The 126905-nt window shown below is 38.9% G+C and overlaps 13 protein-coding genes and 1 long non-coding RNA gene across 27 annotated transcripts; 6 read left to right on the top strand and 8 right to left on the bottom strand.

The window, feature by feature from the left end:
- Positions 1–5329: 5329 nt before the first annotated feature.
- On the bottom strand, positions 5330–17950 carry LOC135646164 (uncharacterized). The gene is made up of 19 exons (XM_065165388.1): positions 17429–17950; positions 17242–17316; positions 17022–17172; positions 15747–15815; positions 15483–15655; positions 14893–15030; positions 14647–14772; positions 13791–13889; positions 12905–13028; positions 12706–12769; positions 11826–11880; positions 11619–11743; positions 9470–9543; positions 7941–7990; positions 7040–7126; positions 6907–6957; positions 6740–6823; positions 5793–5843; positions 5330–5707 (listed from the first exon to the last, which is right to left on the bottom strand). The coding sequence occupies exons 1-19, from the start codon at positions 17759–17761 to the stop codon at positions 5624–5626; spliced, it is 2013 nt and encodes a 670-aa protein (XP_065021460.1). The 5' UTR covers positions 17762–17950; the 3' UTR covers positions 5330–5623.
- Positions 17951–19842: 1892 nt separating this feature from the next.
- On the top strand, positions 19843–21634 carry LOC135645431 (thioredoxin-like protein CITRX, chloroplastic). Its single transcript, XM_065163796.1, has 4 exons — positions 19843–20171; positions 20254–20376; positions 20946–21026; positions 21147–21634. The coding sequence occupies exons 1-4, from the start codon at positions 19950–19952 to the stop codon at positions 21261–21263; spliced, it is 543 nt and encodes a 180-aa protein (XP_065019868.1). The 5' UTR covers positions 19843–19949; the 3' UTR covers positions 21264–21634.
- A 2130-nt stretch (positions 21635–23764) lies between these two features.
- On the top strand, positions 23765–37386 carry LOC103996140 (uncharacterized). Of its 2 annotated transcripts, XM_018830347.2 has the most exons (10): positions 23765–23964; positions 24058–24552; positions 24634–24670; positions 29202–29289; positions 31060–31262; positions 31901–32019; positions 33163–33265; positions 34981–35712; positions 35940–36277; positions 36941–37386. In XM_018830347.2, exons 5-10 carry the CDS (start codon positions 31097–31099, stop codon positions 37097–37099), a joined length of 1617 nt encoding a protein of 538 aa, XP_018685892.2. In that variant the 5' UTR covers positions 23765–23964; positions 24058–24552; positions 24634–24670; positions 29202–29289; positions 31060–31096; the 3' UTR covers positions 37100–37386. The 2 variants fall into 2 exon arrangements, with proteins under 2 accessions (XP_018685892.2, XP_009415258.2); XM_009416983.2 differs by lacking the exons at positions 23765–23964; positions 24058–24552; positions 24634–24670 and adding an exon at positions 27899–28026.
- Positions 37387–38228: 842 nt separating this feature from the next.
- On the top strand, positions 38229–46829 carry LOC103996141 (uncharacterized). Of its 3 annotated transcripts, none has more exons than XM_009416985.3 (10): positions 38229–38531; positions 38607–38773; positions 38950–39084; positions 40086–40196; positions 40684–40962; positions 41340–41539; positions 42493–42772; positions 44742–44855; positions 44975–45163; positions 46446–46829. In XM_009416985.3, the coding sequence occupies exons 1-10, from the start codon at positions 38354–38356 to the stop codon at positions 46794–46796; spliced, it is 2004 nt and encodes a 667-aa protein (XP_009415260.2). In that variant the 5' UTR covers positions 38229–38353; the 3' UTR covers positions 46797–46829. The 3 variants fall into 3 exon arrangements, with proteins under 3 accessions (XP_009415260.2, XP_009415259.2, XP_065021659.1); XM_009416984.3 differs by having other exon boundaries at positions 41340–41554; XM_065165587.1 differs by lacking the exon at positions 44975–45163 and having other exon boundaries at positions 41340–41554.
- Positions 46830–52664: 5835 nt separating this feature from the next.
- Positions 52665–55928, bottom strand: LOC103996143 (uncharacterized). Of its 5 annotated transcripts, none has more exons than XM_065162001.1 (7): positions 55767–55928; positions 53840–53937; positions 53647–53709; positions 53489–53536; positions 53337–53396; positions 53070–53127; positions 52665–52994 (listed from the first exon to the last, which is right to left on the bottom strand). In XM_065162001.1, the coding sequence occupies exons 2-7, from the start codon at positions 53909–53911 to the stop codon at positions 52930–52932; spliced, it is 366 nt and encodes a 121-aa protein (XP_065018073.1). In that variant the 5' UTR covers positions 53912–53937; positions 55767–55928; the 3' UTR covers positions 52665–52929. The 5 variants fall into 5 exon arrangements, with proteins under 5 accessions (XP_065018073.1, XP_065018071.1, XP_065018070.1 ...); XM_065161999.1 differs by having other exon boundaries at positions 52665–53000; positions 53337–53393; positions 55767–55927; XM_065161998.1 differs by having other exon boundaries at positions 52665–53000; positions 55767–55925.
- A 3287-nt stretch (positions 55929–59215) lies between these two features.
- LOC103996144 (glycerol-3-phosphate acyltransferase 1-like) lies at positions 59216–61580 on the top strand. The gene is made up of 2 exons (XM_009416992.3): positions 59216–60081; positions 60380–61580. The coding sequence occupies exons 1-2, from the start codon at positions 59371–59373 to the stop codon at positions 61322–61324; spliced, it is 1656 nt and encodes a 551-aa protein (XP_009415267.2). The 5' UTR covers positions 59216–59370; the 3' UTR covers positions 61325–61580.
- Positions 61581–66313: 4733 nt separating this feature from the next.
- LOC135644407 (cold-regulated 413 inner membrane protein 1, chloroplastic-like) lies at positions 66314–69168 on the bottom strand. Its single transcript, XM_065161949.1, has 6 exons — positions 68763–69168; positions 68540–68677; positions 67333–67428; positions 67186–67250; positions 66927–66996; positions 66314–66712 (listed from the first exon to the last, which is right to left on the bottom strand). Exons 1-6 carry the CDS (start codon positions 68909–68911, stop codon positions 66547–66549), a joined length of 684 nt encoding a protein of 227 aa, XP_065018021.1. The 5' UTR covers positions 68912–69168; the 3' UTR covers positions 66314–66546.
- Positions 69169–72060: 2892 nt separating this feature from the next.
- On the top strand, positions 72061–79642 carry LOC103996489 (transcription initiation factor TFIID subunit 15-like). Of its 3 annotated transcripts, XM_065163752.1 has the most exons (7): positions 72061–72251; positions 73366–73776; positions 73933–74071; positions 77338–77421; positions 77860–77941; positions 78020–78146; positions 79280–79642. In XM_065163752.1, the coding sequence occupies exons 2-7, from the start codon at positions 73596–73598 to the stop codon at positions 79495–79497; spliced, it is 831 nt and encodes a 276-aa protein (XP_065019824.1). In that variant the 5' UTR covers positions 72061–72251; positions 73366–73595; the 3' UTR covers positions 79498–79642. The 3 variants fall into 3 exon arrangements, with proteins under 3 accessions (XP_065019824.1, XP_065019825.1, XP_065019826.1); XM_065163753.1 differs by lacking the exon at positions 77338–77421 and having other exon boundaries at positions 79280–79620; XM_065163754.1 differs by lacking the exon at positions 77338–77421 and having other exon boundaries at positions 77844–77941; positions 79280–79620.
- Positions 79643–80213: 571 nt separating this feature from the next.
- LOC103996147 (aspartic proteinase oryzasin-1) lies at positions 80214–86732 on the top strand. The gene is made up of 14 exons (XM_009416994.3): positions 80214–80369; positions 80618–80995; positions 81091–81151; positions 82259–82353; positions 82460–82572; positions 82747–82915; positions 83030–83069; positions 83166–83230; positions 84659–84772; positions 84855–84919; positions 85022–85178; positions 85255–85374; positions 86170–86258; positions 86346–86732. The coding sequence occupies exons 2-14, from the start codon at positions 80624–80626 to the stop codon at positions 86428–86430; spliced, it is 1545 nt and encodes a 514-aa protein (XP_009415269.1). The 5' UTR covers positions 80214–80369; positions 80618–80623; the 3' UTR covers positions 86431–86732.
- A 938-nt stretch (positions 86733–87670) lies between these two features.
- Positions 87671–91572, bottom strand: LOC135645524 (uncharacterized). Of its 3 annotated transcripts, none has more exons than XR_010498813.1 (3): positions 91075–91572; positions 88231–90010; positions 87671–88050 (listed from the first exon to the last, which is right to left on the bottom strand). It is a non-coding gene; the product is annotated as an uncharacterized LOC135645524 (long non-coding RNA). The 3 variants fall into 3 exon arrangements; XR_010498812.1 differs by having other exon boundaries at positions 87671–88360; positions 89904–90010; positions 91075–91569; XR_010498811.1 differs by having other exon boundaries at positions 87671–90010.
- A 1469-nt stretch (positions 91573–93041) lies between these two features.
- Positions 93042–94542, bottom strand: LOC103996148 (zinc-finger homeodomain protein 6-like). Its single transcript, XM_009416995.3, has one exon. It carries the CDS (start codon positions 94276–94278, stop codon positions 93208–93210), a length of 1071 nt encoding a protein of 356 aa, XP_009415270.2. The 5' UTR covers positions 94279–94542; the 3' UTR covers positions 93042–93207.
- A 1379-nt stretch (positions 94543–95921) lies between these two features.
- LOC135646249 (CASP-like protein 4A3) lies at positions 95922–98380 on the bottom strand. Its single transcript, XM_065165591.1, has 3 exons — positions 97904–98380; positions 97622–97757; positions 95922–96464 (listed from the first exon to the last, which is right to left on the bottom strand). The coding sequence occupies exons 1-3, from the start codon at positions 98254–98256 to the stop codon at positions 96246–96248; spliced, it is 708 nt and encodes a 235-aa protein (XP_065021663.1). The 5' UTR covers positions 98257–98380; the 3' UTR covers positions 95922–96245.
- Positions 98381–98808: 428 nt separating this feature from the next.
- LOC135646109 (protein farnesyltransferase subunit beta-like) lies at positions 98809–112812 on the bottom strand. 3 transcript variants are annotated; one of them, XM_065165271.1, is made up of 14 exons: positions 112445–112812; positions 111147–111233; positions 110917–111022; positions 109661–109696; positions 108553–108635; positions 108404–108457; positions 105627–105678; positions 105436–105500; positions 104505–104561; positions 104328–104400; positions 101187–101273; positions 100932–101112; positions 100156–100262; positions 98809–99542 (listed from the first exon to the last, which is right to left on the bottom strand). In XM_065165271.1, exons 1-14 carry the CDS (start codon positions 112789–112791, stop codon positions 99306–99308), a joined length of 1572 nt encoding a protein of 523 aa, XP_065021343.1. In that variant the 5' UTR covers positions 112792–112812; the 3' UTR covers positions 98809–99305. The 3 variants fall into 3 exon arrangements, 2 of the variants coding, with proteins under 2 accessions (XP_065021343.1, XP_065021344.1); XR_010498960.1 differs by having other exon boundaries at positions 99314–99542; positions 100932–101108; XM_065165272.1 differs by lacking the exon at positions 101187–101273.
- Positions 112813–124269: 11457 nt separating this feature from the next.
- Positions 124270–126503, bottom strand: LOC135644566 (BURP domain-containing protein 12-like). Its single transcript, XM_065162255.1, has one exon. The coding sequence runs from the start codon at positions 126461–126463 to the stop codon at positions 124520–124522; it is 1944 nt and encodes a 647-aa protein (XP_065018327.1). The 5' UTR covers positions 126464–126503; the 3' UTR covers positions 124270–124519.
- Positions 126504–126905: the final 402 nt, after the last annotated feature.

Here is a 126905-nt window from a genome sequence, read left to right as displayed (position 1 = left end):
GGTAATCGGCATTAAAACTCCAACGCTAACGCCACCAATCAAAAAGTAAGTACGCAGGAATTCCCCCGTGCACCGAGCAAGAAAGACAAGGCAACCCACCCCATCCTTCTGCTGGGGCTTCGTTTGTACCGCATGCCATCGGGCGAGGCAACGAAGATAGCTTTTGCCGTGGCTATCACAAGGGAAAGGATGAGTCTTGTTTTGGATTGCGAGTTGCAGTCGACCAAAGGGCAAAAAGGGAGGAAGAGGAAGCATAAAACCGAGTCATCTAAACAAGCATCATCACAGCAGAATTACCATCACTTTAACCATCATCATCTGCTGCTGCCTCTCGGTCTCGTTCGGTGTGTTCTTGCTGGAGTGGGAGCGTAGAATTATTGTAATGGATGAGGTTGTTGCAGGAATAAATGGGAGGTGGTGGGGATTTAAAGGTGAAGAAGAAAGCATGAAAAGAAGCTTTGATTGGGAAAAGAGATGGGGAGTAGTAATTGCAGGTTTGGGTTATTTCGGGCATGGAGAGGTGCGCGATTGGATTGACTCGAGGGCTCTGCTTTTCTACCCTTTTCTCCAAACTCCTTCAAAGTCTCGACTTAGTATCATAAGTGCAATAAAAGCAGCAGTAGAACTCTTTGCAGAACATCACTACCATGCCATCAAATTTCACTATAATGGTTCTTATTTTCTCTCTCCAAAGTCTCAACTTAGTTGACAAGTGCAACAAAAGCAGTAGAAATCTTTAGAGAACAACACTGACATGTTATTTCTTACTCCCTCTCTCCAAGTTAACTCCTTCAGGAGCCTTAACATTTTAGAATGATCAGTGCAGTCAAAGCAGCAGAAATCTTTAGAAAACAACACTGATATGTTACATCTACAACAGATCTTTAGAGAAACTGAGTCTTTGCTTAGTAGGTATGATAAGTGCAAAAAAAGCAGTAGAAATCTTTCAAGAACAACACCAACATGTCATGAAATTTCTACAGCATATGTTTAGATACAATAATTCCTATTCCCTCTCTCCAAATTTGCTTCTTCTAAGTCTCAACTAGCATGACAAGTGCCATAAAAGTAGTATAAATCTTTAGAGAACAACACTAACATGGCGTCAAATTTCTATATCATATGTTTAGAGGAAATAATCATTACTCTCTCTCTCTCTCTCTCTCTCCATATTAGTCTTACATAAGTTGTGTGAGTTATTATTACCCATAGAGGAGCATTCTTCTGAGTAACTCCTTTTCTTTATTCAACATTGCTCAGGTTGTGAAGAATATATCATCAAAATAACAAATGTTCAGCGTGTGCCAGCCACATTGAGATATATATTGTGGCATCCATGTGTCTTTGGCTTGATAAGCACATGCATTAGGCATGACAAAAATTATCTGGTGGATCATAACACTTCCAACTCTTGCATCATCTTATATATATATATCATCCTAAATATTGGATATAATGAGGACATCAAAAATTGAAGTGGGTGAGATATGAATACCGATTTGATTAGTCGATCTTTTTAGACTCGAGTCGTAACATGTTGAAATAATAGGGAAAAAAAGGGAACAATTATAATGACAAATTAATCATAAATTGACCATATAAAATTCATCTTTATATTGATGTTGATTTTGAAAATGTAATCAACCATTAGACCAAGAATAATAAATAGGTTAAGATAATAATATTGGATCACAGTATAATCTCTGGATGATACAGGTAATGGCATACTACTTTGATTGACCGGACTAATTAACCATTACAAGATCAACTAAGCAGAAGAACTCTGCAAAATAATTAGCTAACAAGAATATGGAGATAATTGTGTTGGAATGGTTGAAATCAAAGGCCTTCTGTTGACGTGTTCTTCAGATACTTAGTTTCTCTCTTGCTTCCTCACTCTGCACTTAGATATATGTTATGTAATTCGAAAGATAGCTCAGAGAAAACTCCAAAAATTAGAAAGGACAAATCATAATTTGAATATCGCAGTGAGAAAAAGGTGAGTTATAAAAGAAACATATACTCATTCTCCCTCTAAGTCAATACTGTCTTTCTCTTCCTCTTCTGTTTCTTATTGTAGTTTGTGAGAATGTTGGAACTATCAAAGTCAACTCACCCATTCTTTTATCCGCTATTTATTTTTGTATTCTTTTGCAGTCGATATTGATTAGAAGGAAAAAAGACACCAAGTTTCCCATAAACCTTCAAACAGAAACTGAATTCATCTTATGGTTGGCTTTCATGAAAATGTGAAGTTTGGTGGAAATCTAGCAACCAGTATGTATGATTTGAAACCATATATGGAGCATGGAGCTCATCTAGAGAGAGAGAGAGAGAGAGAGATTTGGCAACCTTAAGAAACTCATGGGCTGTTTCACATGATTAGATTTGCTGTTTGATGGAACTTGATGACAAGCATTCTTTTACGGAATAAATCAGGAAAAGAACAAGTTATAATGATCATTTTCTTTTCTGATAATATAATCTCCGTATGTGCTATATGGATCATAACTGCTGTTATGTATTAGACACAATTTCTATGGCTGAATTAATAGCATTGATGGCTGCCACTTAAAATTGGTATGTGGGTGTGAATGACTCATATCATGAGCTTAATATTTCTTATGATGATCTCAACTTAGTCAATCCAATATGAACTTCTCTGCCATTGGATACTTTGTGGAATTTGTAGCACTCCATATATTTATCTTTTAAAGAGTAAGAAATTACAATGAAGTCATGAGGTTGAAGTGAAGAAGAATTTGACACCAACCATATGAGTGTCGATGCAGAAAGTACCCCAAAAATCTAAACCTAATCTGACCCGAAATTTCAAACAAACATTATGTTCTGATCTAAACTGAGAGATGTTATGCTCTTTGATGCACACGCATGGAGCACTCATGGCATCGCCCAAGCCCTCACTCTCTCCTCTTCTGCCAACTCCATTCTTTCTGTTGATTGATTGCACGTACTACTCTTCGGTAGTCTTCAAAACGTAGTTAGAGAAGCTTTTGATGATGGTGAGATCGGTGATCTTCTTCGCATAAAATCTACTGCAAAGAGTAGAGAGAGAGAGAGAGAGAGAGAGGAAGCAAAGATGGCCATCGACTGTATGGTATTATTGTGGCCACAGATCTCAAAGAATGGATTACTTCATTTAGGAGGGGAGGCATAAAATAAGAGGGTTGAATGACTCAGATGTCTTGTACGGTGGAGCGAAAACTGCGGGACGCCAATCCCATCGCCAATGCCAGCAATGGAGCAAAATGTGTCCTGGGTGGAGTGAGGTGACGGCGACGTGTGGAGGTGTGCGGTTCTCCGTTGTGTATGCGTGGAATCGGATGATCACTCAAGCAAACCAGCGTGACGGTGTGTCCATATCTATCATCCATGAGAGAAAGAGAAGAAAAAGCTGCTGAACAAAGACTCTCTCTCTCTCTCTCTACACCTATCATCCATGAGAGAAGGAGAAAGAAAAAGCTGCTGAAGAAAGACTTTCTCTCTCGCTCTCTCTCTCTCTCTCTCTCTCTCTCTCAATGCAAGCAGCAGCAATGGCGGGGTAGTGTGGAGTTAGTTGGCTGAGAGCTAATAAAAGCGCCTGTGTCGGGAATCTTCATGCCGTGTAAATGGAAACACTATTTATTGTGGTCATCCCCCAAGGCAACTCACCCCGATAGCACTCTGCCTACTGTGAAGATGGAAAAGAAGAGAGAATTGCAGTCCAAGGGAAGCCGGATTGACATGGCTTATATATATATATATATATATATATATATATATATATATATATATATATATATATATATATGTCACTCAATTTAAAGATATATTTTAATCACATTCACGAAGAGTTCTAACTAATTATAAGTCCCTAATCCTCCTACCACATAATAGGTTACATGCTTTACGTGCAAAATGGGGTTTAAAGTACAGCCTTCACACTTCACATGGGCCACAGTGAATGCTCCTATGCATCGATATGGGAACATCAACATGCATACGGTTTGAGGAGGATAACGGGGAGAGAGAGAGAGAGAGAGAGAAATGGAAGTCGCTTCGCAAACAACGATCATCCACAAGCTCACGTGCACGGCATTAATGCACCAACATGCCCCGCTCTAAATGCATGCACTCCCCCAAGCACATGCAGCAGAGATTTTGAAGTACCAAGTTGGACCGGACTTTTGGGTGTTGAGTGCATGCAGAACTCCGCGGATCGCAGCAGGGTGGGGTCGAGGTGGGAGGAGTTAGGAAGCCTCGCTGCAGACCTGCGGCCATGGCACGGAAAATTTTGGAGCGAGTCGAAGCGAGGTCGGCGCCTGACGAGGGCCGCTGTTGGTGCTGCATCATGTGCAGGTGCAGCAGCAACAGCAGCAGCAGCAACTAATCTTTTTTGCTTTAGGAGAAATAAAGAAGCAGCAGGCAGGTTGTCGTCTAGTTTGGCCGAGGAAGGGCTACGTGAAGCGACATGCATGCATTGTTTAGTGATATCCACTGGGGAATTGTAGCTTGAATCCACCGCAACCGGATTCTCCCGTGCAGCTTCACCCCTCCTTTCCTGGATGGCCTGGACGGAAGAGATTGATTACTGTGGGGAAAACCCCTGGCTTTTCCTTCTCAATCAGCAGTTGGTAAACGACTCCCGATTGATTTCTTCTCCATTGCTCGAGATTATTCTTAATCCTGCATAGTGGTTGTTCTCTCACTATCATTACTGTATCGTACGAGCTTCGGCAGAGAGATTCCCCAAGCATGGATGATGCCTTTTTGTACCCTTTTATTTTTGACCTAGAACAGTGTTAAGAATCATACATTTCATAGTTTTCCACAGTGATTTTCCTATTTACCGTAGCTGATCAGGCCGCCCTAAAGCCTGCAACCATATGGCAGGGGGATGATCTGGGAATACTTGGACCATAGAGCATATCATTTTCCGTTCCAAGTATACTGCAGCCAAGTAATTTCCTAGGGCTAGGGTTGTGTAGGCATTTAATGAGAGGCCTTCAAGTATACTGTTGGAACTTTGGAGATGAGGTTTGATTTCTTGGAGCCACTTCCTTGGGACTACCCTTCGGTATGTGTTTGAATAAGATATCAAACACCTCAGTAACCTTTTCAAGAAAAAATAAATAACGTCTCAGTACCAGCCAAGAGAAGCATTAACAACAGTGTGTGGATTACCAGACCTACTTAAAAAAAATAAAAGAGGGAAAAGATAATGATATTAATACTACTGATAATAATAGCATTATCAACAATGATAATAAAAGATAAATTTTACATAGAATTTAGGTGCAACATCACTGCTCAACCTCAAAATTATCCATGAATAAAATATTGTCTTTTATCAATATATATTTTCATTCCATGGTAACATGAATATATATTTTCCCGTAGCAGCATCAAATTCTATTTGATTGCTTATTCATCAATTCGAAATACATCTTTAAAAAATGCTCAAATATCAAAAATTTTTGGTCCATCAAAACATGATAATGATGATGATAATAATAATAATAATAGTAATAATTTGGTGTCAACTGTGTGTCATGATGCAACTTTGTGTCGTTCAATATCCATCTCCTTCATAGCCAATAAATGTACAGTTAATATTCTGTCTTCAATCTTTTGGCTTATTTTTCATCATCTTCCTTTTATTGGCATCGAGATATCTTTTTCTCAATCTCACGGCTTTTGGCGTTACCTGTGGGAATAATGAGTTCATTCACAGATAAGAGGCATGACAAATCAACACAAGATTGGAAGGGAACCATTAGAAGAAGACTTACCTCGATAAGCTCATCAGAAGCAACATAACCAATGGCCTCTTCTAGACTCATCTGCACATTTTGTTTACCAAAAAAAAAGTCAGCAAGGTCTGTGCTATGTTTTGTCCTAATCATCCCATCTACTCAACTTCAGCTCCTGCTGCAAAAACTGCTACATTCAAGTTGCTCATACAGAGCTACAATCTAGGACTACATTCTTTGAATGCTCGATCCAGTGCAATGCAAGAACTCTTGCTAATTACCCATGTCTTTTAATAATTCCAATCATGTTAATGGTGTACATCATTTTCATATGTTTAATAATCGATTTTATGTCAAGGCTTCAATTTTCCCAAAAGAGCACTAGCTCAACCACACATGCAAATTAAATATGTTCATGTTTAGAGCATGAAAAACAATTATACACTTAATCTTGCTTTTAACCTAGTAAAGGTTCTTATGATCTTTATTCGCATACGTTTAACAAAAGCTCTTCATAGTATACACTAAGGTCTATACTTCATTTTCCTGGTTTCTAAATTCCTTATGGTGTTTAAGAGATTCCATCCTTTAAAAAAATAAATAGTTACGATCTACATTATTTCATCTATGCCTTTAATCAAAAACCACATAAAGTTATTCATGCATACTATCTTATGTGAAAAGATAATATATGAAAAGTAGAAAAAAACTCGAGAAAGGACAAAGTTTAACAATCACAATTTCTATTCTAGATGACACTAAAAGCAAAACGATGTTGCAAAAGTTTAAGCAAAAATTGATTATGAGGATTCAACGGTCCAAAGTGAACTATCACCAATATGAATAGTTCATATAGCAGTAATAAAATGTGAACTAAAACAAGATGTGCTTGGTTCCAATGAAACAAGTTAAATTCCAATACCAAAAGTTGACATGGAAGGATGTACCCCTGAAACAAAATGCTGAACACTTGTAAAAGAACATACCAAACGAGGTGGGGAAAGCCTGACATTTTCATCCTTCCCGGGTGCTCGAATGTTTGTCAACTCCTTCGTCCTTACAGGGTTTACCTAATCATAACAATTTTGTACAATCATTGCAAATAGAATATTAGTAACAAAAACATCAGAGTTGATGAGTAAATTCCCCTTACATCAAGATCAGAATCACGTGAGTGTTCACCAACAATCATTCCCTCGTAGGTCTTCAGACACAAAATAAGAGGTAATAAGTCTGTCAATCCTATGGTGGTAACAGCAAGAAAGATAATCACATCAAGGAATAACCTCCATTCCAGGCGAGACAAAGAGAGTTCCACGAGCTTCCAAACTCATAAGTGCATGTGCAGTGATGATTCCATTGCCAACAGATATCTGTTACAGAAGCAATTAAGAAGATCTTGCAATTGTAACAAATTAAGGCATATGTTGGACGTGAAAGTACTAGACTGAGAAGTCATCTTGTATCATCTTTTTTATTGAAAGAAAAAAGTCACAAGATGTCACATGCAATGAAATTGTCATATCAGTCTGCAATAGCAGTGTTTGCTTCATCAAACATCAAAATGTTTTTAATAGCAGTTATATAAGTTTGCCAATTCATTCCTTATCAGGAGTAAATACAAGCATTAGATCTTTCTAGTTCCTGACCTTATAATGGATGTGTCACAGTCATGTGAAAGCTAGTAATAACATATAAAACAAAGGTTCTATTAAGTCTGTGCTACCTATTTGGATAATTACTACGGATCAATGTGCAAGACTCCAATAGTTGAGATACCATTGAAGGATAAGGTTACTAACAACCTAAGTATAGAAAGAACTACAATTTGGGATATTAAAAAAACAATGAAGGGATTGATATGACAGTTAATGGATAATTAATCTAATCACGGCTGGACAACATATAATCATAGTTACAAAGACAGTTTTCAGATTCTGTGATCAACTTTTAAGAAGGGAAACTCATGAGAAAATTAGTGCTTTTGCATGATGAACACAATGTCATTTGTTGATAATTATTTAATAGCTTACACTATTATTAAATAGTACTTTTAATTTCAACAGAAGGAATTGATTTGAATAGTGTTTTTCCATCAAATTATTCAATGGAGTGATTCACACTAATAGTAGTTCAAGATTTCACCGATTACTAAAACTTTTATAGAATTGACAGGGAAGGACTTACTAGTACTCCCTTCCTGACGTTCCCAAGTGCACCCCGATGCTTTGAGTATGCTGCAAAGAAATACAATTTGTACATAAAAAATGGCATCCAGTTTGTACCATAAGAGAAATACTTCAGAGAATAAAAGACAAAGGTAGTTCAAACTTCAAACTACACGACTGTAGAACTTACAAACTCGTCAACCAGAAATCATACTCGCTACTAAATATATAAATATAGCCGTATTATTGTAGAACACATAAAAAAACTTGTAATCCTAATTTGGTTAAGAATCTCTTATGAAGCTATTGTGCTATCATGCAATGATGAAATAAAGGTGCTCGTAATAGTTACATGGGCTGTTTCAGTTGAAGAAAGTTGATCCTATTTTAATTAGAAAGTAGGATGCCCAAAAGAAGGTTCTTGGATCTTACTCCAGGGAGTTCCATGAGTTCAAGCTATTCCATGTATAGATAGGATTCAGCAAGTAGGTAGGATTCGGCAAGAGAGGGACTACGGACTCACTAAGCACTTTCAGTCAATAACTTCCCAAGCCGTCTTATGCTAAAGACGGTCACTTACATGAGCAGGCCTGCCCACCCGGGTGTCGGCTGACATTCCATGTAGATGGGATCGGAAGTTAGTCCCTACCTTTCAAGACCAGTACCTTGAACCCATAGTCGTGACCCTACACCTATGAAAGTAGTGCATAACTCTTGCTGGAGAGTCATGTGACTCAAGTACAGAGAACAAAAAGTTTAATATCTGACAATGACAACTCCAGATTTGACGAATCCAACTGCTTCAAAACTAACTTATTACTCCCGATTTGACGCACCCCTAGAGTATTTGTTTATATGAGCACCCGGAAAGTCAAAAGAACAGAGGTGATCCATCAATATTAAAGTTATTGACTTTGGTCATAGATGCCCTTAATATTGGACTCACTATTTTTTCTAGAGAAATAGTTGAAGCTGTTTAATAGTTGCAGTTGAATCCAGGGTCTGCCGTACCGAGCCGTACCGCCCGGTACGGGCGGTATGTACCGGTCCGATAAGTTTTCGGTACGCGGACCGACTGTTACCGATCCGAGGTACTGTATCACTGTAGTAGTGCTACAGTACTCGGTACACCTGGGTGTACCACTCGGTATACCGTACCGTACCGGTACCGAGCCCATGTCGAAATACCGATACGGTACGGTATTGCGAACCTTGATTGAATCTATATTTTGCTCTGCATCTAAATGCTGTTAGGCATAGCAATACAAGAAAATGAGAGCAGCCAAACCACCACACACCAATTTTTGTGGTTTGTTTGTTATTAAATTCAATAATGAGATTTTCACAGCAATTCCATGGTACAAACAAAACCTTAAAGCAGCATCTATTAAAATATGGAAGAATCCCTCATAAAGTATATGCCAAAAAAAAGCTGAGAAGTAATCATAAGATGGTACTGACAAAAACACATATAAAAATAACTCTGAAAGGCTATAACAAATGCATAATTTCATAATTATCATGCATGATAAAGTCTAATGTACATACATAAAAAAGCACGGTGCATGAATCCAGTGCCACGAGTGTCGCTGCTGAATACACTTCTATACCCAACTAGGCCCCTGCATTAAGAAAAAAATCCAATGCAGTACTTTTAAGATAAATAAATGATCCAAAAATGATTAAAATGGTGTTTTATGGAATTAGTTTGTGTAATTTGACAAGCTTTGGGAGGTGGAACCATGGAAGTATAACAAAGTAATGAACAGACAAAGTTCATGGAGGCCAAAGTACATTGTGATTGTAAGTGGAGATAAAAAAGTTAAATCATGTCACATGGCTTTAATATACCGGCTCTACTAAAAAATATATGCTCTAAAAAAAACTGGGGTCACATGATTCACTTATATACAATCTTTTCAAAGTGCAGCTTTCACTAGCTTTGAATTTTGTTTAAAACAGGTAACCCCAATTACAGCACCATGTAGTAGAGATATGCATTTAGTACCAATAGAACTTAGTGTTCTTTTTCTGAGAAGCATCTCATGTTGGAAGAGATACCATGAATGCAAATTTAACTTTGGAAAGAATCATAAATAGTCTAGTCACTCAAAATGCAGGTGTTGTCTTTTACAATTTGCAAACAAATGTAACACGCAAGTAACAAGGTTTTGTACATATCGAACCATTACATTGTCAGTCAGTATTTACTGGTCCAACCAAAGACCAGCATCAGTCTATCAGACCACAGAGCTTGCAATCTCCGATGTTTGTCTTTTTAATATTCACTTGAGTGACACTAGACAAAATCGGTTGTTACTGCTCGGTAAACTAGTATCATATCGATCTGACAAGTCTTGCCAAAACAGTTATTGAGCAAAAATTTTAAACCTAGACAAGTATCACTTGTTTTGGAGAGACAATGTCATGACCCAGCACGATGAGTAACTAACCCAACCTGTTGACATTGAACCGTTGACTCAAAATATTTAAACCTGAGTTAATGGTGGTAGACCCATCTAACCTTTGTGAATCCATTGAAGGAACTACATTAGGGCACCACAATCTCATCCACTGAAGGAGGACCAATATAGTCTAGAATCAAACCCAGATGCCCAAATCACTCACTATATCCAATATATCCAACACTACACCATATCCAATATTAGTTGCTCTGATATCATTTGCATGAACCACTCAATGGTATTACAGATAGCATGAGTCAAGTCTAAGGATCACAAAAAGACGCTCAGCTTCATCATCCTTGTGTGGTGGTCACGTGCATTATATATGAACAAGGGTTGTTGTAGACTCTTGCGTAGTAATGGGGCCAACTGTCACTTGTAGAATACAGTTGCAATTTTAGTCTAAACAAAGCCAAAACTTTGATCGGTACTCAAATTTCAATGTCACTTCTGAGATAAATTCCAAAACACCCTTAATAAATTTCTTTTTCAAAACAATCATTGTGTTAGTAAAAATGCCAAATTCTCTAATGACCATATACATCTCTAACCATTTGGAATAAGACTTCTAACTAAATTTAATAGGATTTTAGAAAATATTTATATTTTCAGTCAATATGCAGTAATCAGAGGATAAAATGTCACATACAAAAATGAAATTTAAACTAGCTAATAAGAAAGCAATAGGTAACTATCAAGTATCCCATATAAAACTTTAAATATATTCAATGCAGAAAAGTGGAGTGAACACGTCATTCAGATATCCAATCACACAAAATCATAAAGAATTATGTTCCAGAAGATAACAAATAAACTGCAGATATGTAACATGCATAAGGTAACTAAACATCCAATTATAGGCATTGCACAGTAACTGATCCTAATCAATTATCTAAACTGCAGAAAAGAATTTAGGATCTACGAAACCAATGTGCTGAGCATTTCAGTCTTTGCCACTGAAGCCATCTATATTCTTTTAGTAGTTCAATGTCCTACTACTTCTATCACAAGTTCTCAATCACAAAATTAAGAGAACAGAGATACTGCAAATTAAGCAAAGAATCACCCATATTAATCAGCAAATTTATCTTGGAAAGATCTGATGTTGAAACTAAAAAAATACAAGATTGCATTGTACAATTAAAACTGTTGAAACAAGGAACAAAAAACATGAATTTTACACAGATAAACCAGTGAAATATAAAAAGCTGCAGCAAACTGTAGCCACTAACCTAGAGGGACAAGTCAAAGACATTCTAGTCCTGCCAGTAGTCCCTGGAACAGGACCCATGTCCGTCACTTCAGCCCGTCTATGTGAAAGGGCTTCCATGACAAGGCCAACATGCTCATCATTAACCTGTAATATAAACTTACACATAATTCATGTGCTCATTTGACAAAATAAATTGCTCACCAAACAAAGTTGTTCTAGTGAGTACCTCAATCGTTACTTCTTCTATAGGCTCTAGCTTCTGGTTGTTCTCCATCTTATACCTGCATCCACAAAGAAAACTTTCACTACCTTATGCATGTTACATCTAAAGTAATAATTCTTAATCAAAACTTTCTAAAAACTGATCTTTGTACAGATAAGTTTGCAGTGAAATTATCAAATAGCAAAGTTATTCAGTACATCCATCAAAGTGTAGAGAAGCAAACTTTATCTGAAAATCAAAGAAAGTGCAGATAGCCCTTCAAACAGCCATAACAGCTTCAAATCAGTGTGATGAGAACTGAGAAACAACCAGTCCAATACAAAGCAAAATTGAAGGGGCTTCACCCTTTGCTTACAATGTTTGCATATATACATATGCACAAAAGCATCAGCAGTACATGCATATGTGTGTTGTATGCACAAAATGTCATTTTTTTAGTAAACAGAGATACTATACTTTTTGTATAATATATCGTGTAGGATACGTACCGAGGTTAATCACATAAGACATAGGTCTACATGTATGCACATGCACACAACATACACCAATACTACAGGATATACATTGTCTAAAAGAATACCAACATATTAGATATGATATGCATGCCCATGCATAACCACATCATTTTCACATTTATCTAAAACAATTAACATATGTAGTTGATATGTAGTAGCAATCAGTGATGAGTGCAGGTCACAACAGCACTCCCTAAACCTAGCAGGATGCATCATTATTGTAAACAAAGATGAGTAGCACTACAGATGCCCCATTGCAGTATAAATCTATACGCAAAAATGCAAAAAGACGTCTCAACCCTGATATATGAGATCATTGAGATGCAATCAATAAAAGAGTTAATTACACTGAAGTGCCAAAAACTTACATCACTCTTGGGGGTGATACTGAGAGTTCAAATCCTTCACGTCTCATGTTCTCGATTAATATACCTGAAAATTTGACAAAAGGTAAAATATCTGACACAAACAACAAATTGCAAACAAATAATAAACTGAATGATAAGTAAAAAATGATAAAATAAAAAGTAAATAAAAATAAAATGAATAAACTATAAAAATAACAACCTAACTGAAGCTCGCCCCTTCCTTGAACTTCATATGAATCTGATAATTGTCCAGGAAGAACATTTATTGCAAGATTTGTTTCCGCTTCTGATAACAGACGATCCCCGATTTTTCCTCCGGTCAACTATAATCATATTGTTCAGAAAAAAAGAAAATGAATTAAGGAAGGATGAACACAGAAATAATTCAGATAAACCATATGCTATACCAGCATAACAAGTATCATTATCTACTTTGTGATGCAAAAACACAAAAAAAAAAAGGTATAAAGCAAAAAAGGTAAAGATGGCCATTATGCAGAGGTTGTTATGTATTCAACGACAAAAAAGAGAATTCGTGTAAGATGAACCATGACAAGCATGTCTCTCCATGTCTTATTAATTGAAATCAATCTTTGAATGATATTTCAGGTGCAAAGTGGTTTAAATATCAACTATTCAACATAAGCATTGGCAACTTCCAGAAATTTGACCTCTGTTATCCTAATAAACCAGTAATATTATTTGTACCTGCAAGACATGAATAGGGATACTAGAAAATCACAAGTATACAAACTCCAATTCCTACATTTATAATAAAGAAAATATGCAAAAGGTTTCTATTCTCACAGGTGTGTACACAAGATGCTTCTCAGATTAACATAACAATCCAAATTGTTCATCAAAAAACACTAGGAACAAATCAAATAAACATATGAATGGGCAAACCAAGCATTTAAAAATAATATTTTTTTTCTTATAATGTACCGTGGTAAAGAATAACGTCGGAACTTATGGCTATGTTGTTGTTATTATTATTGTTGTATAATATACCATGGGAACAAGATGCAGCAACCTATAAAAAAGTTAACCGTACAAAATCATGTGATAGTTTTTATGCTACTTACATGGGTCCCATCGCGACCAGCCAATGAGGAATCATTCACACCAAAAGTCATAGAAATTGTTGGAGGATCCAATTGAACAGTAGGTAGTGCAGTTGTGACCTGAAGTACAATTATCTTTCAGCACATATAAACCACTTCAACAAATGCATATATGATTTAGAAATAAAAACGGCAATTTAACTTCCAAATATTTTATGAACTTGATGAAAATAGATGGAGGTTTGTGTGCCCAGATCCATATTGCAACCCTGCTCACCCATCCACCCAAACCAACCAACGCCTACTGGGACCAACATGCATCACATACCAAATGGACCATAACGACATACGAAAAGATCAGGGCGACCATACATATGGTTAAAAGGATATTGCAAATGCCCCTTCTCACAATAGTTATTTCCAGGGTCTGCTGTACCGAACCATACCGCCCGGTACGGGCGGTACATACCGGTCCGACAGGTTGTCGGTACGCGGACCGACTGTTACCGGTCCGAGTGCACTGTAGCACTGTAGTACTGTAGCAGTGATACAGTACTCGACACACCTGGGTGTATCGCTCGGTATACCATACCGTACAGGTACCGAGCCCAGATCGAAATACTGGTATGGTACGGTATTGCGAACCTTGATTATTTCCACTAATACCACTCATGTGAGTAGGACAAGTTCTCTTTGCACCATAATATATTAAGTAACAAAAATATACCAAAGGACACAGGACTTTGATGCTGAAAATAACTGAAAAGCATAGGACCCTGGCACCAACTTTAAATGGAATAATTGATGACATCTTTCATTTTGGCAAGGTACATAGTTATTGACATGCAAGAATATTAAATATCGGAACATGTCGAACCTCAACATTTGCCACAGTGTGACCAATTGAAGGACTTGTTAATCCAGCCACAGATATGATATCACCAGCTCCTGCACTGTCGATCATAATTATATTTGTTCCCTTTTTTTTCATAAGCTTGGTTACCTACATGATAAGTCAGATAGAATCAGATATGCAGAACAGGTTCAGATCGGACAAAGGTTGACCATGCCTGTAAACTGCCAGGCAACAAATGGATGCAAAGCCATTTATTAATTTTCCAACCTTTCCTTCCTCGAATTTCTCAGCTCCATTATCTGTGCACCTCAGACCGTGAATTTTATCTCCTATATGGATGATTCCTGATGAAATACGACCGGTCAAAATTCGCCCAAGATAAAAATCACGTTCCATCATGGACACCTGCAAGATACTATAGTTCATGTTTCTCATGTTTTGGTACAAAGAGATGCCAAAAGCAAAACTCGCCTTCAGTTAGAAGTTCTAATACATCATCCTAAAGAATGCTATTGAGATAAGACACTTTGCAACCATGTAAACAAATATAGTCAGCGCTTTATTTCCGATGGTGTCACCAGAGAAAGAAATTCATTGTTAGGAAGTTCAACTCTGTACCACAAAAGTTTACTTTTATCTCTCCATATGACAATGGCAAGGACTTCTGCATAATTATATATGCATGCTGCTTAATATTACATATTACAAAGTCTTATTATGAACAAACTTCCAAAATTGAATGAAGCACATAATGCATTGAAAATAAGCTGCAAGTTGCATACTAATAATACAAACATAAAATTAAGGATTGTTACCATTTAAATTGTGTAACATGTTTCTGAAACAATTATACTAACCAGCATCTGAAATGGGGCCTCAAGATTTGCTGCTGGAGAAGGAACATGCTTTATAATGGCATCAAGTAATGGTGACATGTTCCTTGCATCAGCCACAGGATTTTTTGTGAATGTTAAGGAAGCCCAACCTTCTTTGGCAGATGCATAAAGAACTGGGAAGTCTAGCTGTTCCTCTGCAAAATGACAATCAAGAGGACCTCAATATTATATGAACACAACACAATTTAATCCTTTGAAAACACTTCAGTTCAAACCTAAGCCTACCTGTAGCACCAAGATTTGCAAAAAGATCGAACACCAAGCTCTCAACCTCATTGCATGTCTCCTCAGAGACTGCAAGAGAGAAGAATAACAAACTTGCTATTAGAATATAAACATATATATCAAATTTACCTGCATCTTTAACAAACAGATGTAACCTCATGCGATAGCTTTATCAGCTACTGAATAATGATAATTAGACAAATTAACCAAGTAAAATACCATTATTTAGTCATTGTTACCCTTAATTCATTATTCAAGTAGAAACACAACACAGCACATATTTTCTCTTCCCCCTTCGATCTTTTCTTCTGCTGCTGATACATTTTAAATTGCATAGCATGGGAAGGCAACTTGAAGCAACTTAGGCCTCCTCAACATTCCTCCAAACCTCACCAAAGAATACAATGAAACCCAACAAACTCCAGCCTCCTAGAAGCTTTATTACCCTACATTAACTATTTCCATTTCACTTCAAATCTGCAACCAAACCTTGAAAAGACAAAAGTCCAAACCCCACTCATCAACCCTAATCATGCTACTAAGAAGTGCACCTGCATACCATTCTTTGGATCTTAAGTATATTCTCTGTATTCTGCTGCAAACTGCTTCAAAGAAACCTCAGGTTTACCACCCTGTGGCCATCCCTTATTGTTGAATGATAATTTAAGAAATCGAGTGAAGGTAAATAATCTTGCTTCATCTGGTTGTATGCCAATTCATTAATGAAGTTACTGCTATAGAAAAGAAAATGACACTATTTATGAGACACAGAAGAAGAGATCGTAGGTCAATTTGATGCCTAATATATTCAGAATTAAGAAGCTCCTTGGGTAAAACACCACCAGCAAACTTGTGTGTGTATTCAGCTTCTTGAAAGAACTTTGAAGATAAGTGGAACAATAAGCTGTTTGAGATTAACAAAAACCACCCAAGTTTCATTCTCGGGACTGCAATAATAGTTATACACGTAATTTAACAAGCTTCAGCGCAAACTTGAAATATGTTAAGGTGACAACGGAGACAAAAATTAATTAGACCAAGTGCGACATACAACTAACTCATACAAATTCTCATTACATTTCATAATCGTTCAATACCATGCCCTTTTTTACCATCTAGTATAACAGCAGATAACTTACAAAGTAAACAAAGATAAAATTATCAATGCCTATTATTAATGTTTGAACCAAAAAAATAGGTAAAGCATTAGGCTTTAGAAGTTAATATATAAGAAACATTTAGGCACTATGTTCAGTAAGGGATTATCAGGCATACCTGAAGGTCTGTCAACCTTGTTCAAGAGAAGAATTGGACGCAAACCGAGCTTTAAAGCCTTTGCAACAACAAACTTTGTCTGTGCCAGAGGGCCTTCCCCAGCATCAACAACCAAGACAGCTCCCTCGACCATCCCAACAACTCTTTCTACCTATGAAACAATATCATGTTACTATTCCAAACCAATCAATCACTTCGTCGTATTCACTTGTTCACTTACTTCTCCACCAAAATCAGCATGGCCGGGAGTATCAACCATGTTGAGCTCATTGTCCTTCCAAGAAATCGAAGTCACCTAAAAGCACAGAGATATCAAAATTCAAGATTAGCCGACGCATGCAAGCTGTTCGACGTGCTTACTACATAACCAAGTTCCACCGACGGATATGGCAACGGAGGGGCGATACCTTGGAGGCGATGGTGATACCGCGCTCGCGCTCGAGACTGATGGAATCGAGGGCGCGCTCGTGGGGGATGTCGGCGCCGCACTGGCGGAGGAGCCGGTCCATGAGGGTGGTCTTCCCGTGGTCGACGTGGGCTATGACGGCCACGTTGCGGATCCTGCTGGGGTCCAGCGCGGTCCTGGCGGGGGAGGGCGGCGCCGCGGCGTGCGCGGCAGCGGAGGAGAAGAGGCGGAAGGAGGAGGAGGGAGTTCTGCAGTAGAAGGGGAAGGGAGAGACCGGGGCTGATGAGAAAGGCCGGAGCGGCCTGCGGAGAGCGCGGAGCAGCAGGGTGGCCATTCCTTCCTCTCGCTTTCTTCACCCACCAGCGGCGGCGAGAGGTACCGCCGACTGCTTGGATTCTGTGCCGCACGGTGGAGCCTTCGTCTTCGTCGACGAGGGTTTTGGGAAGAGGGATGGCGATGGCCCAGACTGTGAGCTAGCAGGGGAGAAGCAGAGAAGGAGATTAGGGTTTTCCTTAAAGGAGACGGTCGCAGATGGTCTAACGCATTGCGTCGGCGACCCGAGTCAGGCCCAGTCAACAGTGGCACTAATTCACTAATTTTATTTGATTTCGTTATTGATGCGCGGATATTAATGGACTCCACCAAAAACCCATCAATATTTTCCAAATTAACATCGATAATCATAACCATAACAACAATAATAATAAAATAATATGAATCTTTTATCATGTGATTATAAATATGATATAAAATAATAAAAATCATCTAATCATTTTTTAGTAGACAGGGTTAAATTAAAATCCTATTGATCGACAAACTACTTAATAACACTACTGGAGATATAAAAATATAAGATGATGTGGCATTTACCGATATGATTTCTTTTCTGTATTAGTATTTATCAAAAATTTAAGATGATATCATAATAAAAAATCATGAGTTCAAATCTTATTGAGATATAGTAGCGAGCATGAAGAACATTTATATTTTGTTTTATCATGAATATACAATTTTACTTTTAATTTGAATTCATCGTGTTTTAACCACAATACGATATCCTCTTACCTAAGCATTGGAGAGAAAGCATCAAATAATATATTATTTATATGTATTACAGACATGACCTGAAAGATTTAAATACGAAATCAATATAGATTTTTCTTGGATCTCAAAAGATGTAAATAAAATCATCTGGATTGAATCAGCTATAATCGAATCAATCAAGGAAGCCACTTGAAATAGATATGATTGACTCGACTCATTACCATATATACAAATGATCAAATATCTCTATTAATACATATCTAACGATGAAAATTATTTAAGATAAAGTAATATTAAGGATGTCAATTTTAAAGCTTTTGTCATACAAATTGCATGTACGTGTTCTTTATCAAACCAACATTTAGCAAAATAAATCGTTTTAAACATAAACAAAACCCTTGATAACAAATAAAATCCATTAGCAAAGTAACATTATTCACACTACCCATAAGTGTCAGCTCCTTTAGCCCCATAAAACGATATTTTGAAGAGAAATTACCTTTGTCTTGAAAAAATAAAAAATTCATTGTCGTTGATACTATGTGATTTTATCATTTTGGATGAAATCACATGATAAGTTAGTATTTGTTCTTTATTGTATCTCAACTACTATGAAACCAACTGATATGGAGTATTCTAGCACTAGGTTATCGATCGGTAGTCATACAGGAGTTACTGTGAAGGACAATATGACATCTATCTAATGCAAAAGAGGACTAGGCTGACGATTGACACTCCCTCGACTATCTCTTGTTAGTCCCGTGCTGCACGAAGCGGTACAAATTGATGCCATGCTATAAGGGGTTGAACGGGGTCAGGGGCTCACATGAATGTGCCATAAGAGGTACAGGTGACCCTAATAATAGTAGTTATCTCCCATCAACTCCGTAGGTATAAAAATAGGTCCCAACATGTAAAAGAGATTAGTCCAAAAAACACTCTCACCAAATACATAACTAATTTCCTATCACCTAACTTAGCATAAGATGGGTCGGGTCAGAAATCTCTTCCGACATTAACCTATTGTGCAGGGTCCGATGAAATCAAATATACTTTAGTTTCGTCTCGAGATAACCTCATAATCGTTCTCGTCATTCCTTACTCGGCCTCAACGACTCCATCCCTCTCTCGAGAAGATTCACATACACAATTTAATGCATTCAGTATAAGATCTGAGTCGTACTGACTCTCGATCCATCGTATCAAGTTGTTAACAGTAATCAATATGAAATTAAATACGATCCAATCATAAATAACGAGGAGAAAGAATGGAGAGGCCCGATTTGACGCTTCCATTCCAATTGATTGAATTCCGGTCGGCATTGAGCTCATCCGAGTCCGATCCATTTAGTCTCGGCCCGAGAGCGAACGAAAACGGTTAGGCCGGAAGGCCAAGTTCGAGTGGAACCCAACGGACACCAACCTAGTGAGGATAAGATTTAGGCCTTCACCTCCTTTGGCAGGCTTCATCGAGCGAGATGATGACGACCGCAGCGACCCTGTGGTCGCCGACCATGGCGTTCTCGGCCTCACATCGCTTCCAGTCTCCCGCGTCCTCGGTCCATCTTCGCTCGTGTCTGGGCCTCACTTGCCGCACCACCGCCTCCAAACCCCTCGCTCCGGCCACCAAGAGGTGCAGTACCATCAGAATGGTTTCCAGATTCCCCAACGGCAAATACATCAGAGAAGACTACCTTGTGGTGCCAATCTCTCTCCGACTTATGTGTTGTTTCTTCCACCCGTTGTTTGCTCTTGTAGCGCTGACTGTTTTGTGGGGAGCAGAAGAAGGTGTCGGCCAAGGAGGTGCAGGAGCTGGTGAAGGGAGAGAGGACTGTTCCTCTAGTCGTGGACTTCTACGCAACCTGGTGCGGACCCTGCATTTTGATGGCCCAGGAACTTGAAACGGTAGTCATCGGTTGCCTCCACTTATTCTACACTTCTTCTTCCTTTCCGGTTTATTTTTCTTTGGCCTCGCTTAACTCTTTCGGCAGAAAGTTGGGAGCAGAAACTTGCTTCTCTTTCTGCGAAACATAACTACACAATGCCGAAAGTGATGGAGTTTGACCTGTTTCGTTTGTGCTTGGAGCCTGAATTTGTGGAATTTCTGGTGCTTTTTTATGACGCATGCCAACTGTTTGATCTTTTGCTCGCCTCTCTGAACGATATAATAAAATGTTGTTTAGGTATAACAATATCTGCCAAATAAATTCTGGGTATGTTTGGTGACACCGATCAATATCAACTTCATTTAGAGCATGGACCGATTAAGGGGCCTCCAGGTAAAGCCCCCCTTTAGAAATCGAGAGTTTTCAGTAACCATCAATATCAACTTCTTACTAAGTGCCAATCATCTCTATAACCAGGAAAATCAACGAGGGATATCATTGGTTAGAATTTTCATCTAGGTTGAGGAACAAATGTTTACGAAATCAACAACAGTATCATATATTCTTTCCTTTTTCACATTCTTGCAGCTTGCCGTGGAATATGAAGGCAATGCACTCTTTGTGAAGGTGGACACTGATGATGAATACGAATTTGCCAGAGATATGCAGGTAACTATCGTCAGCTATCAGCAAAAGAAACAAAAAAAAATGGCACCAAATGTTATCATTATCTTCTTCTAAACATGCCATAAAAAAAATTCTTCTTCTAAACATGTAACCATCTAACAGGTACGAGGGTTGCCAACTTTGTACTTCATTAGTCCAGACCCAAACAAGGATGCCATCCGTACCGAAGGGCTTGTGCCACCAGAGATGATCAAGAACATAATTGATAATGAAATGTGACAAATATCCTCAAGGCTCATAGGCACTGTACCTGGTAATGTTGTTTTGAGATTGCTCATATCTCTGCTGGAAGATCATCTGTATCATGGAATCAAAGCGTGGCTTATCCATTGTGGTTTATGTTGGGATCATTTGCTTGCTGATTGCAGCAAATTGGTTGGTGGCTCCAGTGCATGCAATCGAGAAAACTCAGTAAAATGGGAAATGTGTTGTTGTAACTTTTTTTCAGATGAGTAGTTAGGGTATCTGGATGTGAGGCTTCAAAAGATTAGGAAAATGTTGATTTTTTGGTATCGCCTCTTTATGTTATTTTGAGGGAAGTCACATCATAATCTTACATTTGAAAAATGAAGTTGCTCTAATTCCCTTTATATATCTATGCTAATATTAGTTATTTGATTGTTGGAAGTTTGTTTCTTTTGTCAAAAGGCCAAGTCCATCTTTTATCCTTGCTGCATTTCTTGATTTTTATTTGTCAGAAAGCTTTGTGGCTGGGGGGATTGCTTTTCCCACGAGCCTGCCTGGTTACTGAAGCCATAGGTAATGCTATGGTAACTCACACATTCCTGCATTTGGTACCCTTGCTTTTTATGATTCCTCTTGTCTTACCAAGGAAAAATCTCGTAGATACCCATAACTTGTTGAATGTCTCAATTGGCAAGATAACTTCGTTGCAGTAATTATAGCATGAAAAGTATTCTGAAGATATCACCAGGTTCACTTCTTTGCTGTAATGAAGCCTTTGTTGTGTAATATGACAGGTACTAGCTGGAAATCATTTCATACAATTCCCATGTGTTACTGAAAGTTACTGTAAGGTTTACTATGTAACTGTAAACTACTTTGTCTCATGTGCTTGACTGCTTGTTAACAGATCTCACATGTTCCATCTCCTCCAAGGTAAGGATTCTAAGATCATAAGTTCATAACATATCAAATGTTTGAGCAGGAAGTTGCTTGTTTCCGTTCTTTTTTTGGTTGATATTTCATTATTTTTCTAGACATAAAAATCATTTGAGACTTCCTTATTCTTACTCCATTCAAAAGCTAAAACACAGAAATTTTTACTGGAGTGTTGCAAAATTCTTCTCAGAGGCATGAAGGTATGGACCTTTTGCACTGGCTGCTCGGAACTAGAGCCTGTGTTGGGTGTTGTGACCATCTACATTGGTTTACAAACCTTCCATGGGAGAACCTAAAAAAAGTTTGAGCATGTTGTGTGTTCTACTCCTGCAGAGGTGTAAATCATTGCCTTCAGCTATCTCCTTCATGACAGATAAAGAGCACATGATGAAAGCAACGAGTCATCCAAGATGAGCAGGTAAAATCCACCAACCTCATAGCATCTCCTAGTGGCCACCAGAAAGAGTTGCCAATGGAGTCTTATTTTTTGCATTGACCCTCTCAATACTTATAATTTCTCATTGGCAGCATGTCACTTTACAGAACACTTCATTAGCTTCCTTTCCAGCTCCCTGTCATCATGCATTAATCATTCGGAAAAAAGGCAAATCCAAGTCTAAAGCTGCAGGCAGCAAAGCCAGAATTAACAAACGCGGCCAAGAAAGTAAGTAGCCAATCTATCTCGATACCCTTGTACAGTTGTTCCAGCAATTTTTCCGTTGTACTGTTGATGCTCATTTTGTGCACTCAGCCAATCCATCTTGCAATTAAAAGGCATTTGGACTGAGGAAGAAGGATTATTAGCAATTCAATCTTATAATGATCAAGCTCAAGAACCGGTTTGATGCAGTGGGACCAACGAGGAAGCTGATACATTCCATGGATTGACTCTGACGTCCTCATTATTTCAAGAACTCAAGACCTAGCAGAGATAAAACTACAGGTTTGAGGTTAATACCATTGCAGATTTCGTGTTGTTTGTGGGTGCAGATGTCAATAGTAAAACCTGCTGCGTCTCCATTGTTTGGTAACTTAATACATGGTCCTGTAAACTCTTTTTTCTCTTCTATTAACTTCCCATAAATATTCATCCACCCCCAACACACCAAACATCAGAAATCAGTCATTCCACTTCAGCTTCCTGCATATATTGCGGATGAACTCTGATCGCTAGGAAAATGGAACTTTCATATATTTGGTCTATTGTTAGTGTTAAAGCCATGGTAACAAAAGAGTTACCACGGCTCTCAATAGCAGATAAAGATCCAGATACCTTGGGACCATCTTCTTCTTGTCATAGACATCTTGCTTCTTCTATTATCTATTACTGCAACCTATCCATTTTATCAGATCTGTTTCTAGTGAGACTTTGCAAACAGATCTTTTCTTTGAAATGACTCTTGCAGACATACCTCTACTAAGATTGCTGTGGCCTACAGGTCAAAGCTTGTAAACGCGAGCACAGATGCGTATAAAGAACACCAAGGTGCGTCTATATTCCTCGCTTGTTGGCCTAATCCATCTACGTTGCTTTCATGTATAGTGGTTGGTCCATTTTTCTTGTTACATAGAGATCGATGCAGGGAACTGGTAGGGATGCTGTGCTCCTCCTCTCTTTGCTGTCATTTGGATTATATGCAGCGTCTTCTGCCATACCTTATGATTGCTAAAGAACAAACCGAGACTGTGGACGCTTGTAGCTGTATTTTTCCCGCTCATATTCCCTCTTCTACCTCACACTGCTCATCCGAGAATCAGCATGCAGGAAGATGTCACTGCAATATCCAACTATCATCAGGTGAACTGTGTATGAAACATAAAAACACCTCTGTTTTCTGGTTATATTCTCTCTTTTCTGCTTCACATTTGCTCATCCAGAGATTACACACAGGATTCTGTGACTATTCACAACAAAGTATCCGAAAGTTTCATTGAAGGCAAGGAGAACAAAAAGAACAAGAAGCAGCGGTAGCAGCACAAGGAAGACAATGCAACTACAAGCTCTCTAACGAGCCTTGAGCTGCCACAGCCGGTCCTCGACGAACCTATCAGATCGCTCATTCCAGCGGCCGTCATCGAAGTTCTTGGAGTAGCTGTCGGCGTCGTAACCGAAATTGAGCTGCTTGGACCCGTACATGCTCCTGCCTTCCTTCAGCAACCGCTTGAGGAGATCGCGCCAGCTGCGGCTCCGCTCGAGGCCGACGGCGCGGCGGAGGAGGTGGAACCGCGAGTGGCCGCGCTGCAGCGGGAACCACGACGGGGAGGCCATGCAGCGAGCGAGGCGGGACGATGGCTCTGGCGACTCCATCGGGGTAGCCAAGCAGCGCTCGCTTCTCCGGTGGGTTATATAAACGGAGGAAGGCTTCCGTGGGGCAATTCGGATCAGGTATGACGTGGCTTTACAGGGAAATTTGTGTAGGCTTCTCCGTATCTTTTATCGTTATACGAGTGATGGTGTTTGGTGTAGGAGCTAAACAGGCGATCGGCACCGAAGTCTCTAAAAGGTACGCATTCCAAATCACTAACTTTAAATTGATCCACCCACTGCATGATTTGGCGACTTATATACACAATTCGAGTACACCGCAAGCGCCGTTTAGGGCGAACCAACTTTACACGTGTGGGGCAGGGCGGTGGGGGGGTGGGATTAAGAAACGTCCTCGATCCAAAAGAAACCGAGCTGCCCAACAGCAACCAAAACGGGCGCTCGTTGGGTACGTGTCGCGGGACGGCGACGATGCCTTGAGATACGGGTGATGCTGGTGGGAAGGATGCGGATGGAGGAGACAGGAACGGGGTTTTGGGGGGCCGCGCCGAGGACGGTGGTGTGAGCTGGTGAAAGTTGTGGGTTGGGTACAGCGAACCGTGGTGTGCCCGTCGGCGAACATCCCGTCCTCTCTGTTGGGGACCGGAGGCCGTATAGGATGGGGCACGTGCAGCGGACTTTAATCTCGTAGGTGGGGAAATGATGATCGTTTTAATCTCTGACCAAACTTTTATCTTGAAGCTTCCCATCGTCAGTGACGAACATTATCACTGATACAGGATTGATTGACCTTTCTAATTGATTCTTAGCGCATCATGCAGCATTGATTGAATTAATTCTGAGCACATGGTGAATCCTTGGATTCTTTATCATGTGATCGTCCTGCCTCACTTTTACCAAGTAACCAGAAGAACGAAAGATACTATCAAAATAATCTATTGAGATGAAAAGAGATGAGTTGTTAAGAATGCAAAGGATATAGGATGCATAATTGGTTGGATGTAGTATGAATTGTGTATGGTCGATAGTTGGAGTCGACGATTCTTTCAGGGTTATTTTCATTTGAGATCCAAGTTGATCTTTGCGAATAGCTTCATTCAATATTTCCCTTCAACCTTTTTAGTGAAATATGACAAAATAATAATAATAATAATAATCCATGAATGTTGGCCATTTGGGATCCGAGTGGACCATTTGTCACCTAGTGTTTGAATAAGAACACTGGACCCCTTACCATAAATTCAACTCTAGATATAGATAAATATTTTTTTTTTGAAATGATAAATGGATTGTAGTTAACTTTACTGGTTAAGATTTTTTACTGTTTGATAGCAAACAGTAAGGATCAAATCTGATAAATAAATATCGATCCTTTATAATAACCAGGTGTTGCAAGAATGATATATGATTTGGGCAAAATCAGAATGAAATTTTGATTGAATATAATTATCTATTTATGTTGATAAGATTTAATATTTTTATTTACATATGTTCTAACACTGAATAGCAACAGTATAAACAGCTAGCAGTGCTACATGTTTCGGACATAAATTTGTGTCTTCCTATACCCGTATTAAACTAATAATTACTTTAGTACATACGTAGTCTTGGAGCTTCTAATGAAAACAGATTATCTTATTCCTTGTGATATTATCTGTTTAAGAGGAATAAATTAAGCTTGATGCGATGCATACAAATTTGATTAACACATGAAACATAACATTAATATATAAAGAAAAAAATTCAGATTCAGTTGTTTCAATGCCCCTTACTACTTTGTTTCTCGCCTAATAACCCATCAAATCATAGTCAATCAAAAATATCAATTGTATCAATCTCTAATTATAAATTAACCTCTCTAATTAGTTATCCTTAATACTTTGATCATTACATTTTAAAAAGTTATATTGACACCTTTATAATTATAAAAACGAAACATTTAGTCTATCATCTATAAAAGCTGCAATGATTAACTTAGATCATTTAATGATTGGCAGATATATCTCGAGTTTTACGTGAACTGGTGGCATGCATAGCTTATTAGCCTATCATCTATAAAAGCCACGGATAAGGATTATTTATTAGTATTATTATTGTCATTGACTCATTGATTTGATTGATTATATCGCACTATCGAAATGATTAGGACATGAGTTATGAAAATAACATCTGTAATTAGAAATTCAAACCCAAAAGATAAGAATTAGACGACGATTAAAAACTCAGGGAGCTCCCAATATATTTCAGATCAGGAAAATATACTCTAATTTGATTGGGTTCGAGTTGTCATCTCTAATTTCATATGGAGTTGGAAAAATATTTGTTAGTATAAACAACTTTAAGGCGTGGCTTCGGGGGTGACGCGGCTTGGTTCGGATCCGAACGATGGGGAATCTTCCTGGGATGACCCTTGAGACTGCAGAAGATCGACTGCGGTGGTCCGATCGCGGAGGGGTCACCGTTTCCTCCGGGAGGGGGCTCCTCACTTGGGCGTTTAGTGGGAGGCCTTCGTCTTCGCATCTGCACATAGGTCGGGTTGGGAGAGCTTGGCCAGACCCCTCCGACAATCAAGTTAGTGAATAGTCGCAGGGGTTTTTTTTTTCTTGTTCTCACTTTTCCTCAGAGCGCGAGGGTTTTTATAGTGAAGGTTACCATTGCCTGATGTGCCTGCTTGTAGGGAGCATGATCGTACTCCTGATAACGTCTGACATCGACGTTGGCGTGACGTGAAGGACCGAGCCTGAGCGGGATGTTAATGTGCCTCGGTCGACGTTTCGATCCGTATTGACCAGGTGCTGTTAGGTTAACAGAGGTGCGAGGTGTCATTTGAAGCAGCTGACATCAACCCGAATCTTATTGTCATTGTTACCCTCATAAATTAATATTATAAAGTAAATTCATAAAATTCCCCATACGACACGAGCCTAAACAAACCACGTGCAACGCACCTGCAGTCGATGATTTCGTCAACCGCGTTTTCTGTGTGGGTTTCAATCTATAATTCCCCCAGTCTACAGTGATACGCACACTCCGATGATTCGTTTAACGTACTCCCGTCCTCTCGTCTGCGGCGCAGACATCTCAGGCAGAAAAAAGGAGTGAACATATCGACCCTTGTCTTGTTCGCTGGCCTCCTAACGTCTTCACCAGCAATCTTCAAATCCGCCTATCCACTCGACGCGTTCAGACTTTGAACCACGAGGAACACGCGTCACGTTGCTTTACGTCGACGTGCCCGATTCGATGAAAGCGGAGATACAGCAGATCCTGCACAACCCTCGCACGTGGGGCCCGCGGTGTTGGTCCCGACCGCCCTCGCTCACGCGTCGCGCACATACGGGCATGGCTTAGGCAAGCGACGTCGAATCGCGACCGTTCGTTTCAGATCTCGTAGGTCTTTCCGGCGAAGGGTCTTCATATATATATATATATATATATATATATATATATATATATATATAGAGAGAGAGAGAGAGAGAGAGAGGGACTCGCGGGATCCCAATTCCTTCTCTCTATCCGCTCGTCTCCTCGCTTACGCTCGCCTCCTCAATTCGAGCTCAAGGAGAGAGTGAGAGAGAGAGAGAGTCGTGTTAAGTATGTGTCTTTGATCTTGATCTTGTTACCTTGGGTCGTCTTTGATTGTCTGTAGATTTCGTGAAGTCAACGTTCTTCGAACTTTTAGATCTTTTGTTGTTTGATTCATGGTCGGTGTTTGGGTTTGTGGACTTGCTTCTCTGTGTCTTTGGAAACTGGATCGCTCGCGGGCTTTGGAATTTCTGTTGGATGATGATCACTGCGTTATCAGCTGCCAAAATTCGTGTCTTTTCTTAATTTCCGGGTTTCAATTGTTCGGGGGTAATAATACTTGTTGGTTAGTTCGTTTGTTTTCTTCGTCAAAACCCCTTGGTTCTTAGTTCATTTAGACGCCGTGGAGCGGTACCCTGGTTCTCACGGTTGACCCTCGCCCTGTTGGATTTACCTGCAACTTTGGTTCTCTAGGGGTCCTGTACTCCCTTGCAAGATCCTGGGCGCTGATTTTGACGCTGTCGATTGATCGACTTTGTGAGATTAGGTTGCTGGTTTTGTTTGTAGCTTGGGATCGAGTTATTCCTTTTTGTCTACTTATGATGTCTTTAGCCTGACCCTTTGCACTCATACTTCTTCGCAGTAGACATTAAGTTAGCGCAAATCTTTGTGCTTAACTTCACTTGGTGATTAATATACCCCTTCAGTTTACTCTTGTGTGGTTGTATTTCTTTGGCCTTGCATGGATCTGCTGTGGACCTCTAGTTTCTTCTCAGTTTTACTTGATATTACACGCGTTCACCAAATTATTGCTATTTCCGGAAGGTCACCAAATTAGTCTTAGGTTTTTGGTCGATAATTTTGTTTGTCATTTTTTGTCTGGATTCTGATGCCCGAGCTGGATAGGACTTACTCTGCGGAAACTTATACGGTTGGCTCGCTTGGGCCTTCTGTTATAGGTTGAAAAATGCGTCTTTTGTTCTTTTGTGGTGACGAGAATTCCTATTACGTGGTGATACTTTTTCCATAATTGAAGAGTCTAATCTACGAATTTTTATGTTTAATGGTGAGACAGAAGAGATGCAACAGTGACCTGTCAGGTTCTGCACAGTTTTCATGGAATTACTCTAGCTTTATATATAGTCCTTAGTCATTTAACAGCCGGCTACGTAGCATATGTTTCTTTTGTAAGTGTTTTCATTTTAGTTCTGCTGTTTTTACCTAACTGGCGGTTCGTTCTGCAGGTCATTCTAGGTTGGAAGGAATTCTTGTGCATATTAAGGAAGGTGATCTCAGATAACTGCGTTTGCTTATTGTATCTTGTCCATTGTGGTAAGTAACAAGTAACTCATATACAGATTATCTTTGTCATTTCTTCTCTTTTGGAGTGCTACAGATCTGATGATTCATCTTTACGGTACCTACCTGCCCATGTCTGGTGCATCCCATTGGACCATGGTAGTCCAGAAGTAACAGCATTATTTTGCCTGCAGATTTATTTTATCCATCAGTTGCTGTAAGCAACAACTAGGACATGTAGAGATTACCATTGTCATATCTGTTTCTGTTATGTTTCTTGTGGTAAAACTCTGGCAATGCTTTCGGTAAGGAACTTTGACACTGAACAGATCATCTATCCATGCTGCTCTAAGAATATTATGATGATGTAGCAGTCTTTTGTTAAGTGGGACCTTTTTATGGTAGTTATTCAAATTGTCGTCACTACTTTTCTTTTAGCTTTATTTTAATAGCTTAAGGGCCACTGTTGTTGTGAAATATGCTTCCATCGTTCAATCTTCATTAGCTTTTACAATTTTTTTCCTAACAAATTAGCCTAGCAAAATCCATTTAAGTGACAATGTAACACCCTGCTTTAGTACCTGGTCAAAGATGGGAGGAGACTTGAATAGATTTATCAGGGGACTACCATCCCATACATATGCACTGGCCTAGCAAGATCTGATGCACATTTATCTTATTTTGTACTTGAATATAGTTCAGTTAAGTTGACGTCTTTACTGGACCCTAAACTTAAAGATCATGGTGCATCAACAATTAACGCAGCGGAAACAACAAGAATACTATGAAAAAAAAAAAGAAAAAGAAGTGACTATGATATAACAAGCTCTAATATCTCAAATTTTTTGAGTCGACCACATGAATCTTTTTCCATCATTGAACTCTTGAACTCTTAATAATGTAATTTGAAGCTTCTTTTATTGTATCTAATAAATCCTTTTGTCTTTCCTTACACCATCAATCTTGGTAAATGTACATCATCCTTTTGAATATGGCTATATTTTTACTAATTTTATCCTCTTTTGAGGCAATACCTAATTACTTTCATATGAAATAATTTATTTTGTCATCTTATCCTATAACTCAACACAACTAAGTCAACATTTTAATCTCAATTACACTAATTTTTCATGCATATTATTTTTTTATTGCTCAATACTCTGATCCATAAAGACTACCAACCGTATAAAATATTTCTGGAACATGATGGCTGCATGACAAAACCGTTCATGTCCCTTTTTGCTTTAACAACTCAGCTTTTACTCCATGAACAATATCCTTATCTGTCTCTCCTTGTTGAATAATACATCCAAGATACCTAAATTTTTTTTGTGTGCATGGATCTCTTGTTCATGCATCATACTTAAAATTTAAAATTCTACAAATTTGTATTTGTTGGAGCACTATTGTGTCAATTCTTCAGTCTGAAAGAAATTCAGATTAGGCCGTCAGCTACTATTGGTCCCAACTTCTGTATCTTCTCCAGTGAAGCAGTATTCTTCTGACATAAATTCATATGTCAGTGAGCCATGCATGCTGGGATGCTTGCTACTGGCTGCTATAGCAGTTGAGAGTATTATATATTTATCTTTTAGAAAAGAAATCTGATGTAATTAATTTATGCAAACATAACTTCTCTTGAAAAATGAGAGTGTGGAAACCTACTTATTTAATCCTTTAAATGGATCTAACAGAAATTTTGTTTCAAAATTGAGTTTGCTGTATGTTTATGCATTGAAAAATTCTGGTTTGTAACACCCGACTGAATCTGATAAGAAATGTGTCTGTTGTCTTATTTTGCAGTTGATGCTTCTCAAGTTGAATTACATGTAAAGCTCAAATGCCGGCATTCAGAATTAAAAGCAAATCAAACACAGAATATTTAAGATTGCATGATCTTCATACATGTCGCAAATCAGCTAAAACATCAAAAAGCTCACAAACTCAGGTCAAGACGTTTCAACTAGAGACAGAACTGGATACATTTTTCCAAACCCAACAAAATGGTGAGCCATTAGGTGTAATGAACTTTTCAACATATAAAGAAGGAACAGAATCCTAAAGACTGTCATCTTATGTTGTTTAAAATTTATTTTTCCTGTCAAAGAGTATGTCCGAAGTGACTTGATGTGTTTTTAGTCATTCACAAAATTGGTTGGGCTTGTATGGACTTTAAGAAATCAGTAATACCAAAGTATTAGTTCTAATTTTGGGCTCCTCTAACTCATTGTGTACCTGGCATCAAAATTAAATATTGCAAGACAACCTCACTTGCTGATGCTTTAACATTAAGCAAAATCTCTCTTTTGTTCTGGTCATTGTTAATCTCATATTTGTTTCTCACACAGAATAGTAGCATATCATATAATTTATAATTCATGCTACTGAAACGTTAATGCATTGTTTATTTGGATTCTCCTGGTGCTGTATGTTCTGAAGGTATTTCTTTCCCCCATCTTAAAATTAAAGATGGGCAGGGGCCTAACAATAATATGAAATAAGAGTGTCTTTGGAGTGAATAGACGTTCCGGTGCTATTCAGAAACTTATTACTATTTGATACTTATATTTTTTTAAATTTATGAGTTATGACTAAGTTTGCTCAAGGTTGTGTTCTAAATATGAGATAAGTTTTGCAACTGCAGCTTCTTCTAATAAAGAAGTATCTGTATGCAACTCAACACTTGCTGGATTTGATGGACCCTACACTCAGTTGCTGAACGCATCCCCATTTTCACTTGATCCAGTATCAATCAGAAGATCGGTACTAGTTCTCACTTTAATGGCATTTCAACTTACTCTAATATTTGAATTCTCTGTCAATTCAATTTATTTCATTATGTTCTTTCTTGATCCGTGTAAGATCTTTTATCTGAATGAGATTTGGTTTCTAAACACGATATCTTTTTTCCTCCCTGTAAATTCTGAAAATTTTGTTGATGCTCAGGTGTAAGCATAATATTATTGTTTGCTATGCCATAACCAAAATCTCTGACAATAAATTGGCATTTTTCTGTATAACATATAACATCAGGGCAAACCCCTTATCTCTGTCTGTAAGAAAATCTCAAGTAATCCTATACTTTCTCACAAGACTTGATTGGCCTACTGTCACTTGATCCAAGTGTTTAGTCTGAATTGATAATACATTTTTTGGAAAACCAACAGCAAATTGCTTGATTCAATAGTATCAAAGCAGACACCTGATATTCATATATCACTAGTGGATACTGCAAGATGGGAAGTAATTGAGCTTATGTGTGGGATTGGGACTGATCATTTGTAGATTGTAATTATAATTCTATGTACCCTCTAAAAATTTAACGAACATGGGGGCCTGATGAGGAGAGAATTTGTGGGTTTATATTGGTTTATGTTTAGTCTAGAACTCTAGATACACTTGGTACACCAAGGGTTTCAAGCGTTTTAAGGACAAAAAAAAGAAAGATCTTCTTCCTTCCTCTTTTGGTTAAAGTGCTGCTGATGGATTTCAATAGGCTAGCTACCATCACTATAGCCATCTAATATCTTATTTCCATGTCCCCATGAGCATTGCTCGCAATAACACATCATCTTTAATATTGTTATTTTTCTATCATTGTTAAATGATTGGTATTAAATATCATAATCTATTTAATATTGTTAAATGATAGTCACATGTACCTTGCTTAAAATCATAGCTAGAATTTATTCTGAAAATTTTTGGAATCCTGCTCACTATGTTTGCTACGACTCCTTGATCAGAAGATCTTTTTGGACATATTATAGCTTACAATGCGTGTGCTAGTTTTGATTATGGTCAATCTCTCCAAAATCTTGAGAAATTGAGATGTTTCTTTCCGAAAATTTGTATGTGGAGTTTGGTTTTCCATTATGGCCTTGTTGAACTTGTTATTTATGACTGCAGGATATACTATCAGAAACAAATCCATCTAACCTTGAAACAATCTTCTCTCCTGATCTTGAGCACCGTGCATCTCCCCTGAAGTCGGCAAATTACATTGATGAAGGTACTTAGTGTTGGTTTATGACTTTATTCATCTACCATGCATATAATGTTATCTATTCTTCTGTTAGATTAAAACCCCAACATGCCTTAGTCCATTGACCTCATGAAGCAGAAATTCTAAGATTGCTATTGTGGCCACCATATTGACTTTCTTTTCAGTATGTGCTCCAGCCTATGTCTTTGCTATAGTTGTGGTCTATGGACATGTTTAGAAAAGAATGCACATGATCAAATGTCTACAATTTAAACTTCTCTAAAAAGTGTTTGTGTGGTTTACATAATTATGCCAAGCTTGAATCAGCATTACAGCTGTTAATGATTTTGGTGCTATTGTACTGATGTGTTCTCATTCATGAATGTGCAGAAGCACACATGAACTGTCTATGCACATACAATTAGAGGAATGTAACGCCGGTGGCAGGTTTAGCTTAGGATCTCAAGCGTGCAGATATAGTTGAAACTAATACACACACACACACAGCATGGCTTACATGGTATGTGAATATTGGCAAGGGTTGCATGCTGGTGTGCTGGAAAACACTAGCGTTATGCTATTATAGTTTTGGGTTCCATGCTGTAGCGTGGCGATGTGCCATGCCAGTACAGTCGAACATGATCGTCATGTGTAATCCTTGGCTAAAATTGTGTGTTACAATTTACAACTATCATGTTTGAGAAAAATCATGTCATTGATATAAATATATTATTATATTTAAGGGTTTGGGGTAAGGTTTCAAGTTTCGATCTGAGACCTATAGCAATCCCTGACTGAACTGGTAGAAGTCTGGCATATACCAAAGCACCCGCACATGGTACACCGGTGTATTGGTTGGCACATACCAAAGAGAGAGGTAGAGAAGAGGGGTGGAAGAGGAGGAGCATAAGGAATGAGAGGAGGAGAGGGAGAGAAGGAAAGGAGGTGAGGGGCTGTTAATAGCCTGTTGACAATTGTCATCAATAATCTAGATTAAGAAAATAAAAAAATAAAAAATGAATCTATGACCAGATTAGTTGAAATTGCATGTTCCAAATGCAGGTTCCTGGTTGGACAGATAAATATTGATTGGTACCTGTTGGGGTCCAATCGGTTCTTTGAACCTTAATTTTTGAGTAAAGTATTAAGGAATAACAATAATACAATCATAGTGAAATTTTTGTGCAGATTGAATAGTATATACAAGGTAGGCATGTAATACTGATTACAAACCTTGTGGAGTTAGTGGGCACTAACACACCATAAAAGAATGGTAATAAAATATGAAAGTGATCCATCTTTTCCCGTTCGATTTTTTTTTTTCTTTTTTGGGTTCATGTTGTGGTTGCTTGTGTTTTCCTTTCACTGGTGTCGATGACCTTTTTGAAATTTTGAGAGAAACATGTTTTTTCCATTGATAATTACTTTGAAGCAAGTTTCTATTGTAACTGATATAAGATATCATTTCTAGACAGCCTGATGCTCGCTAGACTTTGTTATCTATCACCAGCATATAATAAATTGGAGGGTCTTTTTTCTGTTTCAAATCTCCACTCTTATAAAATCTGATGCATATATATTGTATGTTTTTTTTTGCTTCTTTATATTATGTTCTTATTGTGTTTTTCTTTTCTGTAATCTATCTTGATGGTCAAGTTGATGCATGCTGATCTTTCATTTTTTTGGGTATGTTCTATAAGTTGATTAATGGTCAACTATGGCATATTTTTCCGGTTTTGCAGCAAAATATGAAGGCACCAGATTGCCTCATCTAGTTGCAGATGGTGCTGACAATGCTACCTGTATCTCAAGTGAATATCAAACTTGTGGCTTATCAGAATTCTACATTTCTGATAGCATCCATGAAGGCACCAAATTGCCTCATCTGGTTGCAGATGAAACTGATGATACTACCTGTGTCTCAAGTGAATATCAGACTTGTGGTTTATCGGATTTCATATCTGATTGCATTCATGAAGGCACCAAATTGCCTCATCTGGTTGCAGATGTAATTGATGATGCTACCTGTGTCTCAAGCGAATATCAAACTTGCAGTTTATCAGATTTCTACATTTCTGATAGCATTTCTGCTTTTCCCTTTGACAATAGTGTTGAAGTTACTGATGTTATAACTGCCATTTGCCCTATTAATGAATATATGAACTCTGACATAATGATTGACATGGGGGAGGGATATATGATTCTTCCTTTCCTTGAGAGGACAGTGGAAACTGGAGATGATGATGACTCAGTTCAGGAGACCATGATGAACTTCAACGAAGCTTCTTTGTATTTGGCAGTTCATCCTGAAAATGAAAATAAATGCAACTTTGGCAATTTGGAAGAGATAGAATGCTTTGATCAACTGTTGGTTTTTAATCGATTACCTGATTTACCTCAGGCAGTTTCATCCATTTTATTACCGCAGAAAGCACAAGAAAGGATGCCTGTAACCCTTGTACTTGATTTAGATGGTAAGAGTCTTGCATATGCCTTCCTCTTTCCATATAGTTGGATATCTTCATGCGACAAATGTGTTACTTGATCTATTGAATTGTTGTTGTTACTTGATCTATTGTATTATTGTTATTATTTTGAGATGAAAATAGAGGAAGAAAATCCTCCTGGTCTACTTTAGTGATTCAGTTGTCAAATTAGAGTGTTCAAAAACTTTGCTTTATTTATTTTTCTGTCTTTGCAGAAACTCTTGTCCATTCTACCATGGAACAATGTGATGATGCTGATTTCACCTTTCCAGTTTTCTTTAACATGAAACATCACACAGTATATGTAAGACAGAGACCTTTTCTGCAGATGTTTCTTGACAGCGTAGCTCAGATGTTTGAAATTGTTATATTCACTGCCGCTCAAAGCATATATGCTGGAGAGCTTCTGGACATATTGGATCCAGACAGAAAGATAATCTCAAAGCGTATATATCGTGAATCATGCATCTTCTCTGACGGTACTTATACCAAGGACCTAACCATTTTGGGAGTTGACCTGGCAAAAGTTGTCATAATTGACAATACTCCACAGGTATTTGATCTCCTGTATCCTATGTTTTTTAATGTCAGAATCAAAATATGTGATTTTACAGAAGTCTTAAAAATTATTGTAGGCAGCTAATCAACAAGCCATATTCATTTGTTGCTAATTTGCTTTACTTGTATTCTGTTCTGTTTCTTGTTCTTGTTTATTTGTAGGTTGTTTTCTATTATTATTATTTTCTTGTAGTTCTTCTCTTTGTAATCCTATTGAATTGGAGTTCTTTAGGAAAGATTACTTGCTTTATTTCCTATCCCGACCCAAAAAAAGAACCCAGCATTCCGTACTTCTATGGTAACAACAATATACTACAATGTCCAAGTATTTCAGACTGGCTACAAAGTTTTTCATTCCACCATTTAGCTCTGTATAATGGAATATGACTAGTTAAACGAAGAGTATTTGCTGCTATTATTTGCATATAATTGCACAAAGTGAATAACCGAATGTTCTCCAATTCTTGCCTGGGTGTTGATACTTAGTTGTTGGTCTGCATCATAGGTGAAAGTGGATTAAACCATGTAAAACTGCACTATCATTTGCATATAAAGAGTCATGTTTTTGTTTTTCAATAATGACCAGAAGAATTTTTTATTGTAACAGTAAAATAATTACTTCGAAGCTTTCTATCAATTTTTTCTTTCTTATTTTCAGGTTTTTCGCTTGCAAGTCAACAACGGGATACCGATCGAGAGTTGGTTCGGGGATCCTTTGGACCATGCTTTAGTCCAGTTACTTCCCTTTCTTGAGACCTTGGTCTACGTAGAGGATGTTCGTCCAATTATTGCTAAGAAATTCAGCAATAATGAGTAGCAGCATTCTTTCCATGGGAGATTTTGCCTTGATGACTTCACCTTGCAGACTCTCCTGTAGGCATGCACCTTTCCACTCTCAAACTATAGAAATAACATTTACATGTACAATATGTGTGTCGGATTTAGATTTAGTTTATTGGAGCTGGCTATGTAATTTGGAGAAATGGTTACTAATCACTGTACCTGTGTTTGACGCTCAAGCCAACAGCTTTGATATGTTTGTTTCTCCCTCTTTCGACTTTGTACAGGAATGTCATGATGGAAATAAAATGGTGTTGTTCTCCCCGTTTGTTTAAATGTGCCCGTTTATGTGGTGGAAAATCTTGGATACATCTAGTTTATCTTCGACTCTTGATTGAGAGGTTGTAGGATTGGATCCTGTTTTCATATCAATATTTTTTGCTTTTTGGGGTTGCTAAATCTAAAAGATTTTGGGGTTGGATCTCAATGTGCCAATTGGAAGACCAATTTCTTCCAATAATGCCTGCAATCCAGAGTAGATAGGTTATTGTGTTAGACTCTAAGACCATCGAACTGGTACTGGTACTGGTACTCTTAAATAGGCAAGGGGAGAGAGAGAGAGAGAGAGGGACGCGATCAAGTGGTTGAGTGGATCTCAAAGCGAGATGGAAGCCATCTCATATGTGCGCGGATCTCAAAGAGAGATGAAAGGCAGTGAAGCGAGATGGAGCGCACGACCAAATATCGCGATGGAGGTCCGATATATGCGCGGATCTGGAAGCGAGGTGGAACGCACGATCTGATATGTGCGGGAATCTCAAAGAGAGATGGGTGCGATCTCGCCTGTGCGTGGATCTGGAAGCCAAATGGATGTGATGCGTGTCCCCGATCACAAACGGAGATGGAGCGCACGATCTAATATATGCGTGGATCTCAAAGCGAGATGGAGGGCAGGATCTAATTTATGAGCGGAGATCGAAGCGAGATGGAGGGGCACGATCTGATATGTGCGCACATCTCATAGCGAGATGGAGAGGCACGATCTAATACGTGCGCAGATCTCAAAGTGAGATGGAGGGGTTCGATCTAATTTGCGAGCGGATCTCAAAGCGAAGCGTCATGAAGAGGCACCATCTAATCTGTCCGCCGATCTCAAAGCGAGATGGAGACGCCCTGTAGAGATATTTCGACTCGCCTTCCATCTCAATCCTCCCCGCGGTTCTGTCATCGTCTCATCCCGCAGCACCGAGCAAGCTAATTGCTCACGCTTACGCTTCGTCAGTCCATTTCGATGTACCGTCCTTCGCTCCTCGCACCACCTCGTCCTCTTCCCCTCCCCTTTCTCCCCCCGCCACGGCCCCACTGGCGCTTCCCTCGTGGCCCGGCCGTCCTCCACAGGCCGCAGAGAACTCGCCTCGACGCCACCTCCCGTCTCCCGCTCCCCATTCTTGCCCTACTCTCTAGCCGGAGTATGGTTCATTCCCTTCACCATCTTTTTCCCTCTTTACTTGGCAATACCGCCTCTTTAACCCCCTTTTTGATAGGGCCGGTAGCCGTCGCGGCTGAAGGCGTTCTTGGCTCGAGCGAAGAAGGAAGTGACGATCAAGAAGCTAAATTTGTTGAGGTTGGATACGTTAGTAGCACGCATGGGATCAAAGGCGAGCTTCGAGTGATGCCAAGCACGGATTTCCCGGAACTTAGGTTCTGCACGGTATGAAGTTCCTAGGTTTATTGTAGCTTTGCAAGAAAATGTGTGACCTTCGATGGCTGTTTGGTTTTCTGGGGTTCTCATTTGAGTAATCTTTGCATTCTTGTTTCATGCTTTTATTGGGTTTTGATTTGGTTTAGTCTTTTTATTCATTTCCTGCTGTGAATTCGTTGTTATAGCCAGGGACAAGATGGTTGAGGACCCGCATTTCAGGGAAGGAATTGATATCAGAAGTGCAGCTTACAGGTGGGAGAGGCCATCCCGGGCAGAAGAGTTGGATTGTTAGTTTGAGTGGGATCGACACCGTGGACAAGGTACAATTACTTCTTTGAGTTTATCTGTGGTGGAATGGTTAACTTAGGGTGGTTTTATTATATCTTACTCCATTAACAGTTTAACACTTTAAGCTACTATGTTTAACCTGAGTGTTAATATGTTGAATATGAAGTTTACTGCAGAGTGTTTAATGGTGGTAAATGCTGATCAGGATTAGTGGATGAGATAGATACCTTCAGGTAGCTTGAGTGACACAGTGTGATAGTCAACATAAAAATATTTGCCTCTTGCTAAATTAATAACCTCACACTGTTTGTTATAATCAGATATCATGATCTAAACCATTGTGCAATATGAGGATGAATAGTTATCAAGGAATTTAGTGAATCATAGTATTTTAGAGCATTACCATGACAAGTTACTTGATATGAAACTTGCATCATCTTAAAAGGCTTCCTACTACAAGACATGGATATTTCCTTTATAAAATCAGTTTATTAGCAAAAGTAAGCTGTTGGAGTAAAGTTGAAATCTATTATGTATGTTCTGCTGTAGGGTATTCTGCACTTATTACCAAAGAACTTGTTCTGATATACTAGCTTATGCCTCCATACAAAGTCTTTTCTCAGTCTGAAGAGGGACATGGCTGGGACATAGTTTGTAACTTTGTATTCCCTTGTAGTTTGGATCTGCTTCTTTGTAGGCACAGCTAAATAAGTTCTTGAGCTTTTAAAACACCATATAACTTTTTTTTGCAGGTCAGTCATTGTCAACATTGAAATGCTTAAAGTTTCGGTGAGATCTTACAGCAGTAGTTGAGAATATAATCGTCATACTAGGGAACTTGATTTTTTCTACACTTGCTGGTTATGTTTCAACTTTCAATTTTGGGAATGCAGAAGTCAAATAATATGTAGTCTATCACATAAATGGAAATTTAGAGTTGCATGTTCACTCAACTTGAAGATTGTTAATTCAGTGAACATTAGTGGATATGTATGTTGCCTTAAACAACATCTCTTTATTGTCTTTAATTCAGGCTAAGCAGATTGTTGGGTCAACTTTTCTTGTAAAGGAAGATGACAGACCAGACCTGGAGGAAGGCGAACTCTACACCCCTGATCTTGTTGGCATGCGAGTTGTTCTGAAGGTCTAGTTTTTAAAATTATATCATCCATTTAGTAAAACAGTTTCCTATCTACTTGATGAGTGCATAAAATTTATGACTAGGCTTTTACACAATGCACTAAACGCTCTTTTCATTCATCTTTCATATGATCTGTTAGATGCAGTTTAAATGATCACTTCTGTGGATGTTTAAGTGCATCATCAAGAATCTGGAAGACTAAGCATCAAGAATCTGGAAGACCTTGGTTTGATTATTAAATTGGGACTGCTCTTTTTTTTTTGTGTGCATGTGTTCCTGTACCTTACTAAAGGATGTATATGTTGTAAAATGACTTGGTTCGTGAACTTAGGTCACCTACTTCCCCCACTGAAATCTTGTTTTCTACATATTTTTATTCCACATTTGAAGAATATATTATGTACCTTTTTGTTTGTTTTTTAGTTCTTCTAGTTTGACAGAGAATTTTCTTTTTTAACCTAGTAAGCTTAATATATACTATTTTCTTCAGGAATCAGGCACTCTGGTGGGTACAGTTGCTAATGTATTCAACTTTGGCGCTAGTGATCTTCTCGAAGTCATGCTTGCCAGTGATGATAGACAAGATCAATCTAGTTCATCAAAACTAGATTCAACTTCTTGTGGTCGACATGTATGGGTTCCATTTGTTGAAGCAATAGTTCCTGAAGTGGACATGGATAAGAGAGAAATGTTGATAACTCCTCCAAAAGGTCTACTGGAGCTGAATTTACGTTCTGATATGAGACCAAAGAAAGAAAGGCGTCAGCTGGTTAGGTCTGCTCCTTTTTACTGCTATTTGAGAATTAGACTGTCATTTACCCTTATATTGATTACAGTCCAGAAGGAAAAGCAAAGTTATCACAATGGTAGTTGCTGCACATGCTATAGTTGCTTAAGGTCATGCTTGACAAACATATTCCAATAACTTGTGTAATCTTATTAAATATTAGAAGGAATTTATAGCTGAACTTCTAACTTTTAAAGAATAATGGACTGTCCAGTTCAATTACACTTTGGTTGATGTTATTACCTATATAATGATGTGTCTTTCAGGGGAGTAACCAATTAATTAAGGATTATGTGGGTTTCAAAGATGTAGCATCATTATGAGGTATTTGTTGGTAATCCCTATCTTTGTAATTACAGGAATGGAAGGAAAGAAAGAGGTTGCAGCAGCGTCTTATTCCCGCTAAAAAGAAACTTGCTGAAATGTGCCAGACGCATGTTCTAGAAGGATTAAAAATTGGAGAGAAGGTTCAAAAGAGTTCGCTTGCAAGGCAGATTGTAAACATCGACTGTAAATTACTCCAGCATGCTCTACAAAGTATCAACAAACCTCTCCACAGGTTCTGCTTCCTCTGGTACCTGGCAAAAGAGCGTGAAGAATAATATTTATCATTTGTTTTTCTTTGTTATCATCTAATATACATGCTTCTTCTGTGCTAACCAGACATCATCTCTTTAAAAAAGTTATGCTAGTTGAATTTTTGGTGGCCTTTTAAATTCCTCACTGGCTTTTTTTTTTGTTTTTTGCATTTCCACCTTTTTACTCATTGATTACTACAATTTTTTCCCAAAGAAATTTTTTCAACTTTATCTACAGGAGCTTGTTTTCCAATTTGACAAAATTAAACCAACAATCTTTTATTTGTATTCTTATATATAACATCTTGAGTCGGTTTGAACGTTTGGTGGCCTATATTTAAATTAAAAAGAACTAATAAGTGGAGGACTTTAAGTTTAAGCTAAATGCAAAGCCTTACCGGCACTATCTTCAGATCTATATCTTAAAGCATTTGGTATTATGCCAGGTCACTAGTGTGTACTTTAATGAAGTTTTCTGCTTGCTGAGGCAAGCAGAAAGCTTTGCTATATTCAGGACATGAAAAACTGTAGAATATTTGATGCAGTAAATCTTTCTCTAGTTTCTTTTTTGTATTTTATCCCTTTCTTCTTTGGTTTTCCAAATTATTATTTTTCCTTCTTTTCTATATAAGTCCACTAACAGTATGGAAAGATTCTGTATATTTTAGTTGCAGCTTTCATTTTGCAGTACAAGTAAACAAAAACTAATAAGATAACAGACCTACCTATATCCATAAATTTGATATCAAGCTAGTCAACCAAATTGGCCTTGGTGCAAGTGATACCCAGTCAAGTATATGGATAGACCACCAACAGTCATGGGAATGCTACCTGAATTATATTTTTGATATTTGGGTCAGTCTTAATTACTCTGTTTTTCAAGTCTATCCACAAACATTACTTACTTGAGTGTTAAATTTTTGACTAAATACAGCTTTCCAGAGTTTGCTGGTGCTAATTCAGCTAAATTGTTAAGGCGTTCAATCAGAGTATCACATGAGTACCTAAGAAATCATACAAGTAAACAGAAGGATGACTCAAACTATCTATTATACAAAGAAGGTCTGCAGCTACTTTCAAGATCTAAAACTGCTATCATTGTCATTATAAACGGAAACATTTGTGAAGGAGATTCTGTGCCAAATGATGGAGGTTCTAAAACTTCACTAAGCCAGTTTGAGGATCTTCTTTTTGGTTGCAATGGATTCATGAAGGTGCGGTCCTATGATAGGTTCATGTTTATAGCATCTTTCTGAGCTAATTGGTTTTTTTATCCATCTTTTGTTGCAATTACATGTTGCAACACAACTAAGGAATGGAGTAGCATTGTGTCATCATGTGATCTTGGATGGTACATTATGGTTTGGTGTGGAGTCATACTTTAAGGCACACTGGACACATATAACTATATAAATGCATACAGTATATATATGGAAATGTTGAATGCCATGCATGATTTAAGCATATGCATCTATATATCATGCCTCATCTTAATTTTTTGCAATCTATAATTGCAACTGCATTCATGAGATCCATCTTCATGTTCTTAGTCCATCTATTGCAACTGCATCCAAATTTGCTTGCTGGACGGTAATTTTAATAATGACCTTCTATTGTACATCAAGTTTCATTTAATTACTTCATTTTCTCTCATATGGTTGTCCTGTTTATGAACATTTATGGGCTCGTATTTTTCAATATCCATATTGTGCAGGTGGTTTATGGGCCTTGTGTCTAACTAAAGCGAAATTTTTTTCCAACAGTTGCATCTTAAGTACCAAGTTTGATAATTGATACCTCAAAATATGTATTACATTCAGAGCAAAGATGAATCCAATAAGACTGATTTGGTGTGTATTGTACGTGTGTCCAATAGTTTGTCTGTTTTTCACATAACAACCATTTTGGTGATTCCTGCTCACTTGCGCCTAAAATTCATTTTTCTGGTTGATTTGGATGTTTACCTAATTCTTTTCTATGTTGTCATAATTTGACTTATTTATTATTTGTCTAAAGTATGCATTTTAACAGTTAATTTAGCTAAAAGTCTCGTTCCTTTTTTATCATTTTCATTCTGAGTGCTTATTCTTTTTGGTATATCTTTGTATCATTTAGTCACCAAATAGCAGTTTCTTCCTGAATGGACCAATGTGATCCTTCATGTCCCTTGTAATCATTTGATAAATTTTGATGGACTTTCTAATCTTAATAAATTAAACAAAATTTGGGGATAAGATATTTGATGCAGCATTTGTCAAGTCTGTCAAGACTATTTTTTTCTTGCTAATTTCTGGAGATTATATATAACTTTAAATTGAATAAGACCAAACTTCATACAAGGATGTGGTCTCTTTTTGATAAAAGGGGAAAAAACAGCAAATCAGGATAATGAACATAAAGAACATGCTATTCTCAGTTAGATTTCTTCCTTGCAATTGCAGTAGAAAAAGAATGATTCCAAAATTACCTCACTAGTATACTTTTTGGTATGTACTCCATTGTGACAAAGTTCCTTTATAGCATTTTCTTTGTCTATCGTCATATGTGCATTTTCTTTAAATATTATTGTTATCTACTAGATTCTAATTTCCTGGAGCAACTAATGTTTTTCAAAGTACATGTGCCACCAAAAATTTTTTGGTATGTGGCGAATCAGAAACAAGTTCACACTTTACATGCAAGAGCCGTTATTCAGTCGATGATAAACCATTTGTGCCACAGAACATTCTCTTCAATTAATCTAGGTAATCATTTAGAATAATATACTATATACCCATACGTTGCAAATTTGAATGAGGAGAGATCTTTGAATTTGTGGTGTGTGCAAATATTTATCAAGCCAAATGACTAGCATTCATGCACCTGTAACCTACTGTGTTTTGGTATCTTTTCTTGACAACTAGGACATTAACTCATTTGATATTACTGTTCAGTATATTTTGTATAATTTTTCTCTTTGTTACTGATAAGCAATAATATGAATTTAATATAATAATCACAGAGGTAGATGCTTTTTCATGCAAGTAATCTATTTCTTCTATTTGGACCTCTCTCCAGTGCTTTGTTATTTAGGATAACCATATTAATTCTAAGGCTGTAACCCATGATACATAAATTATGTGCAAATTCTTCTGTGCAAATAAGTCTTCATTAACATTTGGAATATGTTATTTGTGCATTCAGGTGGAAGAAGAGAGTATGACAGTTCCTCTCATTGTGGTTTCTCCAGCTCATTTAATCCAGTCGTATAGAGAATGTTTGTCGGATAATGACTACTTTGGCATGAATAGTGAGAAGGTGTTTGATACTTAATTTAGTCATACTGTGTTGGTTGATTCTTAAAATTTTGTACATTTTTGAGATCATGATAGTGAAAGATTTAACAGTTGCGACATTATTTATGATCACATCTACAGGTTTGGGTCTTAGAAGAATTACAGTTACCAGTTGTTAGTATACCCATAGATCAAAATGGCAGCAAAATCCTGTTAAAGTCACCTTGGGAAATACTTCAAGCACCAATTGGTTCCGGAGGATTTTTCAGTTTACTGTTGTCACATAATATTTTACCTGAACTTAACAAAATGGGTGTTGAATATGTGCAGGTTAGACAATTACTTTGGTCATTCCTTTAAGTACTGCATTTAGCTTCTAATATTTGGGCTTTCTGATCAATAATTAAATTGAGTGTCATTTTTGTAGTCTCTGAGTACTAGAGGTTGATTTCTGATGTTACATCTATTTAATTGTCATATGCTGTGGCATGGTACCAAATTTGGTAGCTGTTCTACATAATTAAAAGCGGATGTTGCAACCAATGCTAGCCAGTGTTCCCTCGTATCTAGGACAAGTACTTTCCCGATACTCAATCCATTAAACTTCTAATGATTTTTTGCACCCTTTTTACCATAGAGGTGATCATTTATACATTTTTTGGGTTATAATCTCTATACTGAGAGATTGGTCATACTAGCATCCACAGCCACATGTTTCTCTAAAGTTCATATAGAACTCTAACCAGTTCAGCCAAGAAGAAACAAGTGAATATTAATTTTTAAATAAAGCTCATATTGTCAACAAACTTAGTTTACTAATGTGGTTTTTATAAAAGAATCTTTAGTAGATATATTAGCATGATTGAGGTGTACGTAGTGTAAGATTAAAACGAAGCAATCAGAGATCAGGATTAGCCTTGATCACCTGTGTGAAGTCACTAGTTATATGCAACATGGAAGTTTTAGTTTGTGTTGTTTACTGATTGACACTTGGAATAGTTGTAGGGTGAGATTACATCAAAATTAGAACCATGGGGATAGGCATTAGAAATTTTGTATCAGTAGTAATAAAATTCAAATAGGGATTGCAATTCTGACAATATGAAAATTCAAAATAGATGGGTAAGAAATTTTAGAATTAAGAACTTAGATCTGTTATTTATAGTTTCAGTTGCTCGAGATTATAAATGTGCTATTGATAGCCAGATAGACACAGGCCTGGGGTACTTGTTGATAACCTAACCCAGATTTTTCTGAGCGTGAATGAGTTCATTTTCCTGGGTTTAAGTATGAAATATTAATGTGCCAAACAAACACACTCAATAACAAATACTGCTGCATTTTGATACTGCCTTTTCTAGTATAGCAGCATCTGGGATGGAGATAGATATATTTGTGGACTTGCTTTGGTACAAGTTCCATTATACGTAGTACAAGTAAATAAAAATAGAGAAGGAAAATGGTTTAGTGGCTTTTTTATTAGAAGAAAGAAATACGAACAATGTGGTTTTTGTCTTTTGTGGTGAAAGAAACCTTTCTGTCAGAATCTAAAATCCAGGAGTTTCTCAAGCAACTTTTGATTTGATTTTGCTGGAATATGCTTACATGACAGGTCTGCAGTTTGAATGATAAAGCCACAATCCTGCATCCCTTGTTCCTTGGGTTGGTAAGTTCCTGCGGAGCAGATGTAGGGATCACAATGTTTGAGAGCAGCAAGGGGGAGGGGGAGGACGAGTGTGACATGATATTTTCCATGAGGCACATCATCAGGTTATCAAGACAAATTGAGAAGCTCCAATTTTGCGCTGTTCCGGAGCAGCATGTGCATGTTGAGCAGGTGGATGATGAGTTGGTCACCAACTATCCAGATGCACCTAATTCTTATCGTCTACATTGTCCAATGTATGCCTCCCTGAACTCATGTTCCCTGGACGCTGTGTGTGTTGTGAAGGTCTTTGAATAAATTTGTGACACTTATGTGTCCTTTTCCCTCTCCTGTATCAGTTGTTTGATGGCATGGAAAAATTGCATGAGTCATTCCCTGCTTCTTGTCTCACATAGCTTCATGTCATTGTTTGCAAGTAAAAATGAGAGCTTCTGTGCTGAAAGAAATGGCAGTTCTGCAAACTGGTATTGATTTTATAGAATGTCAACAAGATTTCTGTGCCAAACACTTGGATCATGCATCAGTCATGCTCCTTTCAATTTCTGTGCCAAACCCTTCGACCATTCAGAGTTAATGGAGCTATCAGCTTTGAGGCAGGGCATTGTTCTATGATCATGCTTCTTTCTCTTTTTTTGGGCTTTTGTCAAAAGGTGATCATGTTTTTATTTTTCTCATGTGGTATTTTTATTTCTTATAATCAGGTAAATATCCTTCATTGTCTCTTATCGCCTTTTGCAACAATCAATAGGCCCTCCTCATGTCTTCATTTTTCTTGGATGGTATCGTACGTCTTGTTACCTTCTACCACGTTGATCATCGGGCTCTCTCCATGCATACCTTGGTGCTTTCGTCCTTTATCGTCATTTCATCGTGTGAGACTTTTCCTCCCTCCTCTCTTGTATAGCCTACTTTTTTTTATTAATGAGTGATAGAAGTGATGAGCGAAAGCAAGTGGACAAAAATGATGGAGAACAAGGGGTGAAAGTGTCGAGATCGATGATTACGATATGTAGAGAGGGCCCGACAATCAACATAGAAAAATGTAGCCAAGACACATGTCAAGGATTTAATTGGTTTTGCCAAAGTCGTGCGACACATTTGTATGTTTATCTAGAAAAGGTCCACCTTCCCAAAACCTCTTATAGTCCCTTAAGGACATGCAAAAAAGAAGACAAGTTAGAAAAAGCGTTTAACTCAGGATCTCGTAAGTAGTCATTTCAGCAAACACTTGATAGACAATACAAATTACTAATATGGACTTCAGAAGCCTTGAATAGTTGTGTGATAAAGGATCTACGATGGTCCGTCGCAGCCAAAGGTCCCCACAAGTGTCACATGATGCTACTGTAAAACAAGATAACGAATCAACCCTAGACACTATCCTAAATGACCATTCAGTAATGTGCTACCCAACTAGCTCCTAGGTGATGTGTTGGCTAACACTTCGTATTACTCTAAGGAGCTAGAAAACCCTCAAAATGATTATTTGGATGGCTTATTCTAGATAGTTTTGCCTTTATACGATAACTACACACCAATTACATTTAAAAGCCTGAAACGAACACAATGCCAACCAAAATAGGGTTGCTAAGCCTACTATAAGCCATCTACATATTGTGCAAAGTATAAATAAAATCGAAAGACATGAACATACATAAGCATTACATCGAACACCCTATTTATAATTTTGTTCATGATATTTTCTCTTATTTATTCCTTTGACATCCTCGTTGAAACTTTTGTGGATGTTGCATTTTCTCGCCTTTGCTGAATCTTTAATCTTTTGCTCCAATTACAATGCGGCTTTTAACTTCCAACTACTCTCTGTTGCTATTGTTGAGTAATCAAACTTTGATTCACCATGTAGCTTCGACTCCCCAATGACTTTTGTGTGGGGTCAATCAAGTTGTACTGATCTTTAATGATTCCTATAAATTCTTTAAATGAAGGAAAAAACCTTCCTTGTTATGTGTTAAGTCTCTTAAATATCTCGTGCTATTTAAACTGGGTAGATGCTTGTTGAAACTTTAATAAGCATTATCTCACAAACTTTAAAAATTTTGAGTCTTCCCTTAGTAGAATTTGCCTATTAATTCTTCTTTTACATAGTTATCGCTTTCAAGTAGGTTTCCATCACTTTCGCTTTTGATTAGTATTCTATTGAAAAATGAAGCAGATAATCCCCTCTTGATAGAACCGATCATCTTTAGTGAGAATTTAACAATTATTATCATCTAATTTCTTCGAAGAATTTTTTAACATGTGCAAAACTCCTCTATTAGAAAATTAAGATAATTACAGTACTCAGTTTTGCTCATTCTCTTAAGAGTTGAGAAAATAAATGTTACTTGACTTCGCTTGCCTCCTCAAAGGTTGTACTTCATGCATCGAACTGGTTATTAGCTTATGATTCTTTACTCACACTTTCAAAACACCCGAAGTATGTGTACTCTTTGCCCTGAGTTGACAATTATGATTCACCTTTTCATTACTATCAAACTTGTAGAATGCAAGAAGTTTTACCCAAAAAGAGTAATTTTTTGCCCCGACTTAGAGCAAGTCTCTAATAGTTTTGATTGCCTTTGAGATTATAACGTCTTTTCCATCATTTTTATCGCATACTCCTTTGAATATAAAATGTATAACATTATGTACTATCTATTTTGTTCCTTGGTAAAGCACTCCTCCGTCGACCCAAAGTCTCTCACTTTTGACTATTTTAATGAGAAGTCTGTTGACACTAAACTTACAAAGTTATATGGTCTCTACCCTTCATCCTTGTTTCGGTACTTGGGGTTTGCCTCTGCATTCTTCACCTCCTTGACCCCTTTCATGACCAAACGCTCTCCCTCTATGAGAATAAGGGATCGATCCATGGAAGTCTTGCCTCTATGGTACCATGACATTGCCATGCCTATGTCCATACTATTTGTCGCCTCGCATCTACATCTCTTTTTTTATGATTGGTAGATCCGTCTCCATAGCACTGTGGTACTCCTTTGAGTTTATCTTCATTATAACAAACACTTGGTTTTGGGTAACTAAGTCTCTCTAGACTCATCGTCACTTCCTTATCCTTTTTTATCACATGCTTCGACATCTTTGTGTTCTTCGAGTAATTTCTCTTGTCAAGGGTAAGATAAATAATAACTCTAATACATGGCCTTCACCATCATGTTACAAGGCTCGCACCATTTTTGTTCTTTGCATTCTTGGTAGTAATATTCACTTACTTGGCTTTATACTTTGATTTGTCTGGCTCTCTTAAGTGAATATAAGCTTTGAAGTATTCCAACCCTCCAGTCACTCCGATCATACCTCTATATAATCAAGTCCCCCTATGGGACTCATTGATACTTAAACTCAGAATTCTCCCCTAGTAGTACATGCATGCATAGAAGACTCACCTTTGTGATACTATGACATTCACTACTTAGAATCAATAACTCTTTTTATCATAGTGTTATTATCTAAAGTGTACCTCCCAATAACTAATGATTATACCTTTATATGATCAAGTCCCTCACGGGACTTCTCCCGTGTGTGTCACATTGCCTCAAATTATTCCACTATAATTTGTTATATCATGTCGCCTCTAGATGACATCTCTATTGCATTTTGATCTTTGTGAGATGAACTCGGACTGCGATCTCTCCTAATGCAGGCTTTGTCAACATAGCACAAGGCTTCTATCACCTTCGATTATGTTCACTCCTTTGGCAATCAACATTCATCCACCCATTCTCAGGTCACAACTAAACGAAATGCATCTCTAGGATAGTTTCTTGCCTAGCAACTCTTGAAGTCCATTAACTTCGTTAAAATTAGTATATCATTATTTGGATCATAGGCCCTTGCCTCCAACACAATCTTTACTGTACATCGCTTCTTTTATGGCAACTCGAATAGTAGCACTGTAATATATTTTTCAAGAGTACCCACATCCATGTTCTCTTGCCTCGTACCAAGGCCTTTGGATCATAACTTTGTCACTGCAAGTTAAGTCATCTTAGTTCCTCCGTCTAGTGCTTTATCGAGATAAGATGTAGGTGCCTCGAAGCTCCCTTTGACCTTAGCACCATGTAAGATGAGTTCGCTCCATCAGAATAAGAGACCCATGAAATAATATGATCTCGCTTTTGCCTTTGCAAGAGTTCATATTCTTGACCTTTTTAAGGAAAGTTTTATGCTTCCACTCCAAGTTTCATCTTCTATGTCGACTCCTTTCATATGACTTGAGCACCTCACTAAGTTTCACCTAAGGTGCTTTACTCCTCGGTTTGTATTAGGTTGATGATGGCTCTCGCGCTCATCATTCCATAGGTCAAACCTGCATTGAGTCTAATATCTATATTAACTCTAAGTGTGTCTTTGTTTAGTGTTGCCTTGGGTCATTCCCCTATTTGATCTCGTAATGCGTCCACCAATGTATTACCTCGTACGAGATTATATGACGAGTTCTCATCACTCACTCAGTTCGTTGAGCTTTGTGGATCTGTTATCTTGAGGTACTCATTCTCAATATGTGTGGTCTATTGTAGATGATTCTCCCTTTGGAGAATCAAGGCTTATCCCTCTCAGATATCTTTCTCATTGGGTTTTTTTTTTCTTCACATTATTCATTTTAAAAGTTTTAGAGATCACCATCCCCTTGGACTACTCCGCCTTACAATAAACAATGCACTATTCTACCCCTTTGAACACACTTACTATATTGTAACTCTTAACCAATATAACCCTTGTTATGCCCCTCAAAGCTTCGCAACATGCTGAACTTGTTGCACACTTCATATCTTTCCCATACCAAAGAGAGTTTTAATGCTTTAAGACTCTGAGTTTCGATTGCCTTCAGATAACCATGGATAGTTTATTATTCACATACAAGCCCTTGCATGAATATCGAATTCTTCAAGTTAGTAATTTCCCTCACTTCTATGAGCTTTGCACAACTATTTTATTCTTCAAGTTAGCAATTTCCCTCACTTCTATGAGCTTTGCACAACTATTTTAGTCGCCAATCAATCCATCCCTCCTTGCATGGTCTCATCCTTTTTCAAATACCTTGCTTTCTCTTATAGTGCCTCTCGTGCTAAGGGTTGGTCATTTCTTTGAATATTAATTACGGATACCCACTCTACTAAGCGACTCCTTTCCCTATATTTCAACACTCATTTTCCTTAAATGGTCACACGTACTGGCTACCTTCAATGCAGTCCTACTAAATCTCTCACATTTGTATGTCAAGTGTTTCTAAGTATGCTTGTCCTGCTCTTATACCATCTATCACGGACTTATCTAGTTTTACCTAAGTCATGTTATACCCTTGCGTTTCGTCCATGAAAGGTCAGCCTCACCGAAACCTCTTATAGTCCCTTAAGGGCATGTAAAAGATAAGACAAGCTAGAAGAAATGTTTAACTTGAGATCTCATAGAAGTCATTTCAACAAACACTTAATAGACAATATAAATTATAAATGTAGACTTTGCAAGCTCTAAAAAATCACACAACAAAGGGTTTAAGGTGATATGTCACAATAAAAAGTCCTTATAAGCGCTCGTATGACAACTATTGTAGAACAAGATAACGAATTAGTCCTAAACACTACCCCAAGGGCTCATCCAATCATATGCCACCCGAGTAACTCTTGGGTGATGTGTTGATTGACACTTTGCACGTAGAGCTAAAGAACCACTAAAATAATTACTTGCATGATATGTTTCGAAATAATTTTACCTGTACATAAACATTGTAAGCTCTCTATATGCGATGTAAAATAAAAAAGATATGAATATTTACAAATATTACATCCAATATCTTATTTACAGTTTTGTTTGTAAAACATAAGCAAACAGGGGTTAAGGACACTATCAGAAAAACAAAAACCTTTCCTTTCAATATATATATATATATATATATATATATATATATATATATATATATATATATATATATATATATATATATATATATATATATATATTAAAGGAAAAAAAAGTAAGAGAAAACATACATTATTCATATGTCGATTTAGTACTATCCAGCCCCTATCGTTATTATAGATAGAAGTATAGATGTCAAATGATTTCACTAGTACGGAATAAATAAATAAAAAACAAGCGAGAGTTGGTAAATTTATACAAAAATTAGGTGAGATGGAGAGGTAGTTTACCATAAACAGCAAATTTTCACTTATAATAATATTGAAAACAGCGCATGTTCTGTGAAATTACAAAGCATTGTAGGCTACATTTGTATCTAATTCACAAACTACTACAAACTCCAGTTGGATGAGTGCAGGCTGCAACGAACGTCGCAGAACCTCTCACATATCAAATAGGAAAGCTCCCTCAGTACTAAACCGTGAAAACTAGACATGCTTCATAGACGAGAACATAAACTACTAAGCCAGGAGATCTTTAGCAAGCACCATCAAATGCACTGATCGTTGTTGCTGTTATCATCACTCATATCCTCAGAAGCAGCGTTGCCCCCATCTACAGCTTCAAAGGAGATGAGGTTGCATGAGAAGAAGGAAGACGCTACAACAAATGCAAACAATCAGGTAATACCTTCATTTTCAGTAGATGCATACGCTGAGCGGCGAGAACGTGCTTGCTGCTGTGTGGGCTGACAAAGATGGGAATGTGCAGTCAATTAAAAACCTCTGTAATATGATCATTTTTTGTTTCGACACACATGTTTGATGTAAATGCATCAAAAAATTGACTTAAAAATATGTTGCAGATATCGGATTGGACTTTGATGAGCAGATGACTGCTGACAGAACAGTGAACTGTATCATAGCATGGTAGATACTCTGCAACATCGATGGATACCTGCAACTTTGGACGGAGTGCCTCAAGGGGACCTTTGGGCTTGTGAGCATGTCCACCCTGCTGTAATTATAGAACCAAATCCAATCAGAGAAAAAGGTTGTGTCAAGTCTTAAACTTGTAATAACGATGCATATAAGAGCCGATCAAAATACCTTTCCTAAAGCCCAATCGGCTGAATCAAAGTAAGCACGTTCATGATCCTGCATAAGAATTTCTCTAAATGTTAGTTGTCCAAGAATGCTATAACTATTCATATGGGATATGCAACTGCAGCATAAATGGTACCCATTACAGACACCGGAGCACTTGCCTTGGATATGAGGGGTGGCTTTTTGGGTACAATTCCTCCGTACTTTTTCTTGATTGCTTCCTCCTGCAAAAGTTATCATAACAACATAAATTGATACATCCTCATTGATATATTCTCAGAAATTCATGCATGCACGTCTCAAATACCAATTGCAATCATCTGCAGATCAACAGAAAGGAGGTTATAGTATCACCTCTTGTTGAGAAGATGGCATGGCAGTCTCCTCACTTTGGTTCAAATGTTCTTTGGCATCCATTTCTGACATGATGAGCTGTAATGAAGCTTAAGAAACTGCAGTTGAAATGATAGTTATAATAAATTAACTAAAAGCATAAAAAAGGATCTTGCAAGTTATTATAAAATAACTAAAAACATGAAAAAAAAGAATCTTTGGTGAGACTAGCCCGAAACAAAGGCTCGAATAACTGCGGTTGATCTGTAGAATGAAAACAAAATAGGAAGACGACAACAAGATGAGCTCAGACAATTACAAACCATACACCAAAGGCAAAAAAAAACTGAAACAAGAAATAATCTGTTGACAAACTAATGACAAGCAGATGCATGGTATAATTTACATAGATTGATCAAAACAACTTGCAAAAAACGTAAACACACAAAAAAAGCAGTACTAACTAGGCTAGAATATTTTCTAGAATCGTTGGCAACTTCTCTAAATTTTCATCTAACAAATGGTATATCAAAACTTTTGCTCCAACACCCATTTGGTGAAAGAGCAGCAAACAAAAAGCTTTTTACATATAATCACTTATTTGACTATGATAGGCAGCAGAAAAATGTTTCTAGTCTGTAACATGATATTAAAACTTTCTGACATCAAGCATTGATCCTAGTACAGTCTAAAGCTTAATCAGCTCCTATGCAGATAAGAGGTATCTAGAAGCCGAAGGGCATAGGCAGAACCAAGAAAATGTGAAAATCCCTGATAACAAATTAAGAGAATTTAGGATAGATTTTGATTACATTAGAATGGTTTATGGATCTGATTCAGCATAATCTTTCATCCTTCAATTTTGGCAGCCTACTTGAGGAACTCATCTATCTGAATCATTAATGGATAACCATATGTCTTAAGAATCTTAAAGATGAATAGATTCCTTCACCAAGAAGACACACATGGGCAATCAAAATGCTGAGACTCATTTTTAGACATTCATGAAAAGTCAACGTGATCTAGGAACAAAAATTTTAGAGAAACAAAAATGGAATGACAGGCTGAGAAATGATGATGAATGTCACAATAATGGATCATCATTACAATAGGTTTATAATTAACAGAACACATTTACCAAAACATTATGGGTTCCGGGTCAGATGAAAGAGGAAAATGAAAAAGAGGCAACCTACATTTTCCTTAATTCCCCTTCCACATAGCACTATGAGTGTTTCATTATTAAATTAATGCACCTCACAAGGTCACATAGTGTATAAATTGGCTTAAAGGTATCCCTATGAATAATGCACATTGATCCATCTCCAAGACATGTCTAGATAAGAAGGATGTTCACTAAATTTGTGGATACGAAGAAAATATCACCATAATAAATCGGATTTATAAGGATCATGTGTAAATTGGTTCAGGAGAAAAAGTCCATCCACATTCCGATTAATCATCATCATGACCATACAAAGAATACTGACAAACCCAACTTATACGGCCAAGTTCCCAGACAATATACACCATCGAGAAGTCAAATGGCTCTATTCTCGTAATCCATCTAAAAAACCGTAACATGCATTCCAAAACCGAAACTTTAGCACTTGATGGCCCAATCCCCAAATCCAAATCCAAATCCATTTTAAGTTCTGTCAGTCTGTATCTAAAAGAAACACTTTTGCGTGGATCATGCTAATGTAAAGCCAAATCGATCTAAAGAAGCCTTTTTGCTTGGTCTTGGACAAATAAACCATCCAATAACGGGTTGTGATCGAATGAGGCGAACAAGGATCCCGGATTCGCATGACCATAGGAAGAGGGATTCGCGATTCCTCTTTCTTCGTGCGACAAAAAAAAGGCGAAAGCGAGTTCCTACGTATTCTGATGGCCGGATCACAAAAGGAAGAAACGAGAAATGGGTGAAATAACATGGTCTTCGTACCTTCTTGAGCGATATGAGGATCGCGACCGAGAACCCCTGTGTTCGTCTTCTCGCTCCCCCCAATTCCACCGTATAATCAAGATCGGATGAGAAGGAGAGGAGAGGGGGGTGGAAGAAGTAGCAGGAGATGAATCAACTACGGCCGACGCGTGTCCGCGTTCGCGGACGGGTGGTCGAAGCGGGCCGACATCACCTATCTCGCCCGGATGAGGGAACAGAGATTGGTCGATCTTGGGACCGTGGGACCCACGCGGTAACACCGTCGTTCACGGAACATATGACGTGAGCTTCTCCGTGTGGCGTTGTGAGGGCTCCAAGTTCCCGGTCCCTGTTCGATGCACCACAGTGACCGCCCTCATTTATCTCCGTCCAGAATTGGCAAGAGTTGTCTTCATCGGTGCAGTTTGTACGCGTCAATCTCGACTCGATTGGTTTCATCCGAGTCGGATTAGATTGAGTTCTAAATAGGACCCAAATGTGTTGGGACCTAAAGAAAAGCAATTCGAGGAGCTAAATAGGACCCAAATGTGAATTTAATTAAGCATTCAGCTTACAAATTGTCCCGTGATTTGAAGAACCGATGGATACCAAATTGGTTGCCCAGAGTTTATAATGGGAAGGAGAATGTGGTGAGGAGAGTTGGACTCGAATAGATTTGGGGTTGCTGTTGGGCTTTTAGATTTTTTTTTCTTTTTTTTTTTGACTCGACTTACTCTAATTAGTTAGATCATAGCTAGAGTTGTTAATTATACTCGTGGGGTATAAGTATTCATAAGGATTTACCTCTGATGGGGTAAAGATGAAGATATTTTATATTATTCACATGGATATCAAGAGGATGAATAGAATGCTCCATAATATCTCTTTGTACCCATCCCTTTCTTATTAATATATGAGCTTAAAGGTCGACTCCAACTACTTAGCTCACTTGATATAAATCTGATTAGGTTGAGTCTTGAATGAATCGATTAAAAGTCCATTATAAGCTTTTAGTTTGATTGAATCAAATAAAATAATATCAACATTCAATAATAACACTTCCGTTTGCACGTCCAATGGATTCAATATTCCTCTATCACATGATCTCTCTCTCTCTCTTTATATATATATATATATATATATATATATATATATATATATATATATATATATATATATATATATATATATATATATATATATATATATATATATGGTAGGATTTTCTTAAGGTATAGCTGTCATAAAAACAACATTTATCTACAAAAATAAATGCCACCGCAGCATCACTCAACTCTCACATTTATCATCGTGATTAGCATAGCTTCTCACTCATCTCCCAACCAAACGATTCAATACAAATCAAAATCATCATAAGATGACGCTCCTTGCGTGTTCATCTTCAAGAATTTAGATAAAATTCTTCCATGGCTCTCATCGAAGTCTCTCTAAGTCGAAATTTGTTCTTGAATCGTCAGATTCTAACACACATATACGCACGCAATCGAAGAAGAAAAAGAAGGAAGCATCGTGACTCGATTGTATGGTAGGAAGTGCATTAACACGAGGTGATGGGTGATACCACCACAAATCCACGTAAGATTCTTTGGCATTTAACACCCAATATTAATGTGGGATCAATTTGGATACTCAAATTTCGCTTCCATGAATGCGAGTTATGATGCTCCTTTTTTGTGCCTTTAATTGCTCCACGTGTGTTATGCATACCTGTAATATATGTATGGAGGCAAATGTGAGAATTATATCGGATGATGATGCTATGTTTATACATTACGAAATGCATGATTTATGTTAGCTAAACTTCATCTATCAATCTATATTTGTGATGAAAGTTTTTGAAGCTATCATAACCATACGCAAACACACACTATCCTCCTCTCTATTAATTTCATGTGGTTTACATGGATTAAATTAAATGGATCATATGTCCTCATACGATCTGACAAAGACTTCCTACCGGAGCTTATGCTTCCGTTCCTAGGGTTTGTGTCATGGGACTAGAAACCTACTACTCTTTTGCTCCCTAAGGAGCCATGCATTAATGGTAGGATGTCTCAACCCCCACGTTTCATGATCAGACATATATCTTCCCACTATTCTCTCAACCGCATGCTTTAATGCAGATCAAATCAGGCTTCCATCGAAAAGAGATTAGGTGGCGTCTCCGAGCATATAGAATTGTTAGATTGGAAAGCACACTCGACATTAGTCCTACCTACTGATTAAATGTATACGACAGCTACGATAAGACTGTTTACTTATTGAGTGAATCTATGCACGGATATGATGAGAATGTTAGTCTATAGTTACTCGAATACTGATATCATATATTATCTATACATGATGAACGAAGGACAACAATGTTTCAGATACTTCAAGGTAAAAAAAAGTGATGTTTCGAGTTTATATCCTTTTCGCTCTTCTGTTCATTAACTACATACTCTAAGCATGATGACATGAGTTCGAGCACTCGGTTCTTATCATGGTTTGACTAACCTAAACACAGAAATGATACTTCGATATCAACCGAGAAGAAGACTGCTCAATGTATTTACTTGGTCCATTAAATTCTTCATCCAACAACCACATGAAATGTCTATTCTTTCACAGTGGCTCTATCACTAGCTCATGTCATTTTTCTTTTGTTATCGCCACATGAACTGACCCAAATTTATTTATACTTTATGCTTTTGGATTGAAAGAGAGGAATTACCATCAGCTTCATGGGCTATCAGATGCGCAATGAACCTCGATAACTTTGATGTAGAATATATTATCTTACACATGTGGCATCTTCTACGGCAAAACAAATTAGGAAGCATGCAAGCGACTGAATGAGAGTTGGTGGACATAGAAGATCGAAACAAGAAAAGGAGGGCGAAGAACAAGAATACTCGCCCCATGCAACGTTACGCGAATTATAAGCCTCAACTCCATGTAGAATATTTAGGGTGGAGAAGTATTACGATGACTAGTTTGGAGTATAGAACGATAGTAATCACCTCAACGAGCAGATTACAAGGAATGTAGAACGTCAGTGGCTGAGAATGGCTGTCTTCCGACATGCCAATATCAAGATACGGTGGGTAAAAGTTACTGTAGCTATAATTGAATGTAGGTGACACGACAGAGGATCTCTTCCCTAGGCCTGAAGGAACCCGGAGATGACTCGGTACCGTCGTCTTCCCCATGGCCATGGAACCGGCAGTTGTTTTGGGTCACTGGAGTTCACACCTAACGTTAATTTCTGCAGCAGAAGACTATGAGGTTTGGTTGTGCCATTAATGCTGCCGGTGAGCAAAACCAGATGCTTTCCCCTTGGTCAACCCGACCCACATCGTCACGTCTCTCTCTCTCTGATAAGTGCTATCTACCACCGCCACCCTCCCGTTGCATTTAGTGTTATATATACTCATGATCTGCTCCTCCACCCATTGCCCTGCATCAACATTCCTCACTTTTGGCACGTAGCTAGCGACAGCTTCGGCCGTGGCCAGTAGTTTCAGGAGCCATTAGTGGCAGCCAGTGGGAGATCGAGGAAGCCGAGAGAAAAAGAGTCATAGAGAGATTAGAGAAGAGGGAGGAGAAGACTGTAGGTGTCCCCATGGTGCTGCTAAAGATAGCTGCACACTGGGAGTTCGCCTGCTGCAAGGTCGCTAAGAAGCTCAGGAGCCATGGCTTTCTCCTTAGGAACTCAGCCAGATTGCACCAGGTCCATTCCTTGCACTCTAGTGTGACCAAGTGCTCCTTAGAGGGAAGAGAGGGCCAAACCCTGGTGTGTGACTTCCATGGCACCCTCCTTGGGACACCATATTTGTTTCCATACTTCATGCTGGTGGCCTTTGAAGGTGGCAGCCTCTTGAGAGCTTTCCTTTTGCTTCTCCTCTCGCCCTTGCTCTGGGTTCTGGGTTACCATAGGGAGATCACCATGAGGATTCTAGTCTTCGTCACCTTCTGTGGGCTCAGGACCAAACAATTGGAGCTTGTGAGTAGGGCAGTGCTCCCAAAGTTCTATCTGGAGAACCTTCATCTCCAAGCCTGTGAGCTGCTGGCCGCCACCGGGATGAGGGTGGTCCTCACCAGCATGCCAAGGGTGATGGTAGAAGGCTTCCTGAAGGAGTACCTCGGTGTGAGTGAGGTGGTGGGAGCTGAGTTGCAGGTGGTCAGAGGCTGCTACTTCACTGGGCTCATCTCTGGATCAACCCTGGCCGCAAAGCAGAAAGCTCTCAAAGACATCTTTGGGGAGGCCAAGGCTGATGTAGCCCTCGTGAGCTCCTCCAACCTGCATGATCATCTGTTCATCACCTACTGCAAGGTCTGCCACTGTACATTTCACACTCTCCAAGCATCCAACTAGCTTTCTTGCATGATACAACAGCAACAACAACCACCATAACAAGATGGATGTGAGAAATATCCCATCTCTGGCATATACTATACATCTCTATTTTCCTTTCAGTACAACACATTCCACAAAGATTAGAACATGCATGAACATAAGAAAGCATGAAGACCTATATATATATGCGTTCATTCTTAATGAGGTAGATAGTCCAAACAGTGGTTCCTTATGCTTCTCTTTCTATAGCATGCTGAACTTGTTACTTGGCCAGGAAACGTTTGTTGTGAACAAGGAAGAGGATACCAGCGGCATCAGCACAGAGATGCCGAGAACCAAGTACCCAAAGCCTCTCGTCTTCCACGATGGAAGGCTAGCTTTGCTTCCCACCCCCTCGGCCACCCTTGCTGTTTTCATGTGGCTACCGATTGCCATACCTCTGGCCATCTTCAGAATCGCCATGGGGATCATCTTCCCCTACAGGGTTACCGTCTTCATCGGAGCACTCATCGGCATACGGTTCGCCGTTGGGAGACCGCACACGTCCACTTCCGACGCCAGCACAGGCTCTTGCAGGAAGGGAGAGTTGTACGTGTGCACGCACAGGACGCTGTTGGACCCCGTCATTCTTTGCATAGCGCTGCAGCGGCCGGTGCCGGCGGTGACGTACAGCCTAAGCCGGATGTCCGAGATGCTGGCGCCCATGAAGACGGTACGTTTGACGAGGGATCGCAAGCGTGACGCGGCCACCATCCGGCGCCTTCTGTGCGACGGCGACCTCGCGGTGTGCCCCGAGGGGACGACGTGCCGGGAGCCGTACCTGCTGCGGTTCAGCTCGCTGTTCGCGGAGCTGGCGGAGAACATCGTCCCGGTGGCGATGGACGCCCGGGTGGGGATGTTCTACGGCACGACAGCGAGCGGGCGGAAGTGGCTCGACCCGGTCGTGTTCATGCTAAACCCGCTGCCGGTGTACACGGTGGACATCCTGGAGCGAGTGCCGCCAGAGATGACCTGCGCCGGCGGGTTGACGCCTACGGAGGTGGCCAACAGGATCCAGAAGCAGCTGGCCGACGCGCTCGGCTTCGAGTGCACTGCCTTCACCCGGCGAGACAAGTACATGATTTTGGCCGGCAACGAAGGTGTGGTGAGCAAACAGTGCGAAGGGCGTGTGGTGAGTAATCAATGCGAAGGGCAAGAGAAGAAGAAGCCGCCCAAGTAAAGTTGGTTGCTGACCGTGACCGGTAGTGGTGTAGTACTGCGACTACTTTCTACATGGCATAAATTTCACCATGTCTACAGGATCATGTGACTCATATCACATAAGTCTCTTTCGTATAGAACTGTTCTGCTGAGAAGTCTACTGTCATATACTTTCTCTCCTTGTCCTGCAGCGCTAGTTGCTGCTGCTGTAACTACGGTTTCCATTCAATGATGGGCCAGTAAAGGAAGAAGAAGAAGCGTAAAGAATTGCTGCATGCTTCTCTCAGTCTTTTTCGTTTTAACCATATTTATTACAACTGATTATGTAGCACAATTATATATATATATATATATAATATGTTAGTATTTTTTAGTTACCCATTAGTTGAAATTTTAGTTTACATTAATAACCTTCAATTTTAAATTATGATACCGAAGATATTAAGGATAGTTTAGGTATTTTCGATTGCAGCTATATATATATATCAGATGAAACAATTAAGTCAGTTCTTGCATTAGTGTTATATTTAATTTTTCTTCCAATTCTTTATGTTCTTTCCAGATGCCCTGAAGTTTCCTGTCAAATCATGTATAGATTTTTAGTTATGCTTTATTTATTTCTTGATGGAACATCTAAGTCACGCAACTATTCACAATCGATGCCAACCATATACTTGTTCAATGCTTACCTGCCTACAGTCAATTCAAGGATGCAATCATTTCAAATTAAAGAGGAACATATGATCCATGAAAAAATCGTCCTTACAACCATAGATCTTCTAATTATCTCAACAAGATCTTCTAATTATCTTCTAATTATCTCAACAAGATGAATGATTTTTGGCTATTACTTACATGGGACTAAATGTGGCATCATTAGATGATGCACTGAATTATCCCACCATAAAAACACTTGGGTTGGTGGGTGGCTGTCTTGCTCAAGAGGACATGCAGCTTCTTCTCTAGTAGCATTTATCATCTTTGCATCACTAAATCATAGAGGTTATGAGTGAAGCTTGTCCTACACAAGCGACAAGGAACCGTTCAATGGAGTTGGCTGGCTCATGGATCGTAAATGTACCTCCATTAGTAGATGGCATGGCTATGATCCATGTTAATTTTGAGATACCAATCTCTCACTCAAATCTGTCAATTGATTTGCTAGAACTTGTCAGGAAGCAATTAAATTCAGATGAGGTACTTGTTATACTTGATTTTAATTTGGTATTCATTAATTCTACTAAAAACAAAGAAAAGGAGGTAGTGAAGTAACATGATGTTTTCATCCATCTCAAATTATTATCTGGCCCAATAGATTTACAACTATGTCACATTTGACCCTTCTAATTGATGTTTCTTTAGAAGAAAAAAAGCGGAATCATCTATTAATATTTCATACTTGAGTCTGTAAAGTGGTTTCTCTGTAAAGTGCAACGTATTGAGAGGTTCTAAATATTTTCATACACAACTTCCAGGTTATATAGCTCTATTGATCATAATGAGTCAGTAGAGTTTAAGAACATACCTCGGTGGGAGACAAAGACGCGAGTCCGTAAGCTCCTGATGGTGTCAGTCACAGTGGCAAGGCACCCGAAACTTTGATCCTGAAAAGGACAAGGATGTACTCAATAACAGAACTCACATAAGTCTACATAATTCAATTTCATGTAGGTAAAACATGCACTGCTGCAGTCTGTTGGTACATAATGGTGTAATTTTTGTTTGATCTTGTCTTTCCAAAGGAGAGTCTCCATAATCCTGTGCAAAATGTACTGTAGTAGATGGGTTCACTGAATCCTCCCTGGGATGGCCCATTTGATGACCTCTGGATCTGGCTTCACTGCTCCGTGCTGTTCTGAAGACCAAGACCAGCTTATAAAGAACTAATCAGCAACAGTGAGTTCACCTACAGCAGAGAAGTTGTTCATCCTTGAGATGAAGTTGGTGGAAGCTCCCAGTCTGCAGTCAATTTTTGGTAAAAAGATAACAAAACATTAGAGATCATTAAAGAAAGCTTTGCTGCATGCATGAGACCTGAAAATTTTCATGGCAACCTGATATATGTGGCTCTCATACGTATGACATGGATATGGTATTAAGGTATTTCCATTTAAGATGGGCAACACCAGTCATACCTGATAATCATACCGTGTTAGAACTGTCAACAAAAGGAGTGCAGTTTAAGATGGCATCAAGCACAGTGGCATTGAATCTGAAAGATAAGGATGTATCAAACAACAAAACCCACAGATATCTACACAATTTAATTGCATGAGTAGGGTTAAGCATGCACTGTTGCAAATTTTTCGTACATGAATGGCACAGCTGACATGGCCTAATATTTCATACATGCACTGTTGCAAACTTACTTCCAGAGAAGTCTGCAGGAGTGGGTTCATGTATAGAAGGTTGTTCATCCTTGAAATAAAGATGGTAGAAGCTCCCAGCCTGCAGTTAATTTTGGCGAAGAGACAATGAAAACACTGGAAACAGTAAAAGAAAGATTTGCAGCATGCATGAGACCTGTAAAATGCCATGGTGATGTTGTCACTCATGCGCCTGAAACATGTTGCTCATATATATGAGATGACCATGGTACTCAAGGTATCTCTTAAATATGCAGGCCATTTGTCATCATCTTGCAAGCTGACACATTGACAAGCTATGGATGTCATGCTTCACATGAACATAAAAGAAAAACCCTCTTCATATATTGACTCTAATGGTGAAGAAGCCAAACTTCTCAACTATTTAAGATAAATATGGAACTTAGAAATTCATATTACACATAAATAGAAGGGCCATAGCAATGGATACATTCATTACAAGGATGAGAGCCTGAGAGTTTGTGAAATTTGTTGTTGAAATGTGATTTTCTTGTCAAAATTAGTTGCGGTCTACAGATTTAGCAGACAAAACGTTGTAGTAGTGATAAACCCACAAGCAACTCCTATTGATATCTATCTTTCACTTATGACCTACATTAAATGCATTGAATCTTAACAACTAGCGGAAGAAGCATAAATTATAGTACCATCTCCAGCCTTCAAGAAAATCAATTGAAACATGAACATGTGGGAATAGAGAGAAAATGCCATTTCATGGGCAGGACAAAAGCAATCCATCTTATTACAAAGAACATTAACAAAAATAAAGTTTCTGTAGGTTATCACTATGATTTATGAATATACCTGTATGGCCAAACCTTCAGATTTGGTGGTCCTTGTCCCAGCCATGTTGATTTGTGAAGCACATGCACTGGTGACTTCTAAGCCTTCATATGCATCATTATATTATAATTACTATCTTATAGCAGTACAAAAACTGTTTTCTGCACCTACCTACTCTCAAGAGGCAAATGTATCAGGTACAAAAATCCAAGGAGATTTCCCAACAAAACAGGTCAGCTATATAACAGAAACTCAAAATGAAAAGCTTCAGTGTAGATGGCACTCCCATCAACACACCAATCTTCAAAAGCTGATGGCAACTTCTAAGCCAAACATAGGCATAAAAATATTTGTTCACAGATCTCCATGACTAATAACTAATAAGTGGGTAGAAAGATCTACCATAACGGCTGCAGTTTACTTTCATACAACCACGAAACGACCTTATAAAATTCAGCACTTATGGCCATTACATTCGGAAAATCTAGGAGCGGCAAAGTTACACTACTTGATTGCAGTATTATATTTGCATTACAATTAAGCTGGCTCACGGTAAATAAGCAAAATTTCTTTCAAGGACAAGCTCTGATACAAGGACGTATGGCCATTCATCAAAACATAAAAAGAAAATAACACATATTAAAATTTACCTGAGAAGTGTCAAATTCCTTGCCATGATCATCCTTTTGCTAGTTGGTTGCTTGTTGAACGGGCTGCTTTGCTATTTCAAACAGCAAATGAGTAAGCTAGGTAGAATATTGAGAATAATTGTTTCAATGTACTCTACCCTTCCAAATCTGACATTAGTAAGAACATGGTCAAACAAGAATGAAAAAGATAATTCCGTAATACATATGGTGGATGGGATTCAGGGGCCAGTTATCGCTGCCAACACTAATAGAATATTTATAGGGCAAGAAACACAATTACAACCCCATTAGCGTCAAACATGGCGCAATCCTTCTACTGTACTCCACCAGCCAGTGCACAAAAAATGATTGAGAACGAGAGGGACAAACACCTGGTCTGGTGGCCGGTCTTCATTGGACGAGGAGCCGGGAGAGGGAAGCGTGACAAGAAACGCCCTCGGCCCCCTCAATGGAATTGCGAAGACGACGGGCTATCGGTGGGCGACGCTCTGAGACATCAAGTTGCGGAAGGGGAAGCCGATGGTCGGGCGCGTCGGCGTTCTTTATTACCAACGCCCCGATGACCCAAAAGGTACCATCGAGGTCAGGAGTTCCGGAGGAGAGGCAGAGGCGGTCGCGCCAAGGGCGACAAAGGGCTCCCCCGGGAATGGCCGTCCGTCGCCGCTGCTTTCTCGGGGCTCACTGGTCCCAGATGAGCATATTTGACCCAGTAATGGCCATATTGTGCATAAGAAAGACACGAATAGATGCGATCAAGGAACATTGGGCAAGTTTCAACTTGAGAGAGAGAGAGAGAGAGTTGGCGCCCGCAAATGTCGGAATAATATGGCATTTGATGTGGTCAGCGACGAGAAATATTTACAAAAGGCAACAAGCTTCTTCATTGGAAGTATTCAAACTTTTCATACAAATCAACTGTTGTTCATGGTTGTTACACTCAAGACACACCTCATCTTAAAAAGAAATGGCAAATGCTTTGTCAAACATCACAGATAAGCCAGAAAAGAATCCATAAACCTTGAACTGTCATCACAAAGTGTAGGGAGCAATCTCTTGGGTGTCAGAGCAAAGAGGAATCTATTAATTTGTGCATTCGCATTAATGTTGGAGATACTGTTAAATGCCTGAGATGTGTGGTCAACAGTCAACAAGAATATTTTGGGGGAATTGTCGACATTGACTGCATGGTAATGCAATAGACGCTTTGCTGATTGATATTAAGCATGTCATACATTCTTAACGTTCTCCAGAATATAGACACATAACTTATCTAAAACTTCCATGGTGATGGTGTTATTTGCTACATAAAGTCACGAACCTCTCCAAAGTTTCAGATGTACCAGAGGGTGACGAGAGTGACACGCTCCTTTTGACGCCTCTTATAGTTCTAGATTCCTTGACAACTTCTTGTACAAATAAGATCAGAACAAGAAGAACCAAGGAATGATGAGGCTACATATGACAGCTGAAGTTGCGACTATGGATCCTTGGTCGCATGCTTTTCGCAACCCTCCCACCCTTGAAAAATGTTGAAATGCCAAGTACCCAGCTATTGCCAATGAAACAATTGCACCAGCTTGGGTTCCTCTGTCAGAAATATAGAAGACATTGATAAGAATGGTGGAACATGTGTACAATTTGTTCTCTAATGACTAAAATTCCATTATAAACTTCTTGATTGCCTCCCGACATGATCAACTCATGTGACTACAATTCAAAGCAAGATCTTAGAGATCCACCAAAAAGAAAACACCATACTTATATTTCTCTTTTTGAGTGTAAATGTCTATCACAAACTTGCCTTAAATTCATTGTTTGGTACGGAGCCACAATGACAAGTAACATTGCTAGGAATGGTAGCTCAAGTCCACCTATATAGCAAGAAAAAAATTAATAAATTCAAATTTTCTCTGGAAAATATATATGATGTCTTAGATATTGCAGAAAAGCATTCTAATCTTAGCAAGGTAATGCAAACTTCTTCTTGAACTCTATGAAATTAGAATTTGGTCCTTTGATGCACGAAAGTATAAATATTACACAACAAAAGGAACACTTACCTGGAACAAAATAGAACAGACGAACCAGAAGCGCCAGAAATGCAGTCCAAGTACCATAGTCACCCCTGTATAAGAAAAGCAAGATCTAGTCATTATACTACTGAAATAGTTTAATTATATTTATGACAACTTCTTCCATAAGCTCACTTGATCCATGAAATGACGGACGTGGGTGCTTGCAGAGCAAAAAGAGGGACAAGAAATGATTTCTGGATAGCTGTGCCTTTGGCAAACATTAATACCCTGAGAATATGCAGCAACGATTAGAGAATGTTCACAAAAAAAATATTAGAGAACGTCAAGTATATAAAGAGAGAAAAGGTACATAAACCATGCAAAGTCTGGTACCTTAGAGATAAGGATGTCTATAGTGAGAGAGAATAGAGATTGGAGATTTAGAATACTGGAATGATCAACAAAGTTTAATTCACATTCTGACAGGGAGAAGTTGAAATTTTTTGGTAGTCGCTAAGCTGGAGATAAAAATTTAATTCTATTCTAGAATCCACAATTGTTCCCTTAGCAAAGGAAGACATGCCAAATTCCCTTTTGATTTTACTTTCTTCTCAGTAGCCCTGCAGTTTTATAGATCAAGTTTTTTTTTCTTATAATAGGCATAGAACACGATCCTATAGAGTATAGACCACAGCCAAGATATAAGTCCATTGAGTTCCATGTAAAATCAATGAAGTTTAGAAAAGATTATCACAATTCCACAAGACGCAAAGCGAGCACATAGCGTGGATTAAGCTAGGAATAGCCACTGGATCAAAGCCACCAAGGATTTGATTAAGTAAAGATACAAAATCCATTCGTGATCCAGTAAATTAACAGATCAAGAATGAGGATCAATATCTGAAATTTTAGATTTGAATTTCAAGTTCAGAGGATCATGTTGACTACTGTATAAGGCTCTCTCTCTCTCTCTCTCTCTCTACACATACATATGTATTTGAGAAAATATTGCAATTATGGGGAATCAAGCACCCAACCATTAATTTAAAGCAAGGATACCAATCAGCTGAGATAATCGTAGTTGGTGACAGTAGAACTACTTGCTCTAGTTGAACAAGAATCCAATTCAACCAAACTAACTTTTGATTGTCGCTTCAGATTCAAGATAGGTTATTAACTGAGATCCTGCCAGATGCAGCTAATTCACACAAGACTATTATAACAATGTCTTCTGCACTACACTAAACAAACATTTAGTAGTAACTTCTGAGTTGCATAACATCGACAAAAAGAACAGATACTTTAAATGTCACTCCTTAGATGAATTAATAACAATGCACAAGGAAAAATCATGAGAGAAAACAGAAAAGACATCAATGATGCGAGTCAGCGTACTAACGCGACCGAGACAGCAGAAACCCATTGAAGGGTTTGGGGGTTGAGCGGCGCACAATAGCAGACGACGCCGCCACGGCGTTCCGTCTGTTGTCTCCTCATCGGCGGTATGGCGACAGCGGGAGGAGGTGGACCCAGAAGCCTGAAGGATCAAGAAGCAACAGGGATTCAGAAGAAGGTAAAGAGTTCCCAACTCACATGGCAATGGCGGGACAATGGAAATTAACCTGAGTGGATCGAATCCGCCGGTGGTTCTTCCGCTGATCCCGCCGTTGAGAAGCGCAATAGCGGGAGTGCGGCATTTGAGCTTTGCGTGGGGGATCGAAGAGGTTAGAGATGGGGAAGGGAGGGTGAACCGGAAGCCGGCGGACGTCATCTTCTGCGGCTAACAGATCAAGAAGGAAGAAGACGCACGACGCGATACGGGGAGAGCGACGAGAGGAGAGGCGAATAAGAAGAGGGAGCAGGTCGAGTCCGGACGCAGAGCACGCGATCCTCTCTCCATGTTTGTTAATCTGTTCGTGTATAGGGTAGGGAAAAGTCGGGGATTTCTCCGAGACGGAACTCCACCTGGCCGTTCAAGAAGCAGAAACTTCTAGATCGACCGACTTCATCGTTCACGCGCCGAGCCAGGTCGGGCCCCATAACTCAATCGCCAATCACCACGCGGGTACCGGCACGCATACTAGGCCAAGTCACTCGGATCACTCGTCCATAAGACGCGTTCTTGGCACGCGACACATGTGACGGTAACAAATATGAGAGAGAAAGAGAGGGAGGGAAGATATCGCTCCACGTGGACAGCAGAGTGGTGGACCAACCAGTGGGCCTTGGCCCGGTCCGTGTCCCTGATTGACTATTGACGATCGGAACCCATTTTTTGTTTTTTTTTTTCTTTTTCGCAAATTCATTCCCGTGCGAGTTCCTAAATTAATATCTGCAATTCGTATTCCTATTCACGGTCTCTTAAAATAATTAGTATAAAATTAATAATAATTTCAGAATTACTACATGATACTCTTTTTTTTTTTATAAGAAGTGTTTTGATAATCGGTCCTCATCCGCCAACTAATCGTCTTAGAGACATTGACATGAAAGGAAATGGTCGAATCACCCTCCAATAGGCAGTGTGATTCACTTAACTGATCATGTATAAAATTCGACCGAACCTCAAAGCCATTTTGGGTAGGTCAGGATTACATAAGAGACCATCTCGAAGCCACTTTCCCCACGTCAAGGCTGCCATGAGGGTTCCTCATACCTCTCCACACTTTCGGGTCCAGATCGAGCCAGGTTGACTCAACTATCAATGATAAATCAACTCAATATTTTAGCACTAGAAGGAGAGCCCTGAATATCATATGAATGTCCTCCTACAAAACCCTCTCATCGAGGCTCCAGTGAGAAAGCTCTACCTGCAATTCATAGTACCTTCACACAAGACGGGTAATTGTCTTCCTTTTCCCATGTGGACGTGTCCACCTCCACTAAAATATCGGGGTGTTACTATTGCCTTTTTAATGATCGAGGGCTCTCACCTTTAGGGACAAACACGGGGCACTTGGTTGTCCCCACCGAAGCATTCTTGAACCTCACACACCAAGTGCAAGCATTCATGGGGATGATGGAGGCCATTGCCCCACTTATGCCCTACCTGGCTCAACAGACTACGTTGTCATGATAACCACAATTAATGTCTTAACCACCGCCAACACCCTCGACTAACATAGTATTAGCAGCCTAGAACCTCCCCTGACTAGCTGAACTTCTGACAGAAGGAGCGCCATGCTTTCTGACAATGAAGTTCAGTACACTATCACACCAGGGCCCGGCCTTACTTGAATCAGAGACCTAATCAATAGATTCAATAGACGATTCCTTAAGGGCTCAACTATGATAGATGGGCCAGCACCTAGACGAGATGCATCAAGAGTTCCGATAGTTCAGAAGGGGAGATGCAGATGACCCCACCTCAGGCTGCTTCCCATTTGTCTAGAGCATCTAGGAGGAGACGATCACAATAAACATTTATCTCCTATCATTGGATGCTTTCGATGGCAACTCTGACCTAATGAAGCACATTGTTGCTTTCCGAGCTCATATATCTTTGTATGGTAACTAGGACGCTTTAATGTGCTGAGCATTCTCAACGACATTGAGGGGCTCAATGCAAGAGTGGTACAATAATCGGAATCCTTTCTCGGTCTTTGCCTTCACTTAGCTTACGAAGGAATTCATGGTCCATTTCCTCGAGAACATATGTTTGAGGCTACCTGCGGTTATGCTACTCGAGCTGAGATAGAGGGAGGATGAAACCCTCTTTGACTTCATCATATAGTTCACTAGTGAAATTCGAGACGTGCAGGATGTCCACTCCTCTTTTATGATACATGCTTTTATGATGGGGCTAAGGCCTACTCACTTCTGCTGGTCGTTGGTGGAGAGACCACCGATGACAATCCTCAAGATACTCTAAAGGGTCAATCAGTATATAACTACAGTAGTAATGATCTTGAGAAAGTGCGAAGAAGCCCATAAAAGGTCGCACCAAGAACCACATAGAAAATCAATCTTGGGCTTGCCGCAACGAAGGAAGCATGGTAAACCCAAAAAACCTCACTTGAGGTACGGATCAACTCCTCTCAACATGACGAGGATTGAGATCTTCTTAGAAATAAAAGAAAAGAGATTCTTAAAAACTTACTATGGATGAGGATTCTCTTAGAAAAGAGGGATAAATTAAAGTATTATCATTTTCATTGATATTATGGTCACGACACAGAGGAGTCTCACGAGCAGATTGAAGAATTCATTTATCAGGAACACCTTGGGAGGACTTTCACTATAGTTTGGACCAGTAATACCTATGGGCTAAAAATGTAATTGATTATTAGTACTTAATAACCAAGTTGTGATCTAACTAAATTCATTCATTCCAATTGAAACCAAGAGGCTTTTAAGTCCGAGTATTTTCTATCATAGTGACAATCCAATCCGTCATATGAGAAGATGATCATTTTATAGAGATATTATTTATCTAAAAATATGATTATTAGATTTTGATTTTTTAATCCTTCAATCAACGTGAAATTAAATATATGATATTATAAAAAAATATTTTAGTTTTGATTTCATAAAGACATGATAATTGACTTGGTTGCATTATAATCTGTAAACGCAGGAGACGCGTCACTACGTAATCCCAAGAGAGTCGATCAAGTAGTTTCTATGTAAAGCAACGCTTATACCGTACCTGCGCTGTGTTACCGGAGGCTGCGGTGGCCCCGCAACGGACCTGCCTCAGAGCAGGTGCGGCAGCTGCAATTACCGGTTCATGACGAGTCAACACCTCTTGCGGACCGAATAACCGGTTCATGACGAGTCAACACCTCTTGAGGACCGAATAACCGGTTCATGACGAGTCAACACCTCTTGAGGACGCAACGGACGAACCGGTTCATGACGATACTATGTCCCGGTTCGGGTCAAATACATCGATGTAATCTTATCTCTGTAGGTGCGCGCCCCGCCCCGGCCAGGGACCGGTCCACTACTCCCGGTTCCTTTTTCTCTCGACGTCACCCGTCGCCTGCCACGTTTCAGTGCTCTAATCTCGTCGACGACGCCTGCTCACGATCCCTGTCACGCCGAGGTCCCGCCACCGCCGCCGATTCCGAAGGAATCTCTCTCCCTCTCTTTTAAGCTACTAGCTCGTGGTTCGTTTTCTTACTACTCAGTTCTTTTTCGTTTTGCCCTAATCTACTCTTATCGGTGCCTCGCCCACCACTTTTTGATTCAATGATCCATTAATTTCTCTGTCATTGATGGTCTTTGATGCTTTGTCGTTGTTGGCTACGTACCCGGTAATGTTGGTCAAGATTTCGCCTTATGTAGTCTCTTAAAAGTTTTGTTTCTTTGGTAAATGGTTTTGATGTTAAATCGATACAAATAACGAACTTCTAAGATTAAAAATGACATTTCTACATCTAGAAGGATCCAGATTATCTCTATTGACTCGACATTGCTTAGCTCACATTAGAGCGAGGATAAGATTTACGACAACTTTCAGTTAGGGTTCACGATCGGTGTTTTATAAGTTAGTGGATTACATTTGTTATTTCGGAAGTTAGAAAATCTGAATTGTACCTATAGCATTTTTGTCCATGGCATAGCCAAGCTCACTGAATATATTCTGAAAAAGGAATGTTTTGTGCTTATATAGGAGTCTATATACATTCCTGAAGTAGGTTTGGCATTCAGGATCTTCTGGTAGATGGTGTGCATAATGATTGATCTAAGGATGATTTTTAAGGGGAAAAAGAATTGTTATTATCTTCTGTGGTTACATGAATTGACACTGATTGATCTTGAGAAATCAGGTATTAGATCTTCTTAGGCCACACAGATTTTTCTGGAATGGGAAATTTTCTTGCACTGAGGTTTTGAATATTGCTTTTGAACTATTGAATTAAAGGAAGTTTTATTCTCTGTGCCCTATATATATTTTTTTTCAAACGATTATTGATGTTTGAATTTGATGACACCAATGAATGTGCATCACAGTTTGAGATTTATTTTATTACTAAGCACACTATATTAAATAATTCTTTTGATTTGTGCACAGTTGAGGACTAAAAGATTTCATGTTCTTATAATTTGGGAGATCTAAATATAATTGCAAATTAATGAGTATGTATTACTATCCACATTAGCTCAGTTGCTTTCACCATGATTGTGCAAGGACAATTCTTCAATTCTACCCCATGTTGTTAAAATGGGTTTTTGGGTTCAAATAAGTAAGGCCTTACTAGATCTATTTTCTCTCAATAGGTTTCATCTGTTGCTACGGCAAGTTACTCAGGGAATGGCACCATAGGGTTGCCAAAGGTATGGTCGACCAAAAATTTGGTTGTACAGAGACAAAGTTACCAATGACCCAATGGGTGATGCAACAATTACATATAAGGATCCTCATGCTTTTGTTGAATGGTTCTACAACAAGGATTTTCATGGAGCCCCCATTGAAGTACATATAGCAGAGTCAAAAACCAAAGATTTGAATGATCATTCATATGCTCAACAGAATGGCTTTGAAGCAAATTCAAGCATGGTACCTGGGGTGTATGATGATGTGGATCGTGGTGGAGGTAGAGGTAGAGGTCGTGGTGATGCTTCAGGACAGTCATGGCAGAAAGATGGTTACTGGATGTGTCCAAATACAAGGTCTTTGGTATGACAATGGTGAGCCACTTGTTCTTGCACCATGAGATCCTTATTTTGTCTTGAATCTATCATGAATAGTTACAAGGCAATGCAATATGTTTTCTTATACATTTTTTAGCAGATGTTCGAATGTGAACTTTGCATTCTGAGGTGTTTGTAATTGGTGTGGGACAGCTCGACCTGCTGGTGCTGGTGGAACAGGTGCTGTTGGTGGTAGAGGGAGGGGCCGTGGTGGTGGTGATACTGGGGAACGTGCCCATCATGTTGGTGGTTCTATGGGGCTCTTTGGTTCAAATGACTGGCCCTGTCCAATGTAAGTACCACTCCTTGTTTATAAGGGTAGCTGTATCCTGTTTGAAATCCTTATTGTTACTTACGTGGATAGTATCTAGTTTTTTGCAAGATGAAATCCAACTATATGAATCATGGGGTATTATAGAGCCAAAAAGTTTATATTACATATATGTCGTTTGGCTCAATCACTGTTTGCTTCAGTGAAGCATGCTGCTATGTAAGTTAGATGGCTAGCATTATGTTTTTTATTCCGAAAAATGCCTAAGGAATCCAAACATCTAATCTCTTTTGGTCATTGCATGACTTTTTTTGGAAGATTTCAAGTGAGTTCTTTAACCTTAATTTTTCCAATCGACTTTCTAAATTTTATCTAATGTTCCAATGAAATCCTGTTGTCAATTCCATCCAAAAGTTTTGGCCAAAGTTGACCTCGTTGCACTGTAAGAATTGACTTTCAAACTTGGCCTAAATCTCACCAAGAAAATTTGTTTGACATGTCACATGGTTCAATGCCTACAACTTGGACATTAGCTTGTCATCAAGTGCAATTGTTAGGGTTTAAGAATTGTCCATTAGACAACTTTCTTGCCGGCATCTATACTGGATTGACAAGCCAACTCATATTGTGTAGTTATCATAACTATTAGCTTATGGATGTAAATTGACTGCTGACTTGACCAAAACATTAATTATAGTGTGAATTGACAAAAGCTGAAAACCAGATTTGCAATTGAAAATTTCCTAGTAAGATTAAGAACTAGTTTTGTAATTTACCCTTTCTTTTAGCCTAAAACACTTCATTAGTTTGCTTTAATTATTATTCTCTTTGATTTTTGACTCTATACACCAGCAATCTATTTAGTGTTATTTCTGATTTCTCTTCGACAAGCTCTCTTATCTATTATCTTATTCCGTTCAGCACTCTAACGCACAACATTATACTCAACTAAGCTTGTTCAGTGTCATTGAGGCAGAGAATCGACTCTGTTCTTCACCGGTAAGTCAATTAGTGTCATTGAGGCAGAGAATATGATGCCCCGGGGGGGAGCTTTTGAAAAAGCCGTCTTCTTCGTGTCATCAAGACCACTCACCATTATACAGATCAGAGTGCAGAGATGCGAACCGCTTTCTTTTTCATGCCACTTGAGGTTTCACCGTTTTGGTCTTTGCCAACTAGTGAAAGCTCATGCACAACTATAGCTCCATTTCAAGCATGGATTAGATGTTCTGTATTGTACTCTTTGATGTTGGCGAATTAAGTCCTCTGATTTGAAATTGTCTTTTTTTGTCTGGACAAATTTAGGCAAACAGGAAAGGAGCATGCGAAGATATGAACTTAGTGATACTTCCCTGCTTGTCTTATTCCTTTCTTGTGGATGATTTTTATCATAGTCTTATTTTGGATCTTTTGTGTGCTCTTGTGGAGTGTTGTCTATATCCTAGCATGTAATTGCACGTGCTTTGCAGAAGCAATTGTCTCGAGTGTTTAGTTTATTGTTGTGAAATAATTGTAGGGAAATCTAGGGGCGACATCACATGCACAACGGAAGAACATAAAACAAAAATTTCAAATTTTTCAAAAATGTGTTCATTGTCGTGCGAAGATTGGTTTGCAAAAACCTGTGAAACTGAAAACCACGTGTGAGATAGTTGTGTTCCCTAGGGAGATCATTTATCCTTGAATGAAGGAGGTTAAGCGTCTTCCTTTCTAGCGGTGATCCACACGGTAGGGGTTGCGAAGATGCTCCTCAAATCGCTGCCCAAATCTCTACACCTACTATCTGAGGAGAAAGGGAGAGAAGAATAGGAGGTGACAACCAAAAAGCCTAGCCTATAGTCTTTTGGTTCTCTTTCATTTATAGAGGTCCCCTGTCAACTTAACACTAATGAATCCTATCATATTCGATATTGAATCTCCATCTAACTATCCAAGCCTTTTAGATTAGTGGATCTTTATCCAATAATCTCTTATTCACTCTTATTGGATCTCATCTATAGGATCCAATAATACAGAGGCTTATTGGATATCCAATAATATAGGGGCTCCGACGGATGTCTTATATCCGAACCTTTACTCATTGCAATACCTATCATATGTGTGTGACCCTTTAGGCCCAATATCGAGTTGGTTGTGAGTCATACCTATTAGAACTCATTCTGGCTCGGTGAATTATTATCTTCATAATAATTCGCTCGACTCATTGACTACGGATGTACTAGGTCACTATGCCGCAGTCCCCATACAATACAAGGGAATCTAATTCTTTGACTTATATGCTCTCAATTATCGTGTACCTATAGTCCCTCATCCATCTAATATCCCAGAGACTGTATACCGGACATTGTGTTGTCAGGCCCATACGGTTTCTTCTTGAGTCTCGCTTTAATCGAATTCTTCCAGAGAACTCTTTCTCTCTCAATCCGAATGATTTTGGTCAAGGATTTATCTGAGCAAGAACACATAGGATATTCCTCTCATGATACCGAGAGCGGATGATCCTCTATCGACACTCAATAGCCCTCGTAAGGTCGATTACCACTCCCGATGACCGGTTGTACTAGATATGAAACTTCCAAACCTATAAGTCTGGTATCAAAGAGTGAAGTACTTATACAGGACATCCTTGGTGTCTCAAGTCTAAGAACCAGTTACACCATTGGGACGACGGAATCGCTGTCTGACAACGAGGTTTCATCAACTATCTAGCCTTCCGTGAGCAAATTAATCAGTGAACTCGTTCTCCAATGAGCACCTGCACTATAGCTCTAGTGTCTCCACGAGCAGCTATAAGACCAGCCGCCTCCATCATATGAACCGGTGTACAACACATCAGTCTGTCTGGTTATCTCGATGTTCATCTCGAGTAACATATGACTAGGATTATTTAGGGTATGTGTTTAAAGGTGAATCAGTCTCATTATCGTGATCTCAAACAATCTGATTCTAACTGCACAGATCCATGGACATTACAATATATATATATATATATATATATATATATATATATACATCGAGCAATATAAAGTGAGAGAATGTCATAATAATAATAAGCAAAAAGACTGTGTGTCATGTCACATGTGTCATCACTCACGTCATTGACTTGCAGAGCACCTGTGACTAACAATAATCATGTTTTATTAGTAAATGGATTAGTAGCTCACTTCTGGTAAATAACTCTACAAGCCCCTGTTAATGCCTGTTTGTTTGCGAGAGTATGTTTTATCTGCCCCACCTACTATATTTTCTTGACAAGGCTGATACTCTATATACACTAATTGTTTCAGGTGTGGGAACATTACCTGGGCAAAGTGCATGAAGTGCAATATATGTAACACCAACAAGTCAGGTCACAGTGAGTGTGGTGTGAGGTAATAGGTCATGAATAGATTAGCCATGCTCTTAGGGTATTTGAATCCATATATGGATATAAAATTGTTCTAAAAGCATTTAGGGTTTACATTACCAAACAGATTAGTTTTTTTTGTATATTCTCCTGTTTCAACTTGTTGCTTATTCTATGTGTGTTTTATTTCTCTATATCTATGCTTATGCTTGATAAGCATGCTAGAAATGCAATTGCTAATGATTATCAAGCAAGCAAACAAGCATGTATGTTCATTTGGCTTTAGTCATATAAGACTGTTGGTCATCGGTGATACATGGACACACACTTTGCTTCCGGCGCCTGAGCATATGGACTTATTTTTTCTTAATTGAACATGTTTGTGTATGTTTTCATTGCTTAATTGAGCCATCTAATGTTATTTTTTTTGTCATATTCTTGGTTAAGTTGTTTTATTTAATAGAGGAGGCTGTGCTGGTGGATACAAGGAACTTGACGAAGAAGAGATGGAGGAAACAAGGCGACGATGGAGAGAAGCTGATGAGGTAGATGATCTTTTAACCTTCTATGGTGATCTTTTTTCTTTAATCTTTGGATTCTAATATTGCATTCTTGGCTTCCAGGATGATGGGGAAATATATGATGAATTTGGCAACCTTAAGAAGAAATTCCGTGCAAAAACACAACAGGCTGAATCTGGACAGATGGTTCCTGGTTCTGGACGTGCTGGATGGGAGGTTGATGAGACAGGTATTTTTTTAACCATTTCTCAAGAGTTCAGAGACCTAACTACATTCTGTCGAAGAATTTATTATCCTTTTCTGTTTCACTTTTGTAGATGCTTTTATGAAAAAAGAAATAGCTACTTTGTAATCCACTGCTGTTTTTGTAGTTTGCAGTTAATTTATGAAAGTTCTAATATGCATATACTCTTAGATCCTATTGTCTCCATTGCTATGGTGAGAAAGAAGGGGATACTCTGCCAAACCATCAGCATTTGCTGCAAAGCATTGATGACAAGAAAGAAGGGGATACTCTGCCTATTAACTGCTTGCCATTAATTATTATTTGCGCTGATTAATTTTTTATTCTATAAATTAATTTTAATTCTTGTTATACACTATATTACATTGTTAGAAGGATTCCTTAACTATTAATTATTATTTGCGCTGATTAATTTTTATTCTATAAATTAATTTTAATTCTTGTTATACACTATATTACATTGTTAGAAGGATTCCTTAACTAACATATCCATACTGCATTCTATCCTATTTTTGGAAGATTTGACATATCGGTTTATCCGTATCGTTTATCCTCTTGCAATTAATTATTATTTGTGCTGATTAATTTTTATTCTATAAATTAATTTTAATTCTTGTTATACACTATAATACATTGTTAGAAGGATTCCTTAACTATCATATCCATACTTCATTCTATCCTATTTTTGGACGATTTTACATATCAGTTGATCTGTATCGTTTATCCATAACAAGCTTCCTAGTTCTTTTTACCCTTTCTTGTGTCTGCAACCTTTGGTAGAAAGATGTATTTCTACGTTCTGCATTCTTTGTGACTTAATTGGTTTTCTATTTCTTATCATATCTTTGTTGTTATATCTTCTAGGTTATAACTGGTAATATTCCTATATGCTTCAACAATTTGCCTGTGAATTGAAATATCAGGTGTATGATCCCACAATTATCCTATGACCACGTGCTTAAAATGTAAAACTAATAGTCTAATACATCCTATTCTCAACATGTTTTACTTAGTTACGAGGATTTGAACTTTTGCTTTGATGTTTTACTTAGATATCTTTATTGACATATGTGCTGTTCTGCATAATTGTTTTACTCTTTTTTCATGGCATTTACTAGTTATGACTGGGAGACATGGTATGGATAAAAGCAGAGACCGCTACAGAGATAGCAACAAGCGAGAAAGCAGCAAGAACCGAGAAATAGATGGTCCTGAGAGGGAAAGGCGCTGCAGCCGAAGCAGAGAAAAGGAGAGGGAGTGTGAGAAGGAAAGGGGGAGAGTTTCAGATACAGAGCACTTGGTACAAAAGATGTTGGTGATTGGTAGTAGTGCTTAACCAACCCTAGATTTGATTACTGTGCATTCTCTTGATATCACAGCGTTGAAGTTTTGTTATTCAAACTGTCTTATGTTGCCTGTACCTGGAAGCTTTATGCTAAAATTCTCAGTTCCACACTTATTTCCTGCAGTTCTTTGTTCTACCAACTATGTCTTCCTGTTCTATGAACTTATGAAGCCAATCTGCCTGATACCTCTCGTGGCTTAAGTGATAGTTGCTGTTTCAGAGTGCAAGCATTTTTATTTAGCAGTCATGTGCAATGTTAAAGACAACGTGTTTCATACAGGTCTCCCGTACGGGTCTTCATCTGTAATAAACTCGATTGTTCCACTTCACCCGTTGATCGTTTGACTCGAAGCAGAGTGGGGACCACATCACATAATTCAATCCATATGCAGGTATCCAATCTGGACGCCGTGCCCGAGTGGATTAAGCACTGCTCTTCCTCGCCACTACCCCTTCTCGTGTTTTCCGGTGGTCCCACGGATCAGATTTTAACGCGATGCGGAGAAAGCAAAGTCTCATTCGACCGTCCCCAACATTTACCCTGTTAATTATCCCTCCGTTTAGTAGGACCCGAAGAATCAACAAATGGGTGACCAGCGGGGTCGCAACGGGCGTGTTAAAAGACTTCACTGCCATAAAGCGGCACCCCACCACCATATAAAGCGGCAACTATATATATATTCCAACGGATGATGTCGTTTTAACGGAAAGATCAGACGGACGGTACCGCACGAATATCGCCCTTTTAAATATACGCCGAGACTTCGTCGAGTGGGACTTCGAGTTCATCTCTTTGACTCTCGATTTCGCTGATCGCCACTCCCCTCTTCCTCCTCCTCGTTTCGGACTCAGATCCTCTCGCGGTGAGTGATCACCTAATCTCTTGTTTGATTTCGTACACCTTTCTTGCTGTTAAGGGTTCTTTGTACAGTTTCTTTGGTTCTTTTAATTTGAAATCTTTCCTTTTTTCCCTTGCGGTCTTTTTTACCGTCGACGAAATCAATTCCGAGTGATCTTTTGGTACCTGTGATCCGATCGTGCTGTGGTATGAGAAATTTTAGGGTTTCTATACTAGAATCCGCTATATTTAGATGATTTTGTTGTTTGATAGGTAATCATGGGAACAAGATGCGGGGTGGTTGTGATTCCTCTTCTTCTCTCGATCTTGTTGCTTGTTTCTGCTGTTCCGGCATCGGCCGAGGAAGATGGATTTATCAGGATTGGCCTGAAGAAGAAACCCTTAGATGAAAGCAGCAGGCTTGCGTCACGGATAATGGACAAGGAAAGGAAGAGCTTGATGGGCCGGAAGTATGGACTTGGAGATGGTCTCGAGGACGAAGGAGATGCTGATTATATTTCCCTGAAGAACTACATGAACGCGCAGTACTTCGGGGAGATCGGCGTTGGAACACCTGCGCAGAAGTTCACCGTGATATTTGACACTGGCAGCTCAAATTTGTGGGTTCCATCTGCCAAGTGTTACTTCTCGGTTAGATTTTTGTTCCCTCTTATAATTCTCTGAACGTTTATTTTGTGCAGTATCAGTTTGTAACTTCATATGTTTATCTAATTTATGTTCTGCAGTTGGCTTGTTATTTCCATTCGAAGTATAAGTCAAGCAAGTCAAGCTCCTACAAAAAGAACGGTTTGTAGTTTCAATTCTTTTTTCTGATCTCAATACTTTCAATTTCTCTTTTATGAGCTACACTTTCATTAATGTGTTTATGATATTTTTTTTAAAAACAAGAATATTTAATGGTTTGCAAGTTTCATGATGAAGTATTAATTTAATATGATTCTAATGATAGAATGTCTACATATTTTGTTAAAATTGTAGGGGGTGAGAGGGGGATCCCTAACTTTTAACGTCTCTTGTGACCACCTGTTTCATCCCATTTGTTTGATGTAATAATTAACGTCCCTTGTAGAGATACTTCAGCAAAGATGAACATGTAATTGAGGTTAGCGTATCACTTTCTCTTGTTCACCGGGACAACTAAAGATGCACTTTGGTACTTTCTGTGGGGTGCATTTGTGGACTCCCAGGGTGTATGCACACACAAACACATGTAGATGGGTATGTAGATGAATCATTCAAAACCAAGTGATAGGCAGAAAAAAGGAAAGCTCCATTTATCCATGCGAAATTCCATTTGTGCAGATATTTATGGTTCCTGAGTTCATCAAATTGCTTTTTTTTTTATCTGGAAAATAAATCATTATACAGGTCTTCAGCGTAAGAGTATATTTATCTGCATAACTGACCTGTAAACAATGATGTAGCGAAAAGTGATGACATATCAGAAAAATGGCCGATAACTTGTCCAGTAAAGTGACATATTAGCAAATTATCGTGTTAGTGGTTGGATATCACTGAAATATGATAAACAACTATTTTCAAGAGATCTTTAGTATATTCATGGGCCAAGGAAACAGCAGAATGGCAACCACTTCTACATTCTATTTGTGATTTCTGGTTGTAAATTGAAAAACCTGTTGTCCCATTGCGATTAGGACATGAACAACGTTATATTGCATCCATTATTGACTTATTTCCAGACTAGCCTACAGATTCTTCAAGCTGGGGTAGGTTCCTTTAGTTGCAGTATCACAATCTTATTTTCATTTCCCCTGAAGTTTTTAGTGAACAATATCTGCATTATTGTTTGTTTTCTTGTCCTGTATTGTTTAATGTTATGTCTTTACAAAGCACCTTCATGTTTTCATTTGAAAATTATTTTCTTGTAAGCAGGGAAGCCAGCAGCCATTCGCTATGGATCTGGGTCAATTTCTGGTTTTTTTAGTCAAGATCATGTTACGGTTGGTGATCTAGTTGTCAAAGATCAGGTTAGCAATAGCAATAGCTTCACTGAATTCCTCCATATATAGTTCATTCATTCTAGTCATTCAAGTCTCTGCTCAAGTTTTGAACTCATAAACTGATGTTATTTAGGTTTTTATTGAGGCCACCAGAGAGCCTAGTGTCACGTTTTTGGTTGCAAAATTTGATGGCATACTTGGACTTGGATTTAAGGAAATATCAGTTGGCAATGTTACACCTGTGTGGTATTGTGACCATTACTCTTCAGAACTTCTCTTCTTAAGATATGCTTCCGTTATTACTTCCAATAATCATATGCCTTATTAGGCTTCTCCACATCATGTCTTATGAAGTTTTCACTATGTTGAAAGAAAGGCTTTATTGACTGAATGATTGATCAATTATATTTCTATTGACAGGTACAATATTGTTGAGCAAGGCCTTGTAAAAGAACCTATTTTCTCTTTCTGGTTTAATCGAAATTCCGAGGACGGGGAGGGAGGTGAAATTGTATTTGGAGGTGTTGATCCAAGTCATTACAAGGGTGAACACACTTATGTTCCTGTGACTCAGAAGGGATACTGGCAGGTAATATCTGAACCCCTTTTTTGTCTGATCATTCAGTTGGATGCTGACACATGCCATGTCCTTCTATGTTTACTAATATATTGGCTGTTGTTACTGGTTCATGCTGGATGACAGTTTAAGATGGGAGATGTCATGATTGGTGGCCAATCTACTGGTAATGCATATGGATTTTTATATCACCCATTATCATTTGATATTTTTCCTTTTACCAACTTTTAAGATGTAATTTGTACATTGTGCTGTCTGTCAGGGTATTGTGCTGGTGGTTGTGCAGCAATTGCAGATTCTGGAACTTCTTTGCTTGCTGGTCCAACAGTATGTTAATCTTCTGGTGGCCCTTTTTAATAACTGAGCCCCATCCTCCCCCCCCCGCCCCCCCCCCCCCCCCCCACCACCCCCCCCTGTTTGCTTTAGAAAGCAGTCTTAAATCTATAGAATCTGCTTGTGGTAGATATAAATACACAACACACTTTGATTCTTTACATGTTGCAGTTTTTCTCTTTTCTAAATGTTTTGATTGCCCAAACATAGTTCTTCTGTTATTTGGAAAGACGAAACTTGACCTCATTAGTGTTGTGCTCATCTTTCATTTTTCCTAATCGAACATAGACATGGTATCTCTTCTTCGCTAGTGTTTTTCACAGTAGAATTTTACTGTTATCGATTTTGTAACTTGAGTATATACAATGGGATAATTTTTTGATTTGTATGTTGTAACTTCTATGTTTTTTGTCTGGGAATTTATCTCTTTTCCAAGTAATTGATGGAGGAAAAACTTTCTGAGTGTTTGTGTTGTTACAGCTGTGGGCAGGAAGAGGTTTTTTCTGTTTTTTTGAAGTGTTTTCTGAAGAATTAAAAAATATATTTATTTCATCTATGATAATAATTATTACATGAGAAATAATGACTTTAAGAATACACAAATTATTTGTGCCATCCGTTCTGTGTCAAATGTAAAAAGCATGGGATACTATTGAGGAAAATGATAACGAAGACCATGTGATCGACAACATCTTGAGACCTTATGTCTTTGACTATTTGTTGGAAGTGTGTACACTGTTGACCGGGTAGCATTACTTCATGTTATTCATGCTTTGAAGGCATGAGATATTGTAAGGTTGATAGTCTGCTGCTGTACTATAGGATAATTAATCATCATTAGCAAGAAAAAAACCTAGAAAACAGTCTTCTTAATCAATTAATGCACTAAATTCCAGCTTCTAAGGTGTAGCTCTTTTTCACCCTGAATAAAAGAGTTTCTCAAGATCTTTCATGGTCAACAAAGCGTATTTTCTCTGTCAAGACACAAAGTAGTGTGATGCAGGTTTTTGCCATGATAAATGTGAATCATGCCAAGACAAGACAATCCTAACTTTTTTGGGTTATTCAACAGACAGAACATGGTAAGTTGGATAATTTTGTTGCATTCAATTGGATTCAAGATAAGTTTTCTCAAATCTGGCAGATAATTAATTGGCACTTAGATCTCTCTCAGTTAGTTATATTTGATGGTCCATGGCTAGATTTTGTGATGTATATGCTCTGATGTCTACTAGCTACTGCTATCACGCTTGCGTAATCTTTGTACCTTTTGTAAAATTCTTGTCCTCTAATTATACCTGATCAAGTTTCCTTTCACTTGATGAAGACCACTGGATTAATTTTGAAGAAACTATTAGTTTTCAATCTTTTTTTTCTTCCGGGTAATGGATTAGCCTCCTATATCCCTGTATCCTCTTGCAGACCATCATTGCAGAGATCAACCACAAAATTGGAGCTTCTGGTGTTGTTAGTCAAGAGTGCAAAGCAGTAGTAGCTGAATATGGGCAACAAATTCTGGATTTGTTGTTGGCAGAGGTTTGCAGCAGTTTCATAAGCATGTTAAAAATTATTTTTCATAATTTTTTGCATATGGAAACATATCTGGTTTATTTTACAGACACAACCTGCCAAGATTTGTGCTCAGATTGGTCTGTGTACCTTTGATGGAACCCGTGGTATTAGGTCAGTAGTAGATTGCTGGAAAGTTCAATTATGATCTTATTGTCTAATAGCCCTATATGTGATTATGCAATTTACTTAATGATGGGCCATTTTACTGTGCAGTATTGGCCTTGAGAGCGTGGTGAATGATAATGGTGATATATCAGCTGGTCTCCAGAGTGATGCTATGTGCAGTGCTTGTGAGATGGCAGTTGTTTGGATGCAAAATCAGTTGAGACAGAACCAGACAAAAGAACACATATTGAATTACATCAATGAGGTGGGTTTTCTCTAAACTATATTTTTTGGGAGGATTTATTTGTATATGTTGAGTCATAGCTTGAGTTGCTTCTCAGCTATGTGATCGGCTACCTAGCCCCATGGGAGAATCAGCTGTAGATTGTGGTGCCCTTGCATCAATGCCTGGTGTCTCCTTCACTATTGGTGGTAAAGTATTTGAGCTCAAACCGGAGCAGGTAATATTGAGTGCTTGGGTGATAAATATATTATTTATGACTATTTCTTTCTACAAAAATGTTACTTGCTGGCTATTTCAGCTGTTAGATACGATTTTATATAGCTATATGCACTTGCTTATGATTTTACAAGTTGCATGACTTGGCTTACATTATATATTCATTAATAGCTGCTAAGTTTAATTTGATATTTTTTATAGGTTTTCCATTTGACATTATTTATCTATCTGTCATACTCAAGATGTGAAAGAATTCTTAACTTTGTGTTTCAAAACCTATAAGTTGCTTTTCTTAAATAGATTGTCATGGCTTTGACATTATTTTTCTTGGTTACTCATATGTCTGCAAGTAAATAGGAGCAATGATTGTACTCTCTGAACCTTGCTTGGCATGTCAGGTTAAGTGGATACAGCGTTCGTGTATAATTGAAAAAAATAAACTTGGCACTTCTCTCAGTACAAATATTAGGTGCATCGAGTAGAAATTTCCGTGTGCCACACGGATGATTTTGTGTTCGGCCCCTGAACCCGGGCCTGACCCACTTATTAGTGGGTCCAGTTCAAATCTATCAGGTGAATCAAGGTTCTAGGGAAAGTATATACTGTGTAGTATACAGATGGGTGAAAACAGTGTACTCCATATGCTGTGGATGGCATATTGCAAATGGTGCCTATGGGCAGACTTTTTTCTGTTTTAGAATGTTTAGAAGTAGTCAAGGTTGTAAAAGGATTGTATTTATTGGCGAGAAAGCCTGATCTGCCGACTTACCCATCCATGTTCTTGCCTGCTCTGCAGTACATTCTCAAGGTTGGTGAGGGATCAGTGGCACAGTGCATCAGTGGGTTCACCGCTTTTGACATTCCACCACCTCGGGGCCCTCTTTGGTGTGTATCTCCATTTCTGCCTGCATTCATGTGCATGCTTGTTCTGTATTAACTGTTGTTCGTGATACTTCTCTGAAACTGCTGCAGGATACTGGGAGACGTCTTCATGGGAGCCTATCATACAGTGTTTGATTATGGCAATTTGAGAATTGGGTTTGCAGAAGCAGCTTAGAACAGAAATGCTTAGCAGACGTCTTCATATAGAATAACCAAATAAAAAGGACGGCAGGTGATGCATGTACATAAAACTGTGGGCTATGTTGTTCTGCTTCTGTGAAACTACTGTTGCTAATGATCCTTCCAAGGAAACATTTGTTGCTTCTCACTTTGTAGATGTAGTATATCATCTAAAACTCCTGCTTGTTGCCCGAAATTGGGAATAGCTAGATGTGTCATGGCTGAAATTGATTCAATTTGATGGATCAAGTACTCGCGATGCATTACCATATGCTGTCGAGGAACTTACTTTTTCTATTCCGACATATTTTGGTTGTACAATGCATGGGAATTTTGGAGCCTGTGTGGTATTTGAACATGTGAGTTTTGGTGATGGAGGATATCTACTTCAAGTGGGGAGATGTTGAGGACAGATTATTATGACATTGTTGCCAATTCACGGAAGGACCCAGTCAACTACCACTTGTGGAGTAGTGCAAGCGCTATCCATTAGATATAGGGATGTCAATGGGGTGGGGTGGGGTGGGGAGGAGAATGCTTCCCCCGTTCGCATTCCCTTTCCTTGCCCCATTCCTCATTTAGACCGGGCAAGGATAAGGATGAGGAATCATTATCCCAATTCATCGTTCGTTGTTTACAATTGTCGATCGCTGAAGGAATTATTGTTTATTGATGGAGAGAGAGGTGGATCGATGAACACAAAGTCAAATAGCAATAACAACACCACCTGCGATGTGCATAACGTATTGTGCCGTACGAAGGAGTTGTTATTGTTAAATGAGAAGATATTTTATTTGATTCAATTGAATAAAATGATTTTTAATTAAATCATAATTAATTTAATTAAGATTTATCAAATCTAATTTGAATAACGAAAGTCTAACAGTATTTGGGCCTAGCATCTCAGGTACGAGTATGGATATAGGGTGAGAGTGTTCTATCCGTTTTCGTTTCTTTTCTTTTTCATATAGATAATATAAAATGTTCCTTATCCTCACTCCGTTCATATTTATTTTTTCCATCCCCACCCCATTAAGGGTAGGTGCCCATGGATACCCATACCGATTGGTATAATTAACATCTTTTTTTTGATAAGGAAGTGATAGTCCCCTTATGTCATAATCATCTTCCTCCAACACGATACGAGCAAGCTCGATAAGAAGAGCTAGTACGTGACAAACGTGATGGCTTGATATTAAGCTTCAGTGGTCGATCAAGAACTCCAATCGATCAAATTTGCTCTAAAGAAGAGAATGTAAACTGATATAGATGTTATGTCATCAATGTTGCACACCAAATCAACATGGATACATGCCAAATCAGCAAATTCCTTAGGCTGCTGTTAGATCTGGCTGGCTGGCCATGTTCCGATGGAGAGATGATCGGCGACAAGTAATCGCAGCTTCCCACTCGGAGAAGATCAAAGACATCTATTCTGCAATCATGCGTGGAAGAGACAAAGACACCTCTGGCTGGAATAGCTGTTTAATCTTCAGGTACGTTCCACATCTCACAGCACGAAGGAATGCTGACGTAGCCTTCCTTCTTATCACACGTACACAGTCGTATGCTTCTCTCTCTCTACTATCCCTAAACCTTGTTGTTCAGTCATTAACTGCAGGGTAGAAACAGAACATTGTGAGCCAATCAAGTCTTGACAACTCGTGATAATGCAATCCACAATGGTGAGTTCCATGAGAAGCTGTTCTCCAAGATAACACCAGAGATCAACTATTTTGTACAGGTTATTGTCGGTTATCAGTTCTATGCTTGCAAAGATTTTTCTCAGCTGAACCTGTTGCAACAATGTTGGTAGACAACACAGTTCTACATCGAATGGAATGGAATGCCTTAGTGGTGACGCTTCTCTTCTGGCAGCAAAATTCTTGGAACCCAAGCATGATGCCAGCAACCAACGCTAATATCTGCAGATCCAAGTAACTAATTCTTCAGCCACCAGGAAATTTTATTCTTAAGGCTAAGATATACAAAACTACAATAAACAGGGTTCGAATTAAATAGGCAAATATGATATCTCGAGTATGCCAATCAATAATTACCCATGAGCTGGGCTTCCAGAACCTATAGTTCTGTTTGTAAGAGAAATAAAACTTAATCCTGGTTGACTGTAACACATTCGATCAGTAGGAGACGATATCCACTGAATTTTTTTGATCATAAACACAAGTGAAAACATGACTCAAATTCATGTACGGAAGGTATTGTTCCGGGTATCACTTACCAAGGGGGATACCTAAAAAAAGGGGCTTTGGTTAGAGAAATGAGATCCAGATTCTAACAGTTTTACTTTCAGCTCCGCTATGGGTGTAGGTCAAATAAAAAGTTAAGGTCCAAGTCAAGTTTGGATACAATGTAGGCTTAACAACAATGAATCTATATAAAATATGTTTTGTGAACTGAAAATACTAAAAAGCCAAACATAAATCTATTTCATGTTAAAATTAACTAATTAATCATAATGAAAGAATGCTCAAGTAGATAGTCTCAAACACCCCAACGTCGAAAGGAAAATATGCTTTGAAATAATAACTACTAGAATGTTGAGAAGTTATGTGAATAAAATAACTACACAATCAAATTACTCATTATGAATGTAAAGACTACGATAGCAATACATCCTATTAGAAATAAAATTACTTGTTTCAATGGGTCTTCTCTGAGACATATACCCTTTTAATATGTCCAGGAGTCCCCAAGTCAAGCTCAGGTCGATTCTAAGTAGGATCCAGGTCAGATGCAGGTAATGGATAAGAATGTCTTCTCTATTTATTGAAAGAACAAAGGAACAAAACTAGTGCAAAGCAGGCACCCACACAAGCTCCTCCATATACAAGATCAAGATTTTGTTAGTGATACCAGTGATTTGGAGGGGATCTCTCAAAAAGTAATTTCCTAAACATGAACTTGCTGATAACTAGAACTTCGTATCAGCTTTCCAAAGTTTGGAACTTGTAGGGAAACATAAGACATCAATTGTCATCACAATATCAAGCTTATCCACCAAACTTAAACCAACATAAGCAACTTAGTCAAGAAAGAAGATAGTCATGAATGATACTTGATGAATGTGTCTGCTTTGAATATCAAGCTGAGATTACTTCAACAAGAAAGTAAAATGTAAATTGATATGAAATATCTAGAAAACTAAATTTTCATAGCAGCTCGGCCTATTAGCATAGTTTATTATGATCAGTTCGGTTGGGTTAGCACGCAACACAAATCTTGGAATTGCCAATTTATCACCAGTTAGAAAACATCAACTGCAGATGCAAGAGTGTTCCAAAGCCCTCACAAGAGCAGCATGTGAACAATGAAACTAAGAATGTACCAAGGATGACTGGAACGCAGAAAGATTATATAACAGCTACAAAGAAAAGCAGTAAGTAACTGACAGCAACTGATAATGAAAAAGAAATCAAAAGTGAAAAGGGTGGACATGTCACCTACTTCAATGGAGGATAATTTCTAATCCTGATAGATGGAATCATGTCCACGTATTGCAATAGTGTTTGCTCCACAAGCAATGGACATTGTCAATCACATGCTGCAAACTTCTGCTGAAAGATTCAGCAGATAAATGAGAGTGTCATGAAACACCACATTTTCTTTTATATCTAACTCAGTAGATACTAAGTCAAAGAGAGAAGACACCGAATTCATACTAGCAATTGATTAACTTTCATCATCCAATATTTTCAAAAGTATTCTTCTCCTATATCACATTCCTCGTGGACATCAAATCACGATGCTGCTTACTGTGCAATCTTAGCCTACCTTGAGATAGTTACAAATTATATTTCTACCAGTATTTATTGTCCAGTAGTTGCAAAAACATAGAAAAACCCTCGGGTAAGACAAAAGTTGGAGACACTCCGATGTTGTCTGGCTCCAAACTTTCGATGTACTTAAAGGGTTCCACTAGAAAACAAAATTATTCAAGGTTGTCCTTAATCATAAAGCGATTGATTTTTGGGATGTAGGATTATGGTGGCTATTTGTCCTTGCTTTAGAAAACAGTAATGGCATCCGAATCCCATAAATCTTTTCTAATTAACTACATGACTCTTCAGCAAACTTGAACATACTTTCGCCAAAATAAATTCCTGCAAACAAACTTATCAACTGGAGCATGCATATGTTACCTAATTTCGAGGTTTACCAGGAAACCTAGGTAACACATTCAACATGATACCAACAATAAAAGGAACAGTGTTCTTTGAGGACTTTCGTACCAAAAGAATGCCTATCTCCGAATGAATTCTTTGCTTGCCCTAAACAATTGAAGAACAATTTCATTCAAATAAGAAACTTTTTTTTTCCTCTCTGACGGCTTATTTTACCCAGAGAATTTGATAAGAATTCTTCTAGGGGCTAAAGCTACGTATGCAATTAAAGCATAAATTAAGCAAGAAGCACAGACATAGAAGAATTTTTGCTCTAAGGAGACATCTCTAGTAATCGAACTAAGAAGAATAAGCTGACTCACAGTCCGGCAGTAAAGCTCACCAGATCTCCATCATCAGAACACATAGAGAAAGGAACTTTTAGCGGTAAGCATCAAAAGATCAACTCATAAACTACCATAGAAACAAATGAAAAGGGCGAATGTGGGGTTTACCAAAGCCACTCCTTCCATTCGAAGAATACGCCTCCTCTCTTCGACACCGCAAACATCTCCTCGTAGGGAGCCACGAACTCTCCAAAGGCCAAGCCCCCGAATGGAGCACGAGCCAGCGAGGTCGCCGAAGACCTCGGCGTAGTCGTCCAGGCGAGCAGCGACCTGTGTCGGGAAGACGTCGGCGTAGGCGGAAACCCCGTGGCGGTACCGCTGCCGCCTCCTCCGCGGCGGCTCCGAGATCCCACCATGGGGGGAGAAAGGGGTTTGGATTTAGGGCATCATCGCGACCATCTCATCGTTCTCTCCCGTTCGGCTCCGAGGATTCTGACGACGAAGAGGAGAAAGCAGAGTAAAAAGGAAAGAGAGACCAGCAGAAGCAGGCGCCTCCGTTTCTGGTGGTGGTGAACAACAACGGCGACGGGTGGGATGAAGAAAAGCTTCCGAGTTTGAATATGATCGTCATCGATGCGGCCGCTTCTGATGCCTTTCAGGGAGGGAGGAAACGGGGAGCAGCTCCTTCGGACAAGCCGGTAAGAGTCGGTCTCAGATTTCAAAACCAGCGGGGCCCACAAAGAACTTGCTGGGGCCCCAGGAATACGATCCATTTAAAAATAATAATAATAATAATAATAATAAACTCATTAACATCGTCGACACACCCAAAATATAGCGTTATAAACTCAGTCCCTCGTAATGACTCAATATTAAATCGATTTTAATATTAATTATCATAATTTTTGATGAAATGATTAATCTATCAACATTTAAATCATTAATTTAAATTTAAATTTAAAAAATAATATATTTATTATTTATATTCACTTTGGATGTGAAACCAATAGAATGTATTTATTATATATTTACTGCTCATCAATTATATCGACAGAAAACTCCTATCTGTAGTTATACGAATCAAATCTGATTCACATGTAACCTAATCGGACTTAAAGTGGGCCGGACAGCGTAGGCTGATTTCCAAATCTCTGGTTGGACCGGGCGGTCGGGTCCGATTCAGACGTACCGACAAGAGGAGTCGGACGGTTTGGTGAGTACGTGATGAGGTCGGTGGCGACCTGCAGGTGATAAGCTGGTCCATGTCGTCATCGATGTTGGCCGGTCGATCCTCTGTTGCGTGTGCACGTGCTTTTAGGTGGAAAGCAGGAGGAGGAGATGGCCATGCTAATGTCATGCTTGGATTCGGGAAGCATGTGGGCGTTGATGTCACGGTGAGCATGGATGGTGGACACCGGTGAGACGGCTTCGTCTCCGAATCCTGAATCCTTCGTCTTCCTTATTGATCGAGGCGCATCCATAAATCACAAAAGAGAAAGGAGGGGGGTGGGGGGGAGGGGTTTGATCCAATCAATGTGCTCATTAGCATGGTCCAACAATGAAAGGTCTCATTCGGGAAGGAGTACTGCACAGGTAAAGGAGGAGGACGAGCTTAATTAATAATACATCAGTCATGTAAAAGATGCGACGACGATGCTTTGCTTTAATTTCTAATCTCATCCCAATGCCATGGGCAGTACAAACATGAAGAAAAGACAACGTGTCCAGAAAAAGTGAGACTGCCATATGGCCTCAACCATGCATCTTTAATGCAACAGGAACAAGGACAAACATGATGCTGGTGATCTTGGTTTACACTGCAAGTGAAGAACTGCACAGGAGTGCAGTGTTTTGCATGATCAGTGCCGCTATTGTATGTTGTTGACGCAAAGGAAGATAACATGATCATTCATGCATGCACTGTGAAATCCTGTGGACTTGGATCCGGAGGATTCTACGGATGCAAAGGTCCGACTTGCTGTGTCTTGCGGCTGGAAATGTTGGAGTTTAGTGGAGGAAGAAGAGATCTTCTGTAAGATCATCAACCACATCGCCTTCTCCTTCACAGAAAGCAAAAAACCAAGGAAAGAATAGCACCAATGCGAGTTGTTGATGATGATGATGATGCAAAAGGATGGAAGAAGAAAAGCGCAGCTCGAATCAGAAAACCAACAAGTGGAATACAGATGTTTCATTTCCCTTCTTCTCCATGGCTCCTCCACTCCCTCGTAAACCCTAGCAACACAACGACATAAATTGAGAAGAGGACAGGATCATGGCCCTCACAAGCTGCTGCTGCTGTCAATCTTGAGGCGGGTGCGGTTGATGCAGGTGCTGCTGTGCCGAGGGTTCATCCTCGTTTGCTGGTTGCTGCTGCTTCTTGAACAAGTGCTTGTTGTTGTGCATCCAGACCTTCAAGACCTGCCTCCTCACCCCGGCCTTGGCGCAGAATTCCTGGACCTGAGCCTCGTCTTGCTTCTGAATCCTCCACCCCACCCGATCCGCGAAAGCCAGCATCTTCTCCTTCTGCTCCACCGTGAACTTGGTCCGGAACCGCTTCCTCTGCGCGGTGGCCGGCGTCGGCGCCCCGGCATTGATCCTCTCCTCGCTCGATGACTCCGTTGTCGTCCCCCCGCTCGCGCTGGCGTTGCCTCCGAAGGCCACGAGGGCGGAGGAAGGCGTGGTGGGAGAACCGAAGGGGAATTGCTTGTGGTGGTGGTGGTGTTGGGGAGGAGGGAGGAGGAGAGCAGGACGGGCGGCGACTCGGTAGTAGGGGTCAGTAGCCTCGTTGTCACCGTCGGTCTCCTTGCGGTGGAAGCTCCTGTGGCAGCCGCAGGCCGCGCACTTCAGCCCCCCGGGCGTGGACGGCTCGCCCTCCGGCATGAACTCGCCACAGCCATCGAGGACGTGGCCGCCGATGCCGGCCGCGTGATTGCGGAGACATTCTTTGTACCTGACGGAGACATCGGCCGTGGCAGCGGACGTCGAGTTCCTAGCCGCGGCGGTAGATTTGGAGTCAGGTGTAGTTGCACCACCGACTACAACCGGATCGGAGTTCCTCACAACAGACAGAGAGACTTGGTGATCTACAGCAGCAGCCGTAGTTGGGTGAACCGATGATGGCATGGTGATTCCATAGAAACCGGAATTCCTAGCAGCTGATGAGCCACTTCCACTTCCTCCTCCTCCTCTGCTGGGGGAGATCAGAGAGGAAAAAGGATTGAGGACGGGTTTGGAGAAAGCTGATCCTCTAATAGGAGGAGGAGGAGGAGGAGGATTGTAACCTAGAGATGTGGAAGAAGGTAGCTCTATCTCCTCCTCCTCCTCATCATCCTCCTCATCGACAACGGCAGCTTGGTTCTTATATTCCATAAATCCCAGCTCTCCTCCTCTACCTAGATTTCATCTTCCACAGCATCCATAAGAGAAGGAGAACCCAACAGAGGGAAGGGACACTGTTGAAGCTCTTATTGCACACTGAAAAGAGCACAGATGAGATGAGAGGGACAGGTCGAGAACGTGCAGCACTGAAGCGGTCAGCAGCTAATGTGATTTGGGTGTGGGGGTGAAACAAACAGTGTGAGAGATGAGAAGGGAGTGGCAATGAGTAATACTGGGGTTGGATTTCCTACCATCCATCTCTTCTTCTTCTTCTTCTTCTTCTTATACGTATCGCTCCTTGTCATACCTCTCTCTCTCTCTGTAGCTTGCATTCATGTGTGGTCTCCATGTCTCCATCCCTTAACCCTTATCTACACTATCTCTACGGTGCACCACAGAATCCTCTCTCTCTCTCTCACTTCTCTCTGTGTTGATTGAATTGGAAGGGTTGGGGAATTGAAAGGGAGTGGGTCCTTCACTGTCTTCAACCACATCAGTCTTGTTGGTGTGTCAGACTGCAGCACTAAAACTCTTTCTCTTTCCTTCATTTTACCGGAGCCAACCTCGCCATCTTTTTCACATCGCTTTCTTCTTCTCACCTACATTGCTCCTCCTCCATGGCTGTCTTCAACTTTACCTTTGTGGTGGACTAATTGGCTCGCTGATTTGTTGGCTCAGATAGCATAGCGCACCTCTGCTCCGTCCGGGAATCAATAATACGTTAAAGCCCGTGCATCGTACATGAGATCAAAATCGGAGGCTTTCTGTTCTTACTTGAGATGGAAAATGCTATTAAGATAGCATTGAATTCGATTTGGGTTAAAAAATATTGGGTAATTCACCAAAAAATAAAAATCCTACTTCATAGGCATCTACCAGAAGTTGGGTGTGGACACCCCTAAGCTGACATATCCTTGTTCTTAAATGTGACTTTAAAATATTAAAATCACCTAAAATTAAAAAAAATAATAATGAAATCACTATTTGTGTAATATTTATCTACCATGTTGAGAGATTAAGGTGAATTAGATAATTTTTCATGATATTACACTCATAAATGACCTATGTTAAACTCCATTATAGGGTCAACCCATAAACATATCAACTTTGACTTACAAAATTCCCAAATCAAGTTTCAAAAATTCAAATAAAAAATATTAAATAAACATGAAATGAAGGTGGGAGGTTCAATGAATCATATAACAGATACAATCCGTATCTGATATGATATTATTTGGAAGGAGGGAGAAAAAAAAAAGTACAGTGTATTCCGGAGCCTACAATACTTAAAAGATGAGGCAGAGTCATGGCATCCAAAGATTGGAGCTGGTGGATCCTAAATCCATCTGAAGAAGCAAGAACAGTACTGTTAAGCATCAGGGAAAGCACTACTTGGTTAAACTTCATTACAAGAATATATATATATATACACCATGAGGAGGTCATGTTCTATAAAAGAAAGATCATGGCAACGACTACCCCAACATCTTCCTCTTAACTTGGTGATAGAGATGGACGCCAACTTCCTCCAATTGCTAGTACTGCCAAAAAATGAGAGAGAAGTCATGCCTCGCGCTCATATCACATGTTCATACATCCTCGTAACCATGTGCAATTCAATAAAAATCTACACAAAAGGAAAACGGATTGGTAACGAGCAAACATTATGTCGGAAGAACACCGACAGATCATCCAATCCCACAATACTTTGGTTTATGTATTTTACATGTAGAACATTTCTAGGATATGACGCCGCATCCAACCTTCAGCTTAGCTGTGACGGGCTGAGCAAGAACAGATGCCAACAGACAACATATGGCAACCTTTAAGACAATTCATCCAACATTCTTCCACTCCTAAGCTTTTGCATATGACTGGAACAAGTGATTCAAAAAGTCCATCTTCCATGGTAATTGGACAAAGTAGATCTATTTATATTAATTTTGTGCAGCATAGCATCATAGGTGTTCCATCTGTGATGTGACACCAGAACTCCGACGAAATAAATTGTGCGCCGAGATGAGTGCACTCAAAGCGAGGGCAACAAAAGCTAGGAATGAGATGGCAATAGACACATTTGCCATGTCCATGAATTCATCACTTCCGAATCTAGACATCCAAAGATCATTACGGGAGGCAGCCACAGAGGATGCAGCAATCAGAAGGTAAGCCAGTATCTGCAACAAGCAAAACTTCAGGAACAGATTCAATTGATGCTTAAAACACTCAAGATAGTTACAGCTTTCGATTCAGGAATGCTTCGATCAAAGAGATATTTTGCAATTTTGGCACTTTGACATGTTATATTACCTTTGAGATGACATAAAAAAGAACACGGGGTACCTGAACTTCTATCTCGAAACCAAATCAAGAGAGTATACATACTGTATCTTGTCCCATGGTTAATATAACATGAGCATGAAGCATAAAGGACTTAACAAACCTATAATTCATCTACTTCTAACTTCAAAAAAATATAAACCAGAAGATACAATATACAAAAGCTCATGTTGAGACTGAAAAAGTAGTTCACAATACCAGACTCTGCTCAGCATCAGTAGTATCATAAGCAAAGTGTAAACCGCTCTGAAGACTTTGTCCATCATAATTAGGTCAATGTCATATTAATTGACAGGGAACGGATTTCCAGTCTTAGTAATGTTATAGTTATAAACCTAGTATTGTGGCTTAAAGGACATTGTTAAAATACGCTATGGACAGTGACTATGTTTAACTAGAGGCTTTATACACCCTTTGGATGTCCTACCTACTTCAAAACCCATTTATGCTTCTTTTTCTCTCATGAGCAAAACAGAAGCATCAAATTAGATTATGGGCCTATCTTGGTCTGGTTCAAATGAAATGACAAACTTCAGTTTTCTTTTGTCTCTTAGAATCTCTGACCCCCGAAGATAACACAGCCATACAGCCAAACAATTATCCTTTGACAAGTTATAACCGATGGAATGGCCACAAAATTTTGATCTTTAATGATCTTAGAGGTTACCAGAACAAAAGGAAAGCAAGGCTACTTGATTCTTTTTAATTAGAGATGAGATTTGTATTAGAAAAACGAACTGAACTGAAGAACTGTATTCGGTGTATAGTATAAGTGGTCAACATTCACCAGTCCAAGAAAATAAAATCAACACAAGGAATTCATGTCCTGACTGGTGATGTCAACAAGTAAACAAGGCTTCTTGATGTCATTTGCCTCACATTCTCCAACATAAACGCAAGTCCTAAAACAGCACATAGATTATATGATCTTCTAAACAGTGAATTCAGATAATATAATATTATATATATATAGGAGAACGAGATTTATACCCACCTGATCCATTGTGAGGTCGAAGTAGTAATTGATCGGACTGCGGATGATGTATTTCTTCAGGATCACATGGTGGACCTTCGCGTAAATGTGGAACGCTGAGTAGCCGAAAGCAATCGCAGTGACAGAAACCAAGCACCTGCAGCCACCAAACAACAAGAGACGAACACCGCTCGATATCGCGACATATAAACCTCAGCAAAGATCCAAAAGACGAGACCACATTTTAGGTGGGACGGACCATCAGCTAGAAGCTCTCGAATGGAGGAAAACATCGGTTCGTACCGGTACTCGCTGTATCGGCCGAAGGAGTCGCCGGCCCACCCCTCGGTGTTGTCTGCAACCATGACCGAGAACGACACGAGACACAGTAGCGCAGCGGAGACCCTAAGTCCGAGCGCCGCCCTCATCACCGCCCGCCGCCGCAGGCTCCACGGCACCGCCCCGATACCATTCTCCCCCTTCCTCGAGACACGGCCGCCACCCTCCCCGCCATCGACAACACTCACCATGACGGCTAACTCGTCCAGGCTCAGCCGGCCAGCCATCGCCAGCGCCGTGACCGCCGGCTCCGGGGACTCCGGCCTCTCGGGGGTGTTGTGAGGCGGAGGCGGTGGCGATCGCTCGGGGGAACTCATCGGCCTCACTTCAAAGCGTGCCCGGAGGGGAAAAGAGAAGGGAATTGAAGAGGCACTGAGAGACTACCATCTACGGTGTAACTCATCGGGAGAAATTGAGTATATTTTTCTGGCCTAAACACGAATCTCAACGAAGGAAATGCACTAAAGAGAATAAAGTAAATTTACTCGACAAAAATCAGATTAAGAAAAGTTTAGAATTGGATTAAATTATGATGGCAATTTATTGAGTCAGACACAGCTTTTCTAACTGATCATTGCCTAAATTCCCTATGAATTTTATTTCCCTATTCGACAGTTTGAAATTTTGAGATACAATAAGAAATTAATTGCGGATGTAATATATATTATTATTTTATTGTTGGAAAAGATGACAATATTTGTCTCATGAGTCATGCTCTGCTTCTAATGAATGCACCCACCAAAATTTGGTATCCGTTTCCACTCCAATTCCCTACTAGTTGTAAATCTTGGAGAACAATGTCAACTTTGCTTGTAAATTGTCAACACTAATGATTACCAAATGCTTTACACAGACTGATTCCATGAAAGTAGATAATAAACAAAATCAAACTATCAAATCTTGTTAAAACATACACTTCATCATGGATGAATATAATGTCATGCTCGACATTGGAGCCACTGATATTAATGTGGAGGGTTCAGGCTTGGTAATTCAACTACAACAAGAATAGCAGTGCACGTAGGGGGCATGATAAAGCAATGGTTAGGAACCTATGCTTTCTCCTCACCCTATAAATCCTTGGTAATCAGGTGCAGATACAATTAGCTACTTTTCCTCCGTGCCCGAGGCTTTCTTTTGCTGTGGAAAGCCATGACATGCAGAATATTAACCATCTCATACTTTTGACTAGGAAAAAAAGAACTCCACTGCTCCTGGTACAAGAATCGATATCTTTATAAGTAAAGAGAGACCATTCTTCCGGGCACGACGAGGAAGCACGACTCTGGAAGGATTGCTTGTACATGATAGTTGGGCTCTTCATTATATTGTGTGATGCAGAGGTTTGAAGGGATAACCTTGACGATCAGAGAGTTGAGAAGAATTCATGTGATTTGTAGTATTTATGGAGAACAACATTATAGAGAGGATGGACTGGCTCCAACAGGTTAGTGTAGGGACCCAACACTGCACTCGTTAATGGAGGTCCACCATCATCTTTTGACCAGCTATACTGAGACACGGACAGACCACTTAGGCAGTAGCATGAGTGGTAGAAGTCCCGCTGCTTGCCAGGCTTGTCCCTGAATCCTCCCTCAAGCACCTACAGATGCAATGCTTTAAGTGTTTCAAATATTGGAAAGATGAACAAGAGACGCCAGTGAACACAAGCATATGGTAAACAAAACTATGCAAGAATTTGCGCTTCTGATAACATATGAAACAAGGCCGTCTATACTATCATCACAACCATAAAACTAGAAGAACCTGCACAACTACTAAACAACCTGCACTTCCCTTCTATTTAAAAGAAAATATCACAACGCTTCCATAACTTGACAAAGCTAAACAAACCCTAGTTTATTCTTGACAGAATCTCCCAAAACATGTTAGGAAAAAGAATCAGAAAAATAACATGCAAAAAGATGATTTCAATTTCCAAATTTTGCACAAGATATAAAACCATAAATTAAATCCTCTGTACCAAAAATAGATGGGACACTTGCTAAATCCTAATGATGAAGTTGGACATGAGGCTAATTGCTGATGATTTTCATAACAAGGACATGTTAAGAGTGCGATCTAATTGATAAAAACTTCCCAAGTTCTATAACAAAAAACCTTAAAATAGCTCTTGAATCCCATTATGCATTAGTTTTAGAATTAAACTTTTGAATAAACTGGATACAGAGTTTTCTTCATTATCCAGTACATACCTGGGAACATAGGAGTATATATTGCTGCAAAGCGATACTATGGAATAAAGGGCCACATTCAGTATGTCTTCCTATAAAAGAAAAACCAAAATCTGAAAGTTCTTCTCCTGTTTCAAGATCATTCCACTACCAAGTCAGCACACCAAAATGCCAAGTAAGCAAAGTAGTTTAATGAAATGCAACAGCAAATAAAAAATACAAAAATAAAGTATCAGTACCTACTCAATTGTACAGAATATATATGATTCATACTGATGAATGCAAGTACAGCCCCTAACAGAGAAAAAAAAGAAGAAAAGAACAGGAAGGGAAATCATGGCATGATCAGCAGAACATAATTCTCATTTCTTTCAGAACTCTCCTGTATGAAAGAATACTACGAAGGATTTTGAACTAGCACAGTTCACATTCTTAGTACTCATGCAACAGACTGCATATGCCATATGCTAAATATCTCCAGTTATCAGTTGATTACAAACAGTAGATAATACAAACATGCCAAGATAAACATATTATAACTTGTTTCATTATAACATATATTAACAGGATCCCCATATCTCATTAGCAATCTAATGGTTCAAGTTAGCTCTAATTAAAAAAAGTTGATTTTGTCTTTGGTCATCATTATATAGCTGGCAGTTAGATAACCAGGCATTTCTGAATCATGTCAGGAAAAAGAATTATATACTTACATAGCCTTTTAAAGCATTCAATTCATATGATTGAAGCAGTTACAAATAAGAATGCTTGCAATTTCAACAGCTTTATAAGTCTACCTTCATTTTCAGGATGAGAACTCCCAGCTCTGCATAAGTTTTCATCTTGGCCAGTTTCCTCTGCAGTGAAATTACATGATTTCTTACACTCAGCAGATGCCTGCACTCCACTGATAAAAGAGGACTCCAGCTGTTTGTGAACAATCGGCAATAGCCTTTGTGCCAAAGCAAGAACACCTCCCTAGTAAAATTTAAAATTTTAACTCTAATTTGGATGATTAAGAAAATAACTATAGAAAAAAGAAAGATAATTACTTGCCAAAAGGAGTAGCAACCGTCAACCAACTTATTTACTCGCCCTTGAAAGCCACACTCCACTCCTTGACGAGATGCTACCCAGTCCTAATTATACATCGCATGTAGACACTCTTAGGACCCCAAGTCTAGAAGTACAACACAAACACCAAACAAATAGGCATCTTGCAATAGAGAATTCAAATCAATTTTCATAAATATCAATGACAAGTGATGTTAGAACTTGCAACTCAACTTGCTGAGCGCAATACACTGGATAACATCTTAATCAAGGTTTTTAATTCCGAATAATACTGCTCGTACTAGGAGGTACATATTGGTCCGCCAGTAGACCGGTACATGGATCACCCGCTACCGAGCAATACCGTCAATTGCGGTTGTTTCCACCCCATTACCACCCGGTACCGGATGGTATTAGCCAAGGGAGAAGAAAGAAGAGGAAGAAGAAGAGGAGAACTTGGAGATCCGGTGTCGCTCTCCCTCCTTGTCTGAGGCGGCGACGTCTCCTTGTCGCCCTTTTTTTTGCAGGGAGAAGGAAATGGTTTCTTCTTCCCATCTTCTCTCCGCAAGGGCAGAAAAGAGGCAACATCGCCTTTTTTTTTCACTTTTATATATATATATATATATATATATATATATATATATATAAGTAAAAAGGCAATGTCACCTCGTTTTTCTACCTGTGTGGGGAGAAGAAATCGAGCCATGCACCAAAAAGGGCGACGAGGGAGTCACCCTTTTTTTTACTTATCTATATATATATATATATATATATATATATATATATATATATATATATATATATATATATATATATGTTTTTCTATTTACTCCGAGCGGTATACCGAAATATACCGCTCGATATACAGTATCGTATCGTACCGAGCGAATCTTGAAACTTTGGTACAGTACGAAATTTCAATCCTTAATCTTAATCAACTACAAATATATTCCATTCATTTAAAACCTTGATAAATAAGCATGCTAGTCATTGCACAAATATCCAACACTCTTCTGTTACTAAATGGAAATTATAAGTTGACCACAGAATCAACATCCGTTTGCACTTACTATCAGGGAACCATGTTCAACTACCAATAAACAAACATATGTTAAGAGATAATGCATGTTTAGGAATGGATGATTGGTTAAGCTTTATACTTGTGTATAGATTAACAACTTGATATACTAGAACAAGATATACCACATAATTTGCAGGGAGATTCCTCATCCTCTGCTGCATAATAAAAAAATGTAGCTTCTCATTAACCAGAAGCCTTTGGGCCAGCAAATATAAGCTTCCTTTGTAACACCCCGATTAGTCCCATATCAAAAGTGAGTAAGACTAAGATTGACTTATAAGAGTCTAATGAGTGTACTATCAACCTTAACTTAAACATTTTGGCTAGTGGTTTAGGCCAAACGAAGCTTATAAGCTAACTAACCCATCAGGCCTGGATCATAACATTTGGTATCAGAGCCAACCTAGTATTTGGGCACGATGAGAGGATTCGAATAAGAAAGGACTACCTGGATGGAGTCAGAAGACTCATCATGGTGTGGAGCCACCACTAGGCTACACCTCACATGTGGTTTGATCTGGGCTATGCTAAGCCTTGACGAAAGCATCAAGCTCTTGAGTGGAGGAAATTGTAGCACCCCAATTAATACCACATCATAAGTGAGTAAGATTAAGATTGGCTTATAAGGGTCAGTTGAGTGTACTACTATCAACTTCAGCTTAAACATTTTGGCTTATGGTCTGGACCAAACAAAACTAATAAGCCAATTAACCCATTAGGCCTGGGTCGTGACACCCTTGTTTGTAAGCCTACATATGAGATGATATTCAAAACTTGGTACGCTAATTAGTTTTAGATTCAGACTTTGTATTTAGCTTGTAGTTATTACAAGCTCACTCGCCTAGCTGTGACCCAATAAACTTGAAATTCAAAGCCTATCTTCATTCACTAATAGAACTTAAGGCATACATAATATCCTCACAAATAGAAACTTAACATATGCATGCTTAGCTCATCCATATGCAGACCCAGAACAACAATAATAACAATGTGGGTGTGTGTGCACTACATGCCAGTCCATCCCTAACCAAACTTCTAGTAGTGGCATGGGCAGTAAATTAGCGTACCAAGCCAGACCTTTGCATGAACAATCTAGGACAGGTGTCATGGCATGCATGTTAAAATGATAGATACAATGCTGTGTCATTATATGCAGCAGCATCGCAACATATATGCAAGTGAAAAACAATCTTAGACACTAGTACATCTGATCGGCTTCAAGTTATTAAATGCATTTAAGATTATGCAAGTGAAAACATCTACAAAATTGCACATGCACAAATTTACACAAGTTTCGCATATACATATAAATACATTTAAAACTTTTCATCCGCTAAACATCCCAATAAGACACCATTTGACGTCAGAAAAGTTCCATTCTTATCAATTTAGGTGTTTCGCTCCATTCTAGACTTACACAGATGAAGTTAGTTTTGCTTTTGAACTAGGAAATGGTACTATTGACTTGCTAAATTGCAGAAAATGTAGGAAGAATTGGATGAAGTTAGTTTCGCTCCATTTCATGTGTCCAAACTCATGCCATTGAGTAACACATCTGCCAATGGTATAAATACAACATAAGCATAATGACAGTAAAACGCACTATGCCTTGAGATTCATTTATGCCAAATCCAAAAAGTACAGTTTCATCATGAATTCTTATCATAATCTTTTAAATGTTTGTTCCAGTTATTTATTAGATACTTTGAGCACTTGAAATATTGAAGATGCCAGTTACCAAAACCTTTGGCAGTATGAATTCACAATTCATAGGCTGACATATTTAAAAAGTACAGTTTCATCATGAATTCTTATCATAATCTTTTAAATGTTTGTTCCAGTTATTTATTAGATACTTTGAGCACTTGAAATATTGAAGATGCCAGTTACCAAAACCTTTGGCAGTATGAATTCACAATTCATAGGCTGACATATTTAAATTGTTGATTAACCAAAAACTTGGAACCATACTGAATTTACAATTCATAAGCTTCTGGATTGAAATATATAGGAGCAGAAATTAAGGTAAAGCATCAAGAGCAAATGAGAATATCCTTACAACTAAACTAGGCAAATCCAGCTTATCAGCCTCATTAATCAGAATCATTGTGGCCAGCCCACAGAATGTGTACCTTTAAGAAAAAGGAACATTGAGGGCTTGTAAATAATTCTTTTTCAGAAACTTTGAACCCAACAATGACAAAGCAAAAATAGTAATTGTTTAAAGAAAACATACCCCCCATGAGCTTCTGAACCAGGCTCCCCAGCAATACCGCCTTCATATGTTTGACAGCTGAAATTAACAAAATTTTGATCGCCAACTACATTTCAATATGCCGGGGGCAAACAGTAGTAGAAAAAAACAAGAAAAGGGTTTGTAGTGAATATGAAACTGGTAAAATATTTCATTGTAGTTTACATGCGACAATATTAATTGTGCATCACAATACTCATGATTCAAAAACAATGACTTTTTCATAAAGCCTTTGTAATTTAGGAGGTCTACATGTGCTAGATCCTGAGATAATAATACACTCTGAAAATAAAAACTGAAATGCAAAAGGCCATTGCCTTGAGTAGCTACTCTTCAGAATGGCTCATTTACCCAGTGTAACAGAGACCAAAGCGCTCATAACTCATAGCTTCCTTTGCTGCTAAAACTTCTACCTCTAGTCAATAATGTAGTTCTGCTTGTTTAAAAGGTCAAGCACCACTGTCTCGCAGAAGTTCATTGAAATTGTAAAATCAAAAGCATTTAGAATTTAAATGTAACCTGTTATTGATGCTTAGAGACCACTGCTAAAAGTTTCTTATAGCATATCAACTATTTTGATTAAATATCTCAAAGTTTTCTAAGATCTGGTATCGGTTTGCTAGCATGATTGATGACATGATTGAAGAATGAAGGCTTACGACCATGTCCAAGAAGCATCCACATTTCATTTCTTGGATGCTTTAGGCTTTCATCATTTGTGGCCTCTATGGTAATATTAAGGGGCACAAAAGCTATGCGGAAAGCTCAGTCGATACTGTAAAACCCTAAAAGAAACCCCCATTGTGTGCACCATCATATAAAGGCAATGAAATTTTTTTTATGCTATATATTATTGAAAATTTAAATTATAGGAGGCCTTAAATTCTCAAAATTTCCAGTTATAGGGACCAACCTCAAAATATAATTTCCAAGATCTGTTACCAGCTCATCATCGAGAACATTGAGAATACTAGCAACCTGGTTTCACAAAGAATTGAAGCAACTTAAATAAAATGGAGTAAAATGACAAACATGCTTCGCTCATCACATTCTTCCAGCTTCTAGCATATATTAACAGAAATATGAACAAGAGGGGGAACTAACCGAGATTGCCGTATAGCAAGCACGAACGTCAATTTCACCGCCATTATGCATTCTGAGAAAATTAAAAAATGTGTATCACTAGAAAACCAAAATAATCAGTAAAACCTTCATATATTCCAGTGAAGCAAACAGCAGGTAAAACTGTTCATTGCATAAGAAAAGAGGATCCATTTATATGATAATCTGATAAAAAAAGTGACCGGATAGACAGTTCATCTTAAAAGTATATATAATGTGTCCCACAAGTTCAGCATGTTTCCTGGACTAATATGTTATTAGAATGTGCATGAGATACAGTTCAGTTAAGCTCCAATACATTTAGGCCAAGGCCTTACATGGATGTCTGTCCATTGTTTCGCTAAAACTTTGGAAAACATAACATCAGAATATCAGACTCTAAAACTACAAGACGACAATGGTTTAAGTCATCTCAAAACTATCTCAAACGAGAACCTAGATACAATGGAAACAATCTAAAAATATATTGAGAAATTTCTTTAATCTGACTCATTTACAACTACCCGTATAATTTGATTTCCACCAACCAGGGCAACTTGAAAAGAAGTTTTGAAATAAGTAGTTAATAGATTGCCGAAGCACCACACGGAAAGGTCAGAACATTATAGGGGCAACCCAAAGCATATAAGTAGAACCAACAAGGATATAAAGTCCTGATGCAATGGGGTAAAATCTATGAGAGTGGATGGATACAGGGATACATCTGCCATTTCTTGATGTCCAATAGAGGTAAAGCAACACTATGTCTGAAGATCAGTAACAAGTTCTCCTTGAGTAAGAAAGACCCTACTTTCTAGTGTTGCTCACAACCACTTTCCAATGTTGCTAGCAGCCTTTGATTTTTCATATCTCTGAAACCCAGGAATTCAATCAACAAAGATGCTAGATATCCACATGTCCAATTAATTACTACCATAGTCCTTAACAACATAGTTCATCTCAGCAAATTTACAAATAAAATCATGAAAAGATATGGAAAACCATTAATCATCAATGTGCTATAAACCAAGGTTCGCAATACCGTACCGTACCGGTATTTCGACCTGAGCTCGGTACCGGTACGGTACGGTATACCGAGCGGTACACCATACCGAGCGGTACACCCAGGTGTGCAGAGTACTGTAGCATTGCTACAGTGCTACAGTGCACTCGGATCAGTAACAGGCGGTCTGCGTACCAACAACCTGTCGGACCGGTATGTACCGGGCGGTACAGTTTGGTACGGCAGACCCTGCTATAAACCATAAGAAATGTTGTAAATGAATGACATGGAAATTTTAGATACTACTAACCTCTGTTGTATCATGTAACCATGTAAAAATAATGTCAAGCAACACATACTTATACCTAATATGTTAATGCAGATCCTTGCATACAATATCTCTTTAACACTAGGTCCCACTTTATAATTAATGGTACCAATATCTTTATTTGATCTCTCCAAGAAGAAGGTAACACATGTTGATGTATCAAGCAACACATGTTGATGTAACCTCCCTGAGAAGAAGCTCATAATTGCTAAGACTGCATTTTGCATTCACATATGTATGTAAGATCCCACTTTATAGCTATATCACTTTGATAGCCTGTAACTTCAATCAGATGATAAGTTTTTGCTCTCTATTAAGTGAAAGAACTTGTAAATATGCAAGAGGCTAATGTAAGTGCTATTAGTATGTTGAACACATTGAAAAGACTACAAGAAGTGCGATATTAGGCTGGCCCCATTAAAAATACAGCTAAAAATCAGTAGGTTCATATAACTAACCCAGACTGGTCAACTAAATAATCAAGCTCCCAAGCAAAACCAACTTGTGATGCAGACTACAGATCATGATATAGCTAACGATCAGTAGGTCTATGTGACTAACCCAGATTGGTGAACTAAATAATCAAGCTCCCAACACAAAACCAACTTGTGATGTAGACTGCAGATCATGATTCACGATTGAAGTATATTCTAAAAATATACATGCTCTTTGATAATTACGATTATAAAGACTATGTCCCCACAGTCTGCATGGTACCAATAGATATAGTGCACCACAATACTTGGGCGATAGAGATTGAGTAAATCACATAATTCAAATATCTTAAACATATAACATCAGAGTTTAAATTAATTGGATGTTCTTATAAAGAGAAAACAAATTTGAATATAAAGGCCATTAAGCAATCCATTTTGTGCATTTATCATGTCATGTAAAATCCAAAGACAATCTCTTTTGATGCTAAAAACACATATATAACACTTTAATGTACAGGTTCAACAATGAACAAGCAATATAGTTTACAACAATACTTAGGAGAGAGAGTTTGGGTGCCTAAACTACTTGATCCAGACACTGTAAATCACATAACAACAAGACAATTCTTTTAGATTTATCTCAATTCATATAATTGGAATTAACAGTAGAGGATGCTATATCATTTTGCATATTCTTCCTTTCCTGTAAAGTCCATGTTGTTGGCATCATATTTTTGACGCTTCAGTCTCAACATATACAATCCAATCATTGAATCTCTGTGTACATGATTGAGATAAATATACGTACAAAGGTGTTACTAGCATAACATAAAATAGCATCCAGAAGTGAAATGTTGACTTAGCAGGGGCTTTTTAAGACAAGACATTGGAACAATAAGAAAAACTATGATTACTCGATTCATAGTCCAATTATTTCTTAGGCATAAATCCGTCACATATATTACTTGCATACATCCAAGTATGATTGTGAGAAATTATAAATGAATTAAACCTGAATGCACCTGAAGAATCTTTCATCTGCAGCAAAAACTTGAGCATATTTTCTCTGAGCACTCAAAAGATATTGAATCATGTAAGATTCTATTCAAATGACAAATTCAAACATAAAAGCGACTAAAGATGCAGAGTTAGATCAGTGACCTATGTATAGATGACAACGACATCTCGCTTCCCAAAGTAATAAGTGTGTTAACAGCAGCATAAGTTGTTGCAAGATGAGGCATCTAACAGAGCAACAGATTTAGTAAATGTCAGAAATTCTAAAACAATATGATGATGCTGAAAATAGAAATTTGCACATGAACTTATTACAAATATAACCAAAAGATCAACGATGAGTCTCAGAAATTGTAACAATGAGTCATCTGTTTCAAATTCACCTCATACAAAGAAACAGTGACCAATTGGCTAAAGATTGCCTAAAAATCAACTGAGTCAAATCTCACTAATAACTAATAAATTGTTGTGGGGCAAAATTTTCTCCTTGACCCTGTAGTCTTATGCTAATAGAGTTTGTGAGATTTAATTGATACATTGTGGAGCAACATGGAAGCCATAAAGTTCCCTACCTCAACGCGTGAAGACGAGAAGAAAGATGGAATAAAGCTGAAAGATGTGGCCCTGCAATAGGATCCAAGCCCGTCCCTTGGGGATAATGTGAGTTTGAAGCACAGTGAGTTGTTTTCCTTTTTTTAAGTCCTCTTATTGTCATAAACAAAGCTGGGAGAGTCCTTAAACTATTAGAATTGATGTTCAGAAAATTTTAGACCTTTCTTCAGATAGATTTATATGGGATTCCAAAATTTCAAAAAACTCTTCCATACATTATCTAAAATACTATACAAATCCTCTCTTTTCTCTCTTTCACCCTTGGGAGGCCAACTATCCTTGAACTGAAGAATAAACTGACAAGAGAATCACATCCTATCACTTTTAATCCCTATGTCACCACAGTCTTCTACACCTATCTTCTCTTGAGTCACAGCTTCCTATGCTAAGTTGCTATTAAGATATTTTCATGAATAGAGAAATTCACACAATATTCAGTACTTTCCAGACATTATATGCTCGCAGGCATAAACAAATTATTTTCTCTAGTGCAACTTATAACGTAGTTTATCCAATCACACGTATGCTTAGCATACGTTGATTGCTTAGGACGTTACCAGTGATTGTACACACGACAAACTGTCACAGAGACAAAGGCAAGTTTTAATAAAAGAAGCAATTAAAATAAGAAAGAACAAACCTGCCCTGGTCCACCACCATATCCACCATTTTTGTCCTGTGGGATTGCAACAAAAACAATTTCAATTCATACTTCAAAAGTAATTAAATCATCCACAATGACAACTCTTCAAGGACATTGCGCATCACACTAAACAAGGCATGGAACTAGACAAGTTAAACATCACCATAACAATCAGATTATAGTAAGCTAATTAATATTTCACCAACCATTAAATTGTAGTTGTACATAGCTACCAAAGAATTTAATACCATTAACTGAATATTAAAGCCAATATAGGAAGAAAAAAAAAATCTAAAAAGGAAAAGTACACTAGCATATAACAGGTTTAGATTCTGCAGAACCTAAAAAAGAAAATACAATTTCCCATACTAAGGAAGTGAAAATCTACAGAATGAACACTTCTAGAAGACAATTGCAGATTTAATATTTCCTTTTCTGAGATTAAAGTACCAAATAAAAAGGTATCAATATTACTTATACTGAAGGCACGAATGGGTAAAGAAAATTTTCTTTTAGGATTTGCTAATTATAGCATGGAAATAAGAAGATATTAGATGAGATACAAGAGAAAAACAAGGGAGAAATACAATACTCTGGCTCAAGGATAAATTTCAAGAAATGAGTGCGTCGTATCTCCGTACATCTCACATGTGGACAGTGCAATCACACCAACCAGAAAAAGAATATGGTGCCACACCAACCACAGTATCACACAATGTGGGGAAATACATGTTCATTCGTTCAGCCATGTTTCTAATCCAATTCTTTCCTTCTTTAAATGGACCCACCACTAGAAAAAGAAAAGGAAAATTTATATTTTAAGAAATCATATTCCTTCATTTAAGATCAATAAATCATCCTTACATAGGTTCAGGAGAGCATGCACTTCCATTTTTCATTTGAGGGATGTCCTCCATCAGCAAGATATTCGGTTGGGATTAGTTTTCTTTCCTGCAAAGTTATCTTCAAAATCAAATATATCTTCTCAATTTTCTTCTTCCTTTTCTTCATCTTGGACTATCTCGGTTGGTGAAGTAGACTTACATAAGATAATACCATGTTGCAACTTGTTACATTTATAAAAACCCCATAAATTATCAAAAATATTCTAAATACAAGTTAGACAAAATAGCTCCTGCATCATGCTTTACAAATAAGAATTCTTGGGGATCATAATCAATGGTATTGATACATAAAAACTAAAGAAATGAAGGCAATGTGCCAAAAAGGAAGGCTTTGAATAGAATTTAGACCTCACAATGGGACAAAAATTGCACCACATTGTCTTCAAGTTCTGAGTTGACAGATTCTCCCATTAAAGTGATTGAGTGAATAATCCAATAGCATAGCCAAGGACGACTGCACTTATCAATTACAAAATAATCCAAATCGATATAATAAGAAATAAAAGCCATAAATTCTACTTAAAGATAAAATGGCTATGTAAAAAACACATTCATATATATATTACCAAAAATCTTACTTGGCATCTAGCACATGATAGTTTGGTCCAAGTTGCCTGAGCCCTCTTGTTAGAAATTCAATGTGTTTGTCACGCCAAAGTTCTAGCCTGCACATCTACTGATTTAGTTAAAAGGTTCGACCAAACTTTTTTTAGACTAAAAGATCAATGAAGCACATTCAAATGGAAGAAACAAACCTTGAAGAATGCAAAAGATTGATAAGCATTAAACAAGCATCAATTTCCTTAAAAAAAAAAAAAAGATGGCCATCCTCAATTTACTTAAATAAAAAAGGAATGAGCAGAAAAGGAGGCAGAACCATTATGTACATTAAAGTGTGCCAATTCTCTTTAGAATATTTACATTACAAGTAACTCATATACGCACAACACATACTCATAATTAATTCCATTCTCATCTCTTCCATTTCCATCAAGTAAATCACAGCAGATAAGTGAATTTCAGGTGTACAAGCAATTCGCTTGGGAAGCATGAAAATTTTCAAATAAAGGCAGATCATGTTACAGGCAGGTGATACGAATTTCTTTTGTTTGCAGGTGAGCTTCGTGTCAAGCACTGGCAATGAGAAGCTAAATTTACTAAAAATGTCTATGGAGTCTATTAGCACGATTTCTTCAAACCTTTAATACAAACAGAGGACAACTACATTGATTAATTTCCATCTCATTATGATATAAATCGTTGCCAACAAGATGCCTTTGGTTATTTGCGTCAGTATTCTGGAATATAAAAGGCTAAATAGAATAATAATGTTGGTATTACTATTATGATTCCTAGATTATATATATACACGCACCATTTGATTGGCCAAGAACACAATCCTAGTGAGCTTGTCTCATCGAATCAGGAAAGGAGGAGGTCTTTACCTCATAAATTTTGACTTTCCATTCTTGTAGTTCAAATTTCTTCCCTCGCAGACAACCCTACCATTTTGCAAAGTTTCTCTAATTATATTTAACTTTAAGAACATGCATAATGTGAACTGCCTTTGCCTATGTCCATTGCTATTTCTTATGCACATACCATTTTCTCGTTAATAAATCTCGAACACCAGAAGGCACCACAATTTCCTATTTCGCGTAAGTGGAACTAACTCAACGAGAATAATCTAACTAGTCAGTTTCCGAGCAAGAAATACGGCGAAATCGTCTCTTGTAGCTGTTCAGCGTGCGAGGGTTAAAGACTCAGCAGCGGCTGCACTTTCTCGAACAATCAGACCCGTCGGAGAAGAAAATATTCGACATCGACAGGAACGAAATTAGGGTTTCCCAGGAGTGATCGAGGGGGGAGGGCTTACGTGAAGGACCGGGTGTGGGGGGCGACGCCATGGAAGAGGCGGTAGATCCCGTAGACCTCCTGCTCCACCCTGAGCTGTTCCAGCTGCGTCGTGGTGAGCCTCCCTTGCCGGTCGGAGGGAGACGGCGGCGGGGAGACGGAGGAGGAGGAGGAGGAGGAGCGGTTGGGAGAAGACTCCATGGGAGTGGAGCTACCGCTTCTTGGAAGACCGGAAGAGGAACAACGACCGGCGGCGGCGGCGGCGGCGGCAGCTTCTCTCCTCGCTTCTCGCCTAGTGGTAGTAGTACGAATCCGGCGATCTTTTGTTTTGGGTGCTGCGCTGCGTCGGTGGGCGATGCGGAGCGGCATCACACCCGCTTTTGCTTTGCCTTTTGCTTGATACCGCGTTTGATACCTCGCATAAAAAGAAGATGACCGCATAATTTCTTTGTGAGTTTTTTCTATTTTATATTTGTACATTTTAATATTATATCCCTCCAACTATATTCAAAATCCTCCATATATATACATATACATATATAAAAAATAAAACTTTATAAAAATTAAAATTGTAACTATCAAAATCCTCCAACTATATCAAACTTTGTATAGTCAATCTTTCGATGCCATAATCATTTTCCAAACGAACTAAGCTTTGAATGATGAATCTAAATTAGTTGCATATAATTATAATACTATTTGTTTCCATTGAAATTCAAGGTAAGGGTTTGTTAATGTTGGAGCGTAATATTTATTTCCGAACTTGCTAATTTATATTAATAATAGATATAGAGTGTTTTAGATATCTTTATTTAAAATAAATGCATTGAGCATGAGGAATGTTTTGCTCGACTCGGATGCATCAAGCCCTTTGGTGCATATGGTTTGGATGAACGCATCACGTGCAAGAAGATAATTTGTTCGTTTATGGCTCATCAAGTTCGTTATATTATATTTCCGAACAAATGTATCATATGCGAAGGAAGGCTTTTTCTAACTAAGGTGCAGCAAACACTTCACTACTTTAGACGCCTGATTGACTATACTTTATATCTCAAGAAAACTGTTACTGTAAACAATTATAAGTCGTGGTCTTAGGGTCGATGCGACTTGGTTCGGATCCGGATGATGAGGAATCTCCCTGTGACGTTTCTCGAGACTACGAAGGTGGCCGATTGCGTTGGTCCGATCGGGACGAGGTCACCGTTTCCTCCGGGAAGGGGTTCATCGTCTGGGCGTTCAGTGGGAGATCTCCGTCTTTGCACCTGCACAAAGGTCGGGTCGAGGGAGCTCGGCCCGACCCCTCCGACGATCAAGTTAGTGAATAGTCGCATGAGTTTTTTTTATCTATGTTAGTGTCCTCTCCTCCGCCTCTTTGCTTCCTCGGAGCGCGAGGGTTTTTATAGTGAGAAATTACTGTTGCCTGATGCACCTACTCGCAGGGAGTAAGATCGTACTTATGGTAGCGTCTGACATCGCTGTTGGCGTGGCGTGAGAGATCGAGCCTGAGCATGGTGTTAATGTGCCTTGGTAGGCGTTCCGATCCGCGTTGACTAGGTGCTGTCACGCGAGTCTTATCGCAAATATTACTCTCATAAAAAACGAACACTATACTTGATTAAGTTATTTATCCTATTTGTCCTCCACGTGTTACTATGACTATCAACCAATTATTCCGTCTCATGTATAATCTTATACATTGTCTATTCAAACAAATGTAAGCATTCGAATATCTGCATTTATAATTATTATTTACAAACATTTGCGACCAATCAAATGCCATCCTAAATAAAAGCAAAGATTTATCGTCGACGAACATTACAGATAATAAAAAGATAGTGAATTTATAGTAACAACCTTATGAACCTTACAGATTATTTATATCACAAAGCGGGATTAAAAGTAACGAAATAGACCGTGATGACATTTCTTATGGTGATTTTAATAGCTCATTATGTCTTCTATCTTATTTTGTGGTCACAGAAATGGATTTGTCATTAATTTACCTAAGGTGGATGGATTGGATCAATGCTTAGTAACATTTTTTATGTTGATCATTCACACTCTTAGCTTAATAACAGTATATCAAATTAATTAATTAATTAATTTATTTTTATATGGACGCTGCTATTTTATTGGATCCGATTAACTATCCCAGCCACAAGTGCCATTGCAACCTTATAAGCTTATCGGATTCGGATTCAGGTTCGAATTCGAATTCGAGTTGCGGTCGTACGTCTTGCACACGGCCACGCGACCCGATGCTCTTCTCACGACGGCTATTTAAACCCACAGCCCACCCCGAGCTTTCATCATTTCCACTGTTCTGCTCTCGGCGAAAAATCCACCTAAAACCCTTGTATGCCCTCCAAACCCTAATTCTACGATTCGCGCGTCGTGCTTTCTCCCAGTTCCATCGTCTTCTTCTGCATTACTTTGGCTTGATTAATCGTTCGGGTTCTTCACGCGAATCTGTAACTCGTGGATGGATATCTCCTGCAATTTGCTCTTTCTTCCCGAGTTTAATTGGCATTGCCAACTTCGGCACTTGATTTGATCGGATTTTTCTTTTTGTCGTGCGGTACACCGTAGGTAAACTGATGGCGACTTGTATTCTTCGAGATATCTGATTTCTTTATCAGGATTTCGGTCTCAGTGATCCCAGATCGAACATAATCGAAGAATGGTGCGAAGAACAGTGTTGTTTTTTTTTTTTCCTTGATTTCATTTTTCGGCGATCTTTGCGGAATGTGCTTGCATAAGACTAGATCGTCTTAAGGTATCAATCGACCATCATTAAATGATTGAAGTGTTTATGGTAGCGCAGATGGATAATGCTAATTCTTATAATAATAAGCATGCGATCTATGTATCCCCTGCATGACTGGATTTCCTACCGGTCATTGCATAAAATTGCAAATCCGTTAAGTAATGGTTCGGTCGTTTGCTGGAAATGGCTGAATCAGAGCCCGCCGTGAGAATATGGAATTTATTAAGGTTAATCGGCTTAGGTCTGGTATCATCGGCATATGCTCACAACGAAGGCGGTGAGTTCAAAGATAGGACTCCATAAGGAGCACCCCTCTAGACACCAGGTTCTTCGCATGCTTCTAGCAGAAATTTTGGTGGGAGATGAAACTGGCATGATTGTCTTCACAGCCAGAAATGAGCAAGGTAGTTATATGGAAGGGCATTTTATTAAGATATGGTTTGATGGATGAGATTCAGTAACTCCACATGGATATTTGCACATATAATGCATGTGTCATAAGCTTCCATTGTATCTTGATGACATCCATTTCTAGTTCATAGCTTATGGTCTTTACAGTTTCAATGTGTGTATATATTTACAGTGAACGTGATGACTTAATACTTCACTTTGAAGCTGAGAAAGTAAAAAATAACTGTTAAGCAACAAGAAAAGAAGCGTGAGACACTTGACATAGTGTTGGTGATGCATTTGGTTTAATAATTTTTGTTTATATATTCCATTTTGCCAAACTATAATGATAAGTTTTGTTGGAGCTGTTTCATGGCGGGTATCATTAATTATCATTCAAGAAATGAAGAGGAATATTGGTGAGGGGACCTCCAGTTCTGATAGCTTGCTAAGTGTGGGGTCTAATTCATGCACCAGTTTTTAATAAGTTTAGTTAGATTTATCACATGGAAGGTCAGCATGAGATATTTGGAAAACATGTGGATTTTAACTTGATAATGGAAGTGGTACTTGCAGAATCTTTAGAAATGAGATGATGTAAAGATCTTACATAAACACTATTTCATGATACGAATTTGTCTTGAATGTCATTATGACATCATACAGATTGTTCTTATATGCTGCACTTTTTCGAAGATGATACCCAGCTTTCTGTTGCCTCTGGCTTCATTCTGTTGTAATAATTTTCCCTAGATTATTTAGGTTTTTTATATTTCAACATATTTTTTTCTGCTATAATTTCTTTTGTTTGCATCAAATTTTCCTATGATTATTTTATCAACTCCCATTTTTAAATTTGAGCATTGATAACTTTTTTATGGCACTAATATGGGATAGCTTTGCTACAGACAAAATTGATCACTTTGATAATTGGCAGCAACTGCTTCTAAGAGACCTATGATTAGACATTTTATGCCAAACCAGAATATGACTCAGTTAGTTGGCATGACCTTGTGCATCTTCTTGGTATATATAGGATCCTAACTGGAACACAGAGTCTATATAACTTGGTCACTTTTCCTAGAAAAGGTCAAAGGATCATGGGAAAATAGTATATACAAATCTGAAAACTGTGTTATTTTTGTTTAATTCTGTAGCTTACAGCTTAGGATATTGGCAGTACTAGTCTTGGATCATCAGGTGGAAGTTATAACAAAGCATGCAAATCAATTTCTATGCATCATTTATAATAAAGGATATAAGCCTGGATGTAATACTTTCTCTAAGTTTCGGTACTTTACTTTGTTTACTATATCAACAGTTTATAACAAAACATGCAAGTCTATTTCTATGCATAATTTATAATAAAGGATATAAGCCTGGATGTAATACTTTCTCTAAGTTTCGGTACTTAACTTTGTTTACTATATCAACAGTTTAGATTTTCTTGTTCTCGTTTTGAAGTTTTCAATTTTAAGCTTGCTTTTGAGCATAATGCAATTTTAAGCTTGCTTTTGAGCATAATGCTCAATTTTGGGGATTCACTAGGGAACTTTTTATGCTAGTATTGCCATTGATGTGAAATTCCTAGTCTGATAGAATATTTCACTCAGGCCTATGTTTTCAAATCCATGTAACATCTGGAATACAAGCAGATGGTTATGCTATCTTAAATATGAGAGTCTAGGGAATGTAAAAATGACAAGATCAATTTGATGTTATTCTTATGATGCATTTAATATTTTAGAACATTTGAGGTCATAGACATGCCAGTAGGGCTGCCGAAGGTCTATGCCTTAGTTGACTGTTGAGGAAGGGACTCATAAATACAATTGTCTATAAACCTAGGAATAAGAATTAAGATGAGAGGTGAATAGAAAGGGATAACTATTAAATGTATTTAAATATCTACTCTGATATAGCGATTCAAGAAGGAATTGAAATATGTTTAACTGACTGTCAGTTGATGGGCGAACAATAAAGCTGCTGATTAAGATTTAATCTCTCTTTGCCAGCTACGATCATCCATCAAGCAGAAAAGCATGCTGCAGTTAAAAGGCATGTATGATTGATGATGTCTGATTTATAAGGTGGAAATCTCCAATTGTTGATCATGCCTTTTAAAAATGGATTTGAAATATTTGTGAACTAGTATCAAATAAAGACAACGGACAATATTGTTATGAAATAAGCGATGACAGGGTAGAAATTCTTTTTTATCTGTTTCAGTTTTCTTTCAGACCTGTAATTGGGTTAGCTACGTCTTAGACATCCTTTGCCTGATATTCGTTGAGTCATGTATGCTGTTATTGGAGTACTTAATTTGGAAATTTGTAAACACAGTGGATTTATGATGACAGATACAGCTGTAATACTTGAGAATGCAAAGATTAACATGTCTAAAGGATCAATGAGGCTTGCTATCAACAAATGAGGCTGTATATAATCACAGATCCAGCCGATTTCATGGTGAAAGAGGACAATAATGTCTTTGATCGAATGTGTTGATGACCATCGTTGAAGAGTGTCTGAAAACTGACTGTTCTTAGGCGTGGCTTCCTGAAATGATTTTGGTATGGTTTCTCTTATTTTTCAGATGTTTTGTCTCAAGTTGCTTAGTTGGTCATTTTAAGGCAGAAGTTAATTTTGGTATGATTATGGGCAAGCTACCTTCTGGAGATGATATAAACTTGTCGACATGGCATAGCTCATTCCAATAGCGAAGTTGGTGAGAAGTGGGTAATTATTTAATATCATCATCTAGAATTGCCATATTTTTGAATATTTGTATCAGTTTAAATATGAATTTTAATATTCACACATCATCAATCTATTTCTTGCATCTTAGTTAAATTCTATGGGTTTGTTCTTACAGTTGTTCTTCTGCGCTTAATTATTTGCAGTGGCTGCTTTGGTTTACTTGAATTAACTACCTTAGGTATCAGATTTATATTTTAAAGATTGGTGAGGTTTTCAATGATCTAGGCAGTCATTTTAGTGTCACTGAGATATTAATAGAAACTCCCTTAATATATATACTATGCTGTTGGGTTCAATTTTAACTCCCCCAATAAATATGTAGTTTGTCTTTCTGGTTAATTTGCTCATATATTTTATCACATCCTGTATTTTTTTTTTTCATATTTTTTCATACATTTAGAGCCAAGTAGATAAACATTACTTTATTCATCATTTATAAATATTTATTACAATTCATTTATTCATCAAATTACAAGTAGAAAAGTAAACATAGTGATGTTAACTTCAAGAATCATTTAAGTGGCTCTACTTATCGGTAGAGGAAGGTCCGTTCTCCATTGGAATCCGATTTAGTACTAGAGGGAGGCGTATATCAAATATCCGAAAGAGCACTCCTCCAACAGCGGATGGAGAGGTTTTATCTTACGGGATGAGTTTGTGTTCTTCCAACAGCGGATGGAGGCAAACTCATATCTCATTCCCAACAGCGGATGGAGGCAAACTCATATCCCACTCCCAACATCGGATGGAGTGGTGTTCCTCACCCGCCAAAGTGGGTACACGTTCCTCCCAACAGCGGATGGAGGAACCGTCCAACCGTCACATCTGACGACCCGTTAATCCTCGAAGGGAATCACTCTACCTACTCTCGGCAGAGAAATAACATAATCTCACACTGGTCATGTCTATATCGGGATGAAATAACACATTTAAAACATCTTTTTCAAATATCATCAATATCAAATAATACAAATTAGCTCTCAATTGACTTGAACCCTAGTTCAATCGATCCAATTGAACTCAATTTACTAGAACCTAACTAAACTGATATTTAATCCTCATTTAACTAGTTTTAAACCACCTTAGACTAGTATAATTTGGATTAGATTAGGTTCAGTTTAGATTAAACTGACTTGAATAAGTCAATCAATTTAGAATCATCCTAAATCGATCTAGACTAATAAAGTCTAGTTTAGTTCAATCAATATTTGGGCTCAAATCCAACAACAATATTGAGCTAGATTGGGTCAGTCCATCTACTGGTCATGTGCATTACAAATGACTGGACATGCATTACATAAAATTGGCTCAGCCCAGGCCTATGGATTGGTCATGTGCGTCGCATGTGACCGCTCATGATGGTTGGGCTGGGTTAGCCTACGGGCCAAGGCCTGATCCGTGGGCTGGGACTGGCTTACAGGCTGGGCCTGGTCTACTGACTGGGCCTGGCCAGTGGGCTGTGGCCTGACCTATGGGTTGGGCATGGTCTGTGAGCAATTTCAATCCAATTTATATTCAATTTCATACCATAGCATATATTCACTAACAATTATATAAACAAAAGCATAATAACACATTAAAAAATAGATTGGGAGATAAGCTTTAATACAAGTAAATAACATTCTAAATTCAAATAGAAATCATACTTTCTAACATATGTATAATTTTAACATATTCTAATCAAATAAAATTTTAAATCATTCAAAATAGTACATTTTAAATTTTAGATAAAAGAATATCAAAATTTTAGATAACATATTTTAATCTAATAGAAATTATAATCCAGATGAGATTAAAGATAAGTTGTAATGCCAAGAAATATCATATATTTAATACATAAAACATGTAAATTTTTAACATGTTTAAATCTAAAAATAAAAACCTTAAACATGGATCAAAGAACATTATAAAAATTTCAACTGATTGGCTTTAATGCAATAATAAAAAAATTTGATATTTAAAGAATTGATAAATATTTTTCAAATTATAAAACTTTCAACATTTAAATAATCAAAATAAAAACTAAAACTTTTATTTTCAAGAAAGGTAGGGAAACATATCTCTCGTCAACAGGGTGTAACTCCTCGTTCCTCCCGCTGTTAGGCTCGGCTAAGTATGGAATGAACGAGAGAAATCCCTCTCCTTAAATAGGAGGATGTGAGCCTCCATTAAAGGAAATTTATTTTTATTTTTATATTTATTTAATATAAATTATTTCTATTTAATATACTAACAAATATGATATCATCCTATTTGGAATGCTTAATAGTTATTCTCTAATTCGTAATAACAAACAAGAAAATAGATTAAGATTTTCTAAATTAAATGACAAGTAAGGAAAAATAATAATTCCTAACTTAATTATTTGATTTGATTACATATTTAGTGACCAGTGGTTGTTGCTAGATTGAATGATGTTACATGTATATGTGGTTTACTGTCATGGTGGTCTTCTTGATGTTCCATTTGTTGCATTAATATGGAATAAGGATATGCCCATTGTTGTCGTGAACCATCAACATATATACTTATGCTTTTTATATGACATTGTTGTGGTACTCAGATTGTTGTTTACTTGATGAACTTTGATAAAAAAACTACTGATATTTATCCAACAGATTTAGGATATGGTTTTTATGAATACTTCCCCTTTAGGATTTTTCATTCGCCACTCCTTTACTTTAAGAGGAGAATGACGTGCAACTTAAACAACCCAAAATTTACCACTGATCAATCAAACAAATGAGAGAAAACAAGAGAAGAAACAAATAAGATACAGGATAAAAGAAATAGAAGGCACAAATGGACATGGCAGACAAGATAAATAAATTGAGCAAAAGAAACATTAAACAGCAAATAAAAACACACAAAATAAACAAGAAAGCAAGAACATGAAGAAACAGCAACCCCTTCACCATGGTTAAGTAGCCTGCGCCAGATAAGAATCTTTCTGAATTTCCCTGAGAGATAGGCTTCTTTATTTTCCGTTTATTTTGATGTTCCTTCTACATGTTGATTAATGTGTCATCGAGTGTTTTTGTGTCCCACATGTCTTGTTACAGTTGCAAATTGTGGTATGTGGAACATTGCTGTATCCCATGACTCATTGATTGATCTAGGTTCTGTCATGTCACATTCTTGTTAGCTGTATCTCAATCCACCAGTTATGTAGTTTTTGACTGCCTCATAGATCTGTTGAGCAACAGTGATCATCCTTGATTACTTTTCGCTGTTATAGTCTTTAAGCTACACAGAATGTGGACCAGTTGGGTTAGGGTGAAGCCGAAGCCGAAGCGAACCAGGTCAGTTGGTGGGTTAAGAAGCAAATGGTATAGGAAGAAATTATTAGTTCAGGACATTGTAAGAACTGGAAAGAAGAGGGTATACTGTTGGGAGCACAAGGAGAAAATGTTGGTGTGTTAAGTGGGGTGGGTGGTGAGCAAACTTTTCTTCTTCTTTTTTTCATGCTACTATGGACTTTCCTAGCTTTGCATCTCCAACTTAGTCTCTGACCTGTGGCAGCTTGTCCTTCACTGAAGTTGGAGTAATGGATGAGTCCCACCTTGGATGCTGTGATCAGATGCACATGTTGGAGGAGGTCACCTTTTAGAAGGCGGACTTCCACCTTTTAGAAGATGGAACTGCACCTTTTAGAAGGTGGAATATCTGGGTTTGGATTTAAATGCAGTTCTCAGAGATGGGCCACTTTGAGAAGCTGGAGATCAGGGTTCAGTGACATAAGGGAATGGTTACCCTATAATGGAAATGGAAAGGAAGAAGTGAAAAAAGATAAGAATGATGACCTAGAGCTCAAGACTCATGCCAATATGTCATCTGCAAAGAATTAATGTACGTAGGTCTATCCTTGCAAGAGAAGAGACATTGTGTGATTCCGCCACCGGTCACATGGGTTATGAAGGATCAAGCTTACCATGGTCTCACAGTGATTGTGTGATCAGGTTCAAGTCATTGAAACAACTTTCTACTTGCAGGGGTAAGGCTGCATGCAATGATCCTCCTCAAATCCCATATTGTGCATTGAACCACCTTCAGAATAAGATTTTCTTACTTCGGAAACTGACCATCAAAAGAACCATGTTTGAACTAGTAGCACCCCTGAGAAATGTAGGATTGTAAGCCATATGAGCATCCACTACAAGTTTGCTCTTCAGGTAATAAAAATATGATTTCTTTTGTCATCTGACATAACTTTGAGATGCTACTAAGAGAGGAATTGACAGTGATTCTTTTGCAATGTTCTTTTGATCATTTGTTCTTTCCTGTCTTCCATATACATAGTGCTAGTTCCAGTAGACTTTCATAGGATAAAACAGATTATTCTGGATGTGTTTTGAAAGATTAGTAGAATAAAATTGAAGGTCTAGCCTTTCCATATCATAGAGACCCCTCCCATGTAAGTACTGAAATCACTCATTGAAAATTTTGATTTTTGTTCTGACTCTAGCTTGTAGCATGGAGAGCCTCCTTATGTATGGAAAAGCTTAGTTGTAGACAATTCTTGTTATTTGAACACTTCACTTGATCATCCATTACTGCTCAAGTAATTAGAGACCTTTCAAAATGTATTGAAAGAACATTTTTCATGTGGGCCATGGCATGTGAGACCTTTCAAAAGAAAAAGAACCCTTGTCATCTTCCTGGTCTGACTCAGATGTTCTACAACTAATACCAATCAGTACGGTTGAATAATGATGATCCTGCTTACTACATAGAGTTGATTATTTTCATGGACAGAGTGGCACATGGCCTCAATGATTCTTGGGATGGAATTATGCCTCATGTGCTTCTTACCCTGTCTTCCACTTGAGGCCTGATCACCCTGATGGATGACAAAATAAAATATTGCTTTGGAGAAAGTGAATGTTTTAGTATTTTTAACTACTACATAACTTTGTCCTAATAAGTTCTTTGTAATGATGCCTCAACCTGTAGTATGTGGCTGTAAGTTTAGTTTTAGTGTGTCTGGATTTCACATGCCATTATGTTTTTTTGTTGAAGCCTTACCTAGTTGACAAAAGGTTGTTCGAAGTGTTACTTTAGTTTTATAATTGATGTCATGAGTCGATCCTATTTGTCAGAATCCAAGGAACAAAAGGGACAGAAAGGGAAAAAGGAGATTAGGTCAAAGTTGAGCTGTTAAAGCTGAGTTAAAAGAGGAGTAAAAGATATGATAAGATGATTGCCAAATCACCTGTGTTGTCAGTAGACTTCTTTTTCTTGAATCTACTGTGTTGTCAGCAGAGACGTTTCTTTTTAAAGGGGCTCACGATCAATAAGGTGCTTTTTTGATGGAAGTGCTCTAAAATCCAAGAATCATTGCCTCAACCGATGGTCAAGCTGGTTTTGGGAACCCTACTCACCTACGATGACATGTCTACGGCCATCTCCTTGAGGCATCTTCTGGACCCATAGAACAGATATGTGATCATATTGGCTGTAGGAAACAGATGAACCACTTTCAGCAAGGGTTGCTTGGGCCTCAGAAACTTGTTTTAGAACAGTGACATTTTACCAAGCAGACTTAGCCTCATTTGACACGATGACCTACAAGTGATGCATTGCATGAATTACACCTACAAAAAGAATTTTTAATCTTCATTCAGAGTAGGCACCATTGAGCACTTTAAAAAGGAAGCGATCGGCCCCCCCACCCCGCCTTCAGTCCCCGCTACCAAGTGTTTCCGGGTTGAAAGCTGTGCACCAAGGGCGAACAGTCTAGAATGTGTACGTGTGGCCAGGTAACAACACTGATCCCTCTTCCCGTCATTATCTTTCTTTTCAGGATTTAAATCATGAAAATAATATTTCCACTTGCAGGAGGATGACTCTGTGTAAATGGCTCCTTGAATTCGATACTAATGGTAGCCCTGAACTAAGACAAGATAGTCTCTTAGTGTCTCATGGTATTTTGGATCAAATGTGGATTTTTCTTGGAAGTGAAAAAGGCTGCATTGTGCATGAAACTGCATCAGTTCTCCAGTTTCGTGTGCACCATTTTAATTATCTAAAGAATTAACTATTGACTGCAGCTACCCACGCAACGGGATCGAACGGACCCGAGCAGATTGATGATCGATGCAAAGACCAGTTAACTGAAAAAGCTGCACACGCTTAGGGGTGTCGTGGGAAGGCAGATCTTCTGGCTGATTGGGTGGATCAATCGGCGACCGTCCACGTCATGTCTCCTTCGAAGATCCAATGGCACACCTCGATCTTCCCTGGCGCGGACCCCAGTGCCACGAAGGCTCCGTGGCTGGCGCTCCAGTCCGACGTGTCCAAGTGACAGATGGCGATGCCGTGGTTGATCTTCTCCTTCGATTCGACAGCCAGGATCTCCGCCTCGTACACCCGCACCTTTGGCACCGAGTGGCAGTAGTATACTAGGTATGGGAACAAGCTCTGGTGGCATGACACCGACTTGGTGATCTTACCGCCATTCACCCCGCCCACCTTCCCTATGAGGATGTTCCCCTTGGAGCCCGTCGTGTTCGCTGTGCTCCGCACCACCACGTCGCTTCCAAGTACGGAGACAGCGAAGTCGATCACGTCCTCCGCCGAGGTGGCGCACCGCTTCGTCTCGTCGCGGTTGGGCGCCCGCTCGCACTCGGCCACCGTGTCCGCCACCGCCTTCCCCAGCGCCGTATCAGCCGGGATCCCGAAGATCCGCCGGACCTCGGTGGCGGAGAACGGGATCCGCCCCGCGATCGAGCGCGGGAGGAAGGACCGCGGCGCCATCTTGTCCCGGATGTCCGGCATTGGCATCACGCTCCCCCGACGCAGGTCGCGCTCACGGAAGAATTTCCCCGGCTCCACCAGCCACCGGTTCGCCGGTCTTCCGCCAGCCTTCCGGAGGGAGAGGAGAGAGCCTGTCGCGGCGGCGTCGGAGGAGGACGATGAGGGGATGACGGAGGAGTTTCTGTAGGCCTTGAAGTCGACGCCGGATTTGGCGTAGGCCTTGAAGGAGGTGTTATCTGCGGCGTAGCTCTTGAACGTGACACTGTGCTTGGAGGAGCCCTCGCCATAGCCCTTGAAGGAGTCGCTGCCCTCGTTGAAGGAGTTCCCGTAGTTGACGAAGTCGGCGGCGGCGGCGTTCCCGCCCTTTGCGTAGGAGGTGAAGCTGTCGTCACCGACGTTGGACTGGTCGCGGTAGCTGGTGAACCGCTCCGACCCGGAGTTGCCGCCGTCGCCGTAGGACCGGAAGTTGTTCTCCGGCACGTTCCCATTGAACCCGTAGGAGGCGAAGGAGTCGTTAGCGCCGTTGGCGCCCTCGCCGTAGCCGGCGAAGGAGGAGCCGATGACGTTGGAGTTGTCGGCGTAGCTGGTGAAGGAGGTGGGCACGCCGTTGCCGTCCTTGCCGTAGCCGGCGAAGGACTGGTCTCCAGCGTTGGTGTCATCCGAGTAGCTGGAGAAGGACCGGCGCCGGCCGGTAGCATCGGCATCGTAGTTGGTGAACTTGAGGTCGGGGACGTTGGACTCGTGGTCGTAGGATGCGAAGTCTCCGGCACCGCCAGTGGCGGAGGAGCCGTAGCTGGTGAAGTTGGCGGTGACAACGTTGCCTTCAGGAGAGTAAGAGGCGAAGGAGTCGTTGTGGCCGGTGGAGTCGCGGCTGTAGCGGCGGAAGGTATCGACGGGCACGTTGAGGTCGTCGGAGTAGTTCTTGAAGGAGCTGCGCCCGCCGGCGGCGCCGGTGCCGTAGTCGGAGAAGTTGGAGTTCTGGTAGGAGGCGAACGCGGAGGAGTCGTCCTTGCGGGCGGCGGCGGAGTAGGTGTTGGCGGTGGCGGGGGAGCAGAGGAGGCGAGCTGCGGCGCAGAGGGCGGGGAGACGGCGGGAGAGGGCGGAGGGGTCGTCGGCCACGAGCGACGAGAAGGTGGCGGAGTCGAGGGCGGAGAGCGGGGAGAGCTTGGCGAGGAGGAAGTCTGCCTGGGGCCGGTTGGTGGGCACCATTCGTTTCCAATACCGGATCAGGGCCGCCCTCGCGGTGAAGGGATTGGCTGCAGCGCCGCCGCTGGGTGATACATCAGAGGCCGCCACGTGGGGACGGGGAGAGAGCACTCCTAAGGCAAGGAGAAGGAAGACGAGCAGAGGCGGAGTGGCGGCCATCACGGGCTTGTGGAGGGATATCTGCGTGCCAAAGAAGACCACCAAGGCAGGTATAAGTAGACGTGGGAATAAACAAAGCGCGCTTCAACTGTTTGTTCTTATGCGTGACAACTCTTTTGTTTTGACTTTGAACAGGGGTTTTCCCAGTTGGATCAAGTGAAATGGCGTCGTGATAAGTCGCAGTTTCTACCCAAATGAGGTGTACCAGGCGTTGCAGGTGCACCATTTACATTTAGTTTGCTGTCTCATTTCTTTACTCAACCCTTATTAAAAACGCTAAAAGAAGGAATTAATTGATACAAATGAAAGGTTTAAGGTGTACGTCGTAGAAGCAGGTTCCTGCAACAATGCCGATCCTGCCAGGCTTCTGCTGTAGGCATTTAAAACTATGTCAGATAAATCCATCAGGGAAAGAAAATACATACTATCCAAAAGAGCACGG

This window comes from Musa acuminata, chromosome BXJ3-8 (assembly GCF_036884655.1).
Source record: "Musa acuminata AAA Group cultivar baxijiao chromosome BXJ3-8, Cavendish_Baxijiao_AAA, whole genome shotgun sequence".
NCBI lineage: Eukaryota > Viridiplantae > Streptophyta > Magnoliopsida > Zingiberales > Musaceae > Musa > Musa acuminata.
This window is presented reverse-complemented; position numbering and strand designations above follow the sequence as displayed.

Coding starts and splice junctions, on each gene's coding strand:
- LOC103996148 (XM_009416995.3), bottom strand. CDS start 94,278: ATGGAATATAAGAACCAAGCTGCCGTTGTCGATGAGGAGGATGATGAG.
- LOC103996141 (XM_009416984.3), top strand. CDS start 38,354: ATGTACCGTCCTTCGCTCCTCGCACCACCTCGTCCTCTTCCCCTCCCC. Junction 38,532..38,606: donor TGCCCTACTCTCTAGCCGGA/GTATGGTTCATT, acceptor CCTTTTTGATAG/GGCCGGTAGCCGTCGCGGCT. Junction 38,774..38,949: donor CGGAACTTAGGTTCTGCACG/GTATGAAGTTCC, acceptor TCGTTGTTATAG/CCAGGGACAAGATGGTTGAG.
- LOC103996489 (XM_065163752.1), top strand. CDS start 73,596: ATGATCATTCATATGCTCAACAGAATGGCTTTGAAGCAAATTCAAGCA. Junction 74,072..77,337: donor AATGACTGGCCCTGTCCAAT/GTAAGTACCACT, acceptor TAATTGTTTCAG/GTGTGGGAACATTACCTGGG. Junction 77,942..78,019: donor GATGGAGAGAAGCTGATGAG/GTAGATGATCTT, acceptor CTTGGCTTCCAG/GATGATGGGGAAATATATGA.
- LOC135646109 (XM_065165271.1), bottom strand. CDS start 112,791: ATGCCGCTCCGCATCGCCCACCGACGCAGCGCAGCACCCAAAACAAAA. Junction 109,697..110,916: donor AATTTTTGTCCCATTGTGAG/GTCTAAATTCTA, acceptor GCAATCCCACAG/GACAAAAATGGTGGATATGG. Junction 100,263..100,931: donor TTCTCATCCTGAAAATGAAG/GTAGACTTATAA, acceptor ATCTTGAAACAG/GAGAAGAACTTTCAGATTTT.
- LOC103996147 (XM_009416994.3), top strand. CDS start 80,624: ATGGGAACAAGATGCGGGGTGGTTGTGATTCCTCTTCTTCTCTCGATC. Junction 82,573..82,746: donor GGCAATGTTACACCTGTGTG/GTATTGTGACCA, acceptor TTCTATTGACAG/GTACAATATTGTTGAGCAAG. Junction 85,179..85,254: donor TATTGAATTACATCAATGAG/GTGGGTTTTCTC, acceptor GTTGCTTCTCAG/CTATGTGATCGGCTACCTAG.
- LOC103996144 (XM_009416992.3), top strand. CDS start 59,371: ATGGTGCTGCTAAAGATAGCTGCACACTGGGAGTTCGCCTGCTGCAAG. Junction 60,082..60,379: donor TGTTCATCACCTACTGCAAG/GTCTGCCACTGT, acceptor TTACTTGGCCAG/GAAACGTTTGTTGTGAACAA.
- LOC135645431 (XM_065163796.1), top strand. CDS start 19,950: ATGATGACGACCGCAGCGACCCTGTGGTCGCCGACCATGGCGTTCTCG. Junction 20,377..20,945: donor TGGCCCAGGAACTTGAAACG/GTAGTCATCGGT, acceptor ACATTCTTGCAG/CTTGCCGTGGAATATGAAGG. Junction 21,027..21,146: donor AATTTGCCAGAGATATGCAG/GTAACTATCGTC, acceptor ACCATCTAACAG/GTACGAGGGTTGCCAACTTT.
- LOC135646249 (XM_065165591.1), bottom strand. CDS start 98,256: ATGAGTTCCCCCGAGCGATCGCCACCGCCTCCGCCTCACAACACCCCC. Junction 97,758..97,903: donor GGCCGATACAGCGAGTACCG/GTACGAACCGAT, acceptor TGGTGGCTGCAG/GTGCTTGGTTTCTGTCACTG. Junction 96,465..97,621: donor TCGACCTCACAATGGATCAG/GTGGGTATAAAT, acceptor TGCTTGTTGCAG/ATACTGGCTTACCTTCTGAT.
- LOC103996143 (XM_065161998.1), bottom strand. CDS start 53,911: ATGTCAGAAATGGATGCCAAAGAACATTTGAACCAAAGTGAGGAGACT. Junction 53,537..53,646: donor AGCCACCCCTCATATCCAAG/GCAAGTGCTCCG, acceptor ATTCTTATGCAG/GATCATGAACGTGCTTACTT. Junction 53,128..53,336: donor CACTCCGTCCAAAGTTGCAG/GTATCCATCGAT, acceptor CATCTTTGTCAG/CCCACACAGCAGCAAGCACG.
- LOC135646164 (XM_065165388.1), bottom strand. CDS start 17,761: ATGGCCACCCTGCTGCTCCGCGCTCTCCGCAGGCCGCTCCGGCCTTTC. Junction 13,029..13,790: donor CTGGTCGCGATGGGACCCAT/GTAAGTAGCATA, acceptor ATATGATTATAG/TTGACCGGAGGAAAAATCGG. Junction 11,881..12,705: donor GTATCACCCCCAAGAGTGAT/GTAAGTTTTTGG, acceptor TTGTGGATGCAG/GTATAAGATGGAGAACAACC.
- LOC103996140 (XM_018830347.2), top strand. CDS start 31,097: ATGCCGGCATTCAGAATTAAAAGCAAATCAAACACAGAATATTTAAGA. Junction 33,266..34,980: donor GGCAAATTACATTGATGAAG/GTACTTAGTGTT, acceptor CCGGTTTTGCAG/CAAAATATGAAGGCACCAGA. Junction 36,278..36,940: donor TAATTGACAATACTCCACAG/GTATTTGATCTC, acceptor TCTTATTTTCAG/GTTTTTCGCTTGCAAGTCAA.
- LOC135644407 (XM_065161949.1), bottom strand. CDS start 68,911: ATGACGTCCGCCGGCTTCCGGTTCACCCTCCCTTCCCCATCTCTAACC. Junction 67,251..67,332: donor TCCGTCATTTCATGGATCAA/GTGAGCTTATGG, acceptor TTTCTTATACAG/GGGTGACTATGGTACTTGGA. Junction 66,997..67,185: donor TCTGTTCTATTTTGTTCCAG/GTAAGTGTTCCT, acceptor CTTGCTATATAG/GTGGACTTGAGCTACCATTC.
- LOC135644566 (XM_065162255.1), bottom strand. CDS start 126,463: ATGGCCGCCACTCCGCCTCTGCTCGTCTTCCTTCTCCTTGCCTTAGGA.